Genomic DNA, 144,179 nt, shown 5'->3' on the forward strand with positions numbered 1-144,179 from the left:
AATGCTCAAACTACCACACAATTGCACTCATCTCACACGCTAATAAAGTAATGCTCAAATTTTCCAAGCCAGGCTTCAGCAATACGTGCACTGTGAACTTCCAGATGTTCAAGTTGGTTTTAAAAAAGGCAGAGGAACCAGAGATCAAATTGCCAACATCGGCTGGATCATCAAAAAAGCAAGAGAGTTCCAGAAAAATATCCATTTCTGCTTTATTGACTATGCCAAAGCTTTTGACTGTGTGGGACCTCAATAAACTGGAAAATGCTGAAAGACATGGGAATACCATTCCACCTGACCTGCCTCTTGAGAAACCTATATGCAGGTCAGGAAGCAACAGTTAGAACTGGACATGGAACAACAGACTAGTTCCAAATAGGAAAAGGAGTACGTCAAGGCTGTATATTGTCACCCTGCTTATTTAACTTCTAGGCAGAGTACATCATGAGAAACCCTGGACTGGAGGAAGCACAAGCTGGAATCAAGATTTCTCGGAGAAATATCAATAACCTCAGATATGCAGATGACACCACCCTTATGGCAGAAAGTGAAGAGAAACTAAAGAGCCTCTTGATGAAAGTGAAAGAAGAGAGTGAAAAAGTTGGCTTAAAGTTCCACATTCAGAAAACTAACATCATGGCATCTGGTCCCATCACTTCATGGCAAATGGGTGGGGGAAATAGTGGAAACAGTGGCTGGTTTTATTTTTCTGGGCTCCAAAATCACTGCAGATGGTGATTTCAGCCATGAAATTAAAAGACACTTACTCCTTGGAAGGAAAGTTATTACCAACCTAAACAGCATATTAAAAAACAGAGACATTAATTTGTCAACAAAGACCATCTAGTCAAGGCTATGATTTTTCCAGTGGTCATGTATGGATGTGAGAGTTGGACTATAAAGACAGCTGAGCACCGAAGAATGGATGTTTTTGAACTGTGGTGTTGGAGAAGACTCTTGAGAGTCCCTTGGACTGCAAGAAAATCAAACCAGTCCTTCCTAAAGGAGATCAGGCCTGGGTGTTCATTGGTAGGACTGATTTTGAAGCTGAAACTCCAATACTTTGGCCACCTAATGCAAAGAGCTGACTCTTTTGAGAAGACCCTGATGCTGGGAAAGATTGAGGGCAGAAGGGGAAGGGGATGACAGAGGATGAGATGGTTGGATGGCATCACAGACTCAATGCGCATGGATTTTGGTAGACTCCGCGAGTTGATGATGGACAGGGAGGCCTGGCGTGCTGTGGTTCATGGGGTCGCAAAGAGTTGGATACGACTGAGTGACTGAACTGAACTGAACAGTCAAAGGCTTTGGCATAATCAATAAAGCAGAAGTAGATGTCTTCCTGGAACTCTCTTGCTTTTCTGATGATCCAACGGATGTTGGCAATTTGAGCTCTTGTTCCTCTGCCTTTTCTAAAACCAGCTTGAACATCTGGAAGTTCACAGTTCACGTACTGTTGAAGCCTGACTTGGAGAATGTTGAGCATTACTTTACTAGCGTATGAGATGAGTACATTTGTGCAGTAGCTTGAACATTCTTTGTCATTGCCCTTCTTTGGGATTGGAATGAAAACTGATTTATTCCAGTCCTGTGGCCACTGCTGCATTGTTCAAGTTTTCTGGCATATTGAGTGCAGCACTTTAACAGCATCATCTTTTAGAATGTGAAATAACTCAACTGGAATTTCATCACCTCCACTAGCTTTTTTGTAGTGATGCTTACTGAAGCCCACTTGACTTTGCATTCTAGGATGTCTGGCTCTAGGTGAGTGATCAGACCATCGTGGTTATCTGGGTCATGAAGTTCTTTTTTATATAGTTCTTCTGTGTATTCTTGCCACCTCTTCTTAATATCTTCTGCTTCTGTTAGGTCCATACTGTTTCTGTCCTTTGGAAGTCCTAGCCATGAAATTCAGAGAAGAAAAACAAATTAAATGGATCCAAGGTGGAAAAGAAGTAATAAAACTGTCACTGTTTGCAGAATACTTGATGTTATATATTGAAAATCCTAAAGGTTCTATCAGAAAACTGCCAGAGTTCATCAATGAATTTCATAATGTTTCAGGTTGCAAAATAAATACACAGAAATATGTTGCATTTCTATATGCTAACAATAAATGTTCAGAAAGAGAGATTTAAGAAACAATACTATTCACCATCACATCAAAAAGCATAAAATACCTAGTAATAACCTTTCCTAAGGAGAAACAATAGAACTGTAGTCTGAAAACTATAAGACACCATTGGAAGAAATTGAAGACGACACAAATAAATGGAAATATATGTCATGTTTTTGGATTGGAAGAATCAAAATTGTCAAGATGACTATACTGCCCAAGGTATTCTACAGATTTAATGTAATCTCTATCAAATCACCAATGGCATATTTCACAGAAGTAGAATAAAAAGAAATCTTAAAACTTATATGGAAATACAAAAGACTCCAAATAGCCACAACAAATAGCCAATACCTGAGGAAGAAAAAAGTAGCTGGAGAAACCAGGCACCCTGACTTCAGACTATACTACAGAGCTACATTAATCAAAACAATATGGTAAAGGCACAAGAACAGAAATATAGATCAGTGTAACATGTCAAAAAGCCTAGAAATAAATCCACACACCTATGGTAAATTGATCAACAACAAAGGAGGCAAGACTACACAATGAAAAAAAGGAAGTCTGAAATAAGTGGTGTTGAGAAAACTGCACATATAAGAATGAAATTAGAACATTCCCTAACACCATACACAAAAATAATTCAAAATGAATTAGAGACCTAAATGTAAGATCAGATACTATAAAACTCTTAAAGGAAAATATAAGCAGAACACTCTGACATATATCACAACAGTGGGTCATTTTGGATACACCTCCAGGAGTAATGAAAATAAAACAAAAAATAAACAAATGGGACCTAATTAAACTTAAAAGATTTTGTATAGCAAAGGAAACCATAAACTAAATAACAACATACAGGATGCAAGAAAATATTTGCAAACTCTATGACCAAGAGGGATTAATCTCCAAAATATACAAATAGCTCATGTAGCTCAGTATCAAAAAACAAACAATGCAATCAAAAAGTGGGCAGAAGATTTAAACAGACATTTCTCCAAAGAAGACATACAGATGGCCAAAAAGCACCTGAAAATATGTTCAGCATCATTAATTATTAGAGAAATGCAAATTAAAACTACAATGAGGTATCTCTTCACACTGGTTAGAAAGGCCATCATCATAGAGTCTCCAATCAAGACTTCCCTGGTGGTCCAGTGGTAAAGAATTCACTTGCTAATGCAGGGGACACGGATTATATACCTGGTCTGGGAAGATTCCGCATGCCACAGGGCCACTAAACTTGTGCACCACAGCTACTGAGCCCATGATCTATAACCCATGAACCGCTCCTGAAGGCTGCCTTCCCTGGAGCCCATGCGCCACAGAAAGAAAAGCCACCGCAATGAGAAGCCCACCACACACCACAACTGGAGAGTAGCCCTTGCTCATTGCAACTAGAGAAAGACTTCATGGAGCAACAAAGAACCAGCACAAATAAACTTTAAAAATTAATAATTTTTTAAAAAGTCTACAAACAATAAATGTTGGAAACAGCATGACAAAAACACAACCCTCATACACTATTGGTGGGAATATAAATTTTTACATCCACTATGGAAAACAGTATGAGGATCCTTAAGAAAACTAAAACTGGAGTTACCATATGATCCAGCAATCAAACTCCTGGGCCTCTATCAGAGGAAAACCATACTTTGAAGAGTTACATGCATTCCAATGTTCAAAGCAGCACTATTTACAATAGCCAAGACTTGTAAGTAACCTGAATGTCCACTGACTGATGAATGGATTAAGAATATCCATTGTGGTGCAATGGCATTTTTCACAGAACTAGAATGAAAAAAAAATAATAACAATTCATATTGAAACACAAAAGACCCTGAATAGACAAAGAAGTCTTGAGAAAGAAGAATGGAGCTGGAGGAATCAACCTTCCTGGCTTCAGACTATGCTACAAAGCTACAGCCATCAAGACAGTATGGTACTGGCATAAGAACAGAAACACAGACCAGTGGAACAAGATAGAGAGCTTAGAGATAAAATCATGCACCTATGGGTACCTTATTTTTGATAAAAGAGGCAAGAATATACAATGGGGCAAAGACAGCCTCTTCATTAGATAGTACTGGGAAAACTGGACAGCTACATGTAAAAAAATTAAATTAGAGCAGTTCCTAATGTCATACACAAAGACAAACTCAAAATGGATTAAAGACCTAAATGTAAGATCAGAAACTATAAAACTTAGAGGAAAACATAGGCAGAACACTTGCAGACATAATCAAAGCAAAAACCTCTATGACCCACCTCCTAGAGTAATAGAAATAAAACCAAAAATAAAGAAGTAGGAATTAATTAAACTTAAAAGCTTTTGCACAGCAAAGGAAACTATAAGTGAGGTGAAAAGACAACCCTCAGAATGAGAGAAAATAATAGCAAGTGAAACAACTGATAAATAATTAATTTCCAAAATATACAAGCAGTTCATACAACTCAATACCAGGAAAAGAAACAACCCAATCAAAAAAGTGGTAAAAAGACACAAACAGACATTTCTCCAAAGAAGACATACAGATGGCTAACAAACACATGAAAAGATGCTCAACATTGCTCATGATTAGAGAAATGCAAATCAGAACTACAGTGAGATACCACCTCACACCAGTCAGAATGACCATCATCAAACAGTCTACTAACAATAAATGCTGGAGCGGCTGTGGAGAAAAGGGAACCCTTCTACATTGCTGGTGGGAACATAAATTGATAACAGTCACTACGGAAGATGGTATGGTGATTCCTTAACAAACTAAGAATAAATCCACCATATGACTCAGCAATCCCACTCCTAGGCATACACCTTGAGGAAACCAAAATTGAAAAAGACACATGTACCACAATGTTCATTGCAGCACTATTTACAATAGATAGAACATGGAAGCCACCTCCATGTCCATCGACGGATGAACGGATAAAGAATTGTGGCACATATACAATGTAACATTACTCAGCCATAAAAAGGAATCCCTTTAAGTCAGTTCTACTGAGGTTGACAAATCTAGATCCTATTTTACAGAAAAGAGAAAGATATATATATAGATATAGATATATAGAGAGAGATATAGATATAAATGCATATATATGGAATCTAGAAAGATAGTACTGATGAATTTATTTGCAGGGCAGCGATGGAGAGACAGACAAAGAGAACAGATGTATGGACTTGGTGGGCAGGAAGGGGAGGAAGGACAGAGTGAGATGTATGGAGAGAGTAACATGGAAACTTACAACACCATAAGTAAAATATATAGTCAGTAGGAATTTTCTGTATAACTCATGGAAATCAAATAGGGGCTCTCTAACAATCTAGAGGGGTGGGATGGGGAGGGAGATGGGAGGGAGGTTCGAGAGGGAGGGGACACACACATATATATATACCTGTGGCTGATTCATGCTGATGTTTGGCAGAAAACAACAAAATTCTGTAAAGCAATTATCCTTCAAATAAAAAAAAAAAGTAAAAATATTTTAAAAGAAAAAAAAAGAATATGTGGTACATGTACCCAGTGGAATAGTACTCAGCCATAAAAAAGATTGAAATAATGTCATTTGCAGTAACATGGATGAACATAGAGATTATCATACTAAGTAAGGCAGAAAGACAAATGTATGATATTACTTATATGTGAAATCTAAAAGAATGATACAAGTGAACTTATTTACAAAACAGAAACAGACTGACAGACTTCAAAAACAAACTTATGGTTACCAAAAGGGAAAGGTGGGGGAGAGGGATAAATTAGGATATTGGGATTAACAGATGCACATTTCTATATATAAAGTAAATAATCAACAAGACCTACTATACAGCACAGGGAACCCTATTACTCTGTAACAAGCTATATGGGAAAATAATCGGAGAGTTAGATATAGGTATAAACTAAATCCTTTTGCTATACACCTGAAACTTAACACAAAATTGTCAATCAACTGCACTGCAATACAGAATAAAAATTTAAAAAGGAAAAAATTCACAAAGTTTATGCTAAAGAATCAGCTGGTTATCTTATGGATGTTCCCTTATATGTAACAAGTTGTTATTTTCTTGTTACTCTTAATATTCTCTTGTCTTTAACAGTTAATTGTAATGTGCCTTGGTGTGGAACTCTGCTTCTTGGACTTGGATGACTGTTTCCTTCACCAAGTTAAGGATGTTTGTAGCCATTATTTCTTCAAATTGGTTTTCCATCCTTTTCTCTCTTCTCTTTCTGGAACTCCTATGATGCAAATATTTGTATGTTTGATGTTGTCCCAGGGGCCACCTTAAACCACCCTTAATTACTTTTTCCTTTTTACTTTACTGGATGGGTGATTTCTATTACCCTATGTGTCAGATTTCTGATTCACTCTTCTGTCTCCTCTGATCTGTTGATTCCCTCTAGTGTTATTATACTAACTTCAGTTATTACGTTCTTCAGTTCTGACTGGTTTTTTAAAAATATTTTGTATCTGTTGAGGTTCTCACTGAGTTCACCCATCCTTCTCCTAAGTTTGGTTAACATGGTTACGGCTATTACTTTGAACTCTTTATCTAGTTAAGTTGCTTATCTCCATTTTGGTTAGTGCCTTTTCTAAGGTTTTGTCTTGAAAACATTGTTTTCATTTTGCCTTGTTCTCTTTATTAGGCATATTAGCTCCACACCTGGTCTTGGAGGAGTGACCTCATTGTAGAACGTGTCCTTTGGGGCCCAGTGGCATAATCCTGTCTGATCACCAGAGCTGGGTGCTCCAGGGTATGCCCTGCATGACCTGTATGCACACTTCTATTTATATTGGGCCACACTTGCTGTAGGTATTCTGGTGAATGGGCCTCTCTGCCTGTAATGCAAGAGGCCCAGGCTCAATCCCTGAGTTGGGAAGAATCCCTGGAGGAGGAAATGGCAACCCATTGTAGTATTCTTGCCTGGAAAATCCCATGGACAAAGAAGCCTGGTGGGCACTACAGTCCATGGGATCACAAAGAATCGGACACGACTGAGCGACTAACACTACACTACTACTATTCTCGTGAATGGGACTAGCCCATGGATGATTGTATGGCTCAGCTGTGACTGCTTCAGGCATCCTGGTGGGCAGGGCTTGTCCCTGGTCCAGTTTTATCTGACGCCTGGCCATGACTGCTGTCGCAGTTTTGGTGTGTATGACTGGCCCTCTGCTGTGGAGATGCTTCTTGAGGGGTATCAGAGCAGGCAAAGTCTGACCACTGAGTGAGGCTGTCCTAAAGGACAGCTAGAGTAGATAGCTTGGGCACAGCTGGTTCTCAAGAAAATGCCAGGGTTGGGTGCATGGTGTTACTTAAATTGATGGTGAGTGACAGAAAATAGTACCTACCAGTACCAGGCCAGCTAAGTGAAAGGAGAGTGAAAAAGACTGCCACCTACCAACACTTTCATCCCTAGCGAAATTTCCACCAAATCCTTGCCATTCCACTTTATATTCTAAAATTAGTCAGTGACTCTCCTTATATGACGTAGGTGCTTTTAAAGCTTTTATCTCTGCACTGGAAATTGGAGACAGTGAAATTGTGCACAAGTCCTTCAAAAATAGAGTCTTGGTTTCCCACAGTTCTCCCACTCTCCCAAATGTAAGCCCTGTTGGTTTTCAAAGCCAGACACATTGGGGATTCATCTTTCTAGTGCAGGGGCCTCAGGATGGGGAACCTGATGAGGGACTCAGACCCCTCATTCCTCAGGGGGCCCCCACAGTTGTGAGGTCCCTCCTGCTTATGGATTGCTGTGCCAGGAGTGTGGGTTCTAACCAGGCTGCATCTCTGCCTCTCCTGCCCATTTGGATGTGATGCGTGCATACACACACACACAAACACACACACACACACACACACCCTTAGTTTCAGAAAATCTGCTCCCTGGTCTTCATGTTGTTCTCAGAGACAGCTATTCTATATGCAGTTGTAATTTTGGTGTGTCCATGTGAGAATGTAAGCCTGGCATCTTCCCATTCCACCATCACGATTTGGTGGCTAAAACTTGAAAGTCAAGGCAGATGTAAACTTTGTGGCCTGAAGTTGTTTTTTGACAAAACTGATGAATGGACAAAGAAGATATGGTACAAATATACAACAGAAAGAAAAGGTATGAAATTGGGTCATTTGCAGATACTTGGATGGACCTAGAGTTTGTCATACAGAGTAAGTCAGAGAGAAATACATACTATATATTAATGCATGTATGTATGGAATCTAGAAAAATGATACAGATAAACCTATCTTCAGGGCAGGAACAGAGCCGTAGGAGTGGGGAATGGGTGTGTGGATAGTGGGGGAGTTGGGTGGGATGAACCGGGAGATTGGGACTGACATGCACACTGCCACGCATAATTCAGAAACTAGTGGGAACCTACTATATGGTGCAGGGAGCTCAGCGCGGTGCTCTGTGATGACCGAGACAGATGGTATGGAAGGGCAGTGGGCAGGAGGTGCAAGAGGGAAGCAATTGTCTGTGTGCGTAGAGCAGGTCAGGAAGCAACAGTTAGAACTGGACATGGAACAACAGACTAGTTCCAAATAGGAAAAGGAGTACGTCAAGGCTGTACATTGTCACCCTGCTTATTTAACTTATATGCAGAGTACATCATGAGAAACGCTGGGCTGGAAGAAGCACAAGCTGGAATCAAGATTGCCAGGAGAAATATCAATAACCTCAGATATGCAGATGACACCACCCTTATGGCAGAGAGTGAAGAGGAACTAAAAAGCCTCTTGGTGAAAGTGAAAGGGGAGAGTGAAAAAGTTGGCTTAAAGCTCAACATTCAGAAAACTAAGATCATGGCATCTGGTCCCATCACCTCATGGGAAACAGATGGGGAGACAGTAGAAACAGTGTCAGACTTTATTTTTTGGGCTCCAAAATCAATGCAGATGGTGATTTCAGTCATGAAATTAAAAGACGCTTACTCCTTGGAAAGAAAGTTATGACCAACCTAGATAGCATATTAAAAAGCAGAGACATTACTTTGTCAACAAAGGTCTGTCTCATCAAGGCTATGGTTTTTCCAATAGTCATGTATGGATGTGAAAGTTGGACTATAAAGAAAGCTGAGCACAGAAGAATTGGTGCTTTTGAACTGTGGTGTTGGAGAAGAGTCTTAAGAGTCCCTTGGACTGCAAGGAGATCCAACCAGTCCATCCTAAAGGAGATCAGTCCTGGGTGTTCATTGGAAGGACTGATGCTGAAGCTGAAACTCCAGTACTTTGTCCACCTCATGCGAAGAGTTGACTTATTTGAAAAAACCCTGATGCAGGGAGGGATTGGGGGCAGGAGGAGAAGGGGTTGACAGAGGATGAGATGACTGGATGGCATCACCGACTCCATGGACATGAGTTTGAGTAAGCTCCGGGAGTTGGTGATGGACAGGGAGGCCTGGCGTGCTGCGATTTGTGGGGTCACAAAGAGTCGGACTCGACTGAGCAACTGAACTGCACTGACTGAACTGCACTGACTGAGAGCTGACTCACTGACTCTCTTTGTTGTTCAGCAGAAGCTAACACAACATTGTGAAGTAACTACCCCAATAAAAATTAAAAAGTTTAAAGGCGATTTGGCTTTTCTGATACAGGAAAGATATGTCTTAGTCACCAGAGCGTGCACATTGCTGTATACATTGTTTATAGGTAGTATTCATTGCCAAGAAGACTGGCTGATTCTGGCACATCATTTTTCCTATCTTGAAAATAAGGCTATGGGAAATTTCAACTAAAGGAACTTAAATTCCAGATGGATCACAAAAGGAAATAGGAAATGTTGTGCCAAGGAACTTAACACAGGTGTTCTCCGAAATCCAATTAAAAAGAAAACATATGTGGATGGGATTGCAAAGGAGTGAGCAGGATCAAGACATGAAAGTTGGTAGAACTGGATGTTTCTGTTTTGCTGGAAGACTCATATTTCTTCCTCTCACCCTAAGATGGAAATTCTTGCTGGGTTCAGAAGTTTTATCCTGCTTATTTGCAAGTAAACCCTGAAGTCTTTTTCATTCTTTCACACACCCTTCAAGACCAATAGAAGTAGTCTCTCTGAGGCTGCTTATAAGTATAGAAAACATTGGAAATATTTGAACACTCTCCAGTTCCTATGTCGTCTTTATTCTCCTCATGCTTATGAAGTTCTTCAAAATTATCTTCCCAAATTAGAAATGTACTATGTACTTAGAATAAATTTCAATCATAAAACATTTTAGACAGTAGTTGAATAGAAATAAGTTTAATCTAACATATCTGGTATGTCCTTTGCCTAAAAGGGAGATCTTTTAGGGGCAATGAGGAGGTTGGAGATCAGATCCTGTTTAGGTCACATGACCTTCTGGTCTTTTCTTTCCCACTCCAAGAATCCAATGCTCAATAGTAGAATTAGCCCAGGTGGTCATACAACTCAGGACAATAGACAGCTAGTTAGGGTAACTATGAAGAACCACAGGTTTAGGTAGGTACTTAGAATGGAAGGTAATGGAAGGGAAAGTTGAAATAGTGGTTACACAGAGTTTTTAGGACTTTCAACTACAAAAGAACCTAAATATTCTCAGTGGGTGAGAATTTTCAAGGATTTGATGCCAGACACTAAGAAAACATACAATATTGGTAAAATAATATCATGAATACATTTTACTTTAACACCTTCACGTGCCCCTGTTTGCCTCGTTACTCATTTTATTATTAAAAGGAGGTCAAAAATGTGGTACTTTTATGGATATGTCTGTGTGCATGAATGTGTGCACATGCACACACACACACACACACATACAAGGGTCTTTTAAGGAGCTAAATCTGGTCATGTATTGGCTGTTCAGATTGGACACTGAGAAACTTGATTTTTTTTTTCTGATAATTTGTGTTCATCTGGGGGATTCCCCTGGCTTGAACGCAGAGCAATTCAAAAACACATATCTTGGTGAGGGCCAAAGCATGAACTCTTGCTTGGCTTGTCTACTTAGCCAAGCCCACTCAACTCCACTTCCTCTGCTGAGTAAGCTGGTTGGGGGACAAATAACCAACTCAGTCAGCTGAACTTATTTGCTTACTTGGTAGCTTGAAGAATAGTGAAGTAAATATTATTTATTTTAATTAAATTCTTAATATTTATAATTATGTTTGCAATAAAACATTCAAATTTTATATAAAAGTATACAGTTCAAAGTGAAAGCTATTCTTTGCTTCCACATTGGTACTTCTAAGCAACAATTGCTAAGTTTTATATATAAAGCACTTAGATTGAAACTACAATTTTTAAGGTAATAATTTAAAATTAAAACAAATGTATGGTGCAGCCATAACTCTGAGAGAAGAAGTGTTTAAAAATTCTCAAATTAGATGGCACCTTAACTGGGACTGGTGCATAGGTACCATGGCAGAGGAGGCAACAGCAGCAGAAATTTAAAAAAAAAAAATTATCAAATTAACTTTGTATTTTGTGAGAAGAAAATCAACTTTAAAAACAAGTGGGTCCAGGGAACTTCCTGGCAGTTCAATGTTGGGACTCTGAGCTTCCACTGTAGGGGGCACATGTTCAATCCCTAGCCATGGAACCAAGATCCTGTAAGCTGTGCAGTGTATCCAAAAAAACCACAAAAGCATAGCATATCTGGGGACCTTCTGCCGAGGTGGCAGAGTAGACAGACCCTGAGCGCATCTCCTCTCATTGAGCATACCAAAATCACACCCATCTGCAGAACAACCATCATGAAACCCAGTAGAACCTATCAGAAAAAATCTACAACTAAAGACATAAAGGAGGAACCACAATGAGACAGATAGGAGAAACAGAGTCATGATATAATCAAATTCCAGAACCCCTGGGTGGGTGACCCACAAACTAGAATATAATCACATGGCAGAAGTCCTCCCAGGAGTAGAGGTCTGAGCCTCACATTGGGCTCCCTAACCCAGGGGTCCTGCACTGGGAAGAGGAGCCCCCAGAGCACTCAGCTTTGAAGGCCAGTGGTGCTTAATTTCCCGAGTCCCAGAGAACTGAGGGAGATAGAGATTTCATTTTTAAAGGGCACATACAAAATTTCAGACGTTCCAGGACTCAGGGAAAAAAACAGTCATTTGAAAGAAGTAGGAATCAGACCTATCTGCTAGTCTCGGAGAGTCTCCCAGAGAGGAGCAACTATAACCCACTGTGGGGATACAGACATTGGCACCGCAGCCTTCTTAGGGAATGTTTCTACCACACAGACACGAGTGCTAGTGGCACCACTGCGGAATCCTCCCTCTAACTAGTTAGCTCCAGGATGCAGCCCTGCTCCGGCCCAACCACATGTAGGTGCCAGCGTTGCAACGCCTCACGCTAGGCAACTAACTGGGCAGGGACACAGCCTCACCCATCAGCAGAGAGGCTGCCTTACCATTCCCCGAGCCAACAGCAACCTCTAGACATGGCCCTGCCCACCAGAGGGCTCAGGACGCTGCTTCACCCACCAGTTGGCAGGTACCAGCCCCTGAATCAACTGGGCTGCAGTCCTGCCTTCTGGGAAGCCTGCCCTCTAGTCTATGGACCAGCCTCAGCTCCCATGGGGGCAGACAGCAGATGCAAGAAAACCACAAAGCCACAGCCTTTAGGTCCATGTTGCCCACCAGCAGGCTAGGCCCTACCCAGGGACCAGCTGGACCTTGGTCCTGCCCACTAATGGGTTAATAAAAGCTTTAGGATGTCCCAGATCCAACTGTTTCAGGAACTGGCACCTGCCCAGGAGCAATCTGACACTAAGTCTAGATCCCCCGGTCTCTACAATCAGACTCCCTGCCATTTGTTGTTGCTGTTTAGTTGCTAAGTCACGTCTGACTGTCTGCAATCCCGTGGTGGCACTAACCCCAGGACATGGCTCCGCCCACCAGAGTGTGGCAACAGCGCTGGAGTCTTCCGAACTCCGACGCCACCCGTGAGCCAGCACTAGTGCCCTGAGCCAGCACTAGTCCCAGGGGCCCTGGGGTGCTGCGGGCAAGCCACCCTGTGACCCGACCCGGCCAGCCAGCTGCGATTGGTCTCCACAAGGCACAGACTGCCTCGCAACCAACCACGCCTACAAGACTCCCTACACAGTTGGCCAGACACAGCCGAGGCCCCGCCCACACAGCCCTCACGGGAGAACGCTTAGGGCATACAGCGTGGGTGGGGTGGGGCGAGTATGCTGCAAAAGTCCACTTCTTCAAGGTTGGGGTGTGTAACTAACCTACCAGAATCTTAAAAATACAAACATCAACTTAGGCAAAATGATGTGACAGAGAAACATGCTCTAGAGGAAAGAACAGATAAAATTATGAAGAACTAAGTGGAGTTGGACAATCTACTTGAGAAAGAGTTTAGGGTAGTAATCATAAAGATTATCAAATAATTAAGGAGAATAATGGATGCACAGAGAAGTTGCAGTTTTTGATGAGGAGTTAGTTATAGAATATAAAAAACAAACAGATGAATATAATAACTGAAATAAAAATACGACTAGAAGGAATCACAGTAGACTAAATGACACAGGAGAATGAATTAGTGAGCTGAAAGAGGGAGTAGTGGAAATCACTGATTCTAAACAGAAAAAAAAAGAATTTTTAAAATGTGGAGAGTGTATGAAACCTCTGGGAAAACAAGAACACTAATATTAGCATTTTAGGGGTCTCAGAAGGAGAAGTGAGAGGAAAAGGGGGCTGGGAACATATTTGAAGACATCATAGCTGAAAACTTCCCTAACCTGGGAAAGGAAACAGTCCTCCATGTCCAGGAAGTGCAGAGAGATTCCATATAGGATAAGCTCAAAGAGGAACACACCAACACACAGTGTAATAAAAATGACCAATAAATAAATAAAGACAAAAAGAGAATAATAAAGGCTGCAAGGAAGAAACAATGATTAAAGTACAAGAGAACTCCCAAAACGCTATCAGTTGACTTTTCAGCAGAAACTCTGCAGGCCAAAAGGGAGTGTCACTATACATTTAAAGTGCTTAAAGGGGGGAAAACCTACAACTAAGAATACTCTATCCAGTGAGTCATTCATTCCGATTTGATGGAGAAATCAAAAAGTTTTATAGACAAGCAAAAACTAAAAGAGTTTACCACCACCAAATTAGCTTTACAAGAAATCTTAAAGGAACTTCTCCAAGCAAGAAAGGTCACAATTAGAAATATTAAAATTGCAAAAGGAAAAAGCATATCATAAAGGAAAATACATAGTTGGGAAGTTATCCATGCTCCAAAGTTAGAAGGAAAGTTAAAAAAACAAAATAAGTATAATCATTCATACCCACAGAAGCAATTAAGTGATATATAAAGCAATTAGATATAAAATTTATAACAGATACATATAACAAAGAAAAAGGAATCCAAACATTACACTAAAGACAGTCACAACAGAAGGGGAAAAAAGACCTATAAAAGTTAACTGCAAACCAATGAACATGATGACAATATGAACCACATATCAGTAATTACCTAAACTCTCTAATCAAAAGACAAGTGGCTGAATAGACACAAAATAAGATGTATATATATATATATATATATATACACATGCTGCCCACAAGAACTCACTTCAGATCTAAAGACACACACAGACTGAAAATGAAGAGATTAAAAAAGGTATTTCATGAAAATGGAAATCTCAAGGTAGCAATACTTATATAAAACAAAATAGACCTTTACATAAAGACTGTTAGAAGAGATGAAATACAATACTATGTAATAAAGATCAAGGGACAATTCTAAGAAGGTGTAATAATTGTAAATATATATGCACCCAACATAGGATCATCTAAATACATAAAGCAAACATTAAAGGACATAAAGGAACAGTAGCACAATAAATGGTAAGGGACTTTAACATCCCACTTCCATCAATGGAAGTGTCATCCAGACAGAAAATCAACAAGGAAACCCTGGCCTCAAATGACACATTAGACCAGATCCACTTAACGGAAGAATATAGAACATGACATCTGAAAGCAGCAGAATGCACATTCTATTCAAGTGCACACAGAACATTCTCCCAAGTAGATCACATCTAGGCCACAAAACAAGTCTCAATAAATGTAAGAAGGTTGAAATCATATCAAGCATCTTTTCTAACCACAATATGAGACTAAAAATCAACTATAAGAAAAATACTGCAAAAATCACAAACATGTGGAGGCTGAACAGTACGCTACTAAACAACCAACGGTTCACTGAAGAAATCAAAAGAGGACATTAAAAAAAAAAAAAACACCTAGAGAAAATGAAAATAAAAGCATGATGATCCAAAACCTATGGGATGCAGCAAAAGCAGTTTCAAGAGGGAACTTTAAGCAATAAAATGTTTTCTTATAAAACAAGAAAAATCTCAAGTAAACTAATCTTACATCTAGAGGAACTAGAGAAAGAAGAACAAATAAAATCCAAATTAGCAGAAGGAAAGAAATCATAAAGATCAGAGCAAAAATAAGTGAAATTGAGACTGACAAACAATAGGAAAAAATCAGTGAAACTAAACACTGGTCTTTGAAACGGCAAGACTGATCAAACGTTAGCCAAACTCAGCAAGAAAAAAGCGAGAGGGCCCAAATCAACGAAAGAGAAGAAGTTACAACTGACACTACAGATATAGGAGAGACTACCGTGAACAACTATGTACAATAAAATAGACAGGCTAGGGTAAGTGGACAAATTCTTAGAAAGGTACAGTTTCCTAAGCAAGACTGAACCAGGAAGAAATAGAAAATATCAACAAACTACCAACACTAAAATTGAATCATTATAATAGTACTTGGGAAATTGTACCCTGCTAAGAATGTGTCCATTTTCCTAGCTTGTCTGTTTTATTGGCATATAGTTGTTCATAGTAGTCTCTTATTTGTATATCTGTAGTGTCAGTTGTAACTTCGTTTTCATTTCTAACTTTATTGATTTGGGCCCTCTCCCTTTTTTTTTCTTGATAAATCTGGCTAAAGGATCTTACTCAGTCATTTAAAAGAATAAAATAATAATATCTGCAGCAACATCTGCAGGGCCATCTCTTTAGATGGAGCTAGAGATTGTCATACTGAGTGAAGTATCAATAAGTCAGACAAACAAACAGAAATATCATATGATATTGCTCACAAGCAGAATCTAAATATATATATATATATATATATATATATATATATATGTATATATATATATATATATATCTCAAAAGAACTTACTTACAAAATAGACTCACAAACTTAGAAAATGAACTTATGGTTACTGGGGGGACTTGTGGGGGTGAGGGACAGTTAGACAGCCTGGAATTGGCATGTACACACTACTATATTTAAAATGGATAACCAACAAGGACCTTTTATATAGCATAGGGAACTCTACTCACTATTCTAGAACAATCTAAGTGGGAAAAGAATTTGAAAAAGAATAAATACATGTATACCTATAAATGAAGCACTGTGTTTTACACCTGAAACTAACACATTGTTAATCAATTATACTCCAGTATAAAATAAAAAGTTTAAAAAATGGATCAGTAATTTTAAAACTCCCAACAAATAAAAGTTTAGGAACAGGTGGCCTCACAGAATTCTACCAAACACCTATCTTTCTCAAGTGAAAATGAAAGTCATTGGGTCATGTCCAATTCTTTGCGACTCCATGGACTATAGAGTCCATGGAATTCTCCAGGCCAGAATACTGGAATGGCTAGCCTTTCCCTTCTCCAGGGGATCTTACCAACCCAGGAATCAAACCAGGGTCTCCTGCATTGCAGGCAGATTCTTTACCAACTGAGCTATCAGGGAAGCCCCTGATATCTTTCTCAAAGTATTCCAAAAAACTGCAGAGGATGAAACACTTCCAAATTCATTCTATGAGGTCAGCATCAACATGATACAAAAATCAGACAAAGATATCACCCAAAAATCAAATTACAGGCCAATACTGCTGAAGAATTTTGTAATAAGGAGTTGTTGACCTGAGCCACAGTCAGCTCCAAGGCTTGTTTTTGCTGACTGTACAGAGCTTCTCCATCTTTGGCTGCAAAGAATATAATCAATCTGATTTCAGTGTTGACCATCTGGTGATGTCCATGTGTAGAGTCTTCTCTTGTGTTGTTGGAAGAGGGTGTTTGCTATGACCAGTGCGTTCTCTTGGCAAAACTCTATTAGCCTTTGCCCTGCTTCATTCTGTACTCCAAGACCAATTTGCCTGTTACTCCAGGTGTTTCTTGACTTCCTATTTTTGCATTCCAGTCCCTTATAATGAAAAGGACATCCTTTTTGGGTGTTAGTTCTAAAATGTCTTGTAGGTCTTCATAGAACCATTCAACTTCAGCTTCTTCAGCATTACTGGTTGGGGCATAGGCTTGGATTACAGTGATATTGAATGGTTTCCCTTGGAAACGAAAAGAGATCATTCTGTCAATTTTGAGATTGCATCCAAGTACTGCATTTCGGACTCTTTCATTGACCATGATGGCTACCTCATTACTTCTAAGGGATTCTTGCCCACAGTAGTTGATATAATGATCATTTGAGTTAAATTCACCCATTCCAGTCCATCTTAGTTTGCTGATTCCTAGAATGTTGATGTTCACTCTTGTCATCTCCTGTTTGACCACGTCCAATTTGCCTTGATTCATGGACCTAACATTCCATGTTCCTATGCAATATTGCTCTTTACAGCATCAGACCTTGCTTCTATCACCAGTCACATCCACAACTGGGTGTTCTTTTTGCTTTGGCTCCATCTCTTCATTCTTTTTGGAGTTAGTTCTCCACTGATCACCAGTAGCATATTGGGCATCTACTGACCTGGGGAGTTCCTCTTTCAGTATCCTATCATTTTGCCTTTTCATACTGTTCATGGGGTTCTCAAGGCAAGAATACTGAAGTGGTTTGCCATTCAGACTCACCTTATTGCCAAATTCAGGCTTATTGAAGAAAGTAGGGAAAACCACTGGACCATTCAGGTATGACCTAAATCAAATCCCTTATGATTATACAGTGGAAATGAGAAATAGAATTAAGGGACTAGATCTGATAGAGTGCCTGATGAACTATGGATGGAGGTTTGTGACACTGTACAAGAGACAGGGATCAAGATCATCTCCAAGAAAAAGAAATGCAAAGAAGCAAAATGGCTGTCTGAGGAGGCCTTAAAAATAGCTGTGAAAAGAAGAGAAGTGAAAAGCAAAGGAGAAAAGGAAAGATATTCCCATCTGAATGCAGAGTTCCAAAGAATAATAAGGAGAGATAAGAAAGCCTTCCTCAGTGATCAATGCAAAGAAATAGAGGAAAACAACAGAATGGGAAAGACTAGAGATCTCTTCAAGAAAATTAGAGATACCAAGGGAACATTTCATGCAAAGATGGGTTCGATAAAGGACAGAAGTGGTATGGACCTAACAGAAGCAGAAGATATTAAGAAGAGGTAGCAAGAATACACAGAAGAACTGTACAAAAAAAGAATTTCATGACCCAGATAATCACAATGCCGTGATCACTCACCTAGAGCCAGACATCCTGAAATGTGAAGTCAAGTGGGCCTTAGAAAGCATCACTATGAACAAAGCTAGTGGAGGTGATGGAATTCCAGTTGAGCTATTTCAAATCCTAAAAGATGATGCTGTGAAAGTGCTGCACTCAATGTGCCAGCAAATTTGGAAAACTCAGCAGTGGCCACAGGACTGGAAAAGGTCAGTTTTCATTCGAATCCCAAAGAAAGGCAATGCCAAAGAATGCTCAAACTACCACACAACTGCACTCATCTCACACACTAATAAAGTAATGCTCAAAATTCTCCAAGCCAGGCTTCAGCAATACATGAACCGTGAACTTCCAGATGTTCAAGTTGGTTTTTAAAAAGGCAGAGGAACCAGAGATCAAATTGCCAACATCCGTTGGATCATCGAAAAAGCAAGAGTTCCAGAAAAACATCTATTTCTGTTTTATTGACTATGCCAAAGCCTTTGACTGTATGGATCACAATAAACTGTGGAAAATTCTGAAAGAGATGGGAATACTAGACCACCTGACCTGCCTCTTGAGAAACCTGTATGCAGGTCAGGAAGCAACAGTTAGAACTGGACATGGAACAATAGACTGATTCCAAATAGGAAAAGGAGTATGTCAAGGCTGTATATTGTCACCCTGCTTATTTAACTTATATGCAGAGTACAGCAAAAGAAATGCTGGGCTGGGGATGTACAAGCTGGAATCAAGATATCCAGGAGAAATATCAATAACCTCAGATATGCAGATGACATCACCCTTATGGCAGAAAGTGAAGAGGAACTAAAAAGCCTCTTGATGAAAGTGAAAGAAGAGAGTGAAGAAGTTGGCTTAAAGCTCAACATTCAGAAAACTAACATCATGGCATCTGGTCCCATAATTTCATGGGGAGACAGTAGAAACAGTGTCAGACTTTATTTTGGGGGGCTCCAAAATCACTGCAGATGGTGACTGCAGCCATGAAATTAAAAGACGCTTACTCCTTGGAAGGAAATTATGACCAACCTAGATAGCATATTAAAAAGCAGAGACATTACTTTGCCAAAAAAGGTCCATCTAGTCAAGGCTATGATTTTTCCAGTGGTAACGTATGGATGTGAGAGTTGGACTGTGAAGAAAGCTGAGCGCCAAAAAATTGATGCTTTTGAACTGTGGTGTTGGAGAAGACTCTTGAGAGTCCCTTGGACTGCAAGGAGATCCAACCAGTCCATCCTGAAGGAGATCAGTCCTGGGTGTTCATTGGAAGGACTGATGTTAAAGCTGAAACTCCAGTACTTTGGCCACCTCATGCGAAGAGCTGACTCATTGGAAAAGACCCTGATGCTGGGAGGGATTGGGGGTAGGAGGAGAAGGGGTTGACAGAGGATGAGATGGCTGGATGGCATCACCGACTCAATGGGCATGAGTTTGAGTAAACTCCGAGAGTTGGTGATGGACAGGGAGGCCTGGCATGCTGTGGTTCATGGGGTCGCAAAGAGTCAGACACGACTGAGTGACTGAACTGAACTGAACTGAACAATAAGCTATCAGAAAGAGAAATTAAGGGCACAATCCCATTCACCCTGCATTCAAAATGGAACATTAAAAAAAAAGAAGAAGAAGAAAATATCTAGAAATAAGCCTGCCTAAGGAGGCAAAAGACATGTACTCAGAAAACTATGATATTGATGAAATGAACTGAAGGTAATACACACAGATGGAAAGATATATCATGTTCTTGGGTTGAAAAATTAGTATTGCTAAAATGATCATACTACCCAAGGCAATCAAAAGACTGTATGCAATACCTAGCAAGATACTGGGCTTCCCTGGTGGCTCAGTGGTAAAGAATCCTCTTGCTAATGCAGGAGATGTGGATCCAATCCCTCTGTTGGAAAGATCCCAACCAGTATTCTTCCCTGGGAAATCCCATGGAGAAAGGAGCCTGATGGGCTGCGGTCCATGGGGTTACAGAAAAGAGTCGGACACAACTTAGGAACTAAACAACAACAATCAGGACATCAACGGCATATTTCACAGAACTAGAACAAATAATTTTCAACTTGTATGGAAACACAAAAGATTCTGGATAGACAAAACAATCTTGAGAAAGAAGAACAGAGCTGGAGGAATCATGTTCTAGGACTTCAGACTGTACTATATACTGTTATAGTAATCATAATCATCAGTTCAGTTCAGTCGCTCAGTCGTGTCCAACTCTTTGAGACTCCATGGACTGCAGCACGCCAGGCTTCCCTGACCATTACCAACTCTCGGAGCTTGCTCAAACTCATGTCCATCGAGTTGGTCATGCCATCCAACCACCTCATGTAACCAATTCATCCTTATTCTCCCATTTTCAATCTTTTCCAGCATCAGGGTCTTTTCCAGTGAGTCAGTTGTTCATATCACGTGGCCAAAGTACTGGAGTTTCAGCTTCAGCATCAGTCCTTCCAATCAATATTCAGTACTGATTTCCTTTAGGATGAACTGGTTGGGTCTCCTTGCAGTCCAAGGGACTCTCAAGAGTCTTCTACAACACCACAATTCAAAAGCATCAATTCTTTGGCACTCAGCTTTCTTTATACGCCAACTCTCACATCCCTACATGACTACAGGAAAAACCATATCTTTAACTAGATGGACCTTTGTTGGCAAAGTAATGTCTCCGCTTTTAAATATGCTGTCTAAGTTGGTCATAGCTTTTCTTCCAAGGAGCAAGCGTCTTTTAATTCCGTGGCTGTAGTCAACATCTGCAGGATTTTGGAGCCCAAGAAAATAAAGTCTGTAACTGTTTCCATTGTTTCCCCATCTATTTGCCACGAAGTGATGGGACTGGATGCCATGATCTTAGTTTTCTGAATATTGAGTTTTAAGCCAACTTTTTCACTCTCCTCTTTCACTTTCATCAAGAGGCTCTTTAGTTCTTCTTCACTTTCTGCCATAAGGGGGGGTGTCATCTGCATATCTGAGGTTTTTGATATTTCCCTGGCAATCTTGATTCCTGCTTGTGCTTCATCCAGTCCAGCATTCCAGATGATGTACTCTTCATGTAAGTTAAATAAGCAGGGTGACAATACACAGCCTTTACATATTCCTTTCCCTATTTGGAACCAGTCTGTTGTTCCATATCCAGTTCTAACTGTTGCTTCTTGACCTGCATATAGATTTCTCAGTAGGCAGGTCAGGTGGTCTGGTATTCCCATCTCTTTGAGAATTTTCCACAGTTTGTTGTGATCCACACAGTCAAAGGCTTTGGCATAGTCAATAAAGCAGAAGTAGATGTTTTTCTGGAACTCTCTTGCTTTTTCAATGATCCAGCCGATGTTGGCAACTTGATCTTTGGTTCCTCTGCCTTTTCTAAATCCAGCTTGAACATCCAGAAGTTCACAGCTCACATTCTGTTGAAGCCTGGCTTGGAGAATTTTGAGCATTACTTTACTAGCGTGTGACATGAGTGCAATTGTACAGTAGTTTGAACATTCTTTGGCATTGCCTTTCTTTGGGATTAGAATGAAGACTGACCTTTTCCAGTCCTGTGGCCCCTGCTCAGTTTTCTAAATTTGCTGGCAAATTGACTGTAGCACTTTCACAGCATCATCTTTTAGGATTTGAAATAGCTCAACTGGTTTCCATCATCTCCACTAGCTTTGTTTTTAGTGATGCTTCCTAAGTGTCTTCCTGACTTCACATTCCAGCATGTCTGACTTTAAGTGAGTGATCATACCATCATGGTTATCTGTGTCATGAAAATCTTTTTTGTACAGTTCTTCTGTGTATTCTTGCCACCTCTTCTTAATATCTTCGGCTTCTGTTAGGTCCATACCATTTCTGTCCTTTATTGTGCCCATCTCTGCATGAAATATTCCCTTGGTACCTCTAATTTTCCCAAAGAGATCTCTAGTCTTTCCCATTCTGTTGTTTTCCTCTGTTTCTTTGCACTGATCACTGAGGAAGTCTTTCTTATCTCTCCTTGCTATTCTTTGGAACTCTGCATTCAAATGGCTATATCTTTCCTTAAAACAGTATGGTAGTGGCATAAAAACAGACATGCAGGTCAATGGAACATACAAGCACAGAAATAAGCCCACACAATTATGGTCAATTAATTTATGCTCAATTAACCTATGACAAAGGAGCCAAGAATAAACAGTGAAGATAGTCATTTCAATAAGTATTGCTCAGAAAACTGGACAGATACATGTAAATCAAATAAATTAAAACATTCTCTAAAATCATACAAAAAAATAATAATCTCATTATGGATGAAAGACCGTGTAAATCCAAAATCTATATAACTTTTAGGGGGAAATTATAGGCAGTACACTGTCATAAATTAAAGAAATATTTTTTGGATCTGTCTCTAAAATCAGAAGTAAACAAATGGGAAGTAATTAAAATGAAAAGCTATAGCACAGCAAAGGAAACTACCGGTAAAACGAAAAGACAATATACTGAATGGAGAAAATATTTGCTGACAATATGACCCATATGACTGATAAGACAACTCAATGTGAAATAAATAAACAACCTGATTAAAAATGGGCAGAGAACGTAATAGACATTTTTCTAAAAAGGACATGCAGATGGTCAACAGGCATATGAAAAGATGCTCAATACCATTAATCACCAGGGAAATGAAAATGAAAATCACAGTGAAATATCATTTCATATCTGTCAGAAAGCTATCATCAAAAAGAACATAAATAACAGATGTTGGTGAGGATGTGGAGAAAAGGGAGCCCACACAAACTGTTGGTGGGAAAGTAACTTGGTGCAGCAACTGTGGAAAACACTATGGTGGTGGTGGTTTAGTCACCAAGTCATGTCCGACTCTTGTGACCCTGTGGACTGTAGCCTGCCAGGCTCCACCGTCCATAGGCTTCTCCAGGCAGGAATACTGGAGTGGGTTGCCATTTCCTTCTCCAGGGGATCTTCCCAACCCAGGAATCGAACTGAATTGCAGGCAGATGATTTCCCGACTGAGCTACTAAAAATAGAAGTACCATATGACCCAGAAATTTCACTTCTGCATATACATATGTCCAAAAATTAAAAGCATTAATTTAAAAATATACATGTATCCCAATGTTCATAGCAGCATTGTTTATAAATTACCAAAATATGGAAGCAACCCAAGTGACCATCAGCAGATGAAAGGATAAAGAGGAGGGAATGCTATTCATCCATAAAACAGCAATTTGCAACAAAATGGATAGACCTGGCAGGTATTATGTAAGTGAATTAAGTCAGACAGAAAAAGACAAACACTGCAGGATATCATTTGTACATGGAATCTAAAAAATATGACAAACTAGTGAATATAACAAAAAAGAAGCAGACTCATGGATACAAATTAGTATTTACCAGTGGGAGAGGGAAGAAGGGGCAACATCAGGATAAAGGATTAAGAGGTGCAAACTATTATGTATAAAATAACCTACAATGATATATTGTACAAAACATGTAACATATCCAGTATCTTATATGGTATTTCCAGTATTTTATAATACCCATAAATAGGCTAAAAACTTACATTTTTTAACTACTATTGTATACCTTTAACCAGTAACTTATATATTATACATCAACTATATTTCAATTAAAAAATAAAAACAAATTTAAAAACAAGTACATCCATAAACATAGAAAGAAACCAACATTTGGGAACTCATATGATGATGGTTGAAATTGGGCGACACACTTCAGACTTTTATCAAGACCTGTTTTCACTAGTTAATAATGTTGCTAGTAAGTCACTCTACAGTTTCCATGTGTGTGCTTAGTCGCTCAGTCATGTCTGACTCTTTGCGACCTCGGACTGTAGCCCCACCAGGCTCCCCTGTCCACTGGGATTCTCTAGGTAAGAATACTGGAGTGGGTTGTCTTGCCCTTTTCCAGGGAATCTTCCCAGCCTATGGATTGAATCCAGGCCTCCTGCATTGCGGGTGGATACTTCACTGTCTGAGCCAGCAGGGAAGCCCAAGAGTACAGGAGTGGTAGCCTATCCCTTCTCCAGGGGAACTTCCTGACCCAGGAATCAAACCGGGGTCTCATTATAGGTGGATTCTTTACCAGCTGAGCCACCTGGGACACTAATTTTCCATAATTTTAACTAATAGCTAACACTTGTTGATCGTTTATCATGTATAATGAACTCTACAAAGACTTTATATGACATAGTTCAAAAGGCTATAAGGTAAATACTATTACATTTCCATTCTGTGATGGAGAGAGAGAGAGGGTCACAGAAATGAAACAGCAGGCTCAAATTTCACAGCAAGTAAATGACAGCTGAGATTCAAAGGTAGGCAATGGGACTCTGTAGCCTTAATGGCTCTGCTTTAGTAGAGAATTCTAGACTGCATCCTTACAGGGTAGACATGAAGACAAAAATAACAGTTTAAATGAAAGCAATCCAAACAACATAAAGAACTATATGATAAATATATGTAGATGCTAGAAATTTTAGTAAATTCTGAAGATGAGAGCAGTGTTTGATCAATGTGCTCCAAAATACCCTTTGAGAAAATACATTTCAAAATTTAAAGTTATGGATGTATATTTCAAATATACATATGTGCAAAATTGTATGGAGTTATTAACTTCTAGGATTTATGCAATGTATTTTTAAATACTTAACTTTGATAATATCAGCTACTTTGTAAAAGTAAAATACAAAATCAGGATAAAAACTTGCTATACTGTATGCACACGATGTCCATAGCAGTATTATTTACAATTGCCAAGATATAAAAGCAACTTAAATGTCCATCCACAGGTGAATAGATGAAGCAGATGTGGTAGTATACACATACAATGGAATACTGGTGTGGTGGTGGTGCTTAGCTGCTAAGTCATGTCCAACTCTTTTGCGACCCCATGGACTGTAGCCCTTCAGGTTCCCCTGTCCATGGGATTTCCCAGGCAAGAATACTGGAGTGAGTTGCCATGCCCTCCTCCAGGGAGTCTTCCTGACCCACGGGTCAAACCACAGCTCCTGTATTGCAGGCTGGTTCTTTACCACTGACCACCTGGGAAGCCCCACAGTGGAATATTACTCAGCCATAAAAAGGAATGAAATTGCGTCATTTGCAGACACATAGATAGACCTAGAGACTGTCATATAGAATTAAGTCAAAAAGAGAAAAACAAGTATCATATAGTATCACTTATATGTGGAATCTAGAAAAATGGTACAGACGAACTTATCTGCAAATCAGAAATAGAGATACAGACATAGAGAACAAACTTATGGATACCAAGGGGAAAGGGAGGGTGGGATGACATGGGAGATTGGGACTGACATATATACACAACTATTGTAAAACAGATAACCAACGATAACCGGCTGTGGAGTACAAGAAACTCTGCTCAATGTTCTGTGGTGAAGTAAGTGGGAAGGAAGCCCCCCTAAGAGGGGATACATAGAGAGCCGATTCACTCTGCTGTGTAGCAGAAACCAACACAACATTGTAAAGTGACTATACTACAATAAAAAAGACTTTTTAAAGACGTGGTGCATATATATACAATATATTACTCAGGCATAAAAAAGAATGAAATGTGGTGTTTGCAGCAACATGGATGGACTTGAAGAGCACTGTGCTAAGTGAAATAAGTCATACAAATACAAACAAGATAAATACTGTATGATACCATGTGGAATCTGAAAAATTATAACTAGTGAATATAACAGAAAAGAATCAGACTCACAGATGTAGAGAACAGACTAGTGGTCACCAGTAGGGAGAACAGGGGAAGGGCAAAACAGGAGTGGAGGGGTGGGAGTTATAAACTATTGGAAGACAGACAGACTACAAGGATGTATTGCACAACATGGGGAATATAGTCAATATTTTATAATAACTGTAAATGGAGTGTAACCTTTAAAAATGAGTTTCTCATTTGTATAAAAATGAGAAAAAGTATGTCCTATTGTAATTAGTTTTCCACTGTATTATGTTAGTAACAGAAATGCATACCATTCTCTAAGGAAGAATTCAGTTCAGTTCAGTCACTCAGTCGTGTCTGACTCTTTGCGACCCCATGAACCACAGCATGCCAGGCCTCCCTGTCCATTACCAACTCTCAGAGTTTACTCAAACTCATGCCCATCGAGTTGGTGATGCCATCCAGCCATCTCATCCTCTGTCAACCCCTTCTCCTCCTGCCCCCAATCCTTCCCAGCATCAGGGTCTTTTCCAATGAGTCAGCTCTTCGCATGAGGTGGCCAAAGTACTGGAGTTTCAGCTTCAGCATCAGTCCTTCCAATGAACACCCAGGACTGATCTTTAGGATGGACTGGTTGGATCTCCTTGCAGTCCAAGGGACTCTCAAGAGTCTTCTCCAACACCACAGTTCAAAAGCATCAATTTTTTGGTGCTCAGCTTTCTTTATAGTCCAACTCTCACATCCATACATGACCACTGGAAAAACCATAGCCTTGACTAGATGGACCTTTTTTGGCAAAGGAATGTCTCTGCTTTTTAATACGCTATCTAGGTTGGTCATAACTTTCCTTCCAAGGAGTAAGCGTCTTTTAATTTCATGGCTGCAGTCACCATCTGCAGTGATCTTGGAGCCCCCAAAAATAAACTCTGACACTGTTTCCACTGTTTCCTCATCTATTTCCCATGAGGTGATGGGACCGGATGCCATGATCTTAGTTTTCTGAATGTTAAGCTTTAAGCCAACTTTTTCACTCTCCTCTTTCACTTTCATCAAGAGGCTTTTTAGTTCCTCTTCACTTTCTGCCATAAGGCTGGTGTCATCTGTATATCTGAGGTTATTGATATTTCCCCAGCAGTCTTGATTCCAGCTTGTGCTTCTTCCAGCCCAGCGTTTCTCATGATGTACTCTGCATATAAGTTAAATAAGCAGGGTGACAATATACAGCCTTGACATACTCCTTTTCCTATTGGGAACCAGTCTGTTGGTCCATGTCCAGTTCTGTTTTTTCTTGACCGGCATACAGGTTTCTCAAGAGGCAGGTCAGGTGGTCTGGTATTCCCATCTCTCTCAGAATTTTCCAGTTTATTGTGATCCACACAGCCAAAGGCTTTGGCATAGTCAATAAAGCAGAAATAGATGTTTTTCTGGAACTCTCTTGCTTTTTTGCTGATCCAGAGGATATTGGCAATTTGATCTCTGGTTCCTCTGCCTTTTCTAAAACCAGCTTGAACATCTGGAAGTTCACGGTTCATGTATTGCTGAAGCCTGGCTTGGAGAATTTTGAGCATTACTTTACTAGCGTGTGACATGAGTACAATTGTGCGGTAGTTTGAGCATTCTTTGGGATTGCCTTTCTTTGCGAATGGAATGAAAACTGATCTTTTCCAGTCCTGTGGCCACTGCTGAGTTTTCCATATTGAGTGCAACACTTTCACAGCATCATCTTTCAGGATTTGAAATAGCTCAACTGGAATTCCATCAGGGTTTGCTTGGGATATAGAAATCAGGCTAGAAGCATAAGACAAAAAAGAATGTGTGGCATGCTTTCTGCTGTGCTTCCAGTGGTACAGGAGCCCAGCAATTATTAGCACAGGCAAGAAAACGGACAATGGATAATGATTGAAAAGGGAAACTTGGGGTCTAGAAAATCATATTTAATGAGATAAGTTAGGCACTCTTAAGTAGCACAGCCTCCAACAGGCTGGATTCCGTAAATTTTCAGTCCACTTTGGGATAAACTTAGTAGGTCTGTTGGCACCATTGCCTTGAAAGCTACCCAAAGCTATCCAAAACAGTTCAGACTTGATAATTCCCTCTGGGCTTTTTTTTTTTTTAACAAAATAAGGTAAATTTTTAGCAGTATTAATAAAACCTTCATATTCTAAGTGTTTTAACACAAATATACCCTGCAAGTCTAAAAGGTACAGTCTGGAGCAATAGGATTCTAGGCCAAATGCTCTTCTGGAAACATCCCTAGAAATCCTGGGTAGTGGTGGTTTAGTCACTAAGTCTTATCCGACTCTTGCGACCCCATGTACTGTAGTCAGCCAGGCTCCTCTGTCCTTGGGATTCTCCAGGCAAGAATACTGGAGTGGGTTGCCATTTCCTTCTCCAGGGGATCTTCCCAACCCAGGGATTGAACCTGGGTATCCTGCATTGCAAGCAGATTCTTTACTGACTGAACTACAAGAGAAGCCCTTTATGACACTCATATGCATTAAAAAAAGATGAAAACTTAAAATCTCAAGTGGGAGGGTGTCAGCTGTTTATGCCACTCAGAATGCATGGTCCTGTCCTGCATTCATTCTCTTACCTCTCTGGGCAGGTAAGGCCAGAAGAGCCAGTGACAGCCATCCTCCTGCCATGATGACAGCATGTAGAAAATGGCTGAGGGTCAACAGTGATTTGCCACTAAACCTGGTGAAAGAGTCACTGGCCCATCAGAGATAAAGCTTGTAACCAGTTATCCAGAACACTTTGGGGCAGGATGCCATAGGATAGCTCCTCTGAGTCTGTGCTGCATATACAGAGATTTTAGGGTTCAGCTTCCATGTGATATAGAAATACTGGCCCCTTAGGACTATTTCCTGGTGGCTGACCCTGGCCAAGAACCATAATTGAAAAGTTGTCACTGCCCTGAGCATTGCCAATCCCAGAAAATCTGAGAAGCACAGCCTTCTGCAATTACATGTCTCTTCTCCAGACTGTAAAATAGCTGAAAAACATAAAAAACAAATAAATACAAACACTGAACAGAGTTTTGAGGACTAATGGATGAATCTCATGTGCTGTTCGTCATCCAAGGAAGTTGATTTACATCCTATTTCCTGATAGGAAAGTAACAGACAAAGGACACCCTCAGATTCTAATTGCAATCATGTCTGTCATCCTGATATCCTCTGAATTCGTATTATAACAGAGTCCTCATTCAGGTACAGATAATCTTGGTAAAACATGTTCATGAAAGAAGTATGGCTTATCTTATTTCCTCCACTTCTAAATGCCAGGGTTGGGACTTTAATTATCAGATATACACCTCATCCAGGAACATGCCTACACACAAAGTCAGGGGGGAATTTCTGATCTGAGGCTCACTGAAGATTTATTTATTTCAGAAGCATTTCTGTAGCAGTGTGAAGGCATTTTTCTAGGTGGTTTACAAATATACATTCTAATCTTCATAACAGCTTTTTGAGAGAAGGTACTTTTATGGACTCTATTTTACATATGAAGAAACTGCCGAAGTTTTCCCAGTGAGTACATGACAGAGCCAGGATTCAAACCTGGCAAGTTTGAATCAGCCGTGCTGTGCTATGCTTTGCTGCCTCTCACATTGGCTTGCTGAGACTGACTATAAATTTATTCTGTGATGGGAATTATACACATTTAACCTGTCAACCCTAAAGGGAATCAATGCTGGATATTCAGTGGAAGGACTGATGCTAAAGCTGAAGCTGCAATACTTGGGCCACCTCATGCAAAGAGCAGACTCACTGGAAAAGACCCCAATGCTGGGAAAGATTGAGGGCAAGAGGATGAAATGATTGGATGGCCTCAATGACTCAATGCGTGTGAGTCTGAGCAAACTCAAGGGGATAATGAACGACAGGGAAGACTGGCATGCTGCAGTTCATGGGTCTCAAAGAGTTGGACACAATTTAGCAAACAACAACAAAGCATTCAGGGACTATACAAGGAAGTTATATGGTAGATGTGAGTGGCTTCTGTCTCCTCACTCAGAAAGTGGCTTGTCTCTGACCAATGCAGCTAAGGACTCTTCCTCTACATGCTATGCAGAAATCATAGCGAACTTCTATACCTTTGTTCATTGTTCCAGATTGGTCTTTAAGCAGCATGCAATCAATTTGTTCAAAAATGTTGCTTCCTTCCAAAACACTGAACAAAATTCTGGCTTCCTGACTTGCTTACCAGCCTCAGGAATTTCGCAGCTCCCAGACTCTCTAATCTGAATACCCACAACTTCAGTTGTGGGTGTGGTCTCTCTGCAGTCATAGGATTCTGTCTTGCTAACAGGTGGTTCAAACGCTTTAATATCCTTTTGGCCAAAAGAACTATTTGCTACTCAGACTCCAAAATAAAAACTGATTTCCCATTCTGTGGTATGCTGTCATTTCCTGGAAAATGTAGCATCAGTTACTATTTTTGTAGAAGTGCCCAGAAATGGTCCTGGGGGACAATCTCTGCTTAAACCAGTAGCACATGGGTTAGACTATCCTGGGAACATCAGCAAGTGTGTGTTACTCTTATCATAAACAAACCCACAGGAGTAATATAAAGCTCCTGAGCACAATCTCTGCATGAGTACACATACCATTCTGAAGACAGAGGCCTTCCCCCTGCCCTTCTGGCTCCCTTGATAAAGCTCAAAATGATCATTTGCTCCATTGATTTGGCAATTATTTATTGTTTTCCACAGTTTTTATAGTGTTTCTCATAGTATTAGAATTCATAAACAAGCATTATGAACTCAAGTACCTCCCAAATTGGGTCACAAAACTGATTCTCTTCAGTTGGTTTTAATCTGTAGTTTGGTTAGCTGCCATTAGACTCCTTTATTATAAAATGACCTATTTAGTTAAATGAAACACTTAAAGCAAGGGACTCATTATTTACATTAGTGATTTTCATACTTGCTTATCCATTACAACCATGTAGGGAGCTTCCACACTCTCAGAAGCCAAATCGGCATTCAAATTAGTTATATTAGTAACTTGGGGTGGGGTCCAGGTGTCATACATTTTCAAGTGCCCCAGGAGATTCCAACATGTAGCTAAGTTGGGAAACTACTGTATAAAGGAAAATTTTTATATTATTTAATTAGATTTATACTAATAGCAAACATTGGGACATTGTGCCTGCTAATGTACTGGGCATTGCTGTAAACCTTTATGAATATAAACATACCTAATCTTCACTACAACCCTATAGTATTATTATCTCCATGTTACAGTCGATGGAAAAAAGAGAAATTAAGAGACTTGTCCAAAGTAACTCACGTTGTAAGTAGCAGAGTCATAATTTTTATTCCATTAATTTGGCTCATAATCATTATTCTGTCTGTTAAATGTTTATGTTTTTAAATAGAGTTTGAAAAAAAACATTTAATAGTACTCACAGCAAGGTGTCAGAGGCACCACTCAGAGGCACACTTTTAAGTGCTTTATATAAAGAAATACATTGATAACAAAGAAAACTTCTTAAGTGCCAGTTCTTATTAGTAACTGCTTAATCTATTTTTAATTGTTTTACTCAGACAAACCTCTTTTGGAATGTTATATAACATATTAAGCCATATACCATGTACCAGGAATGTTAGCTTAAAACCATTTGTTAACATTGACAACGCACGTTTCTATGAAAATCTTCATGTAATTGTCTTCCCTTTCATTCTCTTTAATAAGTTCTGAACCTTTTACTTTTTTTAGTTGAAAACATATAAATTATAAAGTGAAAGAAAGAATGGGCCTTGCAGTTAAGTCAGGTCTGGAGTCAACTCAGCTCTGCCATTGGCTACCTGGGCTCCTTCACCTCTCTGAGTCTCGGTTTTCTCCTCTACAAAATGGGGATAAATATGATGCATGTGAATGTGCATGCAGCAGGGTTCCAGGCCTAGAGAGACCCTCCACTATTCCCAGACCTTGGTTTCCCCATCGAGGCAATGCAGTGGGGAAAAAAATAAATAAAGTGACTCTCCTCTCCCCAAACAAGTGAACAAGCACGCCTCTTTTGCTCTTACCTGCAGCACCATCATCCCAGAATACTTAAAGTCCTCCCCAGGAGCCCTCTCCTGTGCTGTAGGCATTCTTACCCCCACTAACTGCCTTCCCGATATTCCTGGTTTACCCTCTCTCAGTTTCTGACACCCAAGTTCAGCACAGAAGCAAGCAGCTCTGGGGCCTGCCGGCTCCAGGCAGAACTTCCCTCTCTCTGCCGTGCAGCCTGCAGGAGCGAGGGCCCCCTCCAGCCTCAGGCCCCAGGAAAGGGGCTCTCTGGCTGCTCCCTTCTCCTTGGGTCTAGCTCCACTCTGCTTCACGGTGGCCCATGAGGTTTGCTCACAGAGGCCATGGAGGTCCTGCAGCTGTCGCCAGCTGAGCCTGACAGGGCCCTGAACCAGGCCTCTGGGACGGTGCCAAGTCCCTCTTAAAGTGGGCACATACATAGCTGTTGATCATCGTCTGCCTTTTAGTCCACCCTCAGCATTATGTCTCTGCTTTTCTCTTCTCTACACTCATATTCCAGCCTCTGAGGCTGGCCCTCACCTGAGATAACCACCCTTTCCACTCCCTTTCTTCCCTCTGGCATCTGTAGTTTAAGCCCCAAACATCAGCCCCAGCCTGGGCTGGCCACACGCTGCCAGATCTCACTGATGCCCATGGTCTGCTGTTGTGGCCTTACGACTCTGCCAGGCCTCTGGGAATCTATGTGCCAGTCTCCCTGGATGGTCTCTGCTTTACCATCGACGCCTGCAGAGACTCATTCCAGTGACCTGCTCTGTCCTTGGGCTTCTGTGGAGTCTCTGCTTACTGGCCTTTTCTAGCCTGACCCACCCCATGTGCCACTTGAGCTGAAGTTTGGCAGCTTTCTCTCCATGGGAGCTTGGGGTTACGATAAATTATTCATATGCACACAGAATGTTGTTTTCACTGAACTATGTCACCGGCTTTGAGCAGTTGTCCCCGTCTGTCTCAAGATGGCTGGCACAGATTTCTCCTTTATCTAAAGGGGCCAGGTCATTTTACATAAAACATTTTAAAAGCACGTGTACACCGGGCATACCTGTAAGCAGGTATGCAATAGCTTTTGAGGGCTTCACTGGGCATCACGTTTTCCCACGCCGTCTGCATCCCTCATCTGCATCCCTCATCTGCATCCCTCATCTGCATCCCTCATCTGCACCCATCACTGACCAGCCTCTACCCAGACTTCGTCTTCTCTCCGTCTCTGCACATCCCTCCTCATGTCCCTCAACTGTCAGTTTCAATACCTATTCTTCAGGCTCTGGCTGCATATTAGAGTTACCTGAGTCCCTTCAATTAAACTACAGTCTCTGCAGGTGGGGCCCAGCACTGGCACTATGAAAGACTCCTCAGATGATTCTAATCTGCTTTCAAACATGAGAACTTGTGACAGGAAAATTTAGGCTTCAGTTCTTTTCCAGGAAGGGCAAGAAGCTCTGCCACCAGGAATTAATCTGTATCTAACTTATCATTTTACTCCTCATATATAACATAGCATGTGGCATATCTTGGGGATAATGTGTGTTTGATGAATAAATAAATGGATATTCTGAAATGTGTTTACAACTTTGTCCTAAGCCTGGAGGCTATGATTTATATCCACTAAGCCAAATTGGCTAGAAAATTTGAACGAACACATTCCAAGCATGTTCTCATCCAATTATAAAAATTTTAGATTTTGACATTCCTCATCACTGTCTTAAAATTCAAAATATTTCTCCCATTTTTATATACACTAATTGTAGAAAAAACAGAAAATACTTCCAATAAAAATAAACTAAATCATATCTGTGCTTATACCATCACTGTTAACCCTTTATCATCTCTCATTTACCATACCCACACATTATTGCACGTATTAAATTGAATCATACCTTATTCCTTCAGCAATATGTTGTGTAAAACCTTAGTCTCATTAACAAGTAACTTGGAGACAAGTCAGCTAAACATTAGGAAGGTTAAAACTTGAGTGTATAAGTCCCCTAGAAGGACACTGAGACCTTTCTAACATTTGGCTACATTCTTATGTTCAATGTGTATGTGTGTATCCAACTCTTTGTAACCTCATGGACTGTAGCCCTCCAGGCTCCTCTGCCCATGGAATTCTCCAGGCAAGAATACTGGAGTGAATTGCCATTCCCTTCTCCAGGGAATCTTCCCAACCCAGGAATCAAACCTGGGTTTCCTGTATTTCTCACAAATTCTTTACCATCTGAGCCAACAGTGTAGCCCATGCCTGTATTCTCTTATGAGTCAAGTCTGTAAATGACATTTGTATTTTAAGAAATGAACCTTAGGCAACTGTGAAATAGAGAAAGTTACTCTCCAGTGATTATATATAGGGACAAAGAAAACATTTTTAATAAAAATGAAAACAATCCCTGAGGGTTTCAAATCGTAAACTCATAACATTATTTTAAACCTATGTTTGCTTTTTTATTTTGACAGAAGAAAATCACAATGACTAAAGTTTATCAACAACTTTTTTGTTAGGCACCATATTAAACAATTTACGTAAATTATTTTGCTTATTGCTCACAATAGAACCATTAGGTAAGTATTATATCCCCTGGTTATGAACAAGGAAACTGAGGCTTAGACAGGTTAACAAGTTCAACTGGGTTCTAAAGTTGGTGAGTGACAGAGCTGGGATTGAGGGGTGAGAAGGGTCTCCGCTGACCACAGAGTTCTACTGCTAGTCTCAGTTCAGACGCTCATCGTGTCCGACTCTGCGACCGCATGGAGCACGCCAGGATTCCCTGTCCATTACCAACTCCCGGAGCTCGCCCAAACTCATGTCCATTGAGTCAGTGATGCCATCCAACCATTTCATCCTCTGTCATCCCCTCCTCTCCCTGCCTTCAATCTTTCCCACCATCAGGGTCTTTTCCAGTGAGTCAGTTCTTCGCATCAGGTGGCCAAAGTATTGGAGATTCAGCTTCAGTATCAGCCCTTCCAATGAATAGTTAGTGTTGATTTCCTTTAGGATTGACTGGTTTGATCTCCTTGCAGTCCTAGGGACTCTCAGGGTCTTCTCCAGCATTACAGTTCAAAAGCATAAATTCTTCAGCGCTCAGCTTTCTTTACTGTCTGACTCTCAAATCCGTACATGACTACTGGAAAAACCACAGCTTTGACTATATGGACCTTTGTTGGCAGAGTAATGTCTCTGCTTTTTAATATGCTGTCTAGGTTTGTCATAGTTTCCTTCCAAGGAGCAAGTATCTTTTAATTTCATGGCTGCGGTCACCATCTGCAGTGATTTTGGAGCCCAAGAAAATAAAGTTGTGTCTAGGAACTGCCAGTCTAGCAGCACCTAATAAAATGTAGTACTTTGACAAACCTTGTTTTAATAAAAACCTGTGTTGATAATCGCCTTCCTTTTATTAAATTACTCTACAGTTTTATTGGAGCTCGCCTTAAATTTATGGTTTAAAAATCACTGTTTTCCTTCTTGGGGAAATGGAGAATTTACCCACGTCTAGTCCACACTATTTTTATTATTTTTTTTATTTTCTAAAGATACTAAGTGTCAGTTCATCAGCCCCATGGGTTAAGTTAGTCTTCCTCATCAGTTCAGTTCAGTTCAGTCGCTCAGTCATGTCCGACTCTTTACAACCCCATGAATCACAGCATTTCAGGACTCCCTGTCCATCACCAGCTCCCTGAGTTTACGCAAACTCATGTCCATCGAGTTGGTGATGCCATCCAACCATCTCATCCTCTGTCATCCCCTTCTCCTCCTGCCCCCAATCCCTCCCAGCATCAGGGTCTTTTCCAATGAGTCAACTCTTCATATGAGGTGGCTAAAATACTGGTGTTTCAGCTTCAACATCAGTCCTTCCAATGAACACCGAGGACTCATCTCCTTTAGGATGGACTGGTTGGATCTCCTTGCAGTCAAAGGGACTCTCAAGAGTCTTCTCCAACATCACAGTTCAAAAGTATCGATTCTTCAGCACTCAGCTTTCTTCACAGTCCAACTCTCACATCCATACATGACCACTGGAAAAACCATAGCCTTGACTAGATGGACCTTTGTTGGCAAAGTAATGTCTCTACTTTTTAAAATGCTGTCTAGGTTGGTCATAGCTTTTCTTTCAAGAAGCTAGTGTCTTTTAATTTCATGGCTGCAATATTCACAGATTTATTCATAGCAGAGGTCTCAATTCCTATAAAAATCCTAGAAAGGCATTCTGTAGAGACACACAAATATACTATAAAATTTATACAAATGGGCACAGGCCCTAGAATATCTGAAATTCTTTTGTAAAAGAAGAATAAAGTGGTAGAAATCACCCTACTTGGTTTCAAGACTTACATAGCTGCAGTATTCAAACTGTAAGGGACTGGAGGACAAAGAGACACTTAAGTCAGTGGAACAGAATAGAGAGCTCAAAATGTCAAATGTAAAACCACAAAATTCTTAGAAAAGGACATAGGAGAAACATCTAGGGACAGGGAATCTGGTGAAGAGTTCTTAGACTGGACGTCAAAAGTATAACTAGTAAAATTAAAAAATTATAAATGGGACCTCATCAAAATTAAAACTGTTGAGAAGGAAGGTATATATGTACACATAGAGCCAATTCACTTCATTGTATAACAGAAACTAACACACCATTGTAAAGCAACTGTGTGTGTGAAGTCGTGCAGTCATGTCCAACTCTTTGTGACCCCATGGACTGTAGCCCACCAGGCTCCTCTGTCCATGGGATTCTCCAGGCAAGAATACTGGAGTGAATTGCCATTTCCTTCTCCAGGGGATCTTCCCAACCCAGGGATTGAACCTGGTCTCCCGCATTGCAGGCAGACGCTTTATCCTCTGAGACACCAGGGAAGCCCAAAGCCACTGTACTCCAATAAAAAATTTAAAAATGAAAACTTTGATCCATGAGAGACTCTGTAAAGGGGATAAATACCTGTTTGTACAAAGGGTACAAACAGAAGGAAAGATTTATAAGCCACTTATTTAACAAAGAATTAGCATCTAGCATACAAAGTGTACCTTCTAAACTCAACAGGGAATAGGCCAAACAGTTCAATTAGATAATGGGTAAATATATTTAAAAAAAAACATTTCACTGAAAGATACTGGGATGGCAAATGAACACATGAGAAGATATTCAATATCATTTGCTATTAGAGGAATGCAAATTAAGACTCCATAAGATATCACTGAACACTTATTAAAACAGCTAAAATAAAAGTAATGACAATACCAAAGATGTGGAGAACCTGAAATTCTAATATGTAGATGATGGAAAGTTTAAATGTACAACCATTCTATAAAGTAGTTTGACAATTTCTTGTTGTTGCTCAGTCGCTTAGTTGTGTCTGACTTGGCAACCAGCAAGTGAAGGCTTGGACTTTGCAGCACACCAGGCTTCCCTGTCCATCACCAACTTCCAGAGCTTGCTCAAACTCATGTCCATCAAGTCAGTGATGTGATCTAACCATCTCACCCTCTTTGATCCCCTTCTCCTCCTGCCTTCAATCTTTCCCAGCATCAAAGTTTTTTCCAATGAGTCAATTCACATCAGGTGGCCCAAGTATTGGAGCTTCAGCTTTAGCATCAGTCCTTCCAATGAATATTCAGGACTGATTTCCTTTAGGATTGACTGGTTTGATCTCCTTACTGTCCAAGGGAGTCTCAAGGGTCTTCTCCAGCACCACAGTTTGAAAGCATCAATTCCTTGGGACTCAGCCTTTTTTATTGTCCAGCTTTCACATCCATACATGACTACTGGAAAAATCATAGCTTTGACTAGATGGACCTTTGTTGGCAAAGTAATGTCTCTGACTTTTAATATGCTGTCTAGGTTAGTCATAACTTTTCTTCCAAGGAACAAGCATCTTAATTTCACAGCTGCAGGCACCATCCACAGTGATTATGGAGCACAAGAAAATAAAGTCAGCCACTGTTTCCACCATTTCCCCATCTATTTGCCATCAAGTGATGGGACCAGATGTCATGATCTGGTTGAGTTTTAAGCCAACTTCTTCACTCTCCTCTTTCACTTTCATCAAGGGGCTCTTTAGTTCTTCTTTGTTTTCTGCCATATGGGTGGTATCATTTGCATATCTGACGTTATTGATATTTCTCCCGGCAATCTTGATTCCAGCTTGTGATTCATCCAGCCTGGCATTTCATATGATGTACTCTGCATATAAGTTAAATAAACAGGGTGACAATATACAGCCTTGATGCACTCCTTGGCAATTTCTTAAAAACCTAAATATACAAATCATAGACTGGATAAGCAAAGTGAAGAGAAGTATTAGTCGCTCAGTTGTGTGTGACTCTTTGCAACCCCATGGAGTGTAGCCTTCCAGGCTCCTCTGTCCACTGAATTCTCCAGGCCAGAATACTGGAGTGGGTTGCCATTCTCTTCTCCAGGCGATCTTCCTGACCCAGGGATCGAACCTGGGTCTCCTGCATTGCATGCAAATTCTTTACCATTTGAACCACCAGGAAAGCCCAGACTGGACAAGCAAACTTTTTGTCATTTCTCAGAGAAATGAAAACATTCACACAAAAATCTGCACCTGGCTCATCATAGCAGCTTTATTCATAATAGCCCCAAACTGGATACAAACAAAATATCTTATTATGGGTGACTGGTTAAACTGTGATATATCCTCAGCAGTAAAAATGCAACTACCCATACACCTAACAACTTGGATGAATCTTAACAACATTATGCTGAGTGGGGAAAAAAATCAGTATCAAAAGAGTATACACTGCATGATCCTGTTTATACAACCTGCCAAAACACAGAGCCGGAGAATAATTAGTGATCAGCAGGGGCTAGAGGTAGGGGGAGTACTGGGTGTGGCTATAATGGAATAGCTTTATGGGAATCTTTGTGGTGAGAGAAGAGTTTTCTATCTTGGTTTTGGTGGTGGTTACAGGCATCTACACTTGGTATAAAATGACACAGGCCTACACACACAATATATCACACACATATCAAATTCCTGGTTTTTATTGTACTATAGTTAAACAAGATGTAATCAATTGGAGAAACCAGGTGCAGGATACAGGAGACCTCTCTGGACTATCTGTGTGATTTCTTAGGAGCTGTAATTATTTTTTAACACAGAAGAATAATTAAAAATAAACCTCATTTTGCCTTGGCTGGCTGTAACCCTACTATCTCATAAGAGGAGAAACCGTGAGACTGTGGAAAACCACGCTACTCAATTTTACACAGACGCAGGACCTGGGGCACCAAACAGGGTCTGTGCGCCAGCGACTGGGAAGCCCTTAGGAGTTTCCCACACCCGTCGGGAGGGTGCGGAGGCGGGGTCCCGGAGCTGAAGCCGCGAGTGAGCGGCGCGCAGCCGAGCTCCCGCCCCGCCCTCCGCCGCTCCCGGGAGCCGGTGCCGCGTCCTCACCGCGGGGACTGTCGCCCCGGCATTCCGGACGGCCACAGCGCCTGGCCTCAGAGAAGAGCAAACGAACTTTGAACTAGGAACGTTTTTGGTCAATGAGCTAATCTCCCTTGCTTTGGCTCTTGATTATGAGTTAAAGCCCGGCACTGTTTTCCCTCCACCAGAACCTCCCGAGGTGCTGGCGGGAGCCCTCCCGCGCGCCTGAGCACGGAGCGGAGGCTGCCGAGGCCTCCAGGGGCGGGAGGCGGCCGCAGGGCCGGTCCTCCAGGAGCCCGCGCCCCGCCGCGCGGGAGTCCTCGCTCCCGGAGGTGGAGGGCGCTCGGGGCGCACACAGAATGCAATCGCTCAACATCACTCCGGAGCAGTTCTCCCGGCTGCTGCGGGACCACAACCTGACGCGTCAGCAGTTCATCTCGCTCTACGGGCTGCGGCCGCTCGTCTACACCCCAGAGCTGCCCGCGCGCGCCAAGCTGGCCTTCGTGCTCACCGGCGTGCTCATCTTCGCCCTGGCACTCTTTGGCAACGCGCTGGTGGTCTACGTGGTGACCCGCAGCAAGGCCATGCGCACCGTCACCAACATCTTCATCTGCTCCTTGGCGCTCAGCGACCTGCTCATCGCCTTCTTCTGCATCCCGGTCACTATGCTACAGAACATCTCCGACAACTGGCTGGGGGGTGAGTTCGCGCCCTTTCCTTCTCCCCTAATCCCCAGCCTTCCCCCCACCGCAACACACACTCTGCGCTTTTGACTTTACTTTTTTTTTTTTCTCTACCAAATGAATCCAGCGCCTCTCAGAACTTCCTTACCTGCTCTCACTTGGAAATAAGTTTTTGCTGCTTTTGTTTCCGTTCCACCGTTTTTCTTCCTGTCGCTTAGAAACTCAAGTTAGGAAGCACTTAGAAGAGGCTCAGGGCAGTGGGGTGGAAAGTCACATCAGTTATTTCAGCTTCCTTTTCCATAGTTCCCTGGGTGGGGTGGAAAGTCACATCAGTTATTTCAGATTCCTTTTCCATAGTTCCCTGGGTGGGGAAGAGCCCCTTGGAGAAGGGAATGGCAACCCACTTCAATATTCTTGCCTGGAGAATTCCATGGGAGAGGAGCCACGAGGTCTTAAAGAGTCGGACACGACTGAGCGCCAAACACACACTTTCCATAATTATCAGAACTTTTTCCCATTTTTTGAATAAAAGTGAGATAAAATTTCAAATAATAAAAGCCCCAACAACTCATTCCTCTTATCTCCAGCCTCACTCCCCAGGTTGCCTATACAGGTATTTGTAGTGCACGTATATTTATGGACTTAAAACTTTAAAACAAACCTAATGTGTTAGCAGGAAAAAAAAAAAATCTAGTCCTTCTTAAAAACAAACAAACAAAAAAACATAAACCGACTCATACTTGGAGAAGGAATACAGAAAACATAGTGCCCCTGGAAGAGAAGAGATTAATTTCTCTTCCTTAGAAGGAGAGCAAAAATGGAAGAGAACCATTTGGAACCATTGTTGAGTGGGGAAAATAGACACCAAACTCTTCCCAAATGATCCAGTCTTTTCAAAGACACACGGCTAGAGCATGTGTTTTGTAATCCTAAATAGTAGTGGGTTGTATTCTTACCAATGCTTATGGAGTGCCCTGAGGAGGAAGCATTGGTTGTACCTGTAGTTTCATGGGTGAATGTACTCTTGTGACCACATAAAAATTCTTAGAAAGTAGTTGGAAATATAGGGAGAACAGGGAGAAGCTCTGCTATTTCCACCCGTTCCTGAGCTAATCCCTTTTATTCTTATGGTGGGTGTTTATTTCATCCTACTAGTACCAACTTGAGATCCTCAATTTAAGTCTCTGGTTTTTTTTTTCATTAATTTGTACTGAATTTATTGTAGTGGATCAGGATGCTAAAACCTTTGATTCCCATCTCATCTACGATGTATGTATTTCCCCAAATGCATCAAACATTAGAGTACACAGCATTGGCTTAAAAGTAACACATAATGCAGTGTCATAAATTGATTTATGGATTACTGACTTTTTTTTGCACTCTGATTTAAATCATTATACTTGCGTATTTTAAAGTTGCCCGTTGTAACACAGAATTAATGGAAAAACTTTTGACCATGACATATAGCTTTTTTTTTTTTTTTTTTTTTGAGAAAAAGGCACAGGAGTTTTCATTTCTAAATGTTTGTGAAGACAGATCTGTGAAGCATGTTTGTATTGCTGGATGATGATAGCAACATTTATAAAGTTAAATGCAATTAAGCAAAGTGGGTTCTTACACTGAGAATCAAAATACTTGGATTACTACTTTGGCAATAACACAGGTTAATTCAACATATCTGGACTTCAATTTTTCAATTAAGTATTAGGGATTCTAGAAGCTTGGAAGTGGAATGGGGCAAATCTTTAGCCTCTATCATTGGAGAGTGATGCCTAGGGAAGAGTACCTGGTGGACCTTCATTCCTGAGGATTTAGGTGGGCATTGCAAAGATTTTTTTTGAACTTTCTGTTTTCCTAGTTCATGGTGAACATTTCACTTTAACTTCAAATGCTGAAAGAGCATACTACATTGCTTACATATATTTCAGAGTTAGTATGAGGGTAAAGTGTATTATAAAAAGTGCTTTGAAAAAATTTATCATTCCATGAATATGTAAGGAATTAATTCTATGAAGAAGTGTTTAGAGATGGTCTATGTTCATCTGGAACCAGATTTATAGGATAAATGTTCTTATAAATTGAATAAGCAACACCAAAATTGAAGTTCAAGGGAAAAGAAAGCTTGTAAGCCAACTGGAGATAGTGGAACAAGGAGAATTAACTTGTACTTCACAGGATAGGATAGGATAATAATGGCAAAACTCCCCTGATGAATTACAAAAAGAGAGTTAAAGGGAATGTAACCTAAGAGTTGAAATCAGTTCCCAGTTTTTTAATTTATAAAGCTATTGAGGATCCCCTTTATTGGCAAAGCATTTTACTATGAGAATACAAAAATGAATAAAGCCCACATGTGGCTCTATGGGCCTCAGAGAATAGGAAATAACCTAAGCTGGGCAAAAGGTAGGTATGGTAAGAGAGAATTTATTTAGCCCTGCAGCATGGAAAAGTCAGGAAGGTTTCATCAAGGCAGGGATCTTGAAGGGTAATTCAGACTGTTTCCAGAAGAAAAAGAAGAATGGAGTGCATTTTAGGAACAGAGCTTCAAACTGTGCAGAAAAGAAAGAAAGTGATGTAGTCCAAGAATACTATTTAAGGAAGGCATTTCAGAGAATCCAGAAATACAGATTTTTATGCTGTTGGCATTAATTCAGATTTGAAAAATAAAATGCAGTTGGGTGAAAGCAAACCTCCCTGTGGGTTTGGCCACATATCACCTGATGTGAAGAGCCGACTCACTGGAAAAGATCCTGATGCTGGGCAAGGTTGAGGGCAGAAGAAGGGGGTGACAGAGGATGAGATGATTGGATGGCGTCATTGACTCAATGGGCATGAGTTTGAACAAATTCTGGACGATAGTGAAGAAAAGTGAAGCCTGGCATGATGAAGTCCACGGGATTGCAAAAAGTCTGACACGACTGAGTGAGTGAGCGACAACAACATGGACCTCCAGTTTGTGTCTTCTCTACAAAGCCTCTTGGACATTTCTGAGAACAGTAGCGTGGGAATGACTTGTGTTTCTTCTTTTAGTGTACTCTCTCCCTTGCTCAGGACCAAGAGCACCTCCTGAATTAAAGCCTATGCTTTGATAAGATCCTCAAGTGATTCATGCACACGAGAAAGTTTGAGAGGTACTGCTTTAGGTAATGGTTCTCAGACCTGGCTGCACAAAGAATCTCCTTAGGGAGTTTTAAAACAGCTGTGCCAGCCCCAGTGCAGACTGGTTGCATCTGATGCTCTGGAGTACTGACTTAGAGCCACTGTATGCATCTCTCCCAGCTCCCTGCAGGACATGATGTTGTTGCCTTGAAACTAGTCATAGCAGGTGTATTTGAACCGTGGAAATTGTTAGCTATATATTTGTCCTTTAAAAAAACCCAGACACTTGTTTTCCAGCATACCCCTGAGCAGAGGTATTAAGTTTCCTTTTGTCCAGTAATGGCACATCCATAACAGTAAGATAAAGTGTATCCATAAACATTTAGTTTATTTATGAGATACAACTGATCCTCAGCATCTAGGTGTTGCCCAGCATTGTGGCAAGCTGATGTACAATCCTGTTTATATACTGTGTCTTACCATAAGATATCAACTGTCTTTGACCTGTCAATTGACTTGTTCCCACACTACTCCCCAGAACTTCGTCCCATATGGAATGAGGATTCTCTTCCCCCCAAAATAATAAATAACATTTGCTCCTAACTTTTCTTTGATCACTGATACAGATGATCATTGTGTTATTACCATAGCAATTAACAGTAAGGCCTTGAAAGTTCTGTCTCTGATCTACTCTGATTTATTTGGTCAGACTCCAGCAGTGAGCTTGCCCACTGTGTTCTTGGGACCAGGGAATTTACCTCTCCTTATCTGTAGCCTACTCTTCTTCATTTTGTCTCTTTCCTCCTCCTCCTCCTTTTATCTTTCTTTACAATATCTACATGTTCCTCCACAATCACTGACTGAGCGTGTTCAAATTTTTTTTCCAGCTAAATTCAGTATAATAAATTGAGCTTCTGAGTAATGCTATCGGACACTTTGCTCTCTTCTCTAGCTTTCCCGTAAACTTCTCTTTTCCTTCTATCTTTGTTTCCTTTATGTCTCTGTCTCTTTCTTTATGCTTTCCCTTTGAATGATTCTCACTTACCCTTATTTTTTTGCATGTGTATCCACAGAAGCCTAGTATGCAGTCTTTTTTTCTTTCCTCATTCATTTCTGCATTAAGGCTACAGCCAGGACTGTTCCTTACTTTCCTGATGACTCTGAAATCAGTATCTAATCATCTTAAGCCATAGTTCCTCACTCAATTTGAAGGCATTTACACATGAATATCTTCTCAGCCTCTAACATTCTCTCACCCTCCTTTGTCCCTCTGCCCAGGGTCTAAGTTATTATTAATAGTACATATAAGTCATTCTTGTATTCTGCATTTCCTAGGTATCCGCTCTGTTTATTAGGATATTGTAGATGGTGAGAAAGCTGTGCCCTGGTGGAATAGCCAGGTTTCAGTTAGAGCAAGAAGGGGAAGGAAGCATTCAAAGAAAAGATGGAGAATGCAGAGGATTTTGTTGATGTCAGGATTCCAGAGTGCATAGTGGAGAAAGCACAGTGGAAGTGTTGGGCAGCAGAAGCTTGAGTCAAGTTGGGATGAGCCTGGATTGGGACCAGGAGCGAGGGATGGTGAAAGAGAACAGGCTTCACGGTGACTGAGGTACATGTGAACTTGAGGCCTGAGGGGTTATTTTATTTATTTATTTGGCCGCACCATGCCTTAGTTGAGGCAGGCAGGATCTTTGGTCTTTACTGGAGGCAGAAAATCAGTTCTAATTCTAGGCTTCTTTATAGCTCTCAGCATTAATAAGGTGAGGTGGGGAGTGTCTGGGGAGAGGGTGGAGTGGTCCCTTGCTGGCAGGGCTCTGTGCCCACTTCAATCCTGCTGTGGGTGTAGTCACAGCCGGGGGCAAGGATGGTCTCCCCGGGTGTACAGAGAGCTCTGTGGCTCTCCCTGCAATCCTGCTTAGGGCAATGAAAAGGATTATCTAATGGTTGTTGGCAAATTGAGTAAAAGCTCTTCTAAAAAAAGGAATTCCAAAAATATCCTAGGTGATGGCTGCATCAGTGAGGGAAGCATATATCTTTGTCTACGCTTGAGGACTTCCAGCTTGGGTGATAAAATGTAAAACATCAGAATTCCTCTTAGAGCAGTGGCTCTCAGTCTTGGAAAAACACAGGAATCACCTGGGAAGTTTTGAAAATGATGCCGGATTCCTTTCCCCTAGAGATTCTGATTTAATTGCTCCCTGAGTATCAGTGTGATCCCTGGGTATATGATTTTCAAGTTTCCTGATAGAAAATATTGTAATTTATAACCAAGGTTGAGAACCAATGATGTAGGATAAATGCACCAACACTTGGGCTGTTATAAAGGTGAAAGAAAGAATGTATGTAAAGTGCTTAAATAGCATGATACCAGTCACATGTACCAATGTAATATACTGTAGCTATTATATTTTTTTAAATAGCAGTTGGAGTCAGAATGGTCAGAAAATACAGAAGTAGGTTGCATAAAATTTAGTCCAACATGGAACTCTGAGGCAATTCTTTTATTGTACACAGCCAATTTTATCTATACTGATGCCCTTTTTTTGGAGTCTTTCCCAATGGATTTGAAAAGAAGTAAAAGATGATTTAAAAAAAAATGTTGGGATCTAAGCTATGCAAAGAAAGGTTAGAAGAAGTTTTCTCTCATCTGGAGAATAGAACTCTAACGCTAAACTAGCACACCAGGTTTTCAGTCTGTTTTACCCCGAGCCATAGTGGCCGGTGCGGGTGGGTGACTTGTGACAGATGAGGTAAAGCTCTCAAGCTTCATCAGAACAACTCCCTTCTTTCTTTTTAATAGATAGGGTTTTGCATAAGATTTCATATGAAAAAGAACAGTTTTACTGAAAGGAGGACCGGAGGGAGGAAGGGAGGAAAAGAGCCCTCACTGAACACAGCATGACAAATTTAGGTGGATTTTTAGAGATTTTGAGCTATGAATTGTGAAGTGGGTTATTAAAAGAAGTTGTGAAAATTTTATTTGATGATAAGATCTTAATTCTTTGGGCCAGTGCAGAACAGAGAGATTAGACTGAACTTCTTCAGGTCTATATTATTGTTTTATTATTGATTGACTAGTGGTTAGAAAATATCACTTGTATTTATAATAATAATTTGTTCTAGAACAGCTCAGAAACTTCAGAGTCCCAGGGGAAATTTAAATATGGTGAAATTTATGTAAAATCAGCGGTATTATGGGCCTTTAAAAATCTTTTCAGATGGATGATCAAAGCTGTTGATGAAGAATAGTCTCATTAAAGTCTAAAAGAAATAAATCAAAGGGAGGCCCAACAGCAACAGCAGTTTGGAAATAAAATTTAAAAATTGTGCCATGGGGCTGGCCTCTGGGTGATCTTCCCTGGAATCAATTATTGCACTCTTTAAGAAAGAAAGATGCCAGGGGTCAGAAAATCACTAAGTTTTCTCAGACGGTGAGATTGGCAGTAACAGCAATGGGATTTGTATAAAATATTCTCTCTACTTAAGACAAAAACATTTTACAGTTAAAATAAGGAAAGGATTTTAAAATGAGAAAGTTTGAAAAACTTTATTGTTCACATAGAATAAAAAGAATCTTCTTTTAATTTGCTTTTCTGGAATATAACTCAGCATGTTCTTTGACAAGTGGTTGGTTTATTAGGATTCCTGTTTGCAAGTAGAGAAACCCAATTTAAACTAAGAAAAGTGGGGAATATCTCCACAGAACTGAAAAGCTCAGGATTAGGATTAGCTTCAGGCACAGCTGGCCCTAGGTCCTCCGACAATGGCTCCAGGGCATTGGCAATCTCCCTCTGTGCCCAGCTTCACTTTCTTCTATATTGTGGTCTCATTCTTGGGATGTTTTTCGTCAAGTATGTGTAAGATAGTCCCTGGAGCTATAGGCTTTCATTTTTTTTAAATACACCCTATCTCAAGATAAATGAACAAAGTATAGTACATACATATAATGAGCCAAGTTCTGATAATAAGCATTATGCTAAGTGAAATAGGCCATACACAAAAGATAAATCATATGGTTTCATTTATATTTGCCTGGGCTTTCCAGGTGGCCTTAGTGGTAAAGAACCCACCTGCCAATGCAGGAGACCCGAGCCATGGGTTCGATCCCTGGGTCTGGAAGATCCCCTGGAGAAAGAAATGGCAATCCACTCCAGTATCCTTGCCTGGAAAATTCCATGGACAGAGGAGGCTGGTGGGCTACAGTCCGAAGGGTTGCAAAATGTCAGACACTACTGAGTGGCTGAAGCACTATATTCGCCTATCTAGAATATGCAAGTTCAAAGAGATAGAAAATAGATTAGACATTATTAGGAGCTGAAAGGAAAGGGAAAGAGAGTTATTGCTTAATAGGTACAGGTTTCTGTTTGAGAGGATGAAAACATTTTGGCAACAGTAGTGACAGTCGCACAACATTGTGAAGTAATTAATGCCACTGAACTGCATACTTTAAAATTGTTAAAACTGCAAATTTTATGTTACAGATACTTTACAATAAAAAATTTTCAAAAAAAAAAAAAAAAACTGAGAAAAAAATCCTATCTATATCAGAAGATGAGAGAGAATCCTTCCTGGTAGCTGTAAAATACTCTGAGGACTTGAGGCAGCTTAGCATCATTCTCTTACCGATAGAATCAATTATCGTGGCCCATGCTTCAAAATCCTCTGCTCAAAGATCAGTCATATACACATGCCAGTGGGGAGACGGAAGAGCGGGGTCTGCCCTACCTGAATGACTTGGCTTGAGTACAACCACTGTGGGGAGATGCAGGGACAGTTACACCCTGGCATCCTGGCAACGTTGCACATAGGTCTTCACAGAGGACACAAAGGCAAGGCTTAACCTCCCCATCTGGGGCTTCCCCAGTGGTTCAGTGGTAAAGAATTCGCCTGCAGTGCAGGAGACGCAGAAGACATGGGTTTGATCCCTAGATTGGGACGATCCTGTGGAGGAGGAAATAGCCACCCACTCCAGTATTTTTGGCTTCCCTGATAGCTCAGCTGGTAAAGAATTCTCCGCAATTCAGGAGACCCTGGTTCGATTCCTGGGTTGGGAAGATCTGCGGGAGAAGGGAAAGGCCACCCACTCCAGTATTCTGGCCTGGAGAATCCCATGGACTGTATAGTCTATGGACAGAGGAGCCTGGCGGCTACAGTCCGTGGGGTCACAAAGAGTTGGACGTGCCTGAGCAACTGAGCACAGCACAGCAACCACTGTCTGACTGAGTCTTGGCAGAACGCTGGGTGACGGCTCTTGGAGCAGAGAGAGAAAATCCCAGTGAGCAGCCACTGTGAGGTGGTTTCATTCCGTCGCATGGGAGACTGACTGTCATCTATCCCTCTAGTTTGGTTTTAGTTAAACGCGGGACTTCCTTCCAGGTTCCCACTTAAGGTCCAGCTACGGGCGTTTGTGTAAGTCTGTAAAAACTGTTTGGCCATACTTTAAGTTGTGCCGGGGGGATCCTTCCCTGCAGAGCGCCCGCTGTCTGTGCCGTTGGTCAGTGGCCCTTCAGGTCTGAGGTATTCCAGTGGGGCTAGAGACATAGGGGGCTGACGCCATGTTGATCTCGCGCTGTCGCTTGTTTCTGTTAATTGTCTGACAGAATCTTACTGACGGAATCTGTGAAAGTGTGACAAGCCAACCTAACAACTGTGGTGGGAATACGGGCGGATTCTTAGCCACCACACTGCTGCTTGGGAACACAGAAATCTTGACAGGATGTTGTCCTGAAGGAAGACGTGTGCGGCAGATAAACGCACTTGACAGGGTTGCCTACCTGTGTCTACTGGACTGAGTCCAGCTAATGGGAACTATGAGCTCCCAAACATAAGGCCTCTGTCTTTGGTTTCTTTGATGCCCTCCCACAGGCATAAACTCTGGACTAGGTACTGTGGGAGCAGGCTCAACCAGAGTTTTGAAGAGCCTCGCTTGCTTACCTCTCACGTCTCTCTCCGCTTCCGCCCGCTCACCTCGCGCGTCTCTGTCCGCTTCCGCCCGCTCACCTCGCGCGTCTCTGTCCGCTTCCGCCCGCTCACCTCGCGCGTCTCTGTCCGCTTCCGCCCGCTCACCTCGCGCGTCTCTCTCCTCTTCCGCCCGCTCACCTCGTATGTCTCTCTCCGCTTCCGCCCGCTCACCTCGCAGGTCTCTCTCCCTGCTGCTATCACATTCACATGCTCCCTGATGGACCAGCCTCCACGCAGCTACTCGCCCCACCCCCAGCCCGGTGCTGGAGCGATGCCTTCTCCTGCTAAGGAGTTTCTTACAAGACTGATTTGTTTAATTTCGGCTGCAGTGGGTCTTCTTGGCGGCACGTGGGCTTGCTTTTGTTCTGGAACACGGGCTCTAGAGCACACAGGCTCAGTAGTCGTGGCGCACAGGCTTAGTTGCTCCACAGCATGTGGGATCTTAGTTCCTGGACGAGGGAGCAAACCCACATCCCCTGCAGTGGAAGGCAGATTCCCAATCACTGGACCACCAGGGAAGTCCTGCTAAGGAATTACTGAAAGGTCAGTGAACAGGTCTTCATCTTGGCCATTCCCCCTCAGACAGGGTCTCAAAAGGATTCAGCAGAAGCTAAACTTATCTCCTTTCCTGTCTTAAAGCTAAAGACTTGTAATGACTGATTCTGAAGTACTCAAGTAAGTGTTTATTATATTTATCTATCTATGCAAAACTAAATTTGTTCTTCTTATGGCTGGGTTTCTGATAAATACATTACTTTTCATTCCAGAAAGGTTTAACTTTATTAAGGACTAATAGAGGTCTCCTTAAAAGATAACATGTTGTCATATCCTGGGAGAAATAGATGAGGTAGTTTGGTGCAGTGAAAATGAGGGTGTAGTTTAGAGCCACACTACCTTGTTTCTAATTCTGTTCCACTGTTTATCCTGTATTAACTAGGTTATAAGTTGCATTTCTTTGTATTCTATCTGGTCCTATTAGTAGACCAAGCGAATAAGTTAAAAATGGATGATGCTACGCCACAGTGGTCAATGTGGCCTCCGAAACTACAACAAAGGTGAAGTTTTTACATCATGCTATATTTTAACAAAAATACTAATGTATATCCCGTTCTTGTGATTTCCCATTGGATTTCAGTATGAAGCAGCTAGTATTTACATGTTTCCACCTATAAAACTTCAAAGTGCCTTCGAATACATTTGTGAAGTGTTTATTTTTAAAAAGAAACCCTTTTCTTTATGAAATTGAGCTATTTGCAAACATTATAGGTTGGCAAACACAGTGTTTAATGTTAGGAGATTTCTTTAATTTCTCTTTGCTGTAGTTTCCTCGTCTGTAGGCTTGGGAAAACCTAGGCCCACCTTACAGGGCTGCTGCGAGAATAAATGACCTCACGTTAAAGAACCTGACACTTCCTGGCTACCTGATGAAAGGAAGCAGACTATTATTCACAGCTGCAAACAAAAAACAAACACATAGATATACAGGAGAGAATAGTGGTTACCAGAGCAGAAGGGAGGAGGGTGAAGTGGGTCAACTATATGGTGATGGGTAGCAACTAAGCTTTTGGTGGTAAGCACACTGTGGTGTGGGCTTCCCAGGTGGCTCAGTGGGAAGGAGTCCATCTGCCAGTGCAGAAGATGCAAGAGACATGGTTTCCATCCCTGGGTCAGGAAGACCACCTGGAGAAGGAAATGGCAACCCACTCCAATATTCTTGCCTGGAAAATTCCATGAACAGAGGAGCCTGGCAGGCTACAGTCCATGGGGCCGCAAAGAGTCAGACATGACTGAGCGACTGAGCGCAACACCAACAGACACTGTAGTGTACACAGAGGTCAAAATATAGTGTACACATGAAATTTATATAATAATATAAGCCAGTGTCCTCAATAAATTCTTTAAAATGTTAGGTGCATTCTACATTGTGTGTAGGATGGTTTTATAACCAATAAGGATGATAGAATTAAAAGGCTGTATGTACCATGTTACTAATATCTCAGATACATATGATAATGTGTTTATATAAAACAGGATACAAATAATCTGGCCCATTGATGTTTTTGTTATTAAAATCTTGAAGATATTCACTTCTACATGCAGACTGTTATAAAAATTCAAACTAATCATTTGTATTCAGAAAATAAAAGAGTGCTTGATTTCTTTTGTCTCAGAAGCAATAATATTTAATATATCCCTAGAGGAGAATTAAGTGGTAAAAAATTTGTTGGGGCTGATACAGATTTTTGTAATTCCATGCAAGACTCATGCGTCTTTCCAGGCCACTCCAGGCTGCAGGCACAGTGTTGCCATGCCCTTGTCAGTGCCAAGCTGTCCCACTGAATCGTGCCCCCTCTTGTAATACAGAGTCTTAAGGTCCCTCAACTCCTCTGTGCCACCCTCCCCATCCCACCCCAACTGAACCTCCCTTGATTATGAATCTGTGCTGCTGGTTACCTTGTGAACATCCCTGCTGCCCAGCTGATGGCATGACAAGGCACATCAGGCACCTCAACTTGATAGGAACATGACCAGCGTCATGGCCATGGTGAAGCAATGACATCAGTTTCATGACTGCTGTCCTTTACTCTCTCTTGCTGGCATGTGAGATTTGCTGCGATCTGGGCAATTCTGGGGCTTCACAGGTAACACTAGTGGTAAAGAACCCACCTGCCAATGCAGAAGATGTAAGAGATGCAGGTTTAATCCCTGGGTCAGGAAAATCCCCTGGAGGAGGGCATGGCAGCCCACTCCAATATTCTTTTTTTTTTTCTGCTTTCCAACTGCTTTTATTTTCACAGGTGCTACAAGCTCAAAGCAAACCTTCCCCTCTACCACCCCTGAAGTCCAATATTCTTGCCTAGAGCATCCCATGGTCAGAGAAGCCTGGTGGGCTACCGTCCCCAGGGTCGCAAAGTGTCAGACCGAGTGAAGCAACTTAGCACAGGGAATTCTGGATGCTAGAATCTCATCAGCTCTGTAGAGAAGAGAGAATATTCCTGAAATGAATATCAAACTCTTAATATAGAGCTTTCTATGTGGCAGGTCTATTATTATCCCCATTTTACATGGGAGAAAATGAAGGGACAAAGAAATGGTGCTATGTATCAGTTATCTGTTCTGCATAACTACTCACACTGGTGGATTAACAAACACACTGATTGTTTGCTCATGATTCAGTGGGTTGGTAGTTTTAGCCTGGTTCAGCTGGGCAGTTTTTTGCTAGTCTCACCTGGGCTTTCCAGGTAGCATTAGTGGTAAATAATCCTCCTGCCAGTGCAGGAAATACAAGAGACTTGGGTTTGATCCCTGGGTGGGAAAGATCCCCTGGAGTAGGAAATGGCAATCCATTCCAGTATTGTGGCCTGGGAAATCCCATGGACAGAGGAGCCTGGTGGGCTGCAGTCCACGGGGTCATAGTGTCAGATGTGACTGAGTGACTGAGCACACAGCTCACACCTGGGGTCACTCATGAGACCCCAGTCCTCTAGGAGCCTAATGGAGGTTCACTGTTGAGATGGCCTCAGTGGAGACAGGTCATCTCTGGTCATGCAGTTTCCTTATCTAGTAGGATAACCCAGAATTCCTTGTGCGAAAGCATCACATTCTAGGAGAGTGAGAGCAGAAGCTTGAAGACTCCTTGAGACCAGGACTGGAAGTTGTGAAGGTGTCACTTCTATGATAAAGCATGTCACAGCACCAGCCCAGATTCAAAGAATGGAGAAACAGAGATCTCATGACTTGATGAGAGAAAGTGGCATAGTCACGTTGCTACGGGTGGGTGCAGGGAGTTGCAGAGTCATGGAAGAAATGTGTAGCTTTTTTTTTTTTTTTACAATTTGTCATCATCACATTAAATAAATTGCCCAAACTCATACAGGTAGGAACTGATGGTTCCAGGATCTGAAGGTATCTGTTTCAGTGTTGGGGTTTTAGCATAGTGGCTCTGCCGAAAGAGGCACCATTTCTACAGCGCATTATGCTTCATCATCTACTTCTGCTACATTTACCTATGGTACTGGCCACCCAGTTTGACCCCTAGATGTCAGATGCTGTTTTGGGACCTGGAGGACACATTTCCTAAAATGAAAACATTGCCATGATCTTTTCCTCAGAAACCTTGAAGAGAAGTTGTTGTTGTTCAGTTGCTCAGTCGTGTCCAACTCTTTGCGACCCCATGGACTGCAGCATGCCATGCTTCCCTGTCCCTCACCATCTCCTGGAGCTTGCTTAAACTCTGGGTCATGAAAACTCATGTTCAGGCTCCTGCAAAATGACTCTCAGTAGCTCTTCCCACCAGTCCACTAACAATTGGACTACTAATACACACACAGAGCCCATACTGATTGAGATACAGAAGGACCTGTCAGGTTAATCTACAGATGAAACCCCATGCTTGGCTTTTTAAAACTTTTGCTTTCCTGTAATATCCACAGTTATTAAAGGACTTCTTTTTAAGAGGAGGAATTTTATTGGATCAAACTGTAGTCTTAGTATCAATATGAAACTGGTCCAAGCAAGGATTGTCTTATGTGGACTCTGTGAAAGAAATAGTAGTAAATTCATTTTAAGAGAACAGTTTTACTTTCTTTGCAAGAACAGTGATGGAGGCTTAGAAATTACCCCTGATCTAGCGCTTAAAGCAAAGTAAGTGACACTTAATGAAATAAAATAACACTTTGAGTAAGATATAGATTCTGTTGAAAATTTCACATTACCTATAAATAGAATCATTAGGTTTAAAATGTATATCTTCACACTGTGTGTGCAGGATGCTAAAACAGCTCATAGTTCAGCCAGCACATTATTCAAGTTAGATTTTCAGTGTTGGAGAAATAACATATCTAAACTTTATGACTTTGAAGACACAATTTATTTGCATATATATATATATACACATATATATGGGCTTCCCAGGTGGTGCTAGTGGTAAAGAACCCACCTGCCAATGCAAGAGACATAAGAGACACAGGTTCGATACCTGCATCAGGAAGATCCCCTGGAGGAGGGCATGGCAACCCACTCCAGTATTCTTGCCTGGAGAATCCCATGGACAGAGGAGCCTGGTGGGCCACAGTCCATAGGGCCGTAAAGAGCCAGACGTGACTGAAGCAACTTAGCAAGCAAGCATACGTGTGTGTGTGTGTGTGTGTGTGTGTGTATGTATTTGGTGTCTTTCACTAGAGTGGGCTCCTCTGGTGGCTCAGACAGTGAGGAATCCACCTGCGATACAGGAGACCTGGGTTCGATCCCTGGATCCAGAAGATTCCCCTGGAGAAGGGCATGACAACCCACTCCAGTAATCTTTCCTAGAGAATTCTGTGCACAGTGGAACCTGGCAGGCTACAGTCCATGGGGTCTCAAAGAGTCAGACACTACTGAGCGACTAATGCTTTCACTAGAATATAAGTTCCATAAGATCAAAGATTTCATCTGTCTTGTTTATCCAGCACTTAGTTTGTTGCCCAGCAATAGAAAGTTCTTAATATCATGTAAGAGGTTATCAATAAATATTTTTAATGAATTAATGTATATCATCTATCTATCATTGCACTGATGTTTGAGGCTTTTAAGGAATAAGTTGTATTTATTTTTGTGATGTGCAGAAGAATGAGATTGCATTGACTTTTGCTTTTTCAGTCGCAATGAGCAAAGATTCAGTTTACCTCAAATAATTGGAGTTTAGGGGAGGAAATAAAGGAAAAGGGCTTCTGTGTTGAATTTAAGGATGGTGACAGCTAGATCTCATGGAAACTGAAGTGGGTCTTAAAGAGGCAGCCTTGTGGAGCACACCATGAGAAGTCATGAATCTCCAGAGCTTAGCCACAAATGTGACTTTGCTTCCCTTCAGCAATTGAAAGGCCTGCTGTTTAAATCTGATTGCTTTTTACTATCACAGTGTTTAATCTTTTGGTTTATTAAGTCTTTCTACTGTCTTGTATCTTCTGCCTTCTGCTTTACTCTTGGTAGCCTGAATAAATCCTAGTGTTCTAGGTAGCCCAGGCTAGGTACAGCATCAAATTCTAAGAAACTTAGTCCAGTAACCCAACACTCATGTAAAATAATTTAAAATTTTACTTGCATACTTTAAAAAAAATTTTAAGGTTTTAACTCACTTTTCACAAGGTTATTTCTTAAAACCCCTTTCTTCTCTTCCACTCAGGTGTTTTCTGTCACAATTTGTCATGTCCCACAAGACTCTTCTCAACTTGCAAGTCTCAGGTGTCTTTTTCAGGCCATCTGTACTGCAGACACAACGTTGCGTCTTATATTAATGCAAAGCCCTCCCACTGACTCTTGCCCTCCCCCTTGGTAATCCTGGACCTCTAGACTCCTCAACTCCTTTGTGCTACACTCCCCATCCTTCCCCAAGAGACACTCCCTTGATTACGTTCCAGTAATCTTGAGTATGTTCCACTTATATCGTGGACATTCTTGCTCTTTAGGTCCTTTCCTTTCTCCAGACTGGCCAGTCTTTTCCCTTTTTGTCTTTCTTCACTGTTCTGTTCCTGCTTGTTTTTGTCTTCTCTCTCTCCACCTGTTCCCTTTCTTCTGTCCCTTTCCTTCTCCCATTTCCTCTCTCTCTCCTTTAAATCTCAGTCTTATTCATGCAAATACCCCATCTTAATATCTACCCCCCCCCACTTATCCCACACAATCTGGTTAATAAAATGGCCCCTAGAGGGAAATATCTAGCAAATATTTTCCTTAGTTAAGGAGTGAAGTGTTGAAGAGAGAACCAAGCTAGGAAAACTCATCCTATTCTATTTATTCATCTTTAGGTTTTCTATTTTCTCAAAATCCTGTGGTCTCCACTGTTGCTTATGTCTTTTCTGTGTGTCCTCTAGCTTCATTTGATACTGTATCTTCATTTAATTTACTAGGTCTTAGCCCAAAGAGAAGCTTTGATTTTGGGCACAGTATGCTTTGACTTTGGCCTTGACTTTGACTTTGGGCCCAATATCCAGTCAGCAAAGGGCTGTGGGGGAAGGGGCAGGGTCATGAGACCCACGCAGGGCCTCTCCTTCTGCAGACTCAGAGAGAAGGGCAGGGCCATGTTGTGGCGAGATTGACATGTGAAGCAGGATGTAGTGTGGGCTCCTTCCTTGGAAAATTCCTGGAGGCTGCAAAATAGACCAGGCTTGTGTGGACTTCAAAGAGGTTAATTGACTAATTTGTTTCCTTTAAATTTATCTATGAAATTCTCAAGTCTTTGGAAGAACTCTTCTCTGTGATAATTTGCAGAGTTAATTCAATAATTATGATGGGAATTTCATGTCAGATAAGTATAAACCTTGGTGAGTTATCTAAATTGGATTTGCTTTTTATCCTTGACAGACTTCACTTTAAATAGTCTTTATTGTAGTAAACATTACAGAGAAAGAATTTCTCTTTAGTTAAAACATCTGTATATACATTCCCCATTTTTTCTCTCCTTGGAAAAAGGTATATAGCAAAAACAAAACAAAACAAAAAAACCTTAATCAAGGAAAGGAACTGGGGGAAAACTACACCCGCTTTTTTCTATTATTGTCAAAAACTCTTGACTTATAGATGTTACTGACACATGGGAAGCTGACTCTATGAGACTGGGATTTGATTATCTTCCATTAAAAACTTGAAGGATATCTAACAGAAATAAATAAATAAAAGTTAAGTTAGAGGAATATGAGCCAAAATAGTATAGTGAGCTGTTTGGGTTCCATGTGACTTTTATATATCTTTTTAAGATGTTTCAGTTCTAGGTGGTAGCAATATAGAGAACTGACGACAACTGAAGTTCCTGATGTAAATGAAAAATGACTACATCACTGGTAACTGGAAGATATCTTATTCTGGGAAGAATAGTACTGGTTCCTTTTAATTTGAAATTCTGTGGAGGGAGGAAGGGCTGCTGTTTGGCTGAAACAGTTCCAGCACAAGTCATTAGGTCAAGTGGTCATAGGACCCGCTTGTGGCCCAGTTACCTTGGTAACACAAATATTTGAAATGGGAAGTAATGCTGCCTAGGATCAAAAGAGAACATCTTCAATAAACTGTGTACTTTTCATGAATGCTTCATACATGATGATCCCGTAGTCTTACAAAAACTATTATATTAGAAACGCTAGTATTTCGGGTCAGTAATGCCAATGTGAGGCTTTTGTAGTTGTAATTTTGTTTCTCACACTTTCCACTTTTAAAATGTAGACATTAAATATAGATGTCTGCAAAAAATAATAAAATGAAAATTGTGTGCTTTTCTTGCTATTTGGGCTTAAATAATGCTTTTCTTGCTTGTTGGGCTTAAAGCTCAACATTCAGAAAACTAAGATCATGGCATCTGGTCCCATAACTTCATGACAAATAGATGGGGAAACAGTGGAAACAGTGACAGACTTTATTTTGGGGAGCTCCAAAATCACTGCAGATGGTGACTGCAGCCATGAAATTAAAAGGCTGTTACTCCTTGGAGGAAAAGTTATGACCAACCTTGATGGCATACTAAAAAGCAGAGACATTACTTTGCCAACAAAGGTCTGTCTAGTCAAGGCTATGGTTTTTCCAGTAGGCATATATGGATGTGAGAGTTGGACCATAAGGAAAGCTGAGTGCCGAAGCATTGATGCTTTTGAACTGTGGTGTTGGAGAAGACTCTTGAGAGTCTCATGGACTTCAAGGAGATCCAGCCAGTCCATCCTAAAGGAAATCAGTCCTGAATATTCATTGGAAGGACTGATGGTGAAGCTGAAGCTCCAATACTTTGGCCACCTGATGTGAAGACCTGACTCATTTGAAAAGACCCTGATGCTGGGAAAGATTGAGGGCAGGAGAAGGGGATGACAGAGGATGAGATGGTTGGATGGCATCACCGACTCAGTGGACATGAGTTTGGGGGTAAACTCCAGGAGTTGGTGATGGACAGGGAGGCCCGGTGTGCTGCAGTCCATGGGGTCACAAAGAGTTGGACATGACTGAGTGACTGAACTGACCTGAACTTGCTATTTAGAGTCTGGACAATAGACCTGTAGCATCGTATCATCTGGAACCTTGTTAGAAATGCAGTCTCAGATTCTGTTCCAGACCTAGTGAATCAGAATGTGCATTTTAACAAAATTGTCCATGTGGTCCAAATTCACAAGGAAGTTTGAGACCCATAGGTCTCAAATACATTATTGATCTCTAATACACCATTGATCTCTAATGCACCGTTGCTGTGTTCCACTTTGGGACAGATTATTTTCACTGATGGTAATAGGCATTTTAACTAACCATTTTTTGTTAGCAAATAGACAAGCTAAATATTTCTCTTTGATTGTCTATTATACCACAGAAGCAGTTACTACAGTAACCAGGACTTATGCTATTACAGCTCATTTTTCCAAGTCATCATTATACCAAGGAGGTGTGGAATTTAATACACAATCAACTTTATTTGTCTGTCAGATTTGTTGATGGCCAAAATCCAGCTGAACCAAATTAAATGGGGGAACATTTCCTCAAAGTAAATAAGCTTTTATGAAACTGTTCACTCTAGTTTCCAGAAGTTATAACTTTCCTTAGTAAATCTCTAGGTTATTGAGTGCTTTTTCGCCTTTCTGTAGCCTAAACCTACATTTGCAGAGTGAAATCTGTGGAATGTTATTGTCAAAGTACATTCTTTGAATAGGTTTTTATGTAATTTTTCCTTGGTTCATTTATTCATTTACTTACTGATTCACCTAATATTTTTTGAATCCCTGGTTTATGCTAATCATTATACTGAACTCAAATACAAGGGTGAACAGTACACAGTTTATGTTGTGTAAGATTTTAAGGAAAGAGCAGTTTTCCTGGAAAATATGAGTAGCTCTGTATTCCTAAAGGTTAGCATGCAAAGAGAAAGTGGTGAGAGATGAAGCTGGACAGGAAAAGAGAATCATGAAGAGCCTTCTAGTGCTATACAAAGGAGTTTGAACTTTATTCTGAAGCAGAGATATTACTATTCTGGAGGGTGAATTTCAAACTAGAAGTTGCAACCTGTTAATTAGTCATTTGTGCGTCAGGATTAGCAATTCTTGAAAAAAGCTGAAATAGAATAGAGAATTTCAAAGAGCATTTACATAGTAAAATTTTGGTTGTGTGTGTATGTATAAGTGTAATCATATATGTATACATACATGTAGTAAGAAATTAAATTTCATGTGTGTGTGAGTAAATAAAGATATTTCCTATTGTAGGTCATGGTCAAAACTGCTACTGTAAAGGAGATCAAGTTAGACCAAGTACAGTTGCCCACAAGCAAACCAAACCCATCAGAACTCAGCAGCGTCATGGTTATGTTCCGTCACTACATGTGGCAATACTCTGTGTCAGCCACCTCTCAGGACTGGATTATTAAACTGAAAGAATTGATGATTCAATTTCTATGAAACACAGTTAATTTTAAAAAATTGATTTGGGTTGCTACTAAAGTAGAAGTTTGTATTCATTTTGGAACGTGTGAGTGTGGAATTGTTGTTGTTCAGTTGCTCGGTCAGGCCCAACTCTCGGCGACCCCATGGACTGTAGCACACCAGGCTTCCCTGTCCTTCACTGTCTCCCAGAGTTTACTCAAACTCATGTCCATCAAGTCGGTGATGCCATCCAACCATCTCATCCTCTGTTCTTCCCTTCTCCTCCCGCCTTCAATCTTTCCCAGCATCAGGGTCTTTTCCAGTGAGTCAGTTCTTCGCATCAGGTGGCCAAAGTATTGGAGCTTCAGCTTCACCACCAGTCCTTCCAATGAATATTCAGGACTGATTTCCTTTAGGATTGACTGGTTTTATCTCCTTGCAGTCCAAGGAGATAAAGACTCTCAAGAATCTTCTCCAACAGCACAGTTCAAAAGTGTCAATTCTTCGGTGCTCAGTCGTCTTTATGGTCCAACTCTCACATCCATATGTGACTACTGGAAAAACCAGAGCTTAGACTATACAGACCTTTGTTGGCAAAGTGATGTATCTGCTTTTTAGTACACTGTCTAGGTTTGTCATAGCTTTTCTTCTAAAGAGCAAGCATCTTTTAATTTGAGTGTGGAATAGACCATGACAAAGGCAAAGGGAAGAGATTGAGATGAGATTATGCCAAAAGACGCAAGTAGTGGCTGCATGGAAAAATGGCTATCTTACATGGTTTTTTGCCTCAGGCCACATAGCTCTCTGACTATTTTTATTACTGCAGTAAAAAGAAAAATATGATGTGTGCGTATGTGTGTGCTCAGTTGTTCAGTTGTGTCCATCTCTTTGTGACCCCATAGACTGTAGCCTGACAGGCTCCTCTGTCCATGGAAGTTACCAGGCAGGATTACTGGAGTGGGTTGCCATGCCCTCCTCCACGGGATCATCCTGACCCAGGGATCAAACCTGTGTCTTCTGCACTGACAGGCATGTTCTTTACCATTTGCATCACCTGGGAAGCCCACAAGGCACAAACAGGGGTGAAGGAAAGAGAGAGCAGAGGCGGGCAGAGATAGACTTCCATGATGTTGCAGAAGCGCAGCAGTCAGTGAGGGCCGTGCAGGTAAAGAGTTGAAAGACAAGCATGTTAGTCAGTGTTCTGCTGGGAAACAGAACCCATAGTATGTGTGTGTGTGTGTGTATGATCTATCATGAGGAATCGACACGCACATGATTATGGAGGCTGAGAAGTCCCACAGTCTGTTGTCTGTAAGTCAGAGACCAAGAAAGCATGTGGTACTGGTGGTTCAAAAGCCGGAGAGCCCCAGAACCAACGTTGCAGATTTCAGTCTGAATCTGGAGGCCTGAGAACCAGGGGTCTTGAGGACAGAAGAGCAGTTTCTCAGCTCAAGCAGTCAGGCAGAGAAAAAATTCAACCTTCCTCCAGCCTTTTGTCTACTTAGGCCCTCAACAGACAGATGATGCCCAGCCACACTGGAAAGGGCCATCTGCTTTACTCAGTTCATCAATTCAAATACTAATCACCTCTGGAAACACCCTCAAGTAATGTTTAACACACCCAGACACACCCAGAAGTAATATTTAACCAGACATTTGGGCACCCCATGGTCCATTCAAGTTGATACATAAAGTATCACAGAGTATTGAATAGAGTTCCCTGTGCTATACAGTAGGTCCTTGTGAGGTGATAGATGTTAACTATATTGATTGTGGTAATTATTTTGTAATATATACTTGTTTCAAGTCATGTTTTACACCTTAAACTAATGCAAGGTTATATGTCAGTTTTATCTCAATGAAACTGGGGGAAAAGAAGAAAAATTATAAATCCACTTCCCATTTTCTTTTCTTTCTATTTTGAAACATTGTTTAGTGTCTAAGCCCACACCAGTGCTATAGTGTTTATTGAAAAGACTTTTTAGGATATCTAAATATTGTATTTGGAAAGCCCCTCATTTCTTTGACCTTCTCTTTCAGAGTTGATTTAGCTGTGTAGGAACCTTTATTTCTCCATAAGTGTTTAAAAATAAGTTTGTGCATACTAAGTTGCTTCAGTTGTGTCCAACTCTTTGCGACCCTGTGCATCATAGCTCACCAGGCTCCTCTGTCCATAGGATTCTCCAGGCAAGAATACTGGAGGTGGCTGCGCCCTCCTCCAAAGGATCTTCCTGACCCAGGGATGGAACCTGCGTCTCTTAAGTCATCTGCCTTAGTAGGCAGATTCTTTACCACTAGTGCCACCTGGGAAGCCCCCCAAAAATGTTCATTCCCCTGAAATTTTGATTGGTATTGTATTCAATTTATGTATTGTTTTGGAGATAATTGGCATTTTTATGATAAGTCACTGTGCAATATTAAGTTGTGTTAATTCTATGTGATAAAACAGAATAGTGGTCCTTCAAAGATGTCTATATCCTAACCCTTACGAACTGTGATTATGTTACTTTACTTGGCAAAAGGGATTTTGCTGATGTGACCAAGTTGAGGATCCAGAGCTGGGGAGATGATCCTCTATTATCTGGCTGGACTTTCTTAATCACAAGTATATGTATAGTCGGGAGTGTCAGAAGCAGAGATTAGAATGATGCAGGACTTTGAGCCGAGGAATGTAGGCAATCTCTAGAAACTGGAAAAGGCGAGAAAACAAATTCTTTTCTAGAGCCTTCGGAAGGAATGCAGCCCTGCAGACCCATTTAAACACCTGACTTCCAGAACTGTAAGGTATAAATGTGTGTTCTTTTAAACCACTAAGATTGTGGTAATTTGTTGTACCAGCAGTAGAGAAATAATAATATCATCCTTTGCATATAGAATAATTCTGTTTATTTAGGTATTACTGGGTGTTATTCCTTCCAAGCAGAAACCTGGTATGTTAGGTATTGGCTGGACATGTTCTTCAGGGATGTTTAGGATCCTTCTCAGCTCTAGGATTGGATTTCATTAATTTAGGTCAATATTTTGAATTTCATTCCCCTTGTCCATGATGAGTTATAAAATGGGCATACAACCCATTTTGGCCACGGCGGGGTCAGGTGGGGGGTGGTCTAAGATTTTCCTCACTTTCATAAAGGGTTTGAGAAAAGTATATATTTTCCTTTCCTCTCTTGGCTTTTGAATATTGTTTGAGTTGCAGTGCTTAGAGATAGTGTAGTCATCTTATTTGCACAAAGGTACCACGGTAAGAACAAAAGCAGAGCCGTGCTGAGGAGGATGAAGTAATCCAAAGGAAAGAACGCCAGTCCATGGTGAAATCATTCAACTATAGAATTTACTGCCCATTATTGCTCTACCTCTGGACTCGCTTTCATGTGAAGTGGTACATCTCCCTTATTGTTCAGCCAGTTGAGATGAATTTTCTTTTATTTGCAGTCCAAAACATCCTGATTAACATACAGAACAAACAAATAGACATGCAGAAATATAAAGAAAATAAAATTTATGTATTTAAAATCCAGAGGTAATTATAATGAGAATTTTAGTGTGTTACACTTTAGTTTTCTCCTGAATATATTTTTAGCAAAATAGAAACTCCAGTGTTTGAGTGTATGTGTGTGTGTGTCTAAATGTATATATCACTTGTTTACTGCTTGATTTCAGTTAGTTTTCATTTAAATCATCCATTGAAAGATGGTTTAATAATTTACATTATATTGACACATAAATTATTTATTCATACAGCTATTTTTTGCATTACTTTAGACTAATTTGGCATTGTTTTATGTTTGGTGAGCAACTGAGTATATAAATTACATGAATGTTAACTATTTTTATTAAGCTTTTCTGGGAAGAACACTTTATAATGCACCTTTTTTGCATGATAGCCTTTACATTCAAGAATTTTTTCCCTAATGCCTAACCTGGGTTTCTCTATTTCTTTCCTTGTATACAAAAAAAAAAAAAAAGGAAAGGAAAGAAAGAAAAATCCCTGCTTCATTGTTTGATAGTAAGTTATTTTAACATTTTAGCATAATGAAGCCACATTGTTTCTGCTTTCTGTTTTATTACCCTGATGTTTAACCTGGGCTTATTTTATTCTATTATTTGAAAATCTGACTGTTGCCATTAATGGAAAGTAAAAAGTCAATTCAGTTACTTTTTAAAAATAGTATTTGTACCTATTAGAGTAATGCAAATAAAAAACCAGAAGAGATATAATTTTACTTCAGTCTACTTGTTTTTTCTAGCACAAATATACATGCAGAAGGTTCTTCTTTTAGAATAACTGAAGGAAGCATTCTGAGCAGACTACAGAACTAGTACCAACTTGGCTCCACAAGGGAAAAGCCTCAGAGTCTTGCAATTTGTATGACCCCTAGAGGAAGCCCATTCATCCTAAATCAAAGTCTTTCTGAGGACAACTCCAGCTCATGCACACAGAGAAGCCAGAAGTCTTTCATGTTGCTCCATTCTTAAATGTGTAAAGGCAACCCAGGATTGTTAGGCAGTTGAAGAAAGTTTGCAGAATAAAAGGGAATAAGGCAAACAGATAAATGTAACTAGAATAAATGGGTGATTTATAGATTAGAAAAATTCTAAGTAGTATGTTTATACCTACATATTCTGAAGAATGTCTCCTCATTTGATATTTTCCTAGTGGAATTCCTATTGGTTTTTAAGTCTCAAACTTCTACAATAAATACAACACCTTTTTTTTTTTTTAGCTGATTTTACACAAGAAAAAATTTGTCCCAAAACTTAATAAAAGATTTTAAACAAAATGATTTATCTATAAAATAAAAATTCTCAAGCTATATTCCAAATACACTTGGTAGAACATCAAAATCATGGATATTTTGAACAGCATGCCTAGTGTCCACAAAGGGATGTGTGTAGAGAATGTAGCTGACACTAATAAAAGAAACCACTCCATTTCACACATTCTCATGACTTCCTAGGTAGCTCAGCTGGTAAAGAACCTGCCTGCAATACAAAAGACCCTAGTTCGATGCCTGGATTGGTAAGTTCCCCTGGAGAAGGGATAGGCTACCCATTTCAGTACTCTTGGGCTTCGCTGGTGGCTCAGATGGTAAAGGATCTGCCTGCAGTGCAGGAGACCTGGGTTCAGTCCCTGAGTTGGGAAGATTCCTTGAAGGAGGGCATGGCAACCCACTCCAGTATTCTTGTCTCGAGAATCCCCATGGATAGAGAAGCCTGGCAAGCTACAGTCCATGGGGTCGCAAAGAGTCAGACACAACAGAGCAACTAAGGACATCACACATTCTTTGTGACAGAGCCATTCTTTGCAATTATTAGTCTTGAAAAGGAGACTTGCTTTGCAAGGAGGTCACTGGACAAGATATTGAATTCTTTAATTGCATGAAGAGAAATTAACAAGTACTGAAGTTGTTCAGAATATTAGTCTGAAAAATTTAATCACAGTTGTAACCAGAAGGTATTCAATTAAACCACTAGATACTGCTTGCTAAAAATTATTTGTGGATTCTGCAAATACAATGATAATCATTATCTTTGAACTTGGTGGAGATATTACTGCCAGATATTTCTTATAGCACCATGAAATAAGACTAGAGGAGAGTAAGTAAAGCTTTATTCTGAAATTTTTCATCCTAAAATATCAACTATCTCCCCTGAAGATTCATTCAGGAGTCTACCTGAGCACAGAGGTGATATTAAAAAAAAAAAAAAAACTGACACCTTCTGAATTTTATAGTTTGCTTGAAATTGCACCTTTGTACCCCAACTTACCCATGATATCACTGTCCACAATCAATAACAATGATTACACTGCAGCCCTCCTCGCTTCTCAACTTTCTTCAAATTTCCAGTCTGTTCCTTTCTTCATGGGTAACAGGTCATCCAAGGTGATTGTCCTGTTTTTGTTACAAATTATACCTGAATTTTTCTCACATATTCATTAATTTCTGTGTGCTTGTTGCTATGACTTGTTGGAAAAAAAATATTCATGATGTACCATGAAAATGCTGCATACAGAAATGTACATACATACATACATGTACAGAAACCATTTGATAAAGACATTCTAATTGCTTTTGTGGTTGGAAACAATATTTTAAGCACTTTTGCATGCTAAATGATGACTTATGTTTTAGTTTTATGCTTTAAACAGTCTCTATGTTTTAGTTACACTTAAGGAATTCTGTTGTAAGTTTAATTTGGAACTCCAAATAATAGGGAGTAGGCTCCGAGTGCACATTTTCACTCAGAATGTCTCGTTTTCATGAATGAGTTACTGATGATAAGTGGGAGGTGTCTTGATTTAAGAAGATATTGACTTCATAATTCAAGAGCAAGCATTTCTGAAAAGAAACAATTTGAGAATAAGAAAAGCTCTTAAAAGTGAAAATATGATTACTGAATTTACTTGGAAGATAAAGACAAGAAAATTTTTACAATGTGGACCAAAAGGACAAAGAGAATTTATAAGGTAAAAAATATGTATAAACAAAAGACATTCAACAAGGGAGATACACCCTGGAATTCCAAAATCTGATTAATGAGTTTCACCCCCCCCCCCAAAAAAATGAACAAAACAGAGATAAAACACAGAGATAAGGGAGTCAGAAGTTTCCAAGTTCAGAAAGCACACAGAGAGCAGAAGAATAAATGGGCCAAAAGCCTCAACACATATCCCCATAGCGCTTCAGAGTCCAAATGCAAAGAGATCAATAAAAGCTTCCAGATACTAACCAGGGCACTCATAAGGGAGGAAACATCAGTCTGATGGTATCAATATGTTAACACCAAAAGTGGATGCTAGAGATCAATAAAGCAAGATGTTCAAGATTCCAAAGGAAGATGATACTGAATTTAAGTCAAATTATAGCCACTTTCTGATAAGCAAGAACTTACTTTAAACTCATTATTTTGAAGAAGTTATGTGAAAAAGATTCATGCAAAATGAAGATGATATGCAAGAAGTAGCCATGAAATAAAAGGAACAGTGGGGAGGGTATCCATTCTAATGAATTTCAAAATTATGGCTATGGAGCAATCTTAAATACATAAAGAACTGCAGTCATCAAAATTGGAAATCAGTAGTGTTCTAGGGGAAAGTTTTAAAAGAAAAAATGTTAGAAAAATAGGTAACGAATAAGGACCTACTATATAGCAGAGAGAACTCCACTCAATACTCTAATATCCTATATGGAAAAGAATCTTAAAAAGAGTGAATATATGTATTTTATAACTGATACACTTTGCTATACACCTGAAACTAATATAACGTTGTATATCAATTGTGTGCCAATAAAATTTTTATAAAAGGAAAAACTAGAATTTATTCCAGGTAGTGAATATATTATGTGAAAAGTTGAGGTGTAATAGTAAAAATGATGATGATGATGATGATGATGACAGTCAATGTAGCTAACACTCATGAATGCTATTCCACTGGCGCTAGAGATTATTTTAAACACATTGTATATATGATTTCATTTAATCCTCAAAGAGTCCTCTGAAACAAGTAGTGTTTCGTCATTTGCATTTTATAGATAAGAAAATCTAAGATACAATGAAGAAAGGTCATGTCTTTGGGGCTTCCCTGGTGGCTCAAATGGTAAAGAATCTGCCTGCAATGCAGGAGCCTGGGTTCAATCCCTGGATTGGAAAGATCCCCTGAAGAAGGGAATGGCAACCCTCTACAGTATTCTTGCCTGGAGAATTCCATGAACAGAGGAGCGTGATGGGCTACAGTCCATGGGGTCTCAAAGAGTTGGACACACAATTAAAGTAAAAGCGAATGAAAGTGAAGTCGTTCAGTCGTGTCCAAAAAATGAAATAAATGAAAATATAAAAGAGCATAGCCCTGATCAAAAATACATTAAATTATGGCATACTTTAGAGCAGTAAGTAAACTCACAAGGATCATGACTATAAAATCAGAGAAAGAGAAATGTATTTAGAGCATACATACTGGCTTTGTACTTAAAATATCTAAATAGTCATAGTCATACTAATTAAAATGCTGTTTATAGTTTTAATCTTTCATAATTAAAATGTAGGCCAAGTGCAGAAGACTTAACATGGCTATGAAACAGAATGAAAAGCTATTAGTCTTGATAAAGTACATGTAAAGGCGTAGGGAAGAAGAGAGGAAGAAAAGGAGGAAGGAGGTGATGCGAGGAGGTGAAGTATTATCATCTTACAAAGTGAGGGACAAGATAAACTGTTGGAAGCTGAGAGACCAAGGAATAGCATGTTAAGTATATTACTTTATGAGTCAAAGATAGGGGGAAACACATACTTGAATTTAGGAAGCACACTTTCTCAAAATCTTTTCAAAGAAATTATTGAAGAAAGTGTTGTAACTATAAGAAAACTAAAAGGAGAAGCAGACGTAGGAGGTGATTAAAGTGAACTAAAAGCCCATCTTTCCTAGAAGAAAGTCAATACAGACCATCTAAAATCAGTAAATGAAGAACCAAAAGCAGTTTGATTAGAGATGTAAAGGTGCCTGACAGAAAAATGCAACACAATTGTTGGAAGGAAGACAGCAGGTGAGTGGGGGTGGGAGAGACCCATTCTTTTTTACTGTAGCCCTTTGGATTTTGAAACATTTGCTCATAATTCTTTGACTAAAAAGATATTCTTAAAAGGAAGAGACACAATTAGTTTGCACCCACAAAGCTGCCCCTACCCCCGAAAAAATCTCCCAGCCCAGATGGTTTCACTGGAGAATTCTGCCAAATATACAAAGAAGAATTACTACTTTTACACAACCTCTTCCTGAAAATAGAAGAGGAAAGAGCACTTCCTAAACCATTTTCTGAGGCATTTTTTTCCCTGGTAAATAAACTAGACAAAGACAGTACAATGAAAAGAAAACTGCAAACCAACGTCTCTCACGAACTTAGAGATAAAAATGCTCAGTATATCAGCAGACAGAATCCAACAGTGTATAATAAGGATTATACACATGATAAGTGGAATTTATCCCAGGTCTGAAAGTATGACTCAGCATTCAAAAATCAGTGTAACCCACCAGATCAACAAGCTAAAGAAAAGTCATAGAAGCATAGCAGATGACACACCAAAAACATTTGACAAAATCCAACATCCATTTAGATAAAAGTTCTCAGCAAGTTAGTAATAGAGAGACTATCTGCTTTATAAAGAATAGCTATGAAAACCTACGGCTAACATCACATGTAATGGTGAGAGACTTATTTTTTTCCTTAGACTTGGAACAGAGAAAGGATATCTATACTCACCACTCTTATGTAATATAGTGCTTGAAGTTCAAGCCGCTGCAGGGAGGCAAAAAAAAAAAAAGAAAAGAAATGAAAGACATTTTTAAGTTTGGAAAGGAAATGTATATTTACAGATGACGTTATTTTCAGCATAGAACATCCCAGGGAATCTACCAAAATCTCTGAGAATTAAGTGAATTCATCATTGTCAAAGTATACAAGATCAACACACAAAACTTGATGGTATTTCTATATTAACAAGTAACATGCAGGAAATGAAATGAAAAATACCATACTACTTCCAACTACTCCAAGAAAATGAAATACCTAGGTATACAGTAAACACAATACAGTTTTCCATTCCATGTGCTTGAAAATGACAAAATGCAGATGAAGAAAATCAAAGAGTACATAAATAAATGGTGAGACATACTGTGTTAATGGTTTAGAATACTCAACATATTAATGATGTCAGTTTTCCCAAAAGTGATCAATAGTTTTAAAGTAATTCCTATCAAAATCTTAGCAAGGATTTTTTAAAACATCGATGAGTTTGTTCAAAAATTTATAATAGGCACAGAGACTAGAAGAGCTAAAGTAATCTTGACAAAGAAGAATGAAGTGGAAGGACTTCCTCTGCCTGTTGTCAAAATTTTTTATGTAGATAAAGTAATCAAAACAGTGTGGTATTGGCAGAGGGATAAGCACACATGAATGGAACAGAATGGAGAACTTAGAAATAGACCTTCACAAATATGCTCAGTGATTTTTAACAAAGGTGTGACTCAATGGAGGAAAGATGCCTATTTCACAAACAGTGCTGGAGCAGTTGACATTTGTAGGCAAAAATAAACAAGTGAAACAAAAACACTCATCTTAAATCTGACACTATACAAAAATTTACTCAGAATGTATTATAGACCTAAAAGTAAATGTAAGGCTATGAAACTTTGGGGAGAACCATAGAAAATGAACACAGCTAAGCACAGAATTCCTAGGATTCTTAACTGACACCAAAAGCTCAGTGCATAAAAGGAAAAACTGATCATTTGAACCTCATCAAAACTAAATACTTGATCTGTTAAAGTTCATGTGGGAAGGTGAAAGCACAAGCTACAGATGGAGAAAAATATATATACAAAATGTATATCTTACAAAATACTTGTATCTAGAATATATAAAGAACTCTCAAAATTCAGCAGTGAAAAGACAGTGTAATCAGAAAATGGGCAAAACACAGAAAGAGAAATTTAATCAGAGAGAATATACAGATGGCAAATGAATACATGAAAAGATGTTCAGCATTATAGAAATCAGGGAATTGAAAATTGAAACCACAATATCAATACACATAAATCAGAATGGCTAAAATAAAAAATAGTGGCAACATTGAATGTTGGCAATGATATGGAGAAACTGAATCACTTATACATTGCCAGCAGGAATGTCAAATGACACAGCCATTCTGGAAAATAATTTTGCAATTTATTATAAAATTAAATATGCAATTACCATGCAGTCAGAGAATTACTCTTGAGTATTTATCCCAGAAAAATGAAAAATTTTGTTCATACCAAAACTTTTGCATGAATATTCATAACTTTTTTTGTAATAGTCAAAAACTGGAAAAAAAAAAAAAAAACTGGAATGCCCCAGATGGTCTTCAGTGGATGAATTAAGCAAACTGTGGAACATACATTCTGTGGAGTATTAGCATACAAAGGAACAAGCTATTGATAGATGCCACAACTTGGATGTGTGTTCAGGGGTTTGTGCTAAAAGAAAAAAGCCAATCCCAAAATGTTATTTACTATATTACTATATTTACATAATATTTTTGAAATGAAAAATTCTAGGAATGGAAAGCAGACTAATGGTTGCCAGTGGTTAGCGACAGGGAGGGGCAGAGGCATGAGGGACGTGGGTGTGATTATAAAAGGGCAGTGGGAGGAGCTATTCAGTATCTTAGCTGTGGTGGCAGATACATGAACCTATTAATAAAAACCCATAGAACACAAATGAGTACAAGCAAAATCTGAATGAGATCAGTGGGTTATATTAATGTCGATGTCTTGGTTGTGATATTTGTGTAGTTTTACAAAATGTTACCAGCGGGGAAAACTGGGCGCAGTATACAAGTGGTCTATCTGTATTACTTCTTAGAACTGCATGTGACTCTACATGATGTTTTCAATTAATAAAAAGAAAGAAAAAATAATAGGTCAGGAGAGCAGAGCCCTCATGAGTGGGATTTGTGCTCTTGTAAGAGAGATCCCATGAAGCTCTCTGGCCCATTCTGCCAGGTGAGGACGCTGTGAGAGGTCTGCAACCCTGAAGGTCTTCCCTGAGCCATGAGGTTCACTTTGACCTCAGGCTTCCAACCTCAACAGCTGTGAGAAGTAAATTTCTGCCTTTATAAGTCACCCCATCCATGAGCTGTTATAGCATCCCAAATGGACATGCTTCCTCTCAGAGCCAGCGGGGGGCCTTCTGTCTCCTTCCCTAAGTATATCAAAAATTCTGAAAAAAAAAAGTGGCTTATCTCCCTTGCTGTCAGTCTCCTCCCACCATCTCTTAATAGAGACTCTCTCTTTTTGGCACCTGGGAACTGTAAGATTTTTCTCCTTGCCCTTCTACTCTGCAGGATCAAGGTGCCTGCTGCCTCCTCTGAGCCTTCCCCTTCGCTGGGACCCAGGCTTTCCTTTCCCTGGGCTCAGTTCCTCCCTCTTTTCTGCTGCACAGATGCAGCATTATCGGAAAGTTCATCAATCAGAGGATAATTACTAGATCAATTTGTAAAGGTCTTACACTAATTAGGGATACAGTTGACCCTTGAACAACACAGATTTGAACTTCAAGGGTCCACTTAAATGCAAAAGTTTCAAATAATGAACAGAGCAGTACTGCACAGTCCAAGGTTGATTGAATCCTTGAATGTGGAAGGCTGACTGTGAACTTACTCTCTGATAATCAGCTGTGCCCTGAGCAGTGCCCTAACCCCCATGTTGTTCAAGCATCAACTGTAATTATCAGGAGGGCTGAAATTCTAGGAGAGATTTGTCACATATCTGTTTTAAAATGTAGTCTGTTATGGTTTAAATTGGCAGAATCTCCCAGTCCACTTTGGAGTTGTCTAACTTCTTTTTTGAAATCGCCGGTGACTTATGTGCTGGAACCACGTTACGTTAAACTGGACGCAGTTGGAGCCGATCCAGCTGCAGCAGGAATGGAGCTCAGAACCCCCTGCCTTCCTTGGCAGGTCCTAGAGCCTGCGTGCAGAGCACAGAGCTCCGTGGAACACTGATGGAAACCCTCAGCCTGGATCCTTGCTGGGAGGGCCTTCCTGCCAAGGAATTCCACAGTTCTGCTCCATTGTGGTTCTCAGCCACAGGTTGTATAGCAATTCTGACTCTGACTGTATTTAGATTGTTCCCGACCATTGGATGTGGTTGAGGGAAATGCAGTTAGGATTCAGGATTTGGTAAATTTGTTTATTAGCAGCTAGCTGCTTAAGAAATGCTGTAGAAAAAAACTAAAAACAGCCATAATGAGACAGGATGCATCAATCGTTTGAAAATGGCTTAATTTTTTTGTACAGGAAATTAAATGCCAGATTGTTTTGTAGTTTGTTAGACTATTGTTTCAAATAGTGGTTGTATAAAGTAATCTTTTCTTTAAAACTGCAAATGTCTATTCATTTTGTTCATTATCAACCTTGGAATAAATTATTCACAGACATCATCATAGTTATCATCATTTCATGCAGTCATAGCTCATTCTACCATTTTCTAAATTGATAAAGGAATGTTTTTAATCTTTTCTAAGTATGAAAACTCTGGTTGTTTTTCCCTCTGTCCTTTCCACTTGGATCCTTTTTAAAGTCACTATTACCCAAGCATGAAAACAAATACTGGCCAAGTTGTTTTCAATTTCCAAGTATCATTTTTAGAAATAATGAGATCTTGTTTCAATTTGAATCATTGAGACCTACACTGCATATGGTAGGAGGTGAGGACAGGTGTGGGTAAGTAGAAGAGTGGATATCATTCATATCCAGAGCAAAGAATTCATTTTCTGGAAAATTAAGTTGTATAAAAAGGTGGTAAAAAGAAGGCTTTCTGTGCTTAGTCGCTCAGTCGTGTCCAACTCATTGCGGCCCCGTGGACTGTAGCCCACCAGGCTCCTCTGTCCATGGGGATTCTCCAGGCAAGAATACTGGAATGAGTTGCCATGCCCTCCTCCAGGGGGTCTTCCCAACTCAGAGATTGAACCCAGGTCTCCCGCATTGCAGGTGGGATCCACCAGGAAAGAAGGAAATAAACATTTAATCAAAAAATTTGTTCCTAATCCAATAGGCAAAGGAGAATTATTGTAAATTCTTGGGCAAGAATTTGATGTAGCAGAAATGGAACAACAATGGAAGCAAACTGTAATAGTAGGATCTGGACTGCTATCTAAGCCTTAGCAATACACCCAGAAGGAATGCTGACCAGAGTATTCTACATTTTAGGAACTCTACCTTCCAGAGAAAAAGTGATGAAAGAGAAGTAGCCAAATAAGTTTACTTGGTCTACAGTTGATAGCAAAGTAGCTTAAGAGAAGGGGCTATACCAGAAAGATGTTGGAGGTTCATGGGATCAGTGAATCTGTAGGAAGGACCTGCAACAGGCAGGGTGCACAGAGGTGAGCAGCCATAATTAACAGTGTTCTGTTCATGCTCATGACCTGGTGAGCACAGGGCCCACCACCTCAAATCTCCCTTCCATCTTCACTGCAGTCTCTCAGCAAGTTAAAAGAACTGAGATAAATGTGGCATGTTTGGAGCCGATAGATTCTTTGAGAGAATGCATCCTGCGTTTGCCTTGTCTTCTCTCGTAGGGCCTCTTCCGTAACCTTCCCAAGTAGAAGAGAGTTCATGCACAAGAGGAAATTGTACTTCTATTAGGAAATGAAGGTGGATGGTAAACAATCAAAATGCAAGAAATAGGGAATTTCTTGGCAGTCTAGAGGTTTGGACTCAGAACTTTCACTGCCAGGACCCAGGTTTGATCCCTGGTCAGGAAACTGACCCACAAGCCACAGGGCTCAGCTAAATAAATAAATATAAATAATCATAATTCACATTTTAAAAATAAGAGAAATAGCCATTCAGGCAGGCTCTAAGAAACACAGTTCTTATGTTAAGATCAAATAATCCCTTAAGAACAAAAGGGAAGGACATCCCAAGAAAACAATGCCCTCTGTAGGAAATTCTAGGGTTATTATCCCAATTGCCATTGGTGGAAAGAAGTGTCATAAGGGACACATTCTAGCAAAATAACAGACCTATTCAGTTCACACTGGGAATGCTGAGGTGTAGAACAGGCCAACTGTAGAGACATCAGAAACATTTGTCATTAGAACTAGGAGCTGAAAACAAAAGGGAAGGCCATTGATGAAACTCAATGAAAGGCAGAGGGAGAAAGCAAAGCTCTCAAAGTCTTCCCGATCTTGGAAAGCGACCTCCAAATTAAAAAGGGCAAAACAAAAATGGCTAGAATGAAAATAAAGATCTGGTGTAAGTGAGTAAATAGCAAAAGAGCATCTACCTGTTTTTAAAACAACTCACGTCTTCTGGGCAGATAAATTATATGCCACAACACTGAAGACAGTTGGAGGTGTGATCAAAAAAACTTCTCAGTAATTTCTTAGAAAATTGATTGGAGAAATATCAGAAGTAATGAGTTGGGCAAATGCTGTCTAGATTCATAAAAAGGTTACAGGGACAAATTACAGAACTCCTCTTGATACAAAATTTTCAAATGGATCATTAAACAGATGAATTTTGAGCATGTAGACAAGAAAACAGCCACATAGCATGGATGTGTTCAGATAAGTGAAGGTGACGTAGTGGAAAGAGCTGGAGTCAGACGACCTGGATTCATGCCTTCGTTTTGTCACTAAACAGCTCTCTGGACATGAGCAAATCACAACTCCTTTGAACTGCAATATATTTATCTGCAAAATATGCTATTGAAATATATGTTCTTTAATGGGACATTTAGCCACAAAGAATCTATCAGTTCCACATGTACTGAATTTACCACAATTCTTTTAATCAGGCTGCCATTTATTCTTGTACTGGATGTTTATGTCATTTTATGAAGTACAAACATTGGTCCTGTAACAGATGGGTATTATTAGTTCTTTTTTACAAAAGTGATGAAATGGAAGTTTAGGGTAACTAACTAATAGGTTAGATGAATCAAGATCAGAGTGTATCCTAGTATCAGGCAATCAGCTGACCACCATTCCATACCATTGTGATGGACATGTTGAGTAGATTTCGGATGGATAGCATTACAATGAGATAACACTACAACAATCATTTTTGTTTGGGTAGTTTTATCTAAAATGTGTTGATAATGGATCCATGTCCATTTCATGGGAAGTCTCTTCTGGTATTTCTTTAGCTTTAGCCTGTCCAACTTTTGTTCTGAAAGAATCAATTTGGCTGAAAGAATCAAGGAAATTCTGATCAAATTCTCAAAAAAAAAAAAGAGGAGAAATACCCAGATGAATAATTTCGTCATATATTCATTTATTCAAATGTCACATCCAAAACAGGATTTGAGGTAAGCTGTTTCATTCACAATATGGTCAGTGTTCAAGTAGTGAAATATATGGGTACTGAAAGTATTGATAAATTACTGTATTTAGCTCAAAACTGTCTTGCTGGAAAGGATGTTCCTTAACTTTGAACAGGGTCGGAATTTGAGGGGCTGGAACAGAGATTGGGAGTGTGTGGGACAGGCTGTTAGGTTGCTGTGTGGAGCTTCCAAGAAGGATTAGAATGGAAGTATCTCTAGCGATATTAGGTCTTTTTTTTTTTTTTTACCTAAATCACAGGATGGAAATTAAGGAAATCTTGAGTTAACATAAATTTTCTGTTAAATGGATCCAATTCATTTCAAATTGACTTCAAGTTCAACAGACACCAACCATTTGAAAATTCTAGCATAAAGGACTGATGTGTATTTCAGTTACACTCACAGAAGAGGATGTTCAGACCCAGGGAAGCAGTGCAGCTCTATTTCTGCCTTGTCCAGGCCACATCCTGAGCATGGTGGGTTCCCTTCTGGGCCACATAGTCACAAACTGGAGAAAGTTCAATGGGAGGTGTCCAGGGAGTTGAAAGATCTGAAGAGCATGTCATGAGGAATAGCTGGGGCAACTGGAAAAGACTTAAGGGTGACATGAAAGTATCTTTTAAATATATGAAGAGCTGCTGTTTGGGAAATATAGTTGGTTAATTCTAGGACTCTTAGAAAGAAAAATTAGAAGAAGTGGATGGAATTAGTGAAAGATCCTTTCCCAGCGAGAGCCTCTCCAAAGTTGAATGATGTCAGTTTAACAAGGTTAAGAGCTTGCTAGTCACTCATCCTCTTCAGCTGAGTGAATGCCAGTTGAGAGCCTTCCATGTGCCATTCTCAGTGCTTGGAACATGTCAGTGCGAAAGGAGACAAAAACCCTTACTCTCAGAGTGTTTGCATCCTAGTAGGGGTGGGGAAGGGCTTCCCAGGTGCCGCTAGCAGTAAAGAACCCACTTGCCAACGCAGGAGACACAGGAGAAGAAGAAGACACAGGGTCAGGAAGGTCCCCTGCAGAAGGGCATGGCAACCCACTCCGGGATTCTTGCCTGGAGAATCCCATGAACAGAGGAGCCTGACGGGCTAGGGTCCACAGGGTCACAAAGAGTCAGACATGAACTGAAGTGACCAAGCATGCATGCACAGGGGTGGGGAAACTTTCAATAAACAGGAAAACAAGTCAGTAAATTGCATAGCATGTTGGAATTGGAAGAGTTACGGGAAAAGATAGAATAAGAGAGGAGGAATGAGAGGAGGTGGCAAGGGACATGCTGTCATGGCAACAGGGTTGTTCTGGTAGGTCAGCCTCATTGAGAGGGTGACATCCGAGCAAAGACTTCACTGAAGGGTGTGAGCACTATTCTGGGGAAGAACATTCCAAGCAGAAGGAAAAGTCATGTGAAGACCCGAAGTGAGGATGTGCCAGCAAGGAGGCCTTCCTTGGGTCTCTAAGCAGAGCCAGGCAGAGCGTTTGGGAGAGGAGGACAAGAGATCTCTGGTTAGAGCAAGTGAACTGAAGTCTCTTCCAACTTTTTATACTTCCTGAGCTTCTGCTTTTCAGATAGTTCAAAGTAATTAATTTGGTATTGGTGAGCAGCGTGGATTCAAGAGAAGACATGTCAGACCATTTCTCACAAATACCAATGGTGAGGGGGCTGGACACACAGTGTACGAAATTTTTAAATGCAGGCAATGCATTCAGATATTTTTATTTAAAATATTATGTATATCAAATGAAGTATGCTCACAGACTTTGAGACCTTTGCATCAGAGAATGTGAAATCAGTTAAGAGCATAATGGTATAATCTGCATATTAAGTCTTGGACAGGAAGTCAAAGGACAATAAGAGATAAAAGAAGAAGTTAGAGAGTCTTTGGTGAAAAAATCAAGAAAGAATGAAGAACCACTTTGTGGTTTAGACCCCAGGAAATCGGCCAATACAGACTTTGCTTTTTCTCAAAGAAGGGTCACACTGATTTTCTTCTGCTTATTGTCAATGGCCAGATACTTACTTGTCCTCTCATCATCCCGCTATACATAATTACACATCATTTAGGAACTTGACCAGTGCCAACTTTCTCAATTATTTTGTGTCTACTGTGTAATTATAGTCATAAAACTTTTAAACAGAGGCTCAGAACTAATTCACTGTGATGATGACAAAGAGACAGATAATACTTCGATTCCCGTTGCTGCTTAACTTGTCCTGGTTCCTTGCTGCAGGTGCCTTCATTTGCAAGATGGTGCCATTTGTCCAGTCCACCGCTGTCGTGACAGAAACCCTCACGATGACCTGCATTGCTGTGGAGAGACACCAGGGGCTCGTGCATCCTTTTAAAATGAAGTGGCAGTACACCAACCGCAGGGCCTTCACGATGCTGGGTGAGAACATGCCCCTGGCAGTATTAAAGCTGTGCTTCATTTCAGAACACAGAGAATCTCTGTAACATGAGCCATGTTTATGAACTAGAGGAGGAACCGCCTGTCTGTCTTGTAGGCATTGGGGTGTCATTTCAGGGTTTCAGTCATCCCCGAACTTCCTGCTCCCCTCCCCTCTTTCCTTGAGACCTAGCCTAGCACTGAAAATCTCTCCTCTCCGATTTCCCTGAGTTGCTGTTCTTAACTTTTTAAGCTGGCGCTAGTGGTAAAGAACCCGCCTACCAGTGCAGGTAGGCATAAGAGATGTGGGTTCAATCCCTGGGTCAGGAAGATTCCCTGGAGGAGGGCGTGGCAACCCACGCCAGTATTCTTGCCTGGAGAATCCCATGGGCAGAGGACCTGGTGGGCGACCATCCATAGCGTGCAAAGAGTCAGATATGACTGAAACACCTTAACACGCAGAGGCATACAGCTGATCTAAGATCATCTATCAGTGGCATCTCCATAAGAATATTCATTAGATTAGTCAGCTGTCATCCTGAGGTAAGAAGCAAGTAGATTTCAGCAGGTAGGTTTTGACAGAGGCCAGGAAGGTATGTTTAGAGGAGTGGGGAACGTGGGTGCTGCCTAGACGGGTCTCAGTGCGGAGTGCACAACAGCAGAAGGCGGCAGGACCTGTGAGGACCCTGGGTCCCGAGTGCCAGAGATGCCTGGCAAAGGTGGATTTCATTCACATCCTAATTGTGCTTCAGGCACTCCTGGACCCCCAGCTTGCAGTAACCGTTTCTGAATCACCATATGTCCTGTGATGTATGTAAACCGAAAGCAATGTCCTAAAGCCTAGTGCAGTGAAATGGAAAAATTTCTTTATTTGGTAATTATAATTGAGCCATTTAAAACTTTAATGTGGTTCTCAGTGATTTGAATGCATTACAGCTGAATAACCAGAGGTTTCGGAACAACTAATATGATAATCAAAGAGAGCAATTTTTACTAATACGTCACTTGAGAGGAATGAGTAAACATTTATTTCTGCTGTAAGAATTTAGCCATTATGGGATAGTAGAGTTACAGAAAGAACTCCTGAAGGTTTTGCTACACTAAACTCTTTGAAATAGTTTGAATTGAATAGATAAGCCCATAGAGGGGAAAATTGTTAGTTATTTTAAAATTTATGTCACATTCTCCCTGAAAAAGAATTCAAAGACCTCTTGGCTTTTAATAATTGACATGTTTCCACCATCAGAACATCTGAAAACAGCATGTGGGTGTGAAAAGAGGGTTAGGAAAGAAATACATGGAGGGTGGAAGTTATTAAAAAAGGACAGAGAAGGAAAGAGAGTTTTGACATTTGAAGGCAAAGTTGATAATAGGCAGCCAAGGCAGTTCCTACTCAGAAAAGTCATAGGAGACAGAAAGGCGTTTAAATCAAGAAGATTCATCTCCCCAGGAGGCTCTCCTGCAGCGCTGACTGACGTCTCCCTCTGACTCTGTCACTTCCGCCCTCTAGATGAACCCACCCATGCCTCAGCCGGCAGAACCTGCTCGGCTTCCTTGCCCAGGTTATACCAGTTATGGCCCTTCTATCACTGAGCAGGCACTGCAGTCAAGAGAACTGGCAATGACCTGAGCCAGGTAGGCTCAATTCCTCCAGAGTTCCTACTAAAGACTGGAAAAATGACTGGATATGAGATAACATAATAAAATAATGATTAGACTAGGAGAGAATGGATGTGTGTAGCAATGCAGGGGGAGAGGGGACAGAAACAGAGACAATGATCTGTGAGCCTGAGGACAACCTTGAATCACTGATTCATGATAACTTTCTATGGGTGGTGTCAGTCCATGTGTATCTTTATAATAAATTCCAATCACAGTTTAAGCGGGTCTCAGTTCCTTGAGATCTACAGCAATGCAGTGTTTTTGGTTTTTGTTTTTTGTTTTTTTAATGCTCCCACTCAATACCGAAAGAGCAAGCAGAGTTTGAGCTGGGAAATTTTCTTCAAAAACAGGGCTCTTGGTTCTGGCCCTGCCCTGGTATGTTAAGATTCTCTTTTGTTCTTTGCTAAGGAATGCATCGTTAAAGTAATCCCCTCAACAAACTCATGGAAAACGGGAAATTTGGAAAAAGTACTCTGGTTTTGATGTTATACATGTTTGTTTTGTAAACAAGAAAATAATGCTCATATAATTATCCTTAAATATAATTTCAACTTTAAGAAGCTATAGAGAATTCACTCTATCATATTTAGGTTATTCATCCATTCAACAAACAAACAGTAGGTGCCTGATCTGTTCCTGCTGAGGGAAATGAAAACTGAAACCAATTCTGTAAGTTCCTCATGAGAGGACTCGGGCGTGAAGAATGTGAACTGAAGTGTCACAGGAGACAGAGAGGCAAGCGATGTTGTAGAGAACCTCTGGGACCCTTTTAAGGAATTTGCGCTTTATCCAGCAGCAGCTTTTTATTCTTTAAATTAGTTACTTAATTACTTTTAATTGGAGGATAATTACACTGTGGTGGTTTTGCTGTACATCAGGGTGGATCGGCCATAGGCATACAGGCGTCCCCTCCCTCCTGACCCCCCTCACCTCGCTCCCCGCTCCTTCCCTCCAGGTTGGGTTCCCTGTGTCAGGCAGATATCAAACTCCCACTGGCTACCTGTTTTACATATGTAATGTATATGTTTCAGCGCTATTCTCGAAAATCATCCCTCCCTCTCCTTCTCCCATTGTGTCCAAAAGTCTGCTCTTTATGTTCCAGTGACAATTTTGAGGGTAGAGTGGGAAATGTGAGGAGACCATTGCACTGCACCAGGGAACGAGTGGTGCGGTCGCTTGAACATAAGGAGTCTTTATGGTTAGAGAATTAAGCGCAGGTGGATTTCGCTTTGCTGAGTTGCAGTCTAATGATCTTAACGTTTTGCAGGGCTGGTCTGGCTGGTGGCCGTCATCGTAGGAGCTCCCATGTGGCATGTGCAACGACTTGAGGTAGACTGGGGCTGGGCTTGGTAATCACTCTGTTGAAATGTTTTCCCACCCCTCTCACTTGCAATCATTTTCCTCCCTGCAAGCACATTACAGCAAATTTGTGTGATCTCAATTTTTTCACTGGAGGTTTTTCAAGTGGAATAAAATAATTTGCTTTAAGATAGTTTTCTCTGCTTTATTCAGCTCTTCCTTGAACTTATATTGTTAAGACCTTAATGCTTAAAATGTTCCAGGGTCACTTTCTGCATTTGCCTGCCAGCAGAAACATGCCTTTCCTAGTGTTATTCAGTGTCTTGTTACATCCTAAGAGTTTGATGCTGGCTCTAGATTTTTCTTTTGTTTTTAAGTCACAAAAAAATGTTAACCACTTATCTACTTATTGGTTGATTCTCCTTCATAAGCACTTCCCCTGCCTCTTCAGTTTAGTTCAGTCGCTCAGTCGTGTCCAACTCTTTGCGGCCCCATGAATTGCAGCACACCAGGCCTCCCTGTCCATCACCAACTCCCGGAGTTTACTCAAACTCATGCCCATCGAGTCGGTGATGCCATCCAGCCATCTCATCCTCTGTCGTCCCCTTCTCTTCCTGCCCCTGATCCCTCCCAGCATCAGGGTCTTTTCCAATGAGTCAATTCTTCGCGTGAGGTGGCCAAAGTATTGGAGTTTCGGCTTCAGCATCAGTCCTTCCAATGAACACCCAGGACTGATCTCCTTTAGAATGGACTGGTTGGATCTCCTTGCAGTCCAAGGGACTCTCAAGAGTCTTCTCCAACACCACAGTTCCTGCCTCTTCAGTTCAGTTCAGTCGCTCAGTCATGTCCAACTCTCTGCAACCCCATGAATCGCAGCACGCCAGGCCTCCCTGTCCATCACCAACTCCTGGAGTTTACTCAAACTCATGCCCATCGAGTTGGTGATGCCATCCAGCCATCTCATCCTCTGTTGTCCCCTTCTCCTCCTGCCCTCAATCCCTCCCAGCATCAAGCTCTTTTCCAGTGAGTCAGCTCTTCTCATGAGGTGGCCAAAGTATTGGAGTTTCAGCTCAAGCATCAGTCCGTCCAATGAATACCCATTCCTGCCTCTTAGTCACTGACGAATATCTGAACTAGAACATGTAAGCCGTTGATTTGTGAACCTGAGAATGATCTTAAATCATTGATTCATAATAACTTTCTATAGGTGGTGTCAGTCTGTGTGTATCTTTATAATAAAGATAAACCTCTCTGTTCCCCCCACACCTCTGTCAGCTGGGCCCAGCCTGCACTGGTGATTCACAGTGAAGAAGACACTGTGCCATTTTTGGTGACCTGGTCTCTTTACTGGGGCCTACTTGAATGTGTCCTGCCTGGGAGATCTAGTGTAGACAGTAGTCCTCAAGGACATTAGAGGGTTGCTCAGATGCCCTCTAAGATAATTTTTAAGATTACTTATCTTCTGTACCTTTTTAAATTAATGTAGGCAAACATGAAACTGCTAGGCACTCAGTGTTCCACTGGCAAGGATGTCAAATGAGCCTTCAGGCAAGAGTACATTTTAAAAAGTGACTTAGGGCTTCCCTGGTGGCTCAGATGGTAAAGAATCTGCCTGCAGTGCAGGAGACTGGGGTTTGATCCCTGTATTGGGAAGATCCCTTGGAGAAGAGAATGGCTACCCACTCCAGTACTCTTGCCTGGAGAATTCCATGGACAGAGGAGCCTGGCAGGCTGCAGTCCATGGGGTTGCATAGAGTCAAACATGACTGAGTGACCAGCACTTTCACTTTTCACTTTGATGTTCGATGCAACTGTATATAAATGAGCTTGACTGCACAGGTAACAGCAGATGGCAGTTTTATTCTGCCGCTTACCACCTCTAAAAATGCAGTCAGAGGATTTCCCGGTCCTCTGATGAGATGTGATAGATGAAGCCTTGAGTGGGTCCTGTAACTCTTGTGGTCATTCAGAGAATAAAATTCCTCTGGTCACTTTCAGTCACAAGAACAGTAACTGGTCACTGAATGTTGTTAGTTCCCTTATCAAAATATCCAGTCCAGTGTCACAGTCCCTCAAGTCCACACTTTCAATCAATTTAAGATGTCTCCCTTTCCCCAAGTTGAGCCATTTTAGGTCTAGAATCCTAGGATATGGAGAGAGCTATGATGCCCTTATTCTGCATATTACTGTTTCTCATGACTGACTATTTCATGGGTTCCTCACAAATACCATCCCTGGGGCTTCCAATGGCTGCTCCCCTCTTTAAGCTTCCACACACAGCTGGACGTGGCCAACTCCTTTCTCTGAGGCTGCCCTTATCTCCGGCAGGAAAGCCATACCTTTAAAAATAACCCAACCCAGTTCCCGTATGGAGTCTAATTCTGGCTCATAGAACACAAGGAGATGTGTCCATTTTTAAAAATAAAATTATTTTATCATATGCTCTAAATATATTTTAAAATATAGCTCATTTAGTTTGTAGAAAATTAATTAAATCTAACTGGCAAAACCAGTTATCTCTGTCAGACGGATCAGCCAAATCAGATTTGCTTTCTGTCAAGAAAAAGTATGAATTCATCTTTCAAGTCAAATAAATGTATTAATATGGTCTCCCACGGCCACCTTCTCACTCCTAAATTCTATTAGCAAGAGTGCAAGCATGCAAGACGCTTTAATTCCTCCGCTGGCTGAAAGGAAGCGCCAGTGATGTTACCATTTGCGCGATGTTCTCTTTGCCTTGCTCCTACTGCTCTCTCTCCCAGGAGTGATGTGTCTGACAGCTTTCAGGGGCCGGAAGCAACAAGGTGGTTAAGTTAAAATTGTCATCACTCTGCCCTTTACTATGCGAGATGGGAATTCACCACATCTATGTGAATGGGAATTCACAACATCTCATCACCTGTCAAAACACCTTTTTTTTTTTTTTTTCCTAATGTCAAGTTTCCCCTGAATAGAAATACATTTAATACCAGGAAAGGCACAAAGCCCTGCCCTGGATTTATGGTGCCTTGATCAAGGGGGCTTCCCTGACATCCATAGTTCGGACCACCTCTTATTTTGGTGGTCCATAGTGAGATTGCAGTTGGGTGAGAGATAGGACTTGTGAAGATTGAAAGAAGGGTGATTATGAAGGAGGAACTGGGAATGTAGACCCAGCAGGACACTGCAACCCCGCCCCACACATTCTCTTAGGCAGTGAGATTTTTGGAGAACTGTGAGTTTGGACATAGAAGGTCTGAAACTGGTTCCCATGAATCCATCTGCGCACACCCTCAGAAGGTCTCTGCTTGTCCCCAGGGGAGCATACACCAGTTCAGAGGCTGTCAGCCTCTCCTTGTGCTTTAGAACGCATCAGTGTGTGACCCCCATGGTTTGGGCCCTGTGGGCTCTGCTTACATGAGTCAGAATGAATTTCACCTTCATATCCTCTTCCCAGGGAGTACAGACCTTGAAGTTATTGCTTAATACTTTCATTCCTAGTTGCATTTGAAAAATAATACCTAGATCAGAACTTGAATTGTCATTCTTTTGATAATAATACCAGAAAGCTTCCCGCCCCGCCTCCCATTCAATTGAGTTTGAAGATTGGTGATAATACTCTGGAAATGGAGGCAGAAATATGTCTTAAGACTTAAATATTCCTCATCTGTAAAGTTCCAGAGTGACTCAGATGACAAGAATTCTGATCAATTCTCTAACTTTAATTCCGATTATCCAGATGTATGACTTTTGAATGTACTTTAAATGTTTAGTTTGTCTCATATTAGCATTTTCTATGGTTTTCCTGGTGGCTTGATTGTAAACAGTCCACTTGCCAATGCAGAAAACACGAGTTTGATCTCTGGATCAGGAAAATCCCCTGGAGAAGGAAATGGCAACCCACTCCAGTATTCTTGCCTGGGAAATCCCATGGACAAAGGAGCCTGGCAGGCTACAGTCCATGGGGTCGCAAAACAGTTGGACATGACTGAGCGACTAAACAACAGCAACAAATTCTAATTGTTATTATTAATTTTTGAACTCAAAAGTCAGTCTCTTAGAAATAGTATTTATAAATAGAAGTTACTTTCTGTATAATATATACCTCAAAGGCTTATAATTGGGTCTGAATATTAGTACATTGGCAATAGTTCGAATCCTAATTTATCATTCATCTCAAAATCAAAAAGCTACAAGTTTCCTCTCTAAAATCTTTGCAAACAGCATGATCACTGCAATCTGAAACAGCAGTAGCAAAATACAGATTTTCAGTTCAGAAACAAAATGCAGGCTTTCGGTACTTATTCAACCAGAAGAAGTCTGATGCCTTGTCAAAACTGATCTCCTCAACAATTGAGGAAGCAAAATCATGGAACAGCAAACCAGCTGGTTGCCTTCCCATGTGGCACAGTGGTAAAGAATCTGCCTGGCACTGTAGGAGATGCAAGAGACAGGGTTTGATGCCTGGGTTGGAAAGATTCCCTAGAGAAGGAAACGGCAACCCACTCAAAGATTCTTGTCTGGGAAATCCCATGACCACAGGAGCCTGGTGGGCTACAGTCCAAGGGGTCGCAAAGAGTCAGCTGTGACTAAGTGATGGAACATGCATGCAAACTAGCTGACATGCTAGAATAAAATGTTTTTTTCATACATACTTTGGTCATTCTAGTGTTCTTTCTTTCATTCAACTGAAAATTTAGTGGCCAGCATGTAAAAAGGCAGAAAAGATGTTTTTATTTTTATTTTTTTTCCTGAGGAAATAACTCTTGTCTCCGAAACCCCCAGTTCTACAATCATGCCTCACATTCTGTGGGGACACAGCAAACCACCCTCTCCATTTCTCTGTAATACATTTTGACACTGATATTTCACCACTTAAGTATCTTTTCCGGAAAAGATGTTTTTAAAAAGTGAACAGGCTGTGGACCTCGATTCCATTTAAAATAGAAAAGAACACATGAAACTCTCAAGAATCTAAACAGTGAGGTGAGAAGGCAGACTTCACAACAAAAGAACAGGCAAAAGTGTGTCTCATTCGAAATCTGCCCCCACGGTAAGCACGGGAGGCTCTGAGAAGTGCTGCCTGACAATAGTCTCGGTGGCTTTGGGTGCTTTGATACTGCCTCTGACTCTTCTAACTGAATTATACTTATCTTAAAGATTAAGTATGACTTCTTATATGAGAAGGAACACGTCTGCTGCTTGGAAGAGTGGAGCAGCCCTGTGCACCAGAAAATCTACACCACCTTCATCCTTGTCATCCTCTTCCTCCTGCCGCTCATGGTGATGCTTATCCTGTACAGTAAGATTGGCTATGAACTTTGGATAAAGAAAAGAGTTGGGGATGGCTCGGTGCTTCGATCTATTCATGGAAAAGAAATGTCAAAAATAGCCAGGTGTGTTGCATGGAATATTCACCTGTTTAAAATGTTTCAGAGACAGTAGCCAGAGATCTCAGATGCCTGGGTAATGTCATCAAAGTGTCGTTGGTAATTTATGTTGAGCACATGGGCTGACTTTGAACTTTTGGTTTCACATATGGCAGAAAGAAAGAGCAAAATCACCAGCTCCCAAGTCAGAGGGGGAGGTCACTGTTACAGATAGTTGCCTAAAATTTTTTTAATTGTTATATGTTCATCTGCATGTTGATACAAATTGCTGCGACTCTCTCCTCTTTCTGCTACTCCCCAGCCACTTGATGTAGATAAATCTCCTTACCCCCAAGCCCCCGACTTTCCTCATATGTACTAGAAAGCGTCAAAATATCCATCCGTACTTCCACCTACACAAGGAACGACGCTCAAAGATGTGAGATGATATGTATAAAAATACTCTTTAAATTGTTATTTTATATTTTATTTTTGGGCTTCCCTGATGACTGGCTCAGTTGGTAAAGAATCTGCCTGCAATGAGGGAGACTTGGGTTCAATCCCTGGGTTGGGAAGATCCCTAGAGAAGGGAATGGCAACCCACTCCAATATTCTTGCCTGGAGACTCTCATGGACAGAAGAGCCTGGCAGGCTACAGTCCATGGGGTCGCAAAGAGTCAACACAACTGAGCGACTAACACACACGTACACACACAAAAAATGATGCTAAACAAGCGTGAGATGATACGTATGAAAGTGCTTTGGAAATGAGAGTATGTTATTTATTTTAAATTATTATATTTTATTTTTACCTAAGGGTTTTACTTTCTGATCATATGGACTAACAGAAATTTAAAAACACAATTATTGCTATAGTACTTGTGGGCCATTTGGTTTATTTTATAAACTACACTGCGTGGCTAACAAAAACAAAACACCAGTTTAGAAGTCTAGTGGTTTGACGAAGCTTATCATGTCTTCAAGTGTGCAGCGACCTCTAGTGCCCAATTTGTATAAAGACGTGCTCCGGCTCCATGTACAGGGTGCTAGAAGGTTCAGCATCTTGGGACTTAACTGCTGATTTAGCTCTCTCTTTTCCTCCCAAAAAAAGGCTAACACGTTGAGATTATAATGAATGCGACTCGGTAAAATTTGAAAATGTGCAGATCCCTTGCAGACGTTAATCTTCTTTACATGGCTAATAGAGAAAACTCTGAATCCCTGGTTAATCATATTACTTAATTATATAATGGAAGATTACATTTTAATTCTGCCCTGAGGACTTCCCATATTTTTCTATCACAGGCATGAGTGTTCTTCGATATAAAATGAATAAGAACTTTGGCACAGAAGTTAGACTGCCTACATTTAAATCCAAACTAAACTTTATAATTTAAATTCTCAACTTTCTGATCTGCAAAGCCATCTGACTTTACGAGTTACTTAGCCTTCTCTGTGCCTCAGTACCTGCGTCTGTCCAATGGCTTGTCAGGAAGATTAACCTGTGCCAAGCATCTAGCATGCTGCTAGACTCGTAATGAGCGCACATCTTAAGGATAGTCATAATATGAGAAATATAGGGATGAGGGTAATAACAATGGGGAAAGATGATAAACAGCTCACAGTGAGCCTGTCATGAGCTTCATTAGAGGCTTCCCTCGTGGCTCAGTGGTAGAGAATTCACCTGCAATGCAGGAGATGCAAGAGACAGAGGTTCGATCCCTGGGTCGGGAAGATCCCCTGAAGAAGGGCATGACAACCCACTCCAGTATTCTTGCCTGGAGAATCCTATGGACAGAGGAGCCTGGCGGGCTACAGTCCTTAGGGTCACAAAGAGTCAGACATGAGTGAAGAGACTGAGCTTGCACAAGCTTCATTTACATTTGAAAATTATCACTGAGAGGTCTAGACTTGACACATCTGCCAAGGAAAAGTTAACTGATACAGTGTATCCTTGTGGACCCAGGAAGAAGAAGCGAGCTGTGGTTATGATGGTGACAGTGGTGGCTCTCTTTGCTATGTGCTGGGCGCCTTTCCACATTGTTCACATGATGATCGAATACAGTGAGTGACTGTCTTTCTCGTTTGATGGAAGTTCTGGTTCATTTCCTGCTAGAATGCACAGTGAATCACTGAAATGTTTAGCCATTCACTTGGGCAATCAAATCTCAAACTTACTAGGTTTCTTTCAAGTTTTCAAGATAACCAGATCATTATGTGATGGGTAATTATATATGAGTATGATCAGAGCTTTAATAATTATAGAAGATAAAGAAAAATGTTTGAGATGCATCTCCCATGCTATGCCTTCTGGTCTCCCTAAGCCATTTAAACCCTGGAAGAGGTGTCACATCCTGTGAGTGTTCCCTGTTTGGAACCCTCACTTGAACCACATGAATTTAATAACACCTAGGATTTCAACTAGACCCTTAATATATTCTCTCTGATAATCTGAGCCTTAAGATAGTTCTCAGATGATTGTGTTTCTGTAACACTAGTGGACATTTGAAGGGTGACTGCATCTTCCAGTTTACCTGAAACTTGAAATCATGTTGAAATGCAATAAGCCCTCTAACACGTTCAGGGCTTGTAAGCCTAGATTCTCTAAGAAGGAGGACTCATCACAAAGGTGGGTTTTCTTCAGACATCAGATGGCTCTCCCCAAAATCTTGGGAATTTTTCACAGAGAATTTTACACAGTTGTACAAGTGTAACTGTTTCATAAAGATAGAAGATAAACAAAAATGTTGTTTTGTGTTCATTCGAACAAATATCCATTCTAAAGCATTACTTTTCATTTCAGGCAACTTTGAGAAGGAATATGACGATGTTACAATCAAGATGATTTTTGCTATAGTGCAAATAATTGGATTCTCCAATTCCATCTGTAATCCAATTGTTTATGCATTTATGAATGAAAACTTCAAAAAGAATTTTTTATCTGCGGTTTGTTACTGCGTTGTAAAAGAAACCGTATCCCCAGCACGAAGGCATGGAAATTCAGGGATTACAATGATGCAGAAGAAAGCAGTGTTTTTCCGGAAAGAGAATCCAGTTGAGGAGACCAAAGGAGAAGCCTTCAGTGATGGCAACATTGAAGTCAAGTTGTGTGAACAACCTGAAGAGAAGAAACATCTCAAACGACACCTTACCCTCTTTAATTCTGAACTTTCTGAGAATTCTGGTTTAGGCAGTGGGCATTAATTATAACTGTCTTCATAATTCATGCTATTCATAGCTGAATCTGAAAATTATTTTGAGCAAAAGTTAAAGACTTGCTTTTTATCTAGAAGTCTTCTCCAAGTGCACTCAGTGTAATATGGCTTTCTATTTATTGCTAAGTTGGATGAGATAGCTTAACACTTGTATTTTTTTTTCTTGACTAAGTTTAATAGTTGAACAGTATAATTTTTAGCGCACCATTGAAGGTTGGTGATAGTCTCTTGCAAATGAAGTCTGTCCAATAATCATAAAGCCAAAGACAGTGAAGAAATAGCAAAGTGGCAGCTTAGATTTAGAGGCAGATGCCTGGGTTTCAGCTTCTTAACCTGTCACCATGGTTGTAATGACTGACCAGTCACTCAACCTCTTGAAGTCTCCTTTCCTTCTTCCATAAACTGGGGTGGTTCCTCCTACTCCAGGAAGTTGCTACCAGAACAAAATGAGATAGCAGTGGGAATGCACTTTGCATTCCGAAGCACCTAAGTTCTGAAGCATTATTATAGTTCTTCATGTCTTGGTGCAGCCCCATCCCATATCTGTTCTCTTTTCCTTTCTGAGACTTGACCTCAACCCTATTCAACTTTTCACATGTGCCTGTTTTGTAGCTAGTTTCTTTCATCAAAAGAGGAATACTCCTGGGATCCTCATTCATAAGTTGACTATAATATATTTTGGAGAAGGAAAAGGCAACCCACTCCAGTATTCTTGCAAGGAAAATCCCATGGGCAGAGAAGCTTGGTGGACTCCAGTTCATGGGGTCATAAAGAATTGGACACAACTGAGTGACTAAGCACATAATATATTTAGGCCAATCTAGCTATATCAAGTATTTATATTTTTAAAACTTTTATTTTCACTAGTAGGATGAAAGACTTTTTGTCATGTTAAAGGGCTTTTAGGCATAGTTAGTGAGAATCAGCTGCAAGTCCATGACATTTTATCATGCCCCAAACTGACCCCCAAGAGAGCTGGGTCAGGAAGAACAACAGAGTTCCTCACCTGTATTCCTGACCCAATTCTCCCCTGAACTCAACCCGTCTCCTTTTTACCTTTTCCTCTTACTTCCAAACGTCATGGTTCTGGTGGTCACCCTCACCACACTCTGTTGCCGCCCCCCCCTGCATTTTCTGTGCTTCCCAAAGTCCATTCGTCACAGCTGCATGGCCAAAGAGTTTCTTCTGCCCCAATGCTGCTTCTTCCAGCCAGGTATTAGAAAGGAAGGGAAGCTCAAAAATTCTTAAGGTATTTCACTTGTAGAGCTTTCAGGTTTGGGAACCAATGAATTCAGGCCACTGATTATCTTTCAAGATATAGACATTTTATTTTATATGTATGTTAATGTGAGCATGGTTTAAAAAAAAAAAAAAGATGAAACAGTGTGTGATACTGAGGGAAATGTTAATATGACAGAAGAAAATTAATAGTCGAGGGAAAACTGATTATTTGGTTATGTTAAAATAGCCTCACTGTGGGTTATTTATGTACGCTGTTCTCCTGTTTTCCCTAGTTACCCTGTAGCAAAACAGTGATTATCATTATGCCATTAAAAATAAATCATATTCACTGACTTTTGGTTATAGTTATTTGGCCAATATCCATACAACTTTTCCTAAATTTGATGTTACACATGCTCCTAATATGTCAATGAAGAACAAATAATACTACTCCTGACTGTTTAATTATTAAGACTGTTGTTATTTAATTGCTAAATCATGTCAATTCCTTTGGACCCCAAGGACAGAGGCCTGCCAGGCTCCTCTGTCCATGCGATTTCCTAGGCAAGAATACTGGAGTGGGTTGCCATTCCCATCTCCACGGGAATCTTCTTGACCCAGGGATTGAACCCATGTCTCCTGTATTGACAGGCAGATTCTTTACCATCTGGGCTAGCAGGGAAGCCCAATTCCCAAAGGTTAGTGATTAATCACCATGATGAAGAGACAGAGCTGGTAAGTAAGAGAGAAACGGCAGTCACACATTCTGGTTGCCCAGTGATTCTTTACCACTGAGCCACTTGGGAAGCCTATGGTTAAGGAGGGGTAAAGAAAACTGTTCTTCCATTTACCAGCCTTTGGGTAAAATGTCTATGAAATCAGTGGAAAGATCTGTACCCCTGTTCAGATATTAAGTCTTTTGTTTCACTCTAGAACACTGTGCCAAAAAGAGCTCTGTGTATTGACCAATGTGGCAACATAATTAAAAAGGGAGAGGAAAATCTTTCAGACAAATGTTTCCAGACCCACTGAATACCCAAGTACCAAAAATAGGACCTTGATCTTTACATTATACATAAAAATTAAATCATAGTGCACCATAGACTTAAATATAGAAGCTAAGTCTATAATACTAGAATAAAATATACAAGATAATGTTTACAACCTAGATTAGGGAAGGTCAAAATTTCATAAGTAGAGACTAAAGGAGAAAGGCTAAAAGAAAGAACTGATAATATGAACTCCATCAGAAACAAAATTCTGAGAGCTGGTCCTAAGATGGCAGAGGAATAGGATGGGGAGACCTCTTCTTCCCCACAAATTCATCAAAAGATCATTTGAATGCTGAGCAACTTCCACAAAACAACTTCTGAATGCTGGTGGAGGTCACCAGGCACCCAGAAAGCCCATTCTCTTCAAAAGGAGGTAGGACAAAATATAAAAGACAAAAAGAGCGACAAAAGGTTTAGGGATGGAGACCCATCCTGGGGAGGGAGTCGTGAAGGAGGAGAACTTTCCACACACCAGGAAACCCTCTCACCGGCAGGTCTGTGGGGAGTTTTGGAATCTCAGGAGGCAACATAACCAGGAGGAAAAAAAAAAAAAGCAACCCACAGAATATGCGCCTAACCACAACTCCCAGTGGAGAAGTAGCCCAGACACTCTTGTCTGCCACCAGCAAGCAGGGGCTGGACAGGGAGGTGCGGGCTACATTGCTTAGGGTAAGGACCGGGCCTGAGTGCCCTGAGGACAATCTGAGGGAGCTAACATGAGCTACCAACCCAAACTGTGGGATAGCCAGAGAGAGAGAGAAGGAAAAAAAAAAAAAAAGGACTTTCTCGCAAAAAGCTCTAACCTAAGGTACAGACTGGCCCACTCACAGAACAAAGGACTGACCAAACACCAAAGTACAGCTAGCTGGTTGTGGACCGGCCCATCCCCCCACCAGAGGCAGAGAGGCAGGCGGGCAGCAGCCAGAGCCAGAAGGCAAGGGGCAATTTTGACCCCAAAGACTGGCATCCTCCACCCAACTGTGAGCAGGCTTCCAGTTGCTAACCATGTCTTCCTGGAATCCTAGACGGCTGACATCTGCTAGGACGGTTGCCACCTGAGATCAGCTCCCCAGAGGAGACACATGGCACACCTGAGACAGTGCTCTCACGGCCCACCTGAGAAACCAAATGGCCAGGATGGAGTGGTGATTAAGACTCACAGCCCACCTGGGCTGACTGCCCGCGCCAAGCACCTGGTCGCCAAGCTGCTTGGACCTGGGACGGGCACAAAACGCAGGCCCAACCGAGTCTGCACCTTTGTGGAGTACCCGAGAACCTGAACCTGAGCAGCTTAGACCTGGGAAGTGCACGAAACACAGGGCCCTATTTGGACAGCACCCCTGAAGAGCAACCTGGAGCCTGAGCAGCGTAGACCGGGAAAGCACACCCGCCGTGAGCGGGCGCAAACCCAGTGTGGCCCAGACACTGCTAGCGCTCCCCACACACGCCAGGGATATTTGTCTGCAGTGTTCTTCCCTCCCCACAGCAGGACTGAACAAGTGAGCCTAAATAAGTGACCACCTCCGCCCCCTTGTGTCAGGGTGGAAATTAGACACTGGAGAGACCTGCAAACAGTGGAAGCCAAAATAAACATAAAAGAGGGAACTGCTCTGGAAGTGACAGGTGCAACAGATTAAAACCCTGTAGTTAGCATTGACTAAGCATTGGAAGGGGCCTATAGACCTTGAGAAGAAGTATAAGCTGGGATAAGGAACTGTCTGAAACTGAACTGACCCCACACTGCCCTCAACAGTCCAGAGAATTTCCTAGATATAATTTTACTATTATCATTTTAATTTTTTTTATTTTTAAGTTCTTTATTACTCCTTTAATTTTCATTTTTAAAAACTTCTATTCAAAAGGTTATTTTTTAAAGGTTATATTTTAAAAGATTATTTTTCAAAAGGTCTATTTTATCTTGCAAAAAAAAGAGACCTTATTCTTAAACCAAATTTCATACTTTTTTATGGTTTTTCTGATTGATTTCATTTTGTAGTCTTAATATTGTATTTTTGAGAGTCTAACCTCTACTCTAGATTGTTATTTTTACCTTTTAGTATTTGTTATCAATTTTGTACCTTTAAGAACCTAATCTTCAGTACCCATTTTCTCTTAGGGGTGTGATTACTGGCTCTCTTCCCTTTTGACTCTCCCTTTTCTCCCCTAGGCCACCTCAATCTCCTCTCTCCCCCTGCTCTTCTCTACATAACTCTGTGAATCTCTCTGGTTGTTCTGGCCTGTGGAGAACACTTAGGGAACTGATTACTGGCTAGACTGGTCTCTCCCCTTTTGATTCCCCCTCTTCTCCTCCTGGTCACCTCTACCTCTCTCCTCCCTCCTCTCTGTGTAACACTGAACCTCTCTGGGTGTCCCTCACTGTAGAGAATCTTTTCACCATTAACCTAGATGTTTTATCATCTGTGCTGTATGGATGGAGAAGTCTTGAGGCTACTGTAAGAATAAGACTGAAAGCCAGAAGCAGGAGGCTTAAATCCAAAACTTGAGAACATCAGAGAACTCCTGACTCCAGGGAACATTAATCAACAAGAGCTCATCCAAAAGCCTCCAGACCTACACTGAAACCAAGCTCCACCCAAGAGCCAACAAGTTCCAGAGCAAGACACACCACACTAATTCTCCAGCAATGCAGGAAAACAGCCCTGAGCATTAAAATACAGGCTACCCAAAGTTGCACCAAACCCATAGACATCCCAAAACCCACTACTGGACACTTCATTGCACTCCAGAGAAAAGAGATCCAGCTCCACCCACCAGAACACAGATACAAGCTTCCCTAACCAGAAAACCTTGACAAGTCATTAATCCAACCCCACCCACAGGGAGCAATCTCCACAAAAAAAGAGGAACTAGAAACTTTCAGCCTACATTAAGCCACCCCAAACACAGCAATCTAAACAAAATGAAAAGGTGTAGAAATAGTCAGCAGGAAAAGGAACATGATAAATGCCCACCGAACCAAATAAAAGAAGAGGAGGTAGGGAGTCTACCTGAAAAAGAATTCAGAATAATGATAGTCAAGATGATCCAAAATCTTGAAAACAAAATGAAGTTACAGGTAAGTAGACTAGAGACAAAGATTGAGAATTTGTAAGAAATGTTTAACAAGGACATAGAAGAAATAAAAAAAGTCAATCAATAATGAATAATGCAATATCTGAGATCAAAGCACTCTGGAGGGAACCAACAGTAAAATAACTGAGGCAGAAGATAAGATAAGTGATGTGGAATATAGAATGGTGGAAATAAATGAAGCAGAGAGGAAAAAAGAATTAAAAGAAAGGAGGACAACCTCAGAGACCTCTGGGACAATGTTAAATGCCCCAACATTCGAATCATAGGAGTCCCAGAAGAAGAAGACAAAAAGAAAGGCCATGAGAAAATACTTGAGGAGATAATAGTTGAAAACTTGCCTAAAATGGAGAAGAAAATAGCCACTCAAGTCCAAGAAAACCAGAGAGTCCCAAACAGGATAAATCAAGGGGAAACACCCCAAGACACATATTAATCAAATTAACAAAGATCAAACACAAAGAGCAAATATTGAAAGCAGCAAGGGAAAAGCAACAAATAACACACAAGAGGATCCCTATAAAGATAACAGCTGATCTTTCAACAGAAACTCTTCAGGCCAGAAGGGAATAGCAGGACATACTTAAAGTGATGAAAGAGAAAAACCTACAACCCAGATTACTATACCCAGCAAGGATCTCATTCAAATATGAAAGAGAAATCAAAAGCTTTACAGACAGGCAAAAGCTGAGAGAATTCAGCACCAGCAAACCAGCTCTTCAACAAATGCTAAAGGGTCTTCTCTAGACAGGAAACACAGAAAGGGTGTATAAATGCGAACCTAAAACAACAAAGTAAATGGCAATGGGATCATGCTTATCAATAACTACCTTAAATGTAAATGGGTTGAATGCCCCAACCAAAAGACAAAGACTGGCTGAATGGATACGAAAACAAGACCCCTAAATATGGTGTCTACAAGAGACTCACCTCAAAACAAGGGACTGAAAGTGAAAGGCTGGAAAAAGATATTTCATGCAAATGGAGACCAAAAGAAAGCAGGAGTAGCAATACTCATATCAGATAAAATAGACTTTGAAATAAAGGCAGTGAAAAGAGACAATGAAGGACACTACATAATGATCAAAGGATAAATCCAAGAAGAAGATATAACCATTGTAATTATATATGCACCCAACATAGGAGCACCACAATATGTAAGGCAAATGCTAATAAGTGTGAAAGGGGAAATTAACAGTAACATAATAATTATGGGAGATTTTAACACCCCACTCATACCTATGGATAGATCAACCAAACAGAAAATTAGCAAGGAAACACAAACTTCAAATGATACAATGGACCAGTTAGACCTAATTGATATCGATAGGACATTTCATCCCAAAACAATGAATGTCACCTTTTTCTCAAGTGCACATGGAACATTCTCCAGGATAGATCACATCCTGGGCGATAAATCTAGCCTTGGTAAATTTTTAAAAAATGGAATAATTTCAAGCATCTTTTCTGATCACAATGTGGTAAGATTAGATGTCAACAGGGGAAAAAACTATTAAAAAGACAAACTTATGGAGGCTAAACAACACGCTTCTAAATAATGAACAAATCACAGAAGAAATAAAAAAAGAAATCAAATTATGCATAGAAACAAATGAAAATGAAAACATGACAAACCAAAACCTATGGGATTCAGTAAAAACAATGCTAAGGAGAAGGCTCATAGCAATACAAGCTTACCTCAAGAAACAAGAGAAAAATCAAATAAATAACCTAACTTTACACCTAAAGCAACTAGAAAAAGAAGAAATGAAGAACCTCAGGGTTAGTAGAAGGAAAGAAATCATAAAAAATAGGGCAGAAATGAAGGAAAAAGAAACAAAGGAGACTATAGCAAAAATCAACAAAAGTAAAAGCTGGTTTTTGAGAAGATAAATTTATTTTAGACAAACCATTAGCCAGACTCATCAAGGAAAAAAGAGAAAAGAATCAAATCAAGAAAATTAGAAATGAAAATGGAGAAATCACAACAGGCAACACTGAAATTCAAAGGATCATAAAAGACTACTATAAGCAACTGCCACTGCTGCTGCTGCTAAGTCACTTCAGTCATGTCTGACTCTGTGCAACCCCATAGGCGGCAGCCCACCAGTCTCCCCCATCCCTGGGATTCTCCAGGCAAGAACACCGGAGTAGGTTGCCATTTCCTTTTCCAATGCATGAAAGTGAAAAGTGAAAGTAAAATCGCTCAGTCGTTTCCGACTCTTCGTGACGCCATGGACTGCAGCCTACCAGGTTCCTCCATCCTTGGGATTTTCCAGGCAAGAGTACTGGAGTGGGTCACCACTGCCTTCTCCCTATAAGCAACTATATGGCAATAAAATGGACAACTTGGAAGAAACTGACGAATTATTAGAAAAGTATAACCTTCCAAAACTGAACCAGGAAGAAACAGAAAATCTTAACAGACCCATCACAAGCATGGAAATCAAAGCTGTAATCAAAAATCTTCCAACAAACAAAAGCCCAGGACCAGATGGCTTCACAGGTGAATTCTACCAAAAATTTAGAGAAGAGCTCTCCTACTATCCTACCTATCCTACTCAAAGCCTTCCAGAATATTGCAGAGGAAGGTAAAACTGCCAAACTCATTCTCTGAGGCCACCATCACCCTAACACCAAAACTAGACAAAGATGCCACAAAAAAGAAAATTACAGGCCAATATCACTAATGAGCCTAGATGCAAAAATCCTCAACAAAATTCTAGCAAACAGAATCCAACAACATGTTAACAAGATCGTACATCATGACCAAGTGGACTTTATCCCAGGGATGCAAGGATTCTTCAATATTTGCAAATCAATCAATATGATACACCACATTAACAAATGGAAAGATAAAACCCATATGATTATCTCAATAGATGCAGAGAAAGCCTTTGATAAAATTCAACATCCATTTATGATTAAAAAAAAAAAATCTCCAGAAAGCAGGCATAGAAGGAACATACCTCAACATAATAAAAGACATATATGATAAGCCCACAGCAATCATTTTCCTCAAGGGTGAAAAATTTAAAGCATTTCCCCTAAAGTCAGGAACAAGACAAGTGTGCCCACTCTTACCACTACTATTCAACATAGGTTTGGAAGTTTTAGCCACAGGAATCAGAGAAGAAAAAGAAATAAAAGGAATCCAGGTTGGAAAAGCAGAGGTAAAACTCTCACTGTTTGTAGATGACATGATCCTCTCTCTACATAGAAAACCTTAAAGACACCACCAGAAAATTACTAGAGCTAATTAATGAATATAGTAAAGTTGCAGGATATAAAATTAACACACAGAAATCCCTTGCATTCCTATGCACTAGCAATGAAAAAACAGAAATAGAAATTAAGGAAAGAATTCCATTCACCATTGCAATGAAAAGAATAAAATACTTAGGAATAAATCTACCTAAAGAAACAAAAGACCTATATACATATAGAAAACTATAAAACACTGATGAAAGAAATCAAAGAGGACACAAATAGATGGAGAAATATACCATGTTCATGGATTGGGAGAATCAATACAGTGAAAATGAGTATACTACCCAAAGCAATCTATAGATTCACTGCAATCCCTATCAGGCTACCAACCGTATTTTTCACAGAGCTAGAACAAAAATTTCACAATTTGTATGGAAATACAAAAAACCTCAAATGGCCAAAGAAATATTGAGAAAGAAGAATGGAACTGGAGGAATTAAACTGCCTGACTTCAGACTATACTACAAAGCTAGTCATCAAGACAGTATGGTGCTGGCACAAGACAGAAATATAGATCAGTGGAATAAAATAGAAAACGCAGAGATAAATCTAGGCACCTATGGACAACTTATCTTTGACAAAGGAGGCAAGAATATACAATGGAGAAAAGATAATCTCTTTAACAAGTGGTTAAAAAAAACTGGTCAACCACCTGTAAAAGAATGAAACTAGAACACTTTCTAACACCATACAAAAAAATAAACTCAAAATGGATTAAAGATCTAAATGTAAGACAAGAAACTATAAAACTCCTAGAGGAAAACATAGGCAAAACACTCTCTGACATAAATCACAGCAGGATCCTCTATGACCCACTTCCCAGAGTAATGGAACTAAAAGCAAAAATAAACAAATGGGACCTAATTAAACTTAAAAGCTTTTGTACAACAAAGAAAACTATAAGCAAGGTGGAAACACAGCCTTCAGAATGGGAGAAAATAATAACAAACAAAGCAACTGACAAAGAATTGATCTCAAAAATATACAAGCAACTCCTACTGCTCAATTCCAGAAAAATAAATGACCCAATCAAAATATGGGCCAATAAATTAAACAGACATTTCTCCAAAGACATACAGATGGCTAACAAACACATGAAAAGATGCTCAACAACACTCATCATCAGTGAAATGCAAATCAAAACCACAATGAGGTACCATTACACGCCAGTCAGAGTGGCTGCTATCCAAAAGTCTACAAGCAATTAAATGCTGGAGAGGGTGTGGAGAAAAGGGAACCCTCTTACACTGTTGGTGGGAATGCAAACTAGTACAGCCACTATGGAGAACAGTGTGGAGATTATTATTTAAAGACTGGAAATAGAACTGCCATTCAACCCAGCAATCCCACTGCTGGGCATACACACTGAGGAAAACAGAATTGAACATGTACCCCAATGTTCATCACAGCACTGTTTACAATATCTAGGACATGGAAGCAACCTAGATGTCCCTTGGGAGACAAATGGATAAGAAACCTGTAATACATATACACAATGGAATATTACTCAGCTATTAAAAAGAATGCATTTGAATCATTTCTAATGAGGTGGATGAAACTGGAGTCTATTCTACAAAGTCAAGTCAGTCAGAAAGAAAAACACAAATACAGTATATTAACACATATATATGGGATTTAGAAAGATGGTAACAATGACCTTATATGCAAGACAGCAAAAGAGACACAGATATAAAGAACACACTTTTGGACTCTGTAGGAGAAGGCGAAGGTGAGGTGATTTGAGAGAATAGCACTGGAACAAGTATATTGTCATATGTGAAATAGATCGCCAGTCCAAGTTTAATGCATGAAACAGAGCACTCAAAGACAGTGCACTCAGACAACCCTGAGGGATGGGATGTGGAGAGATGGGGAAGGGACGTTCAGAATGGGGGACACATGCACATCCATGGCTGATTCATGTCAATGTATGCCAAAACCACTACAATATTGTAATTAGCCTTCAATTAAAACAAATAAATGAAAATTTTTATAAGTCTGTGCAGGAGTGTTCATAGGAACTTAATTCAAAATAATCCAAAACTGGAAGCAACCTGAATACTTGTCAACTAGTGAATGAGTAAACAAATTTTGGTAACATTATCCAATGAATCTAGCTCAGCAAGAAACAGAGTTAACTATTAATAAATGTAACAACAAGAATCAATTTCAAAAGTATTATACTAAGTGAAAAAGGTGATGCAGGAAAGAATATATACTCTATGATTCCATTTATGTGAGATTCCAAAAAAGGCAAGTATGTAGGGATAGAAAACAAGAAAGTGGTCGCTAGGGGCTAGTTGCATGCGTGCTAAGTTGTTTCAGTCATGTCTGACTCTTTCCGACCCTGTGGACTGTATGTAGCCCGCCAGGCTCCTCTGTCTATGGAGATTCTTCAGGCAAGAATACTGGAGTGGGTTGCCATGCCCTTCTCCAGGGGATCTTCCCAACCCAGGGATGGACTCTACATCTCTTATGTCTCCTGCATTGGCAGGCAGGTTCCTTACTACTAGTGCCACCTGGGAAGCCTCAGGGACTATCTAAATCTAGACAATTGAAAGAGAAAGCCATGAGGAACGTTTTGGCTGATAGAAATGTTTCACATCTTGATTCTAGTCACGGTTACTTTATACATTTGTCAAAATTTTTTGAATTGTGTACTTTAAAAGAATGAATTTATTGTATGAAAATTATACCTCAATTTTTAAAAATACATAAGGGACTTTCATTTTGCAATGCAAAAATGCCAAATCCTTATAATCGTTCCTTGACTAGTAGCACAAGATTTCCCATAGTAGGAAAGTTTTTGAAACTGCCCCTCCCCACTTACAGCAACCAAGAGAGTAAATCAAAAACAATATTGCTTCCCAGGATGAACAAAGATTAGTGTGACCTTCAAAGGTTTAAATGATGCACATAGGTACCCATCATATCCCCATTTAACTCACCAATCAGACCCCTGAAAAAGCTGGTCTTTAAAACTAATTAGTTTAATTTTTTAAAACTAATTTATTTATTTTGGCTGCACTGGGTCTCCCTTGATGCCCATGGGCTTTCTCTAGGTGTGGAGAGCAGGGGCTAATCTCTTACTGTGGTGCTCGTGTTTTCATTGCATGGCCTCTCGTTGGGGAGCACAGGCCCTAGGGTGCACAAGCTCAGTAGTTGTGGCACAGGGCCCCAGTTGCTCTGTGGCAAGTGTAATCTTCCTGAACCAGGGACTGAACCCATGTCCCCTGCACTGGCAGGCAGATTCTTAGCCACTGGACTACCAGGAAAAAACCCCAAAGCTGGTCAGATCTTAATGAATTACAGTGGGTTAACACAAATTTAGGTCATGATTCCAAAGTGCTGCTGCTGCTCTGGGGGAAGCACCTTTCGTAGAGCAGATTATCACAGGCTCTGGTCTATTTCATGCAGCTGTGGATCAGCAAATGCACTGTTTTCAGTGCCCACTTGTAAGGAGAATCAGCAGTTTACATTCACATGAGATATACAATAATGTGCATTCTACTGCTTTAACCAAGATTTTGTTACTTTTCCTGCTTCTTCACAATATAATTCAATGGGAAATGAACGGTCTGGATATTCCTCAGAAGGCCATTTTGGTCCATTAAATTTATCACATTACTTAGGTCTGATAAGCAGGAAAAAATTGGCAAGGACTCTGCTTTCATAATCACATGTGCTCCAGAGGGAAGGAAATAATAATGATAAAACTTTAAAAGATTTAGAGGCTGCCACCTTGGTGAAGTTTTTAGGGTGTCTTATGTTCTGGGAAGTTTTAGGATATAACTTTCAAAGTAATTTATGGGTTTTTGTACCTTGAACATCCTACCACTAACAAAGTACAGTACTTAATAGACCTCTCCTAAGTTTCAGAGGCATTATATTCTCCTCTAGTTTTGACCCGTTTATTGGTAAAATGGTAGATTGCTAATTTTGAGTGGGTCCCAGAGCCAGATGGTGCTCTGTAACTGATCTAGGTTACATCTAAGCAGACTTGTCACTTGGACCAGATGACCTGGAAGATCCAATAGTCTAGGTTGCAGTATGAGAAATGTGGTCAGCTGGATCATATGCCCCATAAAATCCCATAGAAAAGTATCTGTGCGAGATATAGATGTCACGTGGAGCCTCTAGCAAATTGCAGTTAAAGAGTTGCTGCATACCCTCGGATTTCTGGAGCAAGGTTCTGTCATCTATTCACTGTCAAAATGTCACTCCAGACCAAGTGTCACATCATCCAGTCACCACATGACCAAAACTGCCTATCATGAGGTGGGCAGTCTCATCTACTAAGTCATAGATTGTGTGAAGTTGCAGTTGTGTCCGACTCTTTGCGACCCCATGGACTGTAGCCTACCAGGTTCCTCTGTCCATGGGATTTTCCAGGCAAGAATACTGGAGTGAGTTTCCATTTCCTTCTGCAGGTGATCTTCCCCACCCAGGAATCGAACCTGGGTCTCCTGCACTGTAGGCAGACGCTTTACTGTCTGAGCCACCAGGGAAGTCTAAGTCATAGGTTGGGCAGTCCCATAAACAATTCATAATAAAAGGGAAGTAGTACATCCAAGATCATTTAGAGCAGGTCCAGAGGGCACAAACAGGCGGCACATCCTCCACATCCCTCACCAGCCCTGCACCAAGGTCTCTTCCTCAGCTCACATGGACTTCTCCTGTTTGTTACAGAATCAGTTACTGAGAGAGATGTCTCAAATTCCGTGACTCTGATGTTACATATCTATTTCCTCTTTTACATCAGCCAGCTTTCGCTAATCTGTTCAGGTTATGCTGTCAAGTACATGGACATTTAGGATTCATATGTCATTATGATTGGCTCTTTAATCATTATGAAATGTTCCTTTCCATCTCCAGTAACAACAAGGAAGTTTTCAAAGAGAAAAAAATAAAAACATTATCTAAATATCTTCACTTTAAAAGAGATTTTATAGCTGCTTTACACTGTTGTGCTAGTTCCTGCTGAACAGCAAAGTGAACTAGCCACATGTAAACATGCAGCCCCTCTTATTTTGGTTTCCTTCTCATTCAGGTCACCACGGAGCATTGAGCAGAGTTCCCTGCGCTGTGCAGTAAGTTCTCATTGCTTATCTGTTTTACACACAGTAGTGTATAGATGTCAACCCCAATCTCCCAGTTCATCCCACCCCACTTTCCCCTCTTGGTGTCCATATGTTTGTTCTCTCTCTAGTTCTGCTTTGCAAATAGGTTCATTTGTACCGTTTTTCTAGATTCCACATATATACGTTAAAATGTATTTGTTTTTCTCTTTCTGACTTACTTCACTCTGTATGACAGTCTGTAGGTCCATCTTTAAATGTATTTAATAAAATGACATGTACTGGTGTTTATCAACAGAAACAATTCAGAGATAGGAAAAAGCCTTAGCCTACCAATATGGGAATGGCCAAATAAATTGTTACATCCACAAAACCTATGTTTTCAAAGAATGTTTATTGTCATGTGTGGCAGGCGAAGGAATGTTAATAAAAAGTGAAAACTGCACATTCAGGAATTTCCTCCTAATACTCAATCTGACCCTCTCTACTCCCCATGCAGTCTGTAAGACTAAAATTCCTTTCTTTATCATTCCATAAAGAGTTCTTTTTACATTCTCAGCTCACTGAATAGCCTTAATGTGTTTTTTGCTTTACTGCTCTAAAATTCAACCTAGAGTCATTTAATTTAATTATCTGTATCAATAACTTCAGATATGCAGATGACACCACCCTCACGGCAGAAAGTGAAGAGGAACTAAAAAGCCTCTTGATGAAAGTGAAACAGGAGAGTGAAAAAATTGGCTTAAAGCTTAACATTCAGAAAACTAAGATCATGGCATCTGGTCCCATCACCTCATGGGAAATAGATGGGGGGAAACAGTGTCAGATTTTATTTTGGGGGGCTCCAAAATCACTGCAGATGGTGACTGCAGCCATGAAATTAAAAGACACTTACTCTTTGGAAGGGAAGTTATGACCAACCTAGACAATATATTGAAAAGCAGAGACATTACTTTGTCAACAAAGGTCCGTCTCGTCAAGGCTATGGTTTTTCCAGTGGTCATGTATGGATGTGAGAGTTGGACTGTGAAGAAAGCTGAGCACCGAAAAACTGATGCTTTTGAACTATGGTGTTGGAGAAGACTCTTGAGAGTCCCTTGGACTGCAAGGAGATCCAACCAGTCCATCCTGAAGGAGATCAGTCCTGGGTGTTCATTGGAAGGACTGATGCTGAAGCTGAAACTCCAATACTTTGGCCACCTGATGCGAAGAGTTGACTCGTTGGAAAAGACCCTGATGCTGGGAGGGATTGGGGGCAGGAGGAGAAGGGGATGACAGAGGATGAGATGGCTGGATGGCATCACCGACTCGATGGGCATGAGTTTGAGTAAACTCCGGGGATTGTGATGGACAGGGAGGCCTGGTGTGCTGTGATTCATGGGGTCGCAAAGAGTCGGACACGACTGAGCAACTGAACTGAACTGAAGGCTAGTGGTCTCTTTAAATACAATATTGAGAAGTTATTACTATGAGTAGAGGTAAACAAGAAGTTTAGCTACCTTTCAAATGTAGTATATATAGGTTTTATGGGGAATATAGGAGTCCTTGTAAGAGAGTCAATTCCTAGGCAGATTGATGAGAAGTCTGGGTCCCCAAGGAGGAGAGACGGGTCTGGGGCTCTCAAAGCAGAGATAAGGGTCTGGAATTCTCAAGGAGGAGGAAAGGACAAACGTCTTTTTTTCTCTACATTCCTTAGTCTTTGTCACATAAAACGTTTTTTACTTTAAGCCTGGAAATGATGATTATACAACAAACAACTCAGTTTAAACTCTGTATTAAGGATTATATAACAGCAATGTATCCCGCTTGAGGACAGTTTCTCCTTCCTGAAAACATTCGGGGTAATCCTGTTATCTTAAAATATAAATTATGGGAGTGGGTCTAGTAAGGTCTTCACAACCTTGAGACCTTTTTTTGATTTATTGTAATAACTAATTTGAAAAATATATAACTCCCTTGCTAATACTAGAGAGGGGGGCACTCTCCATCCCCCTTCTGATGTCTGTGTCAGAGCCTTTCTCTGTCCCTTTCACACTTTAATAAAACTCTGCTACACAAAAGCTCTTGAGTGATCAAACCCGGTCCCTGGTCCCAAAGCTAAATCTTCTTCAGAAATCAAGAATCCAACACTGCTCACTGTAAGCTATCATCTTGGGGGCTCATCCAGGACCTTCAGGGCAAGGTAAAAACACTCAGAGTTGTAGCCTCTTTGCTTTCTCAGTACACACATTTTCTGCTTTACTTTACTAACTCTCCGGTGTGCTTGTGTGAGTGGATGATGTGCCCTGCGCGAAGTGAGAGTTGAGCCCTGCTCTGTAGTTTCACAGTCCTTGCAATGACTGAAGGCAGCCCCCAAAAGGGGCGCCTTGTCGGGGTTTTATACTGACCTGCCAATGCCAAGAGACACCCAGTATCCCTGTGAGGGGAGCAGCCAGAGATGGGCAAAGCATGTGGACTGAACTTTCCCTTCTCGGTCACCTTTTCCTGGTCTCTTTGATCATTTTGTAATTGCATGGGGAATTAGAACTACTAAGATAATCTGTCGAATCCTAGACTTTCAAGGGACTTGTGATCCATGCTGTCACTGTGTACTTTTACTTTAACCCCAAGTATGGAAGTACCTAGCCTTGCTAGGAGCCTAAAGTTACAGGAGCACGTTTGGGAGAGAGGCGGAACTCTAGCTCCAGGAACATCTCTCAGGCTAGAGGTCTTGGCTGCCTTCCTCAGGGGCCAGAGGCCTGAAAGTGAGTCTTTGTCACAGCTGTGTCTCCTATCTATGTGGATAGAAGCACTGCTGGTGACCATGAGGTTTTTGAGGACACAGATCAGGAATTGCAGGATCTGGTCAGATTGGAAGTGCAATGGGCCTTTTCCTTTGGTAGTGCTAGCTCTTACTGGACCAGAGGAAGCTCTCCAGTGGTTTCTGTTTCCACTCCTTAAATAATCCTTTTGTGGAATCTGTGGAAATGAACTGGAAGGATTGGCCCTAGTAGCTTGAGGACAAAAATCACTTTCCTCGCTGGCCAACCCTCCACCACTTCTTTTGCTCTCACATATCCTGGCATGGTGACACTCAGAAGGGACATCTTGGTTATTGTTCATCCCTTTGTGACTCACCACTCCTACTGTAATCAGGACTGTACCCAGGAATGTGCATGGGCACAGGTAAGATGGATGCTCCCCCTGGTAGTACTAACTTGGGAAACATTCCGAAAAGCTAGTCTGCTCCACCCCGGGTGGCATCAGAGAAAAGGGCTAATCAAAGGTCTTGGTGGTATGGAACTAAATCAATCTGGGATGCCATCAGGTCTACCCCTGGTGCATCTCCACCCTGCCTCGATGGTAGAACCGGGAGGGATGAGTAAGATGCCTGTGTCTGTAAGGGACAGACTAAGCCCGACCAGGGAAGGAAAGCTTCGGTGGAAATTCTGTCTACACCCCTATCTAGAGCAGGGAAGGATGCTTCCAGTGGAAAAAATCCATGGCTGTGGATGCCGCTTTTTCCTCTCTTATGGATGGGAGCTAGCATTTCCAGAACCATTCCTTTACAATGTATTTTTAAAACTGGGACAAGTTTGATCCCCAGAATTTAAAAAAGACATTCCTGATCTTCTTCTGTGATACAGAATGGCCATGGTATACTTTAGAAGACAGGTAATGCTGACCTATTGAAGGATCTCAATTATTACTGTTTTACAACTAGATCAGTTCTGTAGAAAATAAGGAAAATTGGAAGAAGTGACATATGTGTTGCTCTTTATCTCTCTGTGAGACATGCCAGACTTATGTCCTAAGGGTACAGGTTTGGGTGTAAAAACTTCAGCTGCCTCCTGTTCTTGTACTTTGCCCCTTTATCTGGAGCTCACAACTTAACAGGCTGAGAATCAGAGTACCCTTCCAGGAACGGTTGCCTCAGTGTAGGTAGAAATTCAAACAGTACCAATTGTGATTGAGACTATTTAGTGGATCCAAAAGGTACACAGAAGCCTTTACAGGACTGACTACTTTGTGAGCTTACTTGAAGAGATATAATGCATGTCTTGGGACAGACGCTAACTCCTGACTCGAGAGCTCAAGTTTTGGGGGAGACTACTACTTTTGCAGGTGAATGGCTTGAACATGAGACAAGGGGATAGAGGGAACACAAAATAGCCCTCCTCCCTACTGTGAACCAAACAGTTCCCATAACTGAGCTACTTTGCCAGATGAAGGAAAAAGGACTCAAGCAAGTGCACGCTAAGGCTTTAGACTATGCTAAGTTGGTTGACATAGAACAGGGAGAGAAGGAAATTCCTGGTAAATTCCTAGATAATTACATGAGGCTCTCTACAAGTTTACTGATGTTGGTCCCCAAAGTGCAGAGGAGGAAAAATTTTAAAAGATAGATTGCTCACTCAGTTAGCTTCAGATATCTGCTGTAACTTACAAAAACAGATGTATGGACCAAATCAGTCTTTAGATAATCTGTTGCAACTGGCTCAGATGGTATATTATGGTAGACAATACAAGGAGGAAAATCAGAGGCAAAAAAGACCAGAGAAAGACTGAAGCCCCAGCATGGCTGTTAGATCTGTTCTGAAACAGCCTGAGGAAAAATGCTCAGAGGAACCCAGGTGAAGTGAGACGAACTTGTTATTACTGTGGAAAGGAGGGGCATCTCAAGCCGGATTGCCCTCAGACGTCTAAGCCGCCCCCAGCTCCATAAAGGACCACACTGGAGGAGATATTGCCCCCAGAGGTGTAGGCCCGAGGGGTCGGGCTCTCAGGACAATCAGGACTGAAGGTGCCCGGGCATCCCCACACAAGCTCCCATCCTAATAACACCTGAGAAGCCCCAGGTATTAATAACCCTGGGGGGCCAATTCGTCTATCTCTTTTGGACACCAGGGCAACTTTCTGCTCACTAAAGCCCCTGTCTGCTTTCCTCCCCATCCACTGCTGTAACGGGGCTGTCTGGACGAGCCAAGCGCTATTATTTCCGTCATCCTTTAAGCTGCTACTGGGGCTCTGTGCCATTTTCTCACGAGCTTCTCATCTGTTGGAGTCTCCCTCACTCCTTCTGGGGATGTAATGAGCAAGGTCCAGGCCTCTGTTTCACGAATATGGAATTTGCCCTTTTTAACTGAACAAAATATAAATCTTATAGTGTGGGCTGGTGGAAAAACTGTGGGTCAAGCACAAAATGCTGTTCCTGTCATTATCAAACTCAAAGACTCTCACCTATTTCCACATCAAAAGCAGTGTCCATTAAAACCTGAGGTTGACGAATGGTTAAAACTCATTATTGAAAATTTAAAGAGACAAGGGTTATTAATTCCCTATAACAGTCCATGAAACACTCCTATTTTGGGTATAAAAATACTAAATGATAAATGGAAGGATGCTTTCTAGACTTAAACCTATACTAAATCATCCTCCTCCTATGACTTTAAGACAATTGAGAGGATTCTTGGGCATTATAGGCTATTACCGCATTTGGATTCTGGGTTATGAGGAACTTGCCAGCCTTTATATAAACTTATAACTGAGACTCAGCAGACCCAAACCAACAAACTGGTTTGGTCCCCAGAGACTCAAAAGGCTTTTAAGGCTCTTCATACTGCTTTCTTGCAGGCTCCAACTTTGAGCTTGCCCACAGGATCCGCGTTTGGTTCCTTACTGAAAAAAAAGGCTATGGCCACATTCCTTATGGGTAATTGCTACTATTGTTTTGCTAATGTCTAAAGCTCAGAAGTTTACCAATGGGCAAAATCTTACTGTACTGACTTCTCATGATGTAAGTGGGATCTTAAACTCTAAAGTTCAGAGTAACAATGGCTCCATCTTTAAAGCTGTTGTAACTCAAGCGGTGTCAAGAGCTCTAGGAATAAGATACCACTTATACTGTTCCTGGAGACCCCAATCTTCAAAAAAAGTTGAAAAGACTAAAGACATTATTAAAAGACATCCATGTAAGCTAACTCTGGAAATACAAGACAATTGGTTCACAGTTCACCCATTGCTTTAATGAGGGCTCAAACTGCGCCCCCACCCCCGAGAACGGTCTATGACAGACTGTTTTGTGCACAGACATTGTTATAGACCCTGAAACCTTAGAATTAACTATGTGACTCAGCTTACAGCTTTTTCAAGAAGACTATACCAGTAGGTTAGCTCCTGACCCAGCCATTGAGTCAAACAAGCTAGTGTTTGAGCCAGGAACTGAGATGAGCCTGAGAATCCATGTGGGCTTGCTTCTGCTGACTCCAAAAGTCCTGAGTCTGCCGTTTGACCCTCAAGACAATGTCTTCCTGTCCTGGGCTCCTTCCTACGCTGCATTCCACAATCATATAATTGCTGGGTCGGCAGAGCACTCCCTCTCCTCATCAATTGAAGACTTCCCATCATGGGTTCCTCCACTTCAAGGAAAAGACCTTCTTCAACTCTGTCAATATTTTCACCAACAATAATCACTTTAATCTGATGACATCTCACAGTCCTAAGATGGACTAGTGTAACACTTTGTACCTTAACTATAGACATAATGTGACTTTCAACTTTGATTATACATTATCTTGGCTTAATGACTATTTTGCCACACATAAGAAGGTAAGTGGGTCCAGATCTGCTGGTTTCCTACCTGATGTTTATCAGATATGGGATGAGATCATATGGCTAACTCCTGAAAATGGACGCCTACTATCTAAGGCTCCCATATGCTGGGAACAGAAAAACCATACCCAGAAGTTAGCTGACAACTTAATTATAATGATTGGAAAGAATTGGGGGTTTTGCCTCAAGAAATATGCAATGTAATCATTCCTGTGTTTTCCAACCCCAGTTCAGGTCCTCCTTTTGCCTGGCCAGGAGCTCACTGGGACTGGACCCTTCCGTCTTGCTGGTTTGCTCCAAATGTGGCTCCTACCTATGGGTGTGGCTTCCCCCTGCCTGGATAGGGAGATGCACCCTCGGTTTATATTTGGCTTCATATTTGCAGAGCCTGCTAATCTGCCACACCTTAAAACTCACTGGGCAAGGTCGCTATTTCACTGGTATGATTATCTGGCAGCAATATTCATTCCCTCTCTGGGAACCACAGATGTTATGCTATGAGTAGATGCTCTGACTTTACTCAACAGGCTTTACAAGATTCTCAAAAAGCTATTTCAGTCCTTAATGCTAAACAAATACTAAATAGATACAAATACTAAATTAGAAAGGTGGTTTTACAAAATAGATTGGCCTTATATATTCTAACAGCCACACAAGGGGGAACTTGTGCTATTATTCATACCCAATGTTGTACATATCTACCAGACATGAGTACTAATGTTATTCACTTTACTAAACACGTGAGCGAGATGATTCAGGTTATGGATTCTCCTGAAGCCTCAGTCACCTCACTTTGGGAGACATTAACTAGTTTCCCGTGGTGGAAAAATATCTTAATCGTAACAATTCTGATTGTTCTGTTTTTATTCTTGCTCCCTGCATCTGTAACTGTGTAAGTGGGTTTGTTTCTAACTGTTTGAAAGCTTTTAAGTTACAAATGGTTGTCCAGGCTCCTACGAGTGCCACAGACTCCTCCAAATATTATTTGTGCCCCCCTGGATCAGAGATCCTCCATATGAGAGTTAGGAGAATATGTTGTGTCAACGATTTAGGGAGAATGCCCCTCAACAGCAGGAAGTAGTTATGGAATGAAAACAATGCCCCTTTTCCTTGGCAACATAATTCTCCTAAAAGAAAGGGGGGGGGGGGGGGGGGAATGAGAGAGTCAATTCCTAAGCAGGTTGATGAGAAGTCTGGGGCCCCCAAGGAGGAGAAAGGGGTCTGGGGCTCTCAAAGCAGAGATAAGGGTCTGGAATTCTCAAGGAAGTGGAAATGACAAATGTCTTTTTTTCTCTACATTCCTTAGTATTAGTCACATAAAATGTTTTTGTTTTTTTTTTTTTTTCTTTAAGCCCGGAACTGATGATTACACAACAAACAACTCAGTTTAAACTCTGTACTAAGGATTATATAAGAACAATGTATCCTGCTTGAGGACAGCTTCTCCTTCCTGAAAACCTTCTGGCTAATTCTGTTATCTTAAAATGTAAATTATGGGAGTGGGTCTAGTAAGGTCTTCACAACCTTGAGACCTTCTTTTGACTCATTGCAATAACTATGTTCAAGCTGGTTTTAGAAAAGGCAGAGGAACCAGAGTTCAAAGTGCCAACATCTGCTGGATCATGAAAAAAAACAAGAGAGTTCCAGAAAAACATCTATTTCTGCTTTACTGACTATGCCAAAGCCTTTGACTGTGTGGATCACAATAAACTGTGGAAAATTCTGAAAGAGATGGGAATACCAGACCACCTGACAGCCTCTTGAGAAACCTGTATGCAAGTCAGGAAGCAACAGGTAGAACTGGGCATGGAACAAAAGACTGGTTCCAAATAGGAAAAGGAGTACCTTAAGGCTGTATATTGTCACCCTGCTTATTTAACTTACATGCAGAGTACATCATGAGAAACGCTGGACTGGAGGAAGCACAAGCTGGAATCAAGATTGCCAGGAGAAGAGGGTGGGAGGGGCGGGGCGGGGGGGAAAGCAAAAAAAAAAAAGATTGCCAGGAGAAATATCAATAACCTCTGATATGCAGATGACACCACCCTTATGGCAGAAAGTGAAAAAGAACTAAAGAGCCTCTTGATGAAAGTGAAAAAGGAGAGTGAAAAAGTTGACTTAAGGCTCAATATTCAGAAAGCTAAGATCATGGCATCTAGTCCCATCACTTCATGGCAAATAGATGGGGAAACAGTGGAAACAGTGGCTGACTTTATTTTTCTGGGCTCTAAATCACTGTAGATGGTGATTGCAGCCATGAAATTAAAAGATACTTACTCCTTTTAAGGAGTTATGACCAACCTAGACAGCATAATAGAAAGCAGAGACATTACTTTGCCGACAAATGTCTGTCTTGTCAAGGCTATGGTTTTTCCAGTGGTCACGTATGGATGTGAGAGTTGGACTCTAAAGAAAGCTGAGCACCAAAGAATTGATGCTTCTGAACTATGTGTTGGAGAAGACACTTGAGAGTCCCTTGGACTGCAAGGAGATCCAACCAGTCCATCATAAAGGAGATCAGTCCTGGGTGTTCATTGGAAGGACTAATGCTGAAGCTGAGACTCCAATAATTTGCCCACCTCTTGCGAAGAGCTGACTCATTTGAAAAGACCCTGATGCTGGGAGGGATTGGGGACAGGAAGAGAAGGGGATGACAGAGGATGAGATGGTTGAATGGCATCACTGACTCAATGGACATGGGTTTGGTTGAACTCCAGAAGTTGGTGATGGACAGGAAGGCCTGGCGTGCTGCAGTTCATGGGGTCTCAAAGAGTCAGACACGACTGAGTGACTGAACTGAACTGAATTAAAAAATTACATAACTCCCCTGCTAACACTAGAGAGGAAGGCACTCTCCATCTCCCTTCTGAGGGGGATCCCCCCTTCCATGTCAGAAACTTTCTCAGTCCCTTTTCATACTTTAATAAAACTTTGCTACACAAAAGCTCTTGAAGTGATCAAGCCTGATCCCTGGTCCCAAAGCTACATCTTCTTCAGAGATCAAGAATCCAACACTGTAAGCTATGACTTGAAATGTTTAAACAAAAACAGACTCACGTATTAAAAAGTGTTGTTCACCACCAGAGAGCTGAGTCAGCAAATATTTTTGGAGCTCCTACTGTGTGTCAGACCTAGACACCTTCTTTCCATCTTGCAGTCAGCAAAAGCATTTCTATTCTGAATCAGATTTGGCTAAAAAGTGTTGGCTGGCAAATTAGAGAACAGGGGAGGGGGAGGAAGGATGGAGAGTCATAAAAATCAGTTGAATCTATAAGGTTTAAAAACATACAGCGTTTTACTGGCTTAGTTCTCAAATTCTTTTTCCTCTTGCTCAGCAAAACATCCTTTTCCAGAACCGAGAATATGAGTTCTCTATAAAAGAAAAAAATCAGAAAGAAATGAGATAAAATAAGGTCAAAATGCTTCTATATGAATACAGCATCCCATAAGATGATATGAGGAAATATTACTGTTCTGACTCCTTTGGTTTCTGGTCACTATGCCAGACTTCTTGACTACTGATGTGCTTATAAAACTATGTTAGCTTGGAAAAACCTAGAAAATAGATATGAAGAAACTATTTTTAAAATTAACTTTTAATGAATTGGCAAAGGCAATTAAAAGGGGGAGATCACAAGGGAAAAGAGCATCCAAGAAACCTTTAATTTATGTTTCTTTTCTGTAGGGAGTGGGCATTTCAGTGTGACAGACTCTAGACTCCACCAACATGAATGGTTTAAAAACTAATCAACGAATAATTTCTTAAGATAGGAGACTGTCTAAACGTATTTATTTTTTCTCCCAAGATCCTACCAGAGTGACAATGAAAGAAAACAAAATGTATAAACCCACAACAATAAAGAAAAAGAGAATAGTTACACTGAATGAGAATTTTCAATACATTTCTTGAAAACAAAAATAGGCTGCTGATTATGAACATCATGTTGAAGCTGAGGGAAGTCATCAGTTAGATCCATTTACTGTAACTTGCTTAATTAATAACAAACTGTAACTGTCTTTCCTGATCAAGCTTGCTGTAATTGTTTTTACAAAGCTTGCATATCCTCCAAATGTCCCCTAGCCTAAACAGTAAAATGTTTACCTGAGTTATTTTCCAGAGACTTGGGGTCAGTTGTGTCTAGTCTGAGCTCCAGCCAGTTAAGACTGGGCCACCAGCCCTCCACCTGGACATGTGTGAGTGTCCTCAGTGACCTTTTAACATCAGAGGGCCAAAAACTCCATCTTCAGGGCATTTTTCTGAACGTGCACCCTGTAGAGAAGCATTTAGCTTAGCTGCTCCTGCATAGAAGGATGATCACCTCACCTGCTTGTTTCCAGTCAGCTTTCCCCACACTCCCCACTCCTCAGCTTTACCCATGAATGTTCTGAGCCTCTCACCTTCAAGGAGGTAGATTTGAGATTTGTTCTCCTGTCTCCTCACTCAGCTGCTTCGTGTATAAACCCTTTCTCTGCTGCAAACTTCAGGCTTCCCTGGTGGCTCAGTGGTAAAGAATCCACCTGAAATGCAGGAGACATAAGAGACATGGATTTGACCCCTAGGTCAAGAAGCTCCTCTGGAGCAGGGCATGGTAACCCACTCCAGTATTCTTGCGGGAAAAATCCCAGGGGTCTCAAAGTGTCAGACACGAGTGAAGTGACTTAGCATGCAAGCATGCATTGCGGCAAATCTCAGTGTCTCAGAGTTTGGCTTGCTGCACATCATGCACATGAGCCTGGATCAATAACATAACTATGAAGAAAAGCAGTGGAAGTCAGAGATTAGGATAAACTTGGAGAAGACCATGGGAGCAAGAATTAGTCTCTTCAGCAGAATCCTAGAGAGACTCAGGAAATTTTAGACAGTATCTGAATTGGAGAGTGAGAGAAAGAGATGGTAGAGAAGACAATGGCAACCCACTCCAGTACTCTTGCCTGGAGAATCCCATGGACAGAGGAGCCTGGTAGGCTACAGTCCATGGGGCCACGAAGAGTTGGACACGACTGAGAGACTTCACTTTCACTTTTCACTTTCATGCATTGGAGAAGGAAATGGCAACCCACTCCAGTGTTCTTGCCTGGAGAATCCCAGGGACGGTGGAGCCTGGTGGGCTGCGGTCTATGGGGTTGCACAGAGTCAGACACGACTGAAGTGACTTAGCAGCAGCAGCAGCAGCAGAAAAAGATGGGCGAAGAGGACAGATCCACTGATGGTTTGTCTACAGAACAGTTAGCCACCCCAGTCCACTGTAGCACTCACCATGGACAGAATGGGCATCAGGAAGGTATTTACCCCTCAGGCCTCAACACTTCCTCCCTCCACAAACACACATGCACGCATGCACGCACAGGTGCACAGGTTTCCTCTTGAGAGAATTTAGAGGAGAACCACAGCATTTAGTGTTAATAGTGACAGAAACTTCAGCGTTCTGGGATGCTAGAATGGCCAACTGTGATGACTGAATCCACACCCAATCATCATCCCATGTTCCACACAGCTCTTGGTCAGTTCACGTTTCTGCATTCTTAAAGGATTGTTAGATATTCTAAAAAAAAAACCCAAAAAGTGAAAGAATAAGATTAAGATAAGTAGAAAACTAACTCTAGAATAATCAAATAAATACAATGTAACAAAAAAGAACTTGGACATAAATTTAATTACTATTTTCATAGAGATTTAAGAAAATATTGCTTTTATAAAATAAAAAACAAGCATGCTGTGAAAAAAAACAATTGGATTAATAAAACACTGGGAAATTAAGAAACAGATTGCTGAGATTAAAAACAGATAATTTATTCATCTTTATTTCCCATATATTCAATAAGAACCTCTGCAAAACTTTCTGCAAAAATGTTTTCTAAAGGATGTTTGTATGGCAGCCTCAAGGAGCATATATTTATCATTTGGAGTGCTGTTTGGAGACAGATGGCACATTCAAACCAAGTACCTTGAGGTGAGATTAACAAAGGGACCATTCACAAAGGAGTGAACAGGCTACATAAAAAGAGAGGGGTTAGCGCAGTGGCAGCTGCTAAAAGCAAGGCTCTCTTCTCATTCCTGAGCCTGGAGGGATGACAAAAGGCAGGAGAAAAACAGAGAAGAGGAGGGAGAAAAGGAGTAACAGAAGAAGGAAAAGAAGAAGCTGAGAGATAGAGAGGGAGAAAGCTATGTGGGAAGAGAAACTGAATGGGAGCGATGACTTTGGGCAGAAGCATGAAGCCAGACCACGCTGCCCTCATGGGAGGTCCTGTGACTCTTTGTAACTGACCTGATTCCCCCTCTCTTTGATCTATAAGTGGTCTCTGTTCCTCAGCACAATCAAATGTCTAGGGAGACCTTTGATCCAAGCATGGGGCAAAGTGATGCAGGGTAGATGATTCAGAATAGGCAAGCAAGATATCCAGTCATGTGCTCATATTTAAATGGTGCTTTGCTGGATGTAAAAATTCTAAGTTCTAAGTTCATTTCCTTCAATACATTTAAGCCTATAATGTTTTGTCTCTGATTCCAGTGTGGCTGTTCAGAATTCTGATATAAATTTGAGATATTGTCTTTTTCTTTGGTATTTTAAGGCTAGTTCTTCACCCTTTGATCCTATGAAATTTCATTATCATGTGTTTATATGTGTATTTTTTTTTTTTTTTTGGTACCCTTTGAGTACTTTGAGTATGAGGTTTCTAATCTATATTTTTATAAAGTTCCAGTTACTATTTCTTCAAGCATTTCCTTTCCTCTATTTATTTTTCCATCTGGGATTTCTACTGTATGGATTTGACACTTCTATTCTCCTTTTCATTGAAGTTTCAATTAATGATTTTTTTCAACCATTAAAACTTCCTTTATGTCCTTCTCAGAGAGCTTCTTAATATTCCTGCTCAATAATTCATTCTTGCTCTAAACCCACTCTGCTTTACAATACTTTTATTTCAAGTTTTATATTTTTCATATGCAGTGTATCCACTTGACTTTTCATTGCAATTTCTTGCTCTAAACCCACTCTGCTTTACAATACTTTTATTTCAAGTTTTATATTTTTCATATGCAGTGTATCCACTTGACTTTTCATTGCAACTGTTAGTTTCCTTTTCATGTCACCAAAACCCTCCTTAACACTTCTTGAAGGATACTTATAATACCTGTGTTTTAAATTCTTGATCTCTTGATCTCCTCATTCCATTTATTTTGTATTATTGCATAGATTGCTCAGTCTATTATCTTCCTTTAATAGTAGCTGTGTTTTTTAGATGTCTCCTTAATTTACTCTTTGAGTTTATTTCCCTCTTAAAGTATTAGACATCTTGTTAGTAACATGTAGAGAACCTAAAAGACCTGAATACTGCCCTCTTAGTGAGTTTGCAGAAAGAATGTGCTAAAGGGGCAGATCAGTGCCCCAGTTTAGACAATGCCATCCTGGGTTGTTCCTTTTATCGTCAGGCAAACCTGACCATCTTAGTATGATGTCAGCTGAATTCCTTTTTTCAGTGAGGATGAACCCACACACATTTTTACCATATCCATTTATGTATCTATCCAATAGCTACTTGTTGAATGACTTCTATATGCCAAATTTGAATATGAAAGATAGGTAATTCTAGTTATTGCTGACTCTGCCCATAAAATAGGCTAGGTTTTCCAAAAAAACTAACTTATCATCTTGAATGTAAGTACATGCTCATAACTTTACTAGTGGCCATTTTCTAAATTTTCAAGAATGTGATAAAACCAGAATTTATAAAATTTGCCAAAACTAAAATACTTATATCTGTAAAACATAATCTATACCTTAAGATACAGCCCAGTTAAGTGTAAACTGTAAGATACTGTAATAAGAGTTAGAATTCCTGTCTGGGGGTTTAGACAACACTAAACAGCAAAGGATGTGTCAAATGAGAGATATACTATTAATACAGAAATTAGAGAAGGTCTTGGAGTAGTCAAGGAGACAGGAGGGAAACAGTAGCTGGCATTTGAAGTATTTAGAGCAGATGTGGGGTTGGAATGACCAGGGGAACAAAGAACATTCTACATAAGGAAAGTAGTGCAAATTTAGGTTCCTAGAGGTGGTGAGGAAGAATTTTGTAAAAATTATAATAAAATGGTTTTAAAGGAAAGGCCTCTACTATGAGTAACAAATAGTGCTTGGATGGTTAGACTGTGTAGAAATTGTTCAGAGCAGTCAGCTATGGGGAATGTGTCATTAGGAAATTATTGAAAGAGCTTCTGTGTGACAAAGTGGGCCAGATTAAAGCAAGGTCTCACAAGTTTTAGTGGTCAACGGAGGCAGCAGGGTTTAGTAACATTTTCTAACCATGTCAAAGAGTAAATAGCATTGTCTGGGAAATTCAGATCAGCAGAGAAGGTGAAACAATAAATTAAGAGGAGTTTTCCTGAAAATGTAATAGCTATTCTATTTTTAATAATGGAAAAAATGATGAGAAAGCAGAAGAAAATGGATAGGAAGGAGGTGGAGAACTGTAAAGGGTTTGTAAAGGAATGAGTAGGTATGAAATGTTACCCCTCTCTCATCAAGCACAGATAACATGAGTGGACACAGGAGGAGGTTACAGGTTAAGAAGTGTTAGTTGTGGCCCAGAAAACATTGGTAGGACAGATTTTTGAGAACAGGTGAGATTGAGGGTTGTCTGACATCAGTGTTGCAGTTGACAATTTGATGTGGCTGAGCTTCCAGACAGCCTCTTTCCCTCCCCACCTGCTTTGGGGGTGAAGGGAAAAGATGCTTCTCCCCTTTGGGCTCTGGCCTTGCTTGTAATAAGGTCTTTTGAGAATGAAATCTCACCGAGGCTTTCAGAACTGGGTTTGAGAAGTGTTACCTCTCAAGGGTGCTTGAGAACTGATTAAAGCTTTGTGTTTCCATGGTTATAGATAACATACTTATCTTTTCATCAGTACATGCTTATGTCACAAGAGAGACAAAATGAAAATGTGTGGTTGAGTCATTTCATGTAACTGTTTACCAGGGGAAGGAAGGAAGTAAAAGCTCACATTTTTATTTCTCCTGTGTCATCTTCATTATGCGAAGGACAAACTAATATTGGCTGTATTTCTTCCTGAAGAGCTCAGCTTGAATTGATTTCTCTCCCAAAGCTAAAAGCATCTTTGCCTGTAGCACACTTCTCTGGCAATTTGTCTTGCTCTGCCTTCTGCTGTTGACTTAGAACTTAATTTTCTGCATCCTCCTGTAACACGGATATACATAGACAGATTTCTGTAAAAGTAAGGAGTGGGTGGGTTGTTTGCCCGGTTTTGCCCACTCTAGATACCAGAATCTAAGTGACCATAAGTATGTAAGTAAATGTGACAGTATTTTTCAGTTGCTGCTGTTCAGTCACTCAGTTGTGTCCAACTCTTTGTGACCCCATGGGCTGCAGCTCACCAGACTTCCCTGTCCTTCACTATCTCCTGTAGTTTGCTCAAATTTATGTCCACTGAGTCAGTGATGCCATCCAACCATCTCATCCTCCACCACCCCCTTATCATCTTGCCCTTAATCTTTCCCAGCATCAGGGTTTTTTCCAATGAGTCAGGTTCTGCATCAGGTGGCCAAAGTATTGGAGTTTTGTTTTTTTTTTCAGTAAGTCATTACATTTTTAGTCAACCAATAGGAACCCTGTCTGTGCCCTGTGCTCTGTTCTCATGGCTGTGTCTGCTGAGGGCTTTCCCAGTCTGGTTTTGGGGCCCATATTTAGGGGCTTTGTTTTATTTCGTTTTTTTCCAAATTCTGAGTTCCATATTTTAATACCCCTGCCACCTATACCATTGAAGAGTTGTGGTGTATGCTGCACTGCTTTCTCTCCCATCTGAGTATGTTAATTATTTCTAGGATATAGAAATATTTTATAAATAGCAGTATTTTTCTTTCCTTGTAACAGCGGTAATTGGAAAATGTAAAAACCCTGAGGTGGGCATTCGTTGTTTGCCATATTGAAAATATTCATCCTTTTTTATGGCAAAAAAATTTTCTTTGGTAAATCACTCTTTCTCCAGCTTAGACTATGGTATTTGACTGGAATTGTCCCTACCCACAACTCTGGTAATGTTCTATGACTACTGTTAACCACAATGATGAGTTTAGGGATGGGCATATGGTCCTATCCTAGCCAATGAGAATCAGTCCTAGGACTGGAAGTTTTGCTGACTCTGAAGCAGAAAAGCTTTGACTTTCTTACTGGACTCAGGACAAGTGCTGGTGCAGCCATCCTATGAATAAGACAAGAATAACATTGAAACATGTATATTATTAAGTGTGAAACAGATCGCCAGCCCAGGTTGGATGCATGAGACAAGTGCTCAGGGCTGGTGCACTGGGAAGACCCAGAGGGATGGGATGGAGAAGGGAGGTGGGAGGGGGGGATCAGGATGGGGAACATGTAAATCCATGACTGATTCATGTCAATGTATGGCAAAAACCACTACAATATTGTAAAGTAATTAGCCTCCAACTAATAAAAATAAGTGAAAAAAAAAATCTGAATCCTGGGGGAAAAAAAAGACAAACGGTGACTTAAGGATAAAATGTTCACTGAGGAAGTGAAGGCACAAAACAAAAAAAAAAAAAAAAAGGAGAAACCAGACCTGGATCAAGACTCACTAAAAGAAATCAGCTCCTGGAATGCTCAAATACATGTCTCAATAAATTCAATTTTGCTTACACTACTTGCATTTTTTTGTCACTTACAACTGAAAAAACATAAGCCATGAATGGGTAAAACTGCTTTAAACATCCGTATGAAGGTGTTTGTGTAGATACACATTTTCAAAAGCCATTTAATGAATGTATTACTGACTGCTTGGAGTTCAAAATGAAAATGGATCCCTGACGTACTAATGCTTTGATATTTTCTATGTGTTTACTTGTTAATGTATTCAATACATCTAGTGAGGTCATAACCAGCATCAGATATTTTGCTGGATTCCGGGAATAAAGTGGTGAGCAAAAGGAGATGTTGTTCCTGATCAGTGGCGCTTACTGTCACTGGGGAGGCCAGACACTATTAGACAGACACACATCACATCAAGATGTGAGGAATTAAAGAGACTGGAGAGAGACTTTGTAGGCTGAATAGACATAATTTATTGGTGCATTGGTTATGGGGAGTAGGTATAGGGGATAGACCCCAGGCTCCCACATAATGTAAGGTTAGATGGTGGTGTCATTTGATGAGGTGGAAGACCCTGGAGATGAGCATGGAAATCCTCTCTAAGACATTTTGAGTTGTTTTTGAAACTTCCAAGAAATCATAAAAAGCCAGTTGAATATATTGGTAAAAGTACTAAGCATTTTCTTTTCCAAAGGCTTAAGAAATTGCTGTTTAATTATTTCATGCTCAATGAGTTGCATTTTTGCCTTGTTTTATAGACTTTTCTCAAGGGAAGATATATATATATATACACATATTTAATGTATACACATATATGTGTGTACATGTTATACATATATAAAACATATATGTGTGTATATATTACATACATACACACATATGTTTGCACATGTATATTATATATACACAGATATGCATGCATATAACTGATATACAAAACACAGTGCTTTGTACCTCACAGTGATGAAATATTTATTTGTTTACTTTAATGGATATGCATCATTTCTTCCCCCCACAGATTACATGAGTTTATTTTCATTCTGTATTTATCAACAACCTGATCCATATGGCACAGAGGAAATGTATATACATATATATACACATGTGTATATATATACACATATACATTTCATACATATAGCATTTTTCTTATATTCTCCATGACTATATAATAAATATGATAAATAAATATTTATAAATAATTATGTAATGATAGTAATATAATATGTAAATAAATAAATGCAGCATATCATGCTGCTGTGAAAATTAAGAAAGCATTTATGTGAATACACCAAAGTTATGATCCATATGAAAGCACTTGGCTATTCCACTGATACTAGTTTCTTTTCTTCAGAATTATACCTCTGAATTTTTCTAAGAACTCACTTATTCCAAAAGATTATTCCTAGGAACTGAAAAATTTGAAATATTTAACTCCTTTCTGGCTGAGAAAGGGAAGAATATCTCTAAAAGGGCATGTAAACAGTTTGATTTGGTTCAAAACTATTTTTCTTAATGCTTAGCAAAAATTATTTGCCTGTGTTTCTAAAGGAGATCCGAATATTTTTTATTGCAATGTATTTCACATACCATAAAATTTGACACTTAAAAATATGAAATCTGATAGTTTTCAGTATAGTCACAAAGTTGTATAATCATTGCCACTAACTAATTTCAGAATATTTTCAGGACCCTAAATTGAAATCCTGTACTTGTTAGCAGCCATTCTTCACTGTGACTTTCTTCTAGTTTCTGGAAACCCCTAATTAATGTTCTGTTTCTATAGGTTTGTCTTTTCTGGGAATTTCATATAAATGAAGTCATATAACATGTGACCTTTGTGTCTGGCTTCTTCCATGCAATATAATGTTTATGAAGATTATCATGTGTTCACGTTAACATTAGTTCACTCCTTCTCATGGATAAATAACATTCCATTGAATGGAACTTTGCTGATGGGAATGTCAAATGGTGAGAAATAGTTTCGCATTTCTTCCAAAAGTTAAACATAAAGTTACTTTATGACCCAGAAATTCCATCCTATGAATATATATCCAAGAGAATGGAAAATATATGTTCAAACAAAAACTTATACATGGGCAGTTGCATCTGTTAGGGCAACAGACAGAGGCTCTTTTCTTCTAGAATGGTCAGTAATAGCAATCAAGTGAGCCTAGGCTTTCAGGAGCCATTACTTGGGTCTGATTTTAAAGCCACACAGTGGAGAGCTGTGCCAAGAGAAAAAGGAAGTCTTTCTGCAGGACAACTCCTACCACCTCCTTGTTAGCATGTTCACCCCAGAAAAACATCCCCATGCAAATAAAGCCGTAAGAGGAGCCCTGAGCCTGCCAACACAAACATTTCATCACCATATTCAGCAATCAAGCCCTGAACCTTTGGAGTGGGAGCACTGAATTCAAGACCCTAGACCACCAGAGAACTGTTCCTAGGGAGTATCAAATAGTGAGAACTCACACAAAGAAAACCACCTGAATACAAGGTCCAGCATCACCCAACCATCAGTAGCACCCTGTGCAGGATGCCTCATCCAAACAACAAACAAAACAAAAGCACAAACCCAGTCATCAGCAGACAGGATTTCCACCTCACTCAGCTTTGCCTATCAGAGGAAAAACAGACAAACAAAAATCTCAGCACAAATCTCACCCTATACAAAGCTTACACAAACCACTGGGCCAAACTTAGGAGGGTAGAAACCAAAAGGAAGAACGAATTCAACCTTGAAGCCTGGGAAAAGAAAACCTCAAACACAATAAGTTTTAAAAAAAATAAGGAAAAGACAGAGAAACACAACACAAATGAAGGAACAAACTAGAAACAGAGAAGTCCAAATAAATGAAGAGGAAGTAGGCAAACTACCTGAAAAAGAATTCAGAATAATGATAGCAAAGATGATCAAAAACCTTGAAAACAGAATGAGAAAATGCAAGCATCAATTAACAAGACCTAGAAGAATTAAAGAATAAATATACAGAGACAAACAACAAAATTACTGAAATTAAAAATACTCTAGAAGGAATCAGTAACAATATCTGAAGCAGAAGAATGAGTCAGTGAGCTGGAAGATAAAATGGTGGAAATAACTTCTGAAGAGCAGAATAAAGTAAAAAGAATGAAAAGAACTGAGGACAGTCTCTGAAACCTCTGGGACAATATAAAACACACCAACATTCGAATTATAGGAGTCCCAGAAAAAGAAGAGGAAAAGAAAGGGTACAAGAAAGAGATTTTGAAGAGATTATGGTAGAAAATTTGCCCAACATGGAAAATGAAATAGTCAATCAACTCCAACAGGGGCAAAGAGTCCCATACAGGATAAACCAAAGGAGAAACACACCAAGACACATACTAATCAAATTAACAAAGATTAAACACAAAGAAAGAATATTAAAATCAACAAGGGAAAAGCAACAAGTAACATACAAGGGAAATCCCATACGTTTAGCAGCTGATCTTTCAGCAGAACCTCTGCTGGCCAGAAGAGAATGGCAGGATATATTTAAAGTACTGAAAGGAAAAAATCTACAACAAAGATTACTATACCTGGCAAGGATCTCATTCAAAATTGATGAAGAAATCAAAAGTTTTTCAGACAAGCAAAAGTTAAGAGAATTCAGTACCACCAAACCAGCATTATAACAACTGTTAAAGGGACTTATACAGTCAAGAAATAAAAGAGAAGAAAAATATCTACAAAATCAAACCCTGAACAATTAAGAAAATGGCAATAGGAACATATATATCCATAATTACTTTAAATGTAAATGGATTAAATGTTCCAACTAAAAGACACAGACTGGTGGAATGGATACAAAAATGAGACCCATATATATCCTGTCTACAAGAAACCCACTTCAGACCTAAAGACACATATAGACTGAAAGTGAGAAGATGGAAAAACATATTCCATGCAAATGGGAAGCAAAAGAAAGCTGGAGTAGCAACCCTCATATCAGACAAAATAGACCTAAAAATAAAGAATATTACAAGAAATAAGGAAGGGCACTACATAATGATCAAGGGATCAATCCAAGAGGAATTCATAACAATAGTAAATATCTATGCACCCAACACAGGAGCACCTCGATATATAAGACAAACACTAACATACATAAAAGGAGAAATTGACAGTAACACAATAATAGTAAGAGACTTTAACACCCCACTCACACAAATGGACAGATCATCAAAAGAGAAAACAGTAAGGAAGCCCAAGTCTTCAATGATACATTAGATGAGATAGATCTCACTGACATCTTCAGGACATTCCATCCAAATGCAGAAGAATACACCTTCTTCTCAAGTGCACATGGAACATTCTCCAGGCTAGGCTACATCTTAGGTCACAAATCAAACCTCAGTAAATTTAAGAAAACTGAAATTGTATCAAGCATCTTCTCTAACCACAGTGCTATGATGCTAGATATCAATTACACGAAAAAACTAAAAAACGCAAACACATGGAGATTCAACAATACGTTTCTAAATAACCAACAGATTACTGAAGAAATCATAAGGGAAATTAAAAATTTTCTAAAAACAAATGACAATGAAAACTTAACTCAAAACCTATGGGATGCAGCAAAAGCAGTTCTAAGAGGGAAGTTTATAGCAGTACAATCATACCTCAAGAAACAAGAAAAACATTGATTAGACAACCTAACTTTACACCTAAAACAATTGGATAAAAAGGAACAAAAAACTCCCAAAATTAGCAGAAGGAAATAAATCATAAAGATCAGAGCATAAATAAATGAAAAAGAAATGAAAGAAACAATAGTAAAGTTTAATAAAACTAAAAGCTGGTTCTTTGAGAAGATAAACAAAAGTGACACACCTTTAGCCAGACTCATCAAGAAAAAAAGAGAGAAGAATCAAATCAACAGAATTAGAAATGAAAAACAAGAGGTTACAACAGCAATGCAGAAATGCAAAGGGTTATAAGAGACTATTATGAACAACTATATGTCAATAAAATGGATAACCTAGAAGAACTGAACAGATTCTTAGAAAAGTTCAATCTTCCAAGACTGAACCAGGAAGAAATAGAAATTATTAACAACCCAGTTACAAGCACTGAAATTGAAGCTGTGATTGAAAATCTCTCAAAAAACAAAAGCCCAGGACCAGATGGCTTCACAGGAGAATTCTATCAAACATTTAAAGAAGAGGTAATGCCTATACTTCTAAAACTCTTTCAAAAAACTGCAGAGCGAGGAACACTTCCAAACTCATTCTACGAGGCCAGCATCACCCTGATACCAAAACCAGACAAAGACAACACACAAAAAGAAAACTACAGGCCAATATCACTGATGAGCATAGATGGAAAAATCCTCAACAAAATCTTAGCAAACAGAATTCAGCAACACATTAAAAAGCTTCTTCACCATAACCAAATTGGGTTTATTCCAGGGATGCAAGGATTCTTCAATATATGCAAATCAGTCAATGTGATACACCATATTAACAAATTGAAAGATAAAAAGCATATGATCATCTCAGTAGATGCAGAAAAAGCCTTTGACAAAGTTCAGCACACATTTATGATTAAAACTCTTCAAAAAATGGGCATAGAAGCAGCCTACCTCAACATAGAAAAGGCCATATATGATAAGCCTACAGCAAACATTATTCTCAATGGTGAAAAACTGAAAGCATTCTCCCTAAGACCAGGAACAAAACAGGTATCCACTTTCACCACTATTATTCAACATAGTTTTGGAAGTCCTAACTACAATAATCAGAGAAGAAAAAGAAATAAAAAGAATCTAGATGGGAAAAAAGTAAAGCTCTGACTGTTTGCAGATGACATAATACTGTACATAGTAAACCCTAAAAATAGAATCAGAAAATTACTATAGCTAATCAATGAATTTAGTAAAATTGCTGGATAGAAAATCAATACACAGAAATCACTTGCATTTCTATATACTAACAATGAAAAATCAGAAAGAGAAATCAAGGAATCAATCCCATTCACCATTACAACAAAAAGAATTAAATATCTAAGAATAAACTTACCTGAGGAGACAAAAGAACAGTACACAGAAAATTTTAAGACACTGATGAAAGAAATCAAAGATGACATAAACAGATGGAAAGATATTCCATGTTCCTGAGTAGGATGGATCAATATTGTGAAAATAACTATACTACCAAATACAATCTACAGATCCAATGCAATCCCTATCAAATTACCAATGGGATTTTTCACAGAACTAGAATAAAAAATTTCACAATTCATATGGAAACACAAAAGACCCCAAATAGCCGAAGTAGTCTTGAGCAAGAAGAATGGATCTGGAGGAATCAACCTTCCTGACTTCAGATTATACTACAAATCTACAGTCATCAAAACAGTATGGTACTGGCACAAAAACAGAAATATAAACCAATGGAACAAGATAGAAAGCCCAGAAATAAACCCATGCACCTATTGGTACCTTATTTTTGACAAAGGAGGCAAGAATATACAATGGGGCAAAGACAGCCTCTTCAATAAATGATGCTGAGAACACTGGACAGCTACATGTAAAAGAATGAAATTAGAACATGTCCTAACACCATACACAAAGATAAACTCAAAATGGATTAAAGACCTAAATGTAAGACCAGAAACTATAAAACTCTTAGAGGAAAACATAGGCAGAACACTCGATGACATAAATCAAAGCAAGATCCTGTATGACCCACCTCGTAGAGTAATGGAAATAAAAACAAAAGTAAACAAGTGGGACCTGATTAAATTTAAAAGCTTTGGCACAGCAAAGGAAACTATAAGTGAGGTGAAAAGACAACCCTCAGAATGGGAGAAAATAATTGCAAATGAAACAACTGACAAAGGATTGATTTCCAAAATATACAAGCAGCTCATACAACTCAATACTAGAAAAACAATCCAATCAAATAGTGGGAAAAAGATCTAAACAAACATTTCTCCAAAGAAGACATACAGATGGCTAACAAGCACATGAAAAGATTCTCAACATCACTCATTATTAGAGAAATGCAAATCAAAACTACAGTGAGCTATCACCTCACACTGATCAGAATGGCCCTCATCAAAAAGTCTGCAAACAATAAATACTGGGAAAAGTGCGGAAGAAGGGAACACTCTTGCATTGTTGATGGTAATGTAAATTGATACAGCCCCTATGGAAGACGGTACAGAGATTACTCAAAAAACTAGGAATAAAAGCACCATATGACCCAGCAATTCCACTCATAGCCATATACCCTGAGGAAACCAAAATTTAAAAAGACACATGTTTCCCTCTCTCACTGCAGCTCTATTTACAATAGCCAGAACATGGAAGCAACCTAGATGTCCGTCGACAGATGAATGGATAAAGAAGTTGTAGTACATATACACAATGGAATATTCAGTTTAGTTCAGTTCAGTTCAGTGGCTCAGTCGTGTCCAACTCTTTGCGACCCCATGAATCGCAGCATGCCAGGCCTCCCTGTCCATCACCAACTCCCGGAGCTTACTCAAACTCATGCCCATTGAGTCGGTGATGCCATCCAGCCATCTCATCCTCTGTCGTCCCCTTCTCCTCCTGTCCCCAATCCCTCCCAGCATCAGGGTCTTTTCCAGTGAGTCAACTCTTCGCATGAGGTGGCCAAAGGACTGGAGTTTCAGCTTCAGCATCAGTCCTTCCAATGAACACCCAGGACTGATCTCCTTTAGGATGGACTGGTTGGATCTCCTTGCAGTCCAAGGGACTCTCAAGAGTCTTCTCCAACACCAACTCTCACATCCATACATGACCACTGGAAAAACCATAGCCTTGACCAAACGGACCTTTGTTGGCAAAGTAATGTCTCTGCTTTTTAATATGCTATCTAGATTGGTCATAACTTTTCTTCCAAGGAGTAAGCGTCTTTTAATTTCATGGCTGCAGTCACCATCCACAGTGATTTCAAGGAGCCCAAAAAAATGAAGTCTGACACTGTTTCCACTGTCTCCCCCTCTATTTCCCATGAGGTGATGGGACCAGATGCCATGATCTTAGTTTTCTGAATGTTAAGCTCTAAGCCAACTTTTTCACTCTCCTCTTTCACTTTCATAAAGAGGCTCTTTAGTTCCTCTTCACTCTCTGCCATAAGGGTGGTGTCATCTGCATATCTGAGGTTACTGATATTTCTCCCAGCAATCTTAATTCCAGCTTGTGCATCTTCCAGCCCAGCGTTTCTCGTGATGTACTCTGCATATAAGTTAAATAAGCAGGGTGACAATATACAGCCTTGACGTACTCCTTTTCCTATTTGGAACCAGTCTGTTGTTCCATGTCCAGTCCTAACTGTTGCTTCCTGACCTGCATACAGGTTTCTCAAGAGGCAGGTCAGGTGGTCTGGTATTCCCATCTCTTTCAGAATTTTCCACAGTTTATTGTGATCCACACAGTCAAAGGCTTTGGCGTAGTCAGTAAAGCAGAAATAGATGTTTTTCTGGAACTCTCTTGCTTTTTCGATGATCCAGCGGATATTGGCAATTTGGTCTCTGGTTCCTCGGCCTTTTCTAAAACCAGCTTGAACATCTGGAAGTTCTCGGTTCACATATTGCTGAAGCCTGGCTTGGAGAATTTTGAGCATTACTTTACTAGCATGTGAGATGAGTGCAATTGTGTGGTAGTTTGACCATTCTTTGGCATTGACTTTCTTAGGGATTGGAATGAAAACCGACCCTTTCCAGTCCTGTGGCCACTGCTGAGTTTTCCAAATTTGCTGGCATATTGAGTGCAGCACTTTCACAGCATCATCTTTCAGGATTTGAAATAGCTCAACTGGAATTCCATCACATCCACTAGCTTTGTTCATAGTGATGCTTTCTAAGGCCCACATGACTTCACTTTCCAGGATGTCTGGCTCTAGGTCAGTGATCACACCATTGTGATTATCTGGGTCATGAAGATCTTTTTTGTACAGTTCTTCTGTGTATTCTTGCCACCTCTTCTTAATATCTTCTGCTTCTGTTAGGTCCATACCATTTCTGTCCTTTATCAAACCCATCTTTGCCTGAAATGTTCCCTTGATATCTCTAATTTTCTTGAAGAGATCTCTAGTCTTTCCCATTCTATTGTTTTCCTCTTTTTCTTTGCACTGATCCCTGAGGAAGGCTTTCTTATCTCTCCTGGCTATTCTTTGGAACTCTGCATTCAGATGGGAATATCTTTCCTTTTCTCCTTTGCTTTTCGGTTCTCTTCTTTTCACAGGTTTTTGTAAGGTCTCCTCAGACAACCATTTTGCCTTCTTGCATTTTTTTCCTTGGGGATGGTCTTGATCCCTGTCTCCTGTACAATGTCACGAACCTCTGTCCATAGTTCATCAGGCTCTCTGTCTATCAGATCTAGTCCCTTAAATCTATTTCTCACTTCCACTGTATAGTCATAAGGGATTTGATTTAGGTCATACCTGAATGGTCTAGTGGTTTTCCCTACTTTCTTCAGTTTAAGTCTGAATTTGGCAATAAGGAGTTCATGATCTGATCCACAGTCAGCTCCTGGTTTTGTTTTTGCTGACTGCATAGAGCTTCTCCATCTTTGGCTGCAAAGAATATAATCAATCTGATTTCGGTGTTGACCATCTGGTGATGTCCATGTGTAGAGTTTTCTCTTGTGTTGTTGGAAGAGGGTGTTTTCTATGACCAGTGCGAATATTATTCAGACATAAAAAGGAACACATTTGAGTCAGTTCTAATGAGGTGGATGAACATAGAGCCTATTTTACAGAGTGAAGTAAGTCAGAAAGAGAAAGATAAATATTGTATTCTAACGCATATATACAGAGTCTAGAAAAATGGTTCAAGAATTTATTTACAGGGCAGCAATGGAGAAACAGACATAGAAAATAGACTTATGGACATAGGGATGGGGAGGAAAGGGTGATTTGTATGGAGAGAGCAGCATGGAAACTTACATTACAATGTGTAAAATAGATAGCCAATGGGAATTTTCTGTATGTCTCATGAAACTCAAACAGGGGCTCTGTATCAACCTAGAGGGGTGGGGTGGGGAGGGAGATGGGAGGGTGGTTCAAAGGGAGGAGATTTATGTACACCTATGAGTGATTCATGTTGAGATTGGACAGAAAACAAAATTCTGTAAAGCAATTATCCTTCAATTAAAAAATTAATTTGTATATTAAAAACTTATACATGAATGTTCATAGCAGCAGCATCAACAGATTAATTTATAAACAATGTTTTATAGTTTCCAGTGTATTAGTCTTATACCCTTTTAATTAATTTTTTCCAAGCAATTTACACTTTGATGTGATTATAAATGGAATTTTTTTAAAAATTCTTTTCCAGTTGGTCATTGCTGCTGTACAGAAATTCAACTGATTTTTGAATACTGATATTGCACCCTGCCATCTTGTTGAATTATTAGCTTGAAAACTTTTTTGTGGATTACTAGGATATTTTATGTATAAGATTGTATATTCTCTAAATAGAAGTAATTTTACTTTTTCCTTTCCTATCTAGATGCCTTTTATTTCTTTTTCTTGTCTAATTTCCCTGGCTAGAACCTCTGAAATAATGTTAAATAGACATGATAAGAATGGGCATCTTGACTTGTTCCTGATTTGGGGGGAAAGCTTTCAGCATTTCATCATGAAGTATGATATTAATCATAGGTTTTTCATTTATGTCCTTTATCAAATTGGATAAGTTCTCTTTTAGTGTTATAACATCTTTAAGATGTGCATATGGTTTTTGTCCTTTTTTCAATTATATGAAGCTGTACATTGATTTCCATATGTTGAACTAATCTTGCATTCCTGGAACATATCTCACTTCAGTTCAGTTCAGTTCAGTTGCTCAGTCATGTCCGACTCTTTGTGACCCCATGAATAGCAGCACGCCAGGCCTCCCTGTCCATCACCAACTCCTGGAGTTTACTCAAACTCATGTCCATCGAGTCAGTGATGCCATCCAGCCATCTCATCCTCTGTCGTCCCCTTCTCCTCCTGCCCCCAATCCCTCCCAGCATCAGGGTCTTTTCCAATGAGTCAGCTCTTCGCATCAGGTGGCCAAAGTATTGGAGTTTCAGCATCAGCATCAGTCCTTCTAATGAACACCCAGGACTGATCTCCTTTAGGATGGACTGGTTGGATCTCCTTGCAGTCCAAGGGACTCTCAAGAGTCTTCTCCAACACCACAGTTGAAAAACATCAATTCTTCAGTGCTCAGCTTTCTTTATAGTCCAACTCTCACATCCATACATGTCCACTGGAAAAACCATAGTCTTGACTAGACATATCTCACTTAGCTATAAGTAAATAATCCATATATGCTGAATTAGTTTGTTAATGTTCTGTTGATGATTTTTGCATAAATATTCATAAGAGACATTGGTATGTAATTTTCTTTTCTTGTATGTTTTTATCTGGTTTTGGTGTCAGGGCAATACTGTCCTCATTGAATGTATTGGGAAATTGCTCTTCTTCCTATGTTTATGTTTTATTTTATTTTGGGGAGTATTAACAAATATGCTCATTTCTCTTTAAACATTTAGTAGAGTTCATCACTGAAGCCGTCTGGGCCCGGACTTTGATTACTAATTCATTCTGTTCACTTACTATAGGTCTGTTCAGATGCTCTGTTTCTTCTGAAGTCAGTTTAAGTAGTTTGTGTCTTTTTAGGAATTTTTTAATTCTGACTGTTAGCTAATTTTCAGGCATATACTTTTTATAGTATGCCCTTATGATTCTTTTCATTTCTGTAAATTCATGGTAATATCCCATCTTCCATGCTACTGCATAAACCTATAGAACTAAGTACACTAACATTTTCTTTTTTCCCAGCCATAGGCAAGAAACCACTGAAATATAAAAGTACATCATTGTTGATCTTATTCTAAATTTTCTGAAAATGAACCACAATTCTTCCTCAAATTTTTTTATAATTACATTTTCTATCAGTAATCTGATTTATTGCACTGTCATCGTATTAGTTGGGATTTAGTTACCAATACATAACACATAGACTCTAGCTTAATGTGTTTGAGCAAAGCAAGTCTTTCTTTAAAGTCAGATATCTGGCACCCAGCATTGATGGGCAGGGAACTGGGCTGGCTCCAGGACCAGGCCACTTCCACATGATCCATCCCATGAAAATGGATGTCCTGGGTTCTGTTTAACACTGGAGAATGAGGGACTCTGCTTTAAGACCCCTGCAAGAGCTGCCTCAGAAAGTCAAACGCCTCTGTGATGTCTTTACCAGCAGGATCCAGGTTTGGGCCCACCCTACTTTTATTCATCCTCGAGATGATACTGCCTGGACACACTTTGGTTTCTTACTGGTTTTATTGTAATTTATTTTAATCACCACAGCTTGAGCCACTTAGAAATGTAAACACACTTTAAGAGTAATTTTCTCTTTAGATGAAAATATCTCTCTCCAGTGGTACCTTTTAAAATGTGTTCTTTGTCTCTTTCTGCTTTCACATATTTTTAGAGAATTTCTATTGTACTCTTCACATAACTCTTTACATAACTGCTAATGTTTGCGTATTTTGTTCCTTGAATTAAAGTTTACTTCAATTCACTCTCTACGCATTTCCGAGATGGAAAGTACTTAGTATTTGAAAGAAGAATATCTACCTTTAAAATGTTTGTGACTATGATGATATAATGCTAGAGAAACAAATATTTACTTGAAGCCAAAAGAAAAGGAAAAAAAAATTATATGACAAGGGGAAAATCTATAATAACAAACTATAATCTTTTCTTAAATCAGTGGAGAAAATTGCCAACTCAGAACCTTGAATGAAGAGTAATTTTCAATTATTTGTTCTCTTTTGACTTAAATTCATTTGTATTATGGTACGAAATAAAAGGCCCTTAGATTTGAAAAATAAAATCTGGTACAATTAGCAGAACACAATGGTACAAATTTTTTTCTTGTTCTCTTCATTCTACCTAGGTATCTACTCTGCATTCAGTATGCATTCTTAGTAAAAAAAAAAAAAAAGTCCTTTCTCTAGCTTAATCCACCTATGTCCAAGTTTATTCGAATGAAATGTCTTGGCAGTTCTCTCTTTTCATTATAAACTCTTTTCCGTCTCCAGTGTACATAGAGAAGCAGGCACAAGTTGCTTTAAGCATGAAGCAAGATGAACGAGAGTGATTTTAGCATGTTTTATGCTGACACCAAGTTGGCTTTATTATAAACTATGCTCCATGCTTTCTTACTGAGTGAAATCCTAGCATATCATATAGAAAGTTACTGTCACAGAGTATATATTTAAATAACTCAAAACTTGATGATTTTTAATTTCCAGAGAAATCAATTACTATATTAGAACCTCTGAAAAGTTAAAAAATACCTAGCAGTATCAATTCCAGAGCCAGTGGCTAGCTGATTTGGCAAGCATTTACAAGTGTCCTGACCAGATCCTCCTGGGAAGGTGGAGGCAGAAGCTTAGAGAGGTTATTAGAAGTAGAGCAGGATAAGCCTTAGCTCCAAAGCCTGCACTCTTTCCATGCACTAGAGGTGCTCAGCAGTGGCACAGAAATGAATTTGGGGTGGTTTATCACAATGTGTCCTAGAAAAATATAATGGCTATATCAAGCTTGTGATTTCTCAGGCATACTTGCACAGGAAAACACTTATGTTAAAATATTCAAAGACTTCTAAAAATATTAAACAAATATTAGGCTTGGCCATGGTGCAAGGACGAGTGAAGTTTGGAAAACATGGTCCATCACCAGCTGCCCTTACTAAGCAAAACTGCCTGTCAAATGAGAACAGAGCAGAGTTTGGTCAATCCTAAGGAGAAGTTCTAGGCTGAAAGCATGTGAGACCAGTACTGAAGACTCGCTCAGGACCTGTACACCCACAGGCATGGAATGGACCTTACTGTACACCAGAGTCTAAGCTAAAGACTGCATTTCCCACATGCCCTCACAGTCAGGCTCCACCGTGACCTCTCATCAACCCGGGATATGGGAGACACAGCAATCACACCTATTTATCACCTTCCTGACTGTCCCATCATAATCATTTAAGAGCATACATGAAACCGAGGAGGACACCCCATTTCTGTTGCCTGTGCTGCCTCTGCAAGGAACCTGGGTCATGGGAGCATTTGGTTTTCTGTGGTAGCTGCAGCCAGGCTCCCTTGACTCCATCCTCACTTCCATCAGGAACCTATTTCACCCCCATGCACCTCATCACATAGAGTTAGGGTAAGGTTGAAGGCAAGAGAACACCTCTGATCGGCTATGTAGAAAAGAAGTTACTTAGCAGTTTTGAGATGACTCCCAACAATTTTGAAAGAACTGAAGGAAGAGGCTCTAGGCTGGCTTGGCAGGGATTGCTCTCAGAAGATATAAATGGCCTGCCCAGAAGCTGCTTCCTCTGCTACTCTCTGGAAGATGAGGAACCAGAGGACCAATACCACCATTGTTGGCTTAAGACTTATTTCATTTACCACGATCCATGCACCATATATTTTGGCCACCTGATGCAAAGAGCTAACTCATTTGAAAAGACCCTGATGCTGAGAAAGATTGAGGACGGGAGGAGAAGGGGACGACAGAGGATGAGATGGTCGGATGGCATCATCGACTCCATGTACATGGGTTTGGGTGGACTCCGGGTGTTGGTGATGGGCAGGGAGGCCTGGCGCGCTGCGGTTCATGGGGTCGCAGAGAGTCAGACAGGGCTGAGCGACGGAACTGAAACTGATGCACCATGGCTTGCCAGGTGGTGCTAGTGATAAAGAACCCATCTGCCAATGCAGGAAACGTCAAAGACGTCTTTGATGCCTGGGTTTGATGCCTGGGTCAGAAAGATCCCCTGGAGGAGGGCATGGCAACCCACTCCAGGATTCTTGTCTGGAGAATCCCATGGACAGAGGAGCCTGGTGAGCTACAGTCCATAGGGTCACAAACAATCAGACACGACCGAAGTGACTTAGCAAGCACGCATGCACTAAATGAATTGTGATGTATTCATTTCAACTTCATTATTTTCTCTATTTTATTTTTGTATCCCTCTTTTTCACATTTTAAAATAATCATGATGAAAAATACAGAGTTTCCCTTTATACGTAACCATAACATTAGCCTACCAAATGCATATGTAAAATACGCTGTAAAGTGCTACACTTGAGAAAAAGTGTATTATTTCTCTCCCTCCCGCTACGGGAGACCTTCAATGCTTTGTCCTTTTTTTTCACACATTGTTCTGTAGGTGGCGCCATTGTTGCACAGCACCAGGTCAGTTGCATAAGAACTGGCCTTTAAAAGGACTGGAAACAGGTTAATTTGAAGGATCCCTTTGGAACTCTGGCTTGTGGTTGGGTCAGAACTAAGTATTTTCAAGTTTTATCTGTGCTCAGATGTTGGTGGGGTGCCTCTACTCTCTGGGAATTAAAGGTAAAACAAGCTTGAGTTTGTTAGCAAAAGAGAAGGTGCAGTTCAGAGGGGTGCTCTTGACAGCCCAGCTCCTTTCAGGGCTCCCCTGGGCTGGAATAAAAACATGCCACCCTGCTTGAGTCCATCTTCACCTGTGGGAAGGTGGGCAAGGAGAGCTGCCTGGGGAAGGAAGACATGACAATGGAGATGCTTTCATTTTCATGCAAACTCCTCGTTTTTCTTCCTCTTGTCCAAGTGCCCTTGCTTATCTTAGTAACAAAACATTGTGTCTCTTTCTGACTTCTGCTTTATGAAATAAATTATCCCCTCCAAACTTTATTTTTGGAAGAAATAATAAAGTAGAATATGAATGTGAGTAATAAAGCCCAAATAAAAATAAATTCTGAGGCTCAGTGACCTATTCAGGGAGCCAAACAATGTAACAGCATTCCCTTCAACTCTTGAAATCCTCCAGCAAATTTGAAAATAGGTGCAAGAATAATAATTCCTAGAAAACCTCAGTAACTTAGAAATAAGTTTGAGTCACATGCTTCTGAAAGTATGCAGTCACATTAATAACATTCTTAGTTTGATAGCCAGCCCTATCAAAAATAAAAACACTCAGTAGAGATCCACCCAATGATGACTCTGTGTCAGCTCTTTTGAGGCAAGTCTACCATCTACACATTGATCTGCTATGTGATTCAAAGAAAATCATTTATACAGCACAAATACATTTGCAGGAAGTGGACCCTACCCACGAAGATTATGATGCAGTTAGCTCTAAGGCAATACTTGAAAATCTATATTCATAAATGCTCCAAAAATTTGATAAATCTTGGCCTGTACAAAAGGAATAAGAAAATTGATGCTAGACACCAGGAACAGCATGGCTACACTCGCAGTATTTGTGATACAATACTAAAAAAAAAAAAAAAAAAAACTCCGCACTTACAAAATTTGGAAATGAATAAAGGGAAGGGCTGAAGGTGAGAAGTGGAGATTTGGATTTCAAAACTCTGGAATTTAAATCCTTTTATCTGACTTCCAATGGCCCCTTGATCAACATTGTTTTCTCTCTCAAGTTCTTTTTAATATACTAAGAGTAGAATAATACCTTCTGATATCTAGTAGAGGAGTAAGATTAATTTTGGTAAAAAGTATAGTAAATTTTGTGCTGGCCAGATTCTTTATAAGCTTGTCTCTTTGGCTGCATTCTTATTTTATTCATCTCAGTGTTATAAACTTGGAATTGAGAAAGTGGTGGAAGCCAAGGCACACAAGTGTATAATCTAAACTTACATAGACCTAGCTTGTGTGCATACTGATATGGAGTGGGACAGAAGATAAAGACTGCAATAAGGTTAAGTGTTGCTTCTATCAGTGTATTAAAATAATATGAAAAACCCAAAGTAGAATTTAAATATTTCAGCTTCATCATAAAAAAGAGTCAGAGTCATATGATTCTTTATTCTTTACTGACTAGGGGTACTATTTTTTAATATTAATAAATTACATTTTATTATGGATTTTATCTTCTTCATTAGCTTTTTTGTTAAACATTTTTGTAATACTGTTTTAGAAGTTAGTCTGAAATTACAAAATGTAACCATGACTGCAGTCTACTTTTGTTGTTGTTTATTTGCTAAGTGACGTCTGACTCTTTGGGACCCCGTGGACTGTAACCTGCCAGGCTCCTCTGTCCATGAGATTTCCCAGGCAAGAATATTGGAGTGGGTTACCATCTCTTTCTCCAGGGGTTCTTCCTGACCCAGGGATCGCACTCACATCTCCTGCATTGGCAGGCAGATTCTTTAACAGTGAACCACCTACTTTTCCTATTTCCTAAATATTTCAATGAGATTATAATAGTTTAATTCCATTTATTCTGTTACTATCATTTTTGCTATAGCTGTCACATCTTCCCTTGTGCATAAGTTATAAACTCTTGAACTTCTATAACATTATCTGGAACCACTATCCTTTGACATGAAAAACTTTCTTCAGTATTTCTTCTATTGTAGATCTGCTATCAACAATTCTCTCAGTTTTGGTTATCTGAAAATTTTCTTCCTTATTTTTTGAAGGGTATTTTCACTCTGTATAGAATCCTAGATTAGAAGGTATTGTTTTGTTTTGTTTTTCTTATTCAGTTCTTTAATCATGTCTTCTAGTATATAGATTTGGTCAGTGGTATTTCTTACTGTTATTTTTATGAAGGTGATGTGTTTTTTTCTGTTTTAAAGATTTTTCTCTTAATTCTTAGAATAATACGAGCTAAAATTTTCTTGCTTGCAGTCCACTGAAGTTGAATCTGTGAATTATTTTTCACCAGATTTGAAAAACTTTCAGCCAAAATTTCTTCAAATAGTTCTTTAGTCTCAATCTTTCTCCTCTCCTTTAGAGACTCCAGTTACATGCTGGTTAGGCATTTTAGTCAGGTCTTACATCTCCTCTGTGTTTTATTTTGTTTCTTCCTTTATTTCCTGTCTGTACTTCTTGAATGTTTTCTATTAACCAATTTTGATAATATAACTACTGACTTCTAATTCAGCCTGCTCTGTATTTTGCATTTCTAGGATTTTGGGTTTCTTTTTTATGGATTCTAATTCCCTATTGTAACCCTCCATCTTTTCATCCATATTGTCCATATTTCCCTCTACATTCTGTTCTTTAACTTATTTTTTCTTTGTTAAAAAAAAGTATTTTTATATATATTTTGTTAAAATTTAACAACAGTTGAGCCGTTTGCTATTAAGATTCTATAACTCTGAACAATATACTTCTAACAATATAATTTTGCTTAATTTTATGCATAAATTTAAAATAAGCAATTATTAATCACATTTACTTAAAGTGCTGCCTGCTAACTACAACTTCCAGATTATCTTAATCTTGAAGTTTTTGTCTACTGTCTTCTTTCTCTCATGTCTCTTGATAGCCACCACTTTATTTTGTGTTTTTATAGTATTTCAAGTTCTTTTCTGCTTCCTATACCATTTGTTTCTCATGAGGTCTGTGTCGGAAAAAGAACTTTTATGTAACATAGCTTTCAATATCAATTGCAGAGAATTCTAAGTTCTTTGTATTTCAAAGATGACGAAAAGTCACACCTTAAGAATAGTGTTTTAAGGCACTATATTTCTATGTCTGGCCATTGCATGGAAGATAAAATACTGGAATCTAAGGATCATTCTCACTAAATATACCCAGCAAAATGCTGTCTGCCACTTACTAGTCAGGAGAAGCTTCATTTATCTGTGCCTACATTTCTCTCTGTGACATTATTATTACTAGTGGCAAGAAAAGTGTTTATTTTACTGTTTACTTTCAAAAAAGGGAAGAAAATCTTCTAGATTTGTTCCAACATGAAAAAGATGATCTCTTTCTTTCAAAAATTATAGCTCACATACAATCCTTTTCCTTTCCTAATATATCAAGTCCACTTTTTCTGTTCTAGCTATAACTTTTTATTACTTAAGCTACTTCAAAGCCATCTGAACTACACAAATACTCTTTATTTATAGACTGATGCCAGAATGGTTTATTTAGCTATAAGCTGAATTTCTGCTGAAATGTGAATGTTACATGTGCTTTGTACTTGAAGAGCCTCAATCAAACATTGTCTGAGGTGATCTTGATTCTAAGGCAGAAAGGGGAATAAATCTAAGAAATTCAAGAGAGTACAATCCCTGAACCCATTTTAAACCAGCCTCATACATTTTTAAATAGACTTGTTTTCTTTTGTTTTCATCAGATTTTATGAAACCTGTACTATCAAGAATATCTCATAAAGGAATACGCCTTCAGTATAAGACACCCTCTCTACTATAATTCCAGAAGATGATAGTCCCAGATATATTTATTCTTTATACCCTTTTAGGTCATATATATTAATATAAATTTATTTTAGATTATGAGCCTTTTATATTATTAGCAACTAGGAGCTAAATGCTGGAAAAGGTGTCTTTTGTGATATTAGCCTTTGTGCTCAAGGAATGGACGTGCCAATCCCAGCCTTTATCTTGTACGTGGAGAATTATCCTGATTCTGTAGATGAAGCAGTGAAAGAGTATTTGCCACATGTTCTCTGAGCCAAAATCACCATCAAGTCTGAAGTGATAAATACACCCATAAAGAATCAAAAATTTGAGTGCTTTACAGGACTCACTTTAGAATAAATGCAGACTTAGGTTAAAGTCTGGTTTAGCAAGTCAACTTAACTATAAACTTCAGATTTCTCATATCTAAAATAGGAATGATACTCTTTATACTTTGAATTTGAATAGAGATTTAGGCAACTAATAACATTTCCCTAGATTTTCTCCTTAATTTTGATTTTTACCTAGAACTTAATCAAGGAGAAAAACTAAAGAAAAAATGGGCTAGGATTTTTCATTTTCTAAGTGACTTCATCCATCCTCTTGAGTCCATCCCTTCTGTGTCACTTGAAACCAGAGAATAAAAGGTGTAGAGGAGGGAGAGGACCATCCTGATTTGTGCTTTGGTGAGAAATGAGTCTATGGTTATCTCTGTGCTCCATGAATGAGTAGATGACAGAGAAAATTCTCAAGATTTCAGGACAGAAGTTGTAATTGGATACTTCCAATGTGAGGTGCTGCACAAAACCTTTAGTTGGGAGTTTGATCTACCTTGCATCTCCAGGGCTTGACCCTTAGGCTAAGAGGAGAGCCCTGCCTTTTGTCTGGGCTTTGGAGCTGCCCGCTATTGCAGAGTCTGTCAAAATTAAAGATGCCTCCATCCTATGGGCTATATTGGCAGCTGATTGTTTTTATTGCTATATATTAGAAAATAAAAGATACCAAAGGGTATGGGCTCTTTAAAAGGTTGGACTCTCTTTTGTTTTTACATTATTCCTTTGCATGCAGTGCTGTACCAGTGGAGATGATTCTTTTTTGATGCTAACATTTCTGAGTGCCCCCCCACCCTCGCCGAGGCATCACTTACTTGTCAGTCAGTGTGAATCTAGATGGATCCTTCACCCTAATACAGATTAAGGCCAATCCAATGTTAGGATAACTGGAGTCTGTTCCTGCAGATGGTTGGAGCTGATAGTCTTCTGACCCTCTTTATTAACTTGCCACATTATGAACCCATAATTATAATCAAACAATTTTTTGTCATACTTGGACTGTATGGTGGAAATATAAGTAAATATAAAATTACATGTAATAAAAGATTGATTTGGTTTAACCTTGCTCTTGAAAAAATATGGATACCTTTGGTACATCTTATTTAATAACAGATAAAAGTCATTGTCTACTTAAACTAACTTGTTATTTTAGAAGAAAAAATTGGACATGGGAGTGTCAAGAGGGCCTCAGACCCATGTAGGGGATTTTTCTAAGGGTTCCCAGTAATATCCACCCACCTTCTTAAACCCTGGTTCCCTACCTTTGAAGGAGGAAACAGACAGAACAGGCTCCACCTTGAAATCAGGACTCCATCTTGGGCCAGACTGTGGACTTTGAGCTGTGTGCCCAGTATCTATGGAAATGACATATCAACTGGAAAACCAGGCCCCCAGAAGAAAGAGCCCCAGGGCTCATACCTAGACTCTCCACCGCCTAAAAGAATACCCTAATTAACTGTGCAACTGAATAGAATCACAAATTCCATTATGCTTATTGGGGTATGACCACAGGCCTATTGATTATTGTCCACTGTTAACTACTTAGGCTTAAGGCATGTGAATCATGGGTTAACTTTGATTGTATCTTCCTTTTCCTTTGTTCAGACTAGTTTCAGGGAATTTGGGGAGTTAGGTTTGGGCACATACACTTGGGGCATATAAGGTTTTCACAAAAACTGGTCAGGGTCCTTGGCTAAGAGGAGACTCTGCCTTGGGCCCGCCGGTGTAATAAATTGCACTCCATTATTTGCATTGTCCTTCTGAGTGAGTTTGTTTCCCGGAACACGTGGCTACAACACCTTGACATATAATTCTAATTTAATACTACAGACAATTTTTCTCTGATTAATATTTCAGTCATCAGATTAAGATTCACAAAAATTTTAATTAGCAACCTTTATATTATCTTTCAGAGATTAGAGAGAGAGACTTTAATATAGCCTACCTATTATTAGTTCATCTATCTACCTTCTGACTGATACAAATGATTAATAATCTCCATTAGTCATTCACATTGATAAGAATATTTTTCCAGCCCTGAAACAGAGACTCAATCAACTATATCACTGGAAAATTCATGAAAAAATCATTAGAATATATCACTGGTAGATGTTATGCCCGATGTCCGAATCCCCGAGCGGGAAGAGAGAGAAGGCTTCCAAGACAATGCAACTCGCAAAAAAGGGAAGTTTATTACTGTCTCGAGCCAGGGCTTTCTGCCACAAACATCACAGTGGTGCAGGGTCAGAAAGCGCTGAGCTCAAGCTTGTTACACAAATTTATAAGATATGCAAAAGCGGTTAGTAGCTGGCTTAAACGGATTGGTTACATGTTTGCAAAGCAATTCTATTGGTACAGACTTTCGCGGGCTTTTTTCAAACCTGGGCGTTCGCGGGCTTTTCAGCTCTCCCTTTGTTCTTACTGGGCGCATATTGATTGGCTGGCTCCAGGTTACCTGATGAGGGTAGGGAATCTTACCATTTCGGGGGAAGCTAAAACTTAGGTCCAGGCCGCCCGTCATGGTATTAACCCTGGCCGCCTCACAGTAGATAGATTGAGGCTCTCACAGATATGATCCTACAATGTCCCTCTAGTACTTTTTTTTTTTACCTAATTTTATTTTTGGTGTCTATGACTTTTTTTTTTTTTTAATTTTTTTATTAGTTGGAGGCTAATTACTTCACAACATTTCAGTGGGTTTTGTCATACACTGATATGAATCAGCAATAGATTTACACTTATTCCCCATCCCGATCCCCCCTCCCACCTCCCTCTCCACCCGATTCCTCTGGGTCTTCCCAGTGTACCAGGCCCGAGCACTTGTCTCATGCATCCCACCTGGGCTGGTGATCTGTTTCACCATAGATAGTATACATGCTGTTCTTTTGAAACATCCCACCCTCACCTTCTCCCACAGAGTTCAAAAGTCTGTTCTGTATTTCTGTGTCTCTTTTTCTGTTTTGCATATAGGGTAGGTGTCTATGACTTTTATTTATTCATGTTTATTTCTGGCTGCCCTGGGTCTTTGTCGCTCTGCAGAGACTGCCTCTGGCCGCAGTGAACCGGAGCTGCTTGCAGTCGTGGTGGGGGCTTCTCATCGCAGTGGCTTCTCCCCTGGATCACAGGCTCTGAGTGCACGGGCTTCAGGAGTTGCAACACGCAGGCTCAGTAGCCCTTCTGTGGCATGTGGGATCTTCCTGGACCAGGGATTGAACCCATGTTCCCTGCATTGGCAGGCATATTCCTATCCACTGTGCCACCAGGGCAGTCCCCTCTAGCACTTCTGATGCAGGTTGCTGTGGGATTAATTGAAGAATGGCACACAAACTGTTTAGCATGATGTTCTACATTCAGGAAACTTGATCAACTTAATCTTTATTATTTTCATTAAAAATATGATGGCAGTGCTTTATCCATATGGCCGTATCTCTTGGGACATTGATATGTTCTTTTGCAGATAAAACATGAGCCACTAATTAAAAGCCATCTTTCTCCAAAGCATAAGTAAACTGCACATGATAACTCGATTATCTCAGTTAAGCAAAATCTATCCTCTCCTGAATGTTTGATTCATTGTTTGTTGAAACATTTTTAAATTGGTCTTTTCTTTTCAGTGGAATGGCTTACTTTGTTGACAAAGGTGGAACTGGCTCCTGACTTCATCATGATGTGGAAATATGCCAAGACTGAATGGATGTGCAGCTCACTGATGAACCATGAATCCATGAAGAGTTATCTATCAGCATGCAAACATATCAATAGACAACCTGCCTGGGGCTGGTGGGGGTGTGTATGAGGTTGTGACGGAGGGTGGCAGACACAGCAGGTCATGCTTGCATTCTCTTAGAAAGCTTTCTTTGTGATTTTATCATGAATAGATTCAAGCGAATGGTCTCTTCTTTTTAACTAATTCCATACTGTTAGAAGTTCTACCATTGTTTTTACTGTAAAGAATCAAAGGAAGTTAACAAGGCTCATTTCATTGATTTTCTTTCTATTGTAAGTCAGATATGCTTCAGAAACACAAGTGACCATGTCATTCTTTAGCTTCAACATGTAATTCAGGGGCCACTTGACAGCAGCATGGAGATGAGGAGTCAGGATTTTAGCCACACATGTATATAGAACACCCACTCAGTGCCTGAACTAGGATGACTGTATCATGTATTATCTAAACTGGGACACTTTAGGG

General features: G+C 40.1%; 1 protein-coding gene and 1 non-coding gene across 2 annotated transcripts; one reads left to right on the forward strand and one right to left on the reverse strand.

Moving 5' to 3' along the window:
- The first annotated feature begins 39,671 nt into the window (after positions 1–39,671).
- QRFPR (pyroglutamylated RFamide peptide receptor) lies at positions 39,672–91,099 on the forward strand. The gene is made up of 6 exons (XM_043871432.1): positions 39,672–40,363; positions 77,846–78,004; positions 80,931–80,992; positions 86,102–86,337; positions 88,277–88,374; positions 89,114–91,099. Exons 1-6 carry the CDS (start codon positions 40,024–40,026, stop codon positions 89,512–89,514), a joined length of 1,296 nt encoding a protein of 431 aa, XP_043727367.1. The 5' UTR covers positions 39,672–40,023; the 3' UTR covers positions 89,515–91,099.
- An 11,495-nt stretch (positions 91,100–102,594) lies between these two features.
- Positions 102,595–102,666, reverse strand: TRNAC-ACA. Its single transcript has one exon. It is a non-coding gene; the product is annotated as a tRNA-Cys (tRNA).
- Positions 102,667–144,179: the final 41,513 nt, after the last annotated feature.

This window comes from Cervus elaphus, chromosome 17, assembly GCF_910594005.1.
Source record: "Cervus elaphus chromosome 17, mCerEla1.1, whole genome shotgun sequence".
Classification (NCBI taxonomy): Eukaryota; Metazoa; Chordata; class Mammalia; order Artiodactyla; family Cervidae; genus Cervus; species Cervus elaphus.

Bases quoted from the DNA above. Each gene is read 5' to 3' on its own strand.
- QRFPR (XM_043871432.1), top strand. From the start codon at position 40,024: ATGCAATCGCTCAACATCACTCCGGAGCAGTTCTCCCGGCTGCTGCGG. The intron at 78,005-80,930 runs GTGAGAACATGC...AACGTTTTGCAG, and splicing joins CAGGGCCTTCACGATGCTGG to GGCTGGTCTGGCTGGTGGCC. The intron at 88,375-89,113 runs GTGAGTGACTGT...TTTTCATTTCAG, and splicing joins TCACATGATGATCGAATACA to GCAACTTTGAGAAGGAATAT.